The sequence below is a fragment of the Sturnira hondurensis genome, unplaced genomic scaffold, assembly GCF_014824575.4.
Source record: "Sturnira hondurensis isolate 20B ecotype Veracruz unplaced genomic scaffold, ASM1482457v3 Scaffold0000780, whole genome shotgun sequence".
Lineage (NCBI taxonomy): Eukaryota > Metazoa > Chordata > Mammalia > Chiroptera > Phyllostomidae > Sturnira > Sturnira hondurensis.
In genome coordinates this window covers 18,663,712-18,789,795 of record NW_028073411.1, presented here as the reverse complement: position 1 = coordinate 18,789,795, position 126,084 = coordinate 18,663,712, and the positions used below count along the sequence as shown (strand labels likewise).

Below are 126,084 nucleotides of genomic sequence, written 5' to 3'. Positions count from 1 at the left end.
AAGAGTGAGGAGTGCACTGAGGAGCTGTGGTTTGAGCACCCTGCCAGGAGCATAAAAAGCAAACCAACCCAAGCCAAGCCAGTGCGTGTGGGTGGGGGTGGGGGGGAAGCAGGTGAGGAGACAGGTGAGGAGGGGACATGGGAAGGGAGCAGGTGAGGGCGCAGTCCTCAACAGAAGGCCCCACCAAGGCTGTCCACCTCCTCCCCTGTCCACCCTTCACCCTATTCTGTGACTCTGGGAGCTGAGGGCCACTGCTCCCCCGTCGCTGTCACCATCTCGGCCAAGCCTGGCTGTGCCCCAGGCCTGGTTTTTCCCCAGCAATTTCCAGGATCTTCCATTTGCTAAACATTTACCACTTTCATTGGAAAGCTGGCCCCCAGCCCTGGGCCTGGGCTGCCCATCCCGGCTCCCAGGGTGACCGCAGGGTACTGCTCTGCGCAGACCAAAGGGCCATGGAGGCAGAGACCACCCACTGCTTGGATAGGGACCTGGATTCCCACCAACAAGAGGGAGGGGGCCTCTCTCCCTGGCTTCATGTTGGCCTGCCTAGGCTTTCACTCCCCACACACTCGCCTGGCCCCCCCCTCCTTGAGTACCTCCTCTGCCTGCCCTGCCCTCCCAGCCCCCCTTCTCTCTGTGCCTGGGCAACAGGGGCAGGGCCAGCTCTGTCCTGGTCCCCACCAAGCCGCAGTACCCTGGAGACAAAGGCCTAGCTCACACCAGATGTAAAGGTCAGGAGCAGGCAAGTGGGAGGGACTGGGAAGGGCCACTTCCTGGAGCGGGGCCTCCCCAGAGACTCACAGCTAGGGAGGGGGCCCTTCCCTTTGGGGGGTGGGGGTGGGGACACTATGTGGTGGTGGTGGGGGTGGGGTTTGGGGATTCCTAGAACAACCAGGAAGTAAAAGGCAGGTGCGGGGACTGGCAGTGCTCAGAGTTGGCCTGGCTGCTGTGGGGGATCCGTCAGTGCCTGCCGATGTGAAATGAGCTGAGAAAAATGTGTTTGACCCTCAAGGACAGAGTGGAGCCACCTGTCCTGTCCCTGGCTCCAGGGTGCAACAACTGCAGCTCCCGGATCTGAGCCCCACACACAGGCCCAACCAGCCCTTGGCCCTTGGTGGGTTTGGGATGGTTTTCCTCCACAGGAAATTCTAGCTTCTGGACCCAGTTAGAACCGTCAGACATTAGCTGCCTTGGAAAAAGTCCCCTGGCCCTTCACAGAGCAAGGAGGGAGCCTGCCTCCCATGCAGGGGACTCCTGGAGGGTGCTCTTCTCTCCTGACCACCCAAGGGGCACCCCTGCCTCTGCTTCTGGGCCTTGTCCTGGCCTCCACTCCCAGCAGACTGCAGTATTCAGAGGTGCTGGGCACAGCAGGGCCCCCGCTGTGCCTAGACCCGGGTGGAGTGGTCTTCAGGAAGCAGTGTGCATGGGGGTGCTTGGGCCACCAGCTACTGCGTCCTCCCGGGGCTGGCCAGCAGAGAGGGGTGATAAATGTGCATGTAAACAATGGAGCAGACAGCAAATGAATCATATTTACAACTCACGTCACAGATAAAATGTCTTTAGCACAAACAGCTTTTAAAAACCAACGAGGAAAAGCCCAGCCGTGATTTCCCAAACAGAAAATACGTGTTTGAACAGTGATGTGTGGGGTGTGGGGACTCGGGCAGCGTGCAGCTTACCTGGCACCAAGAGAGACCAGCTGGCCTGAGGCTGCCTTCCTCCCAGGTCACACCCGGCAGACACCTCGACTGGGTTGCACACGGGCCTGGGGGCTGCGGGGACTGAGCACTCTCGCGAACTGCTAGGCTGCAAATGCCTACAGCTCCTGATTGACCTGGGGACAAGCCACAGGCTGACCCACTGTTTGTACTGGGCTGGCCAAACAGTCCATTGCGTGGTTTCTGGGCACCCGCTCTAGGGGCACTTGGCTGTCTTTACCTTCATTAGAAGCAATTTGGTAGATTGTGTTGTGACAGCTGTCACACACTGTGCATTAAAGAGACTTATCAAAATTGGTGAATTTTTGTACAGCCATTTTAATATTGAAGATGGAAGAAAACACATGAGTTTTCGGTATATTACGCTTTATTATTTCAGGAAAGGTAACAATGCAACTGAAACGCAGAAAAAATATTTGTGTAGTGTATGGAGAAGGTGCTGTGACTGATCGAACATGTCACAAGTGGTCTGTGGAGTTCCTTGGTCCTGCTGACATTCTGGCCAAACGGCCCTTTGCTGTGGGGCTGTGTCCTATGTTGGAGGGTGTCCAGCAGCAGCACCCTGGCCTCTGCCCACGAGAAGCCATGAGTGGGACACAGCTGACGTACTCGACATTTCCAAATCAGTAAAATTATGGGTGAAAATAAAAAACGTGTCTTTCATTTTATGGAAAAAACTAAACAGACTTTTTAGCTGACCCAGTACAAGCAAGGATGGGAAGGCACGAGGAGGGGTAGGTAGGTTAGCAGTGGCTCCTGACCATAGTGCGTCCCACAGACACCCAGGACCAAAACCACCTGTGGTGACTTACAGAGAGGAACCGAGTCCGCCACCCTGTGGGAGAGAAGAGCACTGTGTTTGTGCACCGTGTCCCTGAACACACGGCAAGGAGCCGCCCTGGGTACCTGGGGGTGCAGCTCTTGGGAAGGGCTGTGTGAGCCACGGGGTCTTTTTGCGCTTCCTGGATACTGGCCCAGGGGTCCAAGTCTTCTGGCAGAGACCCCTGCTGGTCGGTGAGGACTGTAGGGGCAGCAGGCAGCCAGGGCCATCCAGATGGGGAGAGCAAACTACTGATTGGGCCTTGGTGCGCCAGGTCCGATGGGTGGGGATGCTGACTGGCCAGTGCATTCCTGCCAGGGCCACTGGGGAAAGTGGCCAGGCTCAGTGCCTGTGACCCAGGCTGGCCTAAATGCCAAGTGCCAAGGGGAGAGGCTGCGGGGCAGCCAGGGAGCAGGGCTGGTCACAGGGCCCAAGGTCCTCCTCGGGGCACCGGGCACTGACCCAGCCACGCCAGATGGTTGTCCTCACACAGGAGCCCTGGCTGCCAGGGCGGAGAGCCCAGCAGAGCCGTGCAGCTGGCCCTCATCTCAGCTCTTCTCCATGATGTTGTTTTTCCTGGAAGACCGATTCTGCAAACCCCATGGGCCCTGGCCAAGAGCAGTGGGGGTGCAGCAGTGGGGGCCGTGGGGACTTGGGCTCGACCCCCTCCACCCTCCTGCCTTCTCTGAGCCTCTTCAGGGCAAAGGCAGGGAAGCGGGGGATAGAAGGGGTCCCAGTCTGAGTGGAGGCTGAGTTCACAGGGGAAAACCTGCCTCACTACTGTGTCTCCTGCTCAGGACTATGCCCCAGGTTCCTGCCCAGGGCCCACTAAGGGTCCCTAAGGCCCTGAACCCCTAGAGCAGGGGCCAGATGGAGGCTAGAGGGCTGAGGACAGAGGCTGCTGGGTTCCTAAGAACCACAGCGGTGCAGCCTGGTGAAAGCAGGGTGGCCAGTGCCTGTGTCCTGACACCTCCCTGCTGGCACCCCCGGCATCTACCCACTCCCCCAGCTCCTCGCACCAGGCCTGAGGGACTGCCTCTTCACTTTGCACCAGGCTTCTCATTTTGTCCTTGAGGATGGCAGGACCGTGATCAGGGGTGCCCGGGCCCTCAGCAGCCTCAACCCACCCTCTGCCTACAGAGAGCTGCCTTCTGCCCAGTAAGCTCTGCCGTGTCACCTGCTAATGGTGCACCCTTCGCCACTGACTTGTGCACACCTCTCGGATCACACTTTGAGTTTGGGTGCACATGTGTGGCACACACACTCAAACACGCATGCAACCACATGCCCCAACCAGCTCTCTTTGGGTCTGTCTTCCGTGGAGACCCCACTTGTCTCTTGTCGCTCTGTTGCTATGTCTGCTTTTTATTTATTTATATATTTTTAAAAGGTTTTATTTATCTTTAGAGGGGAAGGGAAGGAGAGAGGGAGAGAAATATCAATATATGGTTGCCTCTCATGTGTCCCCTGCTGGGAAATGGCCTGCAACCCAGACACGTGCCCTGACTGGGAACCAAACTGCGATCCTTTGGTTTGCAGGCCCGCCAGCCAGGGCTATGTCTGCTTTTTAATGTGCCCTTAAGTCTCATTACCCCAAATTCACAGAACTTTGGTAGTCTCTAAATTTGGGGGCAAGATTCTTGAATTTGCTGAAAACAGACAGCTAGCATTTTGTCTGGGATTGCAGTGAATTCCATGTTAATTTGGGGGAATATGCATTGTCACCACATGAGCACAGATTTGGGGTTCTGATGGTTTAGTGTCCATGTGCAGGCCAGTGCCCTCTGCTGATCCCCAGACCACTGGCTGCTGGGTGGCCAGTGCCAGGTGCCTTCATTCTGGACCCAGCACAGGTGTTACTCTGTGTGTCCACACAACAAAGAATACAGTGGGGGACACGGAGTCCCTTCCCTCATCAGCAAACACTGCCTAGGGGCCATTGCCTGGATGAGGGGAGTTAGACTAGCAAGTTAAAATGCCCAGTGTGGCTTCAGCTCTGGCATGTAAAGAGCTTAGATGTCGTAGCGCCTGTCCTTACAAGGAAAAGCTGAAAACTCAACAACTTTTCTTAGATCCCTCACAGAACCAAGGTCACTGGGCAAGCCAGCACCCTGAAATCTGGAGGGACAGGTAACAGAGTCCCTGAGGGGGCCGCTCACCCCAGCAGAAGCCACTGGAGCCACGACAGGCAGGCGACTTGAAGGGGAGTCTGCTGGAGGCTGTGTGGGCGCTGGAGGCTGTGTGGGCGCTGGAGGCTGTGTGGGCTCCGGTGGCAGTGAGCAGCTCTGGGGAAGAGAGCCCCGGTCAGGAGATTCTCCGTCCCGCTGCGGGAGCTTCACCTGGAGGAAGCCTGTCTCCCTGTCACACACGAGGCCCTTGCTGCGTGTGCACCTGCGTGGTGTTCGCACGCAGGACATCCTCACCGACACCCACTCTAAGGCCGGACAGGACAGTTCGGAGAGGCACTTCTGGGTTTTGACCCTCATGCTAAAAGCAGCTGTACGCACGCCCGTACACATCTTTTTGTCACTGTATGTCTGCGCTCGTTGGGAATATACCAGGAGTGGAAGTGCTGGGCTTAGGATGTCTCGGGTGGGCTCCCTGGGAAACAGACTCTGAGATAGCGTGTGCACCTCATGCATGAGCAACCTCAGCAACGCCCTTCAGGTCACCAAGAGGCATCACTGGGCCCAGGGCACTCAGCGCTGCGACAGACCTTCCAAACTGTCCTCCGTGAGCCAGAGGGGCCAGATCTTTGGATCACAAGTCAACTCGGTGCTGCGTGGCGGCCTCCCCAGGAGTCAGTTCTGCACGGCTGAGGACTGTGCCTAGGGAGGACACGTGGGGGCTGTCAGCACCCCATGCCTCTGGTGGCTGTGGAATGAACACTTTGGCCCCCAGGGGAGAGGTGGGGGGGCACATGGTCCCAATGCGGGCCGCCCTTTGCTCCTCTTGGAGCCAACTTGCAGAGCAGGGTGCCTGTCTAGGAGCATCCGCAGGGGACTCAGGCGGTCTTTTTTCTGGAAGGGATCCAGAGTCAGTTAAAGTAACCTCGCCGCAGGAGTTGGGAGGTGGGCCCCCACTGGCGTCCTCTGGAAGTTTGGGTGAAATTGTTTCTTCTTCAAGTATGTCTTAAGACCAACCACTGAAGCCATCTGGATTTGATTTTCTTTGAGGAATTGTTTTTCAGGCGCATTTCTTGAAAGTGATAGAGTTGTCTGATCTTCTAGGTCTTGGGTCAGTGTTGGCATGTGGTTTAGTTCTTCTGAGTGGTTGGCATATCTCGCCCCTCTGGTGACCTCAAGAGCCACAGTGATGCCCTACTTCCACGTCCTGAGAGTGGATGCATTTGTCTGATTTTCTTCATTTATCTGTCAGTTTGCAAGTTTACTGACTCAGCCAAAGAACCAGCTGTGGACTTGACTGGTCCTCTCTCCTGTTTGCTTTCCACCTAATTCCAATCTTACAGATACTATTTCTGCCCACCATTAGTTTAAATTCATTTCGTCACTCCTTCTCTGGTTGCTTCGGACATAAATGTATCTTAATTTCAGCCTTTCTTTTCAAATACCTGCACCTCGGTCTCTCACTTTTCTTCTAAGTTGCTACGTCAGCGACTCCATGGTCACTCCGCATTCCTAACAGAGAAAATGAGGGACACCAAAGTGGGCAGAGCAGCTGAGGGCTTTCCAGAGCAGAGGGAAGACACGGGTTCACTGGCTGCCAAAGTCCAATGGGTCCTGGAAATGGAGGCCCCTACGACCCGTACCCGGGCTGCGGTGCCAGAAGGGGTGCAGGGCCGAGGGTTCTGAGCCCCAGGAGGGGACCCTGGAGGACGCGACCAGGACCGAGGCTGAGAGCTGACGGGAGGTATGTCTGGGGTGGAGATGTGACAGCTCCTGCTCTGGAATTCCAGGCCCCGCCCCCACCTAATCGGGTGTGGGGGTGATACGACCCCTCCACAAACTTCCCACAAACAGGTATTTGTGGGCAGCTTTACCCTGAAAGAACAGGCTCAAAAGACTGTTAGAGCGTGCACACCAGGAAGCTCGGGCGGAAAGGAGCAGCCGGAGAACCCAAGAGGTGACTCAGGCGCCCCGAGTGGGGTCAGGGGCTGCGAGGGAAAGGCAGGTTGGGGAGGGGCAGCAGGACGCAGCCCCACGCAGTCAGATGAGTGAGCACAGCCTCGAGTTAAGGCCACGCCAGTGCCCAGGAAAGCGGAGGGGTGGGGTGGGGTGGGGTGGGGGGAAGGGCTCTGCATGGAGCTCAGTGGCATCCTGAAGCCATGGGGTACAGGGAGGGCTCAGAAGGTGGTCAGGGTGCTCCTGTGTGCATGGGCTCTGCTCTTAGCACCCACATGGCTTCCAGGGCAACTGAAAACCATTGCTGTGGGGTGCACATCTCTGTATGCTGTGGAACTGGGGTCTCTGCTCTCCCAAGTCACAGCACGCTCCAGGAAGCGGCATGGAGGGCCGGTGGGTCACCATCCTGGCCAAGGCTGGTGCAGACTGCTCCACTCCCTGGCAGGCTCCCTCTGCAGCAGCACACGGCTGCCCTCACACTTGAGGGCATGGGACCACTGCCCCCCAGGGTCCCCAGGGCTGCCTGCTCAGCCCCCAAGGCCATGACAGCCATGACCAAGACCTGCCAGTGCCACACGAGACAAAGCCACTGAAATCGACGCTGGGCGTGCCGGCTCTTTCTGGGGTTTTATTTCTTTAAAATAATTCATACAAATGGTTACAGTCACAAACATGATTTTAACCAAAATATTGCTAGCCTACCACATCAGCAGGACGGTACCTGCGCAGGCCGGGCGCTGCGCCTAGCATCCCCGGGACAGTGCCGATGGCAGAGCACGCTGTGTGCCCCTGCCTCTCCGGCCGCTGCGCGGTGCCGCCTTCGTTTGGAACAGGGGGTTCATGCCAAAATTAGGAAAAACAGCCTTTTGTTTTTCTAAATTATTCTAAAAATAAGACAAGCAGGTAGAAAAAACAATGCACTGTGTGGCATAGAAAGAAAAAGGAAGGATTCATTGTCCTGAGAAGTTTGCCAACTGCCTTGCTCCGGCACGTCCCGTAGAAAAGGGAGCCGGTCTGAACCGACTTGGGGCTGGCTCGGGGCGCTGGTTGTGGACAGCTAAGCAAACAGACCCTTGTGATGCTCTACAGGCTGCACACAGACGAGGACGTTCATGGTGGAGTTAACTACTAACTGGTTTTGCTCGACGAGGACGCAAAGAACACAGGGCAGCACAGCCCGGGGTGGGGCTGGTCAGCGTGGAGGAGGCCGGCGCTGCCTCCCGCGCCTGGCGCCCGGACAGTCTCTGGAGTGCCGCTGCCAACCAAGGGCACCTCCCCTGCACATGCCTGTCCAAGGTCGCGGCCACTGGCGCCGAGGCTGTAGAGCTGCGTCCGAGCTACAACTGGTCACTCGAATGGTCTCGATCCGCCTCGGGCTTCACGGTTTGGCCAGGAGAAGGGGCGTGGGGCGGGTGGGACACTGGGGGCAGGCCGTGGGACAGGGACATGGCGCTGGGTACAATGCCTTCCACCGCGGCCGGGATGCCACTGGGAGCCACACTCACCACGCCCGGGGGGTACCTGCTGGGGGAGGAGGGAGGGCACCATGAGGCTGGCGGAGGGCAGGGAGCTGCACCCCAGTGCTGTCCACTGGGTGGACCTGGCCCTGGCCCGCTGCCCCTTCCAATGCCCTGGTCCCTGTCCCAGCGTGGCCTCCACCCAGGCAGTCTTGTGTCCTCCAGGCCCCAAGGCTACCCCTGCTGAGGCTCTTAACACCTCAACCTTGCGTGTCTACTGGGGCCCACGTGAGCACACATGTCCAGGCCCAAGAGTGCCCTGCTGGGCCACTGTCCCACCCAGAATCATCGTGGGGGCCTGTGTCTACCTGGCCCACTGTGCCCCTCACCCACCAGCTCACCTGTAGGCGGCCCCATTGAGCTCAGGGTGCACCACAGCAGGGTCCATGCTGGCCCAGTGGGTGGCAGCTGTCAGGTGATCCTTATTGACACAGTTCTTCAAGCTGTCGGGGATCCGGCCTGAGTGACAGAGGGACACAGAAGGACAGCATCCATGTGAGATGCTGAAGGTGCCCCAGGTGTGTGGCAGCTCAGTTGAGAACACGGGGCAACACATGGAAGTCAGGCTGCAGGGGCCCCGCAGCCACACCTCCCTCCCTCAGCTGTGCAGTCCCCCTCCCAACTCAGAGTCCCACCCGTCCGCGAGGTCTGGGGATTTTCAGAGGGCAGCTGGCAGGGCCCAGTCCAGGTTTGCAAGTGTAGTCTGACTTTTTTAAAGTCTATGGACAAATGACACACAAGCTGAAACCCCCCCAGTGAGTGAGAGTGAGCAAGGGTCACGAGTGAGACAAGTAACGAGGGTCTGGGTTGCACGTGCTTGACCAGAGAAGAGACCAGGGCAGCCCTCCGCTGTGACGTCCACCTCCCTGGCCAGTACCAACACAGGAAGGACTTGGCTGAATGAGTGAAAGGTAGAGGTGCCCAGCTCCGGCCACGCAGTGGGTACTCCCCTCTGAGAGGCCCCGCCCCCAGCCCACCTGTGATGGCTCTCCGGATCTCCCGGGCTGCCTCCTCTCGCATCTCGATGGACGCCTGCTCACTGTACCAGGCCGCATGGGGGGTGCAGATCAGGTTGGGGGCATCCTTCAGGGGGCCCTGGCTGAAGCTAAGATAGCACACTGCAGGTCAGTGCCAGGGCCCAGGTGCCACCCTCTCCCTCAGACCCCGTGGGTCCCCAAGACAGTCATGCCTGCCCACGAGTGTCTGAGAGCAGTGGGGAGGAGCCTCACCTGGGAGGAAGGCTGCCCCAGCACGCCATGCAGGGGATCCTGAGAGCTTCTGACTGTCAGACCCCAGGCCCTCCTGGGACCACCTTTCCGGGGTGGAAGACCACCCAGGGCTGGCCTGCTGCCCACACTTGCTTCTCAGCTGTGGGGCCTCTGGACATTACCCCATGGGCCTGGCCACCTGTACACCTGGGCAACCCATCAACACAGTGCCTTTGGGCATTCAGCAGGAGGCGCAGATCTGAGTCTCTCTCCCTGCCCAGCAGGTACAGGGCACGTCCATGCATTGGAGCCTCATTTCATAGGCGCCATGCTGGCTGGTAGGAGGTGGGAGCCTGGGAAAGTAAGTGCCCAACCAGGGAGGGTGCCAGCTCAGGACCACCTAAGCACCACCAGTGGTCACCTGAAGGGCTCTGACTCGTGCACGTCCAGGGCTGCCCCGCGTATCCGGCCCTCCTTCAGGGCCTGAGCCAGTGCCTTCTCATCCACCAGGCCACCGCGTGCTGTGTTCACCAGGAAGGCCCCTTGTCTCATCTGGAAGACACCAACACAGCTCCAAGAGTAAGTGAGCATGGGAGCCTTCTCACGACCCTGTCGCCGGGAGGAGGGCAGGGCAGGGACGTCACGCTGGGCCTTTCCTGGACGGGCCACCCAGGCCTGTGGTTCTGCTGGTGAAGGTCCCCAGGGCTGCCCCTCATGGCCCGAGCCCCTAGGCTTACCCCACCACTGTGGGAGGCGGTCCCGCTCCCAGCTCCTGCCAGATGCAGGGCAACTCAAGAATGCTGAAAGCTGCACCAGGGCCACCACTGAGCTGTGATGGAAACCTCAACCCTTGGGGAACCCCAAGACCCTTGGACCCTGTGTTTACCCTGTTTGCTGGGAACTTGGCCTTAAAGGCCGCAGGGCTCCACCTTTGTCACGGGCCCACAGCCCTTTCGGAGCCTCGGTAGGGATGGTCCAAAGCAGTCTGTGCTGCTAGCTTCCGAGTAGGGACCAGACAGCTCAGCTGCAGGGGTTGGGGAGGGAGCTGGCCTGGGACGAGGGGGTACCTTGGCCAAGGTGGAAGGCACTGGCAGGAGTGCCACGTGCTGGCTCCAGTGGGCACCCCTGCCACCCAGGCCAGACCTCCATCGCCCAGGGCCCACCTGTTTGACGGTGAAGTCATTGATGAGGTGGTGATTGTGCTCATTGAGGCCGCAGTGCAGGGTCACGCAGTCGCTGTGGAACAGCAGGTCCTGCAGGGTGCTGACCCGCTGCAGCCCCAGCGCCCGCTCCGTGCCGTCCGACAGGTACGGGTCGTAGAAGAGCACGTTGAAGCCGAAGGCCTTGGCCCGCAGCGCCACTGCCTGCCCCACTCGACCTGGTGGGAGACTGGCGTCACCTTGGCTGGGGACCCTCCCTGCCTTGGCGCCCGCACTGCTCAGCATGAGGGCACAGCCCTCTGAGGCCCAAGGCTTCTCTCTCCAGATACTCAGCATGGGGCTACCAGGTCAGTAGCCACTGGACCCCCACCTGGCCAAGTGGGGCACAGAGGCTTCAGAGAAGGGGTGAGGGCTGGAGGCAACCCCCAGGGAGCGTACAGGATGGCTGGTGTGCGGGGTGGGGCAGAGGGTCAGGCGTCTCCGTGCGTGTGCTGGACCCAGACCACCATCCAGCCCAGGACAGCCGCCTGCTGTGTGAGCAGGCAAGAAAAGGAATGAAAGACTGCATGGAGGGGCGTGGATACCGCCCTCTACCCACAGCAGCTGCTGGTGACAGCCCTGAAGGACCAAACTGGGGAGAGACCCCAGGGTCATCTGGCCCTCACCTGAAGGCCACATCACCGCCACCATTGCCACAGGCTGGGGGAAACCACAGGGTGAGTGTACGCGTGACCCTGTAGGCACCTGTTTGGTATTTGTGCATGGCCCAGGCCTGGTGTTCCTAGGCAGACGGGCCAGCACAGCTTCTGGGGCAGAGCTTCCTCCACCCCACAGTGTCCCTGGGTGAGGGGACCTCCTCATCCACTGAGCCCCGCAGACAGAGGGTGAGAGCAGAGGCTAACGCACCTAGTCCAATGATGCCCAAGGTCTCCCCACGGATCCTGGCAGCTCCGGAAGCCACTTCCCGGATCTGCTCGACGCTCTGGACCCGCGTGCCTTCCCGCAGCGCCTGGTGCAGCCAGGTGGTCCTGCGGTACAGGTTGAGGATGTGGCACATGGTGGAGTCAGCGGTCTCCTCCACAGACGCCGCCGGCACATTGCAGACAGCAATGCCTGGGGACACAAGACATGCCTGGGTGGTCACCAAGCCCATCCTGGTCACCTGTGAAAGGCTGGAGGACATGTGCCCAGGCCACCCCAGGAGGATACAGGACAGACACAGGCAGGCACATGCCTCCACTGGGCAGATAGGGAGGGGACAGGATGCAAGTGTCACACCCGGTTCTGCCCCAGCTGGACTGCCTGCCCCTCTACCTTCCAGGAAGGGTTCATGGTCAGGACAGACTCCAGAGCCAGCCCCACGGCCACCAACCCTACAGGGACTGCCCCTTCTGTCTTCCTGGGCTCCCAGCCAATGGGGGTCTTGCTTTAGATGGGTTGGCCCCCACCCTCCCATCCCCCACAGCCGCCATGACCCTCTTTCCTCCCGTCCTCTGCAGGCATCCCAGACCCCATGACCCCATGCTCTGGCCTCTACCTGCCCCTCAGCAGGGGTCACAGGAGCAGTGGAGTGACCCTGGAGAGTGAGTTGGCTCAAGCTCCCCACACTGAGCCTTGGTCCCTGCTTCTCTCTCCGCGTCCCCTGCACACACTGGCTGGTTCCAGGGGAGCTGATGCTGCTCCTGGGCTTGTGCCCCAGGTGGCCCTGGCCCCCCTTCTGTTCACCCCCTGCCCCGAGCCCGGGCCCCTCTCTCCCTCACCCCTGACAGCCTCCTCGACTGCACTCCGGTGCCCCTTCCGCCTCCCCAAGGAGGAGGCTCCTGGTGGCCAGGTGGGCGCCTGGCAGAGAAGCAGGATTGCACCCTCACTCCCTGTGAAGCTCGGGTCGGCAGTCATGGAGACCGGATGGGAACCAAGCTGCCCCGCCCCCTGAGAGCGCACAAAAGATCCCAGGGACTTCCGCGTCCTCACCTGCCAGGCCTTAAGGGGGTCATGGCATGGCATGGCCCGGCCCCAGACTGCCTAGCTAAAGGACAGAGCTGGCCATGACAGTGAGGGCCAGCTCTGCACAGGGCCGAGGCCCAGAGACAGATGTTGGCAGTGGCACAAGGGGCTCACCCAGGTTGTGTGAGGTCAGACACTCAGCTGTTTTGGTTCCAGTTCCCCAAGGGGCACCAAAGGGTAGGGAACAAGGCCCGACCCCAGAGGTACCAGCTTCAGCTGTGGGCACGGCCTCGCCTTGCTGGGCTGTGAGCAGCACAGTGCAGAGAGAGACCCCAAGGGGGCGTCAGGGAAGCACAGACAGCCCGGAATGGTGCGGTCGGTGTTGGGTGTGAGGTACGTGTCTCTGTGCCACACGTGTCCTAACTCACAGCATAGACTCTGAGACTGGAGTGCCAGCTGCCCACAAGACAGAGAACATGAGCCCAGCAAGGCTGAGCAAAAGCAGCTGTGACCTTGCACCTGCCGGGAAAAGCACGTGAGGCCCCAGACGCCAGCTCACAGGTTACCTCACCGGAAGTACAACACAAAACGCAACGCAGTCACAAGCAGGACATACAACAGGACGCCAGAGGGAGAAACGGGGCCATCCTACCTAAGTCCCCAGCGGACTTGATGTCGATGTTGTCAAAGCCGCTGCCGATCCGGACGATTATCCGAAGGGCTTTGAATTTCTCCAGGTCCTCCCGGGTCAGCGTGATGGTGTGATACATGAGCGCACCCACCGCCTCATTCAGCACCTGCACAGAGAACAGCCACGGTGAGTGCCCGCCACATCCCAGTCCCCACTGGCCTGGCCCCGGGGCGGGAGGCGCCGCTCCCCCGGGACCCTAGCAGCCTGATGCACAGAGAGGCCACATGGACCTTCCCCGCAAGTGCAGCCCTGGTTGGGGTGGCCGAGGGGCCCGCAGCTTCCGGGGTGCGTTGCAGGCTTTCTGGGATCAGAACCCCCCTGATCCCATCAAGGGGTCCTTCATCAAGGAAACCAGGGATCCCACTCTCACGCACCCCCGCCCCGCACAGGGAGGGCTCAGAGAAATGCAACACACGCTGAGCCTTGAGAGGACAAGGTGCCTGACACCGCAGACCACCTGGGCACGGAGTGACACGGAGGCGCCTAACAAAACTGCCAAGGGACGGGGGCTGCCACGCGACCCTCGCTGGCACACAGAGCAGTGACTCGATGGCGGCAGAAACTCACAGTGAGTCTCAGACAGGGAACCAGTTCCTACAAGGGACCTCATTGCTTTCAATGCGCGGAGGGACACGGGCGCCATTGCAGGGTCTTCCATACAGTGCAGCCCGGCGCCAGGTCAGTTGATGAGGTCACGCTCGGCCGGAACTCGGAACTCACTGCTTCCGGTGGCAGGGAGTGCGCCAGGCCTGCACACTTTGGACGGCGCCCTGAGACGTGGGGAGGGGCCGTCAGGGCAAGGCGGACGGCCTGCAAAGGGTCCGCAAAGCCTGGATCGCAGGCTCGTTGGGCTCAAGCACATGCTAGAAGTACACGCAGGCCACGAGCAGCCCACTGGTTGTCGCAGTGCTCTCTGCGCCACTGGAGAGCGTCACCGTGAGGATCTGGAATGAAGGGCAGCGCGGTCAGCACAGCCCTGGACCCTCCTGGGTGGTGGCCATGCGAAGCCCACGAAGACAGGTTGGTGCGAGCGTCTCCCGAGTTCGTATGACGCAGAGACGCGCCTTTTCAAAACCGCCAACCGGCGCACTAACCTCCCTACGGGCAGGGCCTGTGCAGGGTTGCCCCCACAGAGCTGTGATGTGGGGGGACCCTCAGCACCCCTGCCTGTGCAAGCCATCCCACCTGATCCGCCAGGGGGCGCCTGTGGCTCCATGGCGGGTAGCTCTGTGTTGACTCCACACGGGTCAAGGAGTGTCAGGCCCATATCCCAGGGTCTGGTTCTGGTGGGGGAAGGCTCGAATAACAGCCAGACGCAGGCGGAGGACCCGCCATGTCCACTCTCCCAGGCCAAGGGCAGAAGCCGCGGCCCCGGGCCACCCCCATGGGACCCGATTGAGGTACAGGATGATCCAGGACTGTCACTGTTGGAGGATGGGCCTTATTCCTTCCTAAGGACTGAGCGGTGGGCCTTGTCATCAGGGACATCTGTCTTGGGAACCCCGTGACCCCCCCAAGACCCAGGGCTGTTGCCTCTCCCTCCTCCAGACAGAGCTTCCTGTGCTGGCCCCAGGTCTCCCAGATGAGGAGGGAGGCCAAGACCCACAGTACAAGGTCTGACGGACCCGGGAAAGCCTGGACTTCGGCCCGTTCTGTGACAGCAGAGCAGGCTTCCATGTGTGGGCTGCAGTGCTGCTAACTGCCCGTCTCCCACAGTGGCAGGCTCCGTTTCAGTTGGACACGTGTCGATCCAGAACACAGGCAGTTCCCTGCGAGGTGGCCTTGGGGACCACTGACACAGCTGGGCAGGCTTGGACTTCTGAGGTGAAGGGGGTGGCCCTGACTCTGTTCTTGCTCTCAAGGCCTGGGACCAGCTCCTGGAGGCAGCAGCTGAGTGGATGTGCGGCTGTCCAGGCTGGGTCCCTGGCCCTGGGGAGGGCATCAGGCCGAGCAGGTACAGACCTTGGTGTGGAAGGGCCATCATGGGACAGAGCGGCAGTCAGTGCCATGATGGGCAGAGGGGTGGTGGACAGAAGTGGCCACTGAGGGCCACAGAGCAGAGGGGAGAGTGGCTGGTGGGACCTCAGGAAGACCCTTTTGCTTTGTGGACTGGCAGGTAGCCACAAGAGCCGGTGAGGAGGGACCCCTATGGCAGGTGAGGCAGGGCTGTAGTGGTGAGTTGAGTGCAGGCAGACGTGTGGGTGTCCACCGTGAGCAGACACAGCCATGCCCCAGACACATCCAGTGAGACTGAAGTGTGGCCCCAGCCCCAGAGACTTGCGTTCCAGAGGGAATGGCACCAGAGGTGAGCCCTGGTACCAGCCTGGGCAGGCCCATGTGGGTCCCTTGTGGAGAGGAGGGTGTGGAAGAGGCCCAGCTGCAGACAGGCTGGACCAACAGGCCCTGGACACGAGGGCTTGTCCGCATGTCGGTGGCACATGGCTTTACTCCTGGGCACCCAGCCATGGATGGCAGTGAGGTCTCCAGGCTCAGCCATGTCCAGGGTGCTCATTTCCTGGAGGTCTGTTCTTAGAAATGCAACTAGTGGCAGCCAGTGGCCACACCCAGGGACTCGGCAGCTTTGACCACACAGCACCGGGCACACCACGGTCGGAACAGTGAGCGAGATGGATGCGGGTTGGTGCCTGTGACCTTAGCTTTAATCTGCATTTGAGTGTGACTTGCCCACATGTGGTTCTTGGTAAGTTACTTTTTTCCAGGTTTCTGTCCTTTTCCCACTGAACATGTTTTCAATAGCCTAGCGCCAAGCAAAGCACTCAGTATAAAGATTTGGACGTGATTCAAAAGCCACTCCCCTCCCCACAGCACAACCAGTACCGGGGAGGCCCCACTCAGATGCAGGAGGAAAGCCTACTGCAGTGGCATCTCTACCTAGAGATCCACGCATGGGCCAGGGCCACTGAGGCCACTGTGTCTGGTGTGCAGGTCCACTCTCCCTGCAGGTCCCCCTATTTCCTTTCGTGGTTGCAAAGTAGCTGTGACCCCCCTGGGTATCATATCAATCTCCCAGAAAGTCTGCAGGAAGCCCTATGACCAAGACCGTCTCTCAGTTTAGGAACCAGCAGCCTCTCTGAGACACCCCGGCAGATGTCCATTCAGTCACCCTCTTCCTGCAGCTGTGTGACCAGGCTGGTGACTTAGCTCTGTATCCTCAACTCCAGGATGGAAGTGGCACGGGTCCTGCTGGTAGAATACTCAGAGCACAGCCACCAGCACTTGTGGGCAACACGGCAAAGGGAAGCCAGGGTTTGGTGGGCACCAGCCAGGCCTACCTGCCCCCTCCTCACAGAGGCAGGCGTCTCCTCCTCCTCAAGTCACACAGTGCCGGCTCCGAGTTCTCCGGGGCTTCTCGCTGTCCCTCTAATCTTCCCAGGTCCACAAACACGGGGAGGGCAACTCCAATGCCACTGCTCATAGGCATCCACCCACACCTTCCAGATAGTTCCTGTGACAAGCAACACACGCAGGCCCAGAGTGGACGCCCCAGGGTCTCGGAGCTGCCGAAGTGCCATCAGAACACAGTGCGCATCCACTGCCCAAGCGCCCAGCTGCCTCGGGCCACAGCCTAGGATGTTCCCACAGCACAGGGTGCCCTGACCTCCGGACACGGGCCCGGTTACTGCCCAAAGACCCCCCACTAGTTTCCGCTGGTCTGTCTGTGCTGTGGGCTGCAGCACTGGGGGGCTGGGTCGGTGTCGGCCCTCTGCTGGCTGCAGGCCCTGCGGGCCCCGCTCCGTCTCCCGCCTGCGTCACGGCACTCCTGGCAGCTGTCTGGCTGTGTCTTCCCACATGGCCACCGCCTCTATTCACCGTAACTGGCACACCCCCAGGGACACCGCACATCTCAGACAGGACCCCAAGCTGACCGGGCCTTTGCCTGGACTGAAAGCCAGTTCCTGTGTCGCAGGATCTCCCAAGAGGGGGCTGTTTCAGGGTTCCTGTCCCACCTACTTGCCCAGCAGCCACCCCACCCTTCACTACAAAGTTCGTTTGTGCATTTTTCCTAGATTTTTATCTCATTTCCTACACAGCCTCAGCACCTTCCTCCAGGGACAGGGGTGCTGGCCTTCCCTGGGCAAAGGCACAGCACCCCCCCCAGCCTCTGGGGGCACCTCAGTTGGTGCCTGGTCCCCAGTCCTCCTTTCCCAGGGCTGCCTCTCATCTCACAGGTGCTGTGTCTGAGGAGCTTCACCAAAGTGCTGGGAAACCTGCCTCTGCTGCGGGTGGGCAGACCAGTCCGACGCGCAGTCCTGGGCTGCTCTGGTTCTTGTGTCTGTGCTGGTAAAATCTGGAACTTCAATGGCATGGTGTCCTGTGGACCGCCCCCCCCCCACCCCACCCCGCAATGTGTGTTGTATTGGTGGCAGGGGAACTGGAGTCCCACTTAGTTTTGGAAATATGATTCGCCACATGGTGGCAGTGACACCAAGCTTTCCTTCCATAAGGAGTTATGTCAACATCCCCCCAGTGGGGGGCATGTGGGGCACGGCTCCTCCCCCCTCATTTCCATCTTTCTTCTGAGCTTGGCTTGACTGTGTCTTCCAACTTTCCCACAAGAATCACATTTTTGCCCACTTGAAACTTCCAGGCTCCTGTGGGGGAGGCTGTGGTTCGTTTCTCACTGACCAGTGCTCCCTGCAGTCAGGAGCAACTTCGGGTGGGAGAACAGGACCCTATGGCCCTGACGCCAGGGCTGTGCTTCCAGGGAGGCAGGGGGCCTGGGGGCCCGATGGGGCCGCTGTCTGTCCACTATCCTGAGGGCCCTGCCCCTGGTCGGGGCGGCCGTTCACTTGCTGAGGTGGGCTTTGCATCAGCTCACTTAAGTTTAGATAAGTTATAATTTTAGAAGAAACCATCTGTTTTGTCTTAGTATTCAAATTTATTGGCAAAACTTATTTTAACACTTCTTACGATTTTTAAAAGTTTCTATCTGCCCCTCTCTTTCACTCCATATACTGTTTAGGAATATCTTGTCAGTTCGAAGTAGTGTAAGATTCTCCAAAACCGTAGAGGTTCCTGGGTCCTCTGGATGGCTCCCCTGGGAACCACCTTGTCCACCCGCTCCCAGCTCTGTGTGACTTTGTCACCTGCCGCTTCCATAGCTACCACCACACACAGGGGCTGCCAGCACCAGTCACCGCATGTCTGCTCCTCAGTCCGGGGTGCACCCCTCCCACGCCCCTGGCAACACCACGCCCATCACCGCCACCAGTGTCACACCCCCACAGCCCTCACAGGTCAGCCTTGCACCCAGGACTGAGCCCAGCGCCACCCAGCAGGTTGGCTGCGGATCGGTCGGCAGCTCGATCCCTTGCCCGCGTCCGTGGCGCAGAGGGCGGCCATCTGCGTCTCTGGGTCCAGTCGTTGGGAGTAAAGCTGCGGTGCCCTCCCCGAGCGGGCTCTCCTGAGGATGGGAGCTGCCTTTCTCTGGGCCAAGCACCTAAGTGTGACCACGTGGGCGTGCAACAGGCGTGGGCCCAGCTTTAAAGGAAACCACACGTGTTCTCCTGGGGCCAGTCTCACCTCTGGCCGTCGTCTCGTCAGCCCTGGGAGCGGTCAGGCGGCGGCTGGGCAGCTGTTGCGTCCCGCCTACCCTCCATAGCTCCGAGATGCCATCACAGCGTGTGCGACCCACCCCACGACCTCTCACCTCTGCCCTCGCTTCCTGGGTCCCTGCCCCTTCACCACTAGGTCTCCGCATCTGCTAGGTCGCCTTCCCAGTTACCAGTTCCTCGTCGAACTTCAAGCTTGTTTCTCCCTTTGTCTGTGGCTGGCCCTGTGGCCCTCATCGCCTCCACTGCCCGCTCACCCTTGACAGTGGGGCAGACACAGCAGTAGAAATTACTTAGGGCAGTCATCTGAGACCGAGCCCAAGGGCACCCGCTCCTAGGAGGCTGGTGCCATTTGCTGGGGCAGGTGGTGTGGGGTTGCCTATGTCCCAAGGTCAAGGCTCAGTGCAGACCGCGGGAGGGCACGCTGGGTTCCACTTTGTCCTTTCTCCAAGTCAAAGCTGCCAAAGCTGCCTTGGCCCCTCAGCCACCTCTTGCAGAAGAGCAGGCACCAGGCCCACACTGCAGGCCTGCCCGGCCCCGCAGACTCCGGCCTCACCAGGCCCCGGGGCCCTCTCATGCTGCTGGGTTTTTGAACTGTGTCCAGCTTCCTCCCCCGTCTCAGCTAGTCGGCCGTGACTACAAGCAGAAAACCAGATTAACACCCTTCACATCTTGGGGGGGCCATGACCTCCTGAGCAGACACCAGAGGTGAGGGCTGCCCACCTGGTGGGGACCAGGACACTGCATCCACACCCCCAGGCTCCACTTTCTGGGGAAAAACGGTTGTGAAGGAGATGACTCAAGAAGCCACAGAGCGAACCCCATCTCCTCTTCCGGACAGCCCTGCCAAACCTCCCCAGGTCCTGCCCAGTTGGCACGACCCCACCTGCCACCCCTCGCTGCCCAAACCCCTCCGCACGTTTACCTTCTCGTGGATCTCCTGTGTGGACTGCGCATCACAGAAAGCCACGGTGGCCACATCCTTGAGGATGGGCATCTCCACGGTGCAGTCCCGGCCATCCAGCAGTGCCACCAGGGGCCGGGGGTGCAGGGGCCCGTTCATGATCGGAGGTCGGACGCCTGAAACGACAGGCACGGCTGCTCAGCCTCCCACCCCGCAGCCACAGGACACTTGCTGCCCTCACCAGCCCAACATCACCACCCCTGAGAATGAGCACCCTCACTCACCCGTCACTGGGATTGTGAACAACCAGTCAGGAAAGTTAAAAACAAGCTGGCATTCGAGACAGCTCACTGACTCCTGAATGGACAGACCCATGGTGACTGTCACCCCCCACCCCCCACGGGTGCAGGGTGCAGAGACAGCCTGGGGGTGGGGCCAGGTCCCTGCAGCCGTAAGCATGGTCACTGTACGGCTAGAACAAGCAGGGCCTGATGTCACGGAACATGCCTCAGGCTACAGCCTGGCTGTCCCCAAACCTGACAGGGACATCTCCCAGGGCATCACTTCCCTGCTGGACCTGTGCCAAGGACACTGCCAGGCAGAAAGGGCAGACACCTGGGGTGCAGGTAGAACCTTCTCTTCCCACATGAGGCTTAAGAGCGACTGCAGGCAGCTACACCTTGCTCCAGGCCAAGGTAGACATGAGAGCTTCATGGAGGACGCCTGTGTGTGCTGAGAGCCACGCCAGCCCTGTCCCCCACCCGACAGCGTTGCAGATTCTTGCCAGGGAGCCGGCTGTGCAGGGCGGCCACCAGGTGCAGGATGGAAGCCAGAAGCAGGTGACCATGCCAGCCCCCTACTGCCCATCTCAGCCACTCCTCCAACCCACCACCTTCCCAAGCAGTGAAGATGCAGAGATGCTGAGACCTGCATGCCAGTGGCCCTCTGCATGGGGCTCACCCCGACCCGAAGCCCGCCCTCTAGACAGCAGAGCTGGGCCAGTGCGACTGTGCCACCGTGTCTCCGGCGCTGCTGGCAGAGCAGTCGCTTTTTTATGACATTTTTTTCCATTACAGTTTACTCCCCTCTATCCCTCCCCACCAACGCACACTGCTGTCTGTGTCCAGGAATCCTTTTGCTTTTTTGCTCAGCCCCTCCACTCCTTCCCCAGCCCCCACAAGAGCTGTCAGCCTGCTCTCAGTCTATGCGTGTTTCGCTCGTTAGACCGAGTGTGAGTGCCGTCAGGTGGCATTTCTCTCGCTCTGACTGGCTTCTTTCACTCAGCAGAATGCTCTCCGGCCCACCCACCCTGTTGCAGCAACTTCTCACATTAAGGTGCCCCTCACCTTAGCATGTAATGGGTTCATCGCTGCTATCTTTAAGTGACTGGATAAGCGCCTACTTCCAGCATTTCTCGGCTTTAATCTCCAATAAACACTGATCGGCACAACCCACATAAGCCGAAGGCAGGGTCCTCGGCGGCCTCAGCACGAAGCAGGGGGCAGAGCAGAGTCTGAAGCTGCTGCCCAGGGGACCCTCTGCTGAGGACCAGAACAGCGGACCGGGGAGAAGCAGACAGAGATGCAACCGCGGGGCTGCCGAGCTCAGCGCTGGGGCCTGGGGCCCGGGGCCCTGGCCAGGGGGTGCTGGGCGCCAAGACCACGCACTTGGTGCCCAAACGCCCAGTGCTGAGCTCACGGCACAACCAGGACCACCGAGACGGCCACCTGCTCACAGGCCGGAGGACCAGCGAAGGTTGCGGGTCTCCACCCGCGCCTCCAAGGACTCACCCTCCCTGCCGCACAGGGCGTCTGGCGCCCGCCTCCCACAACGCCTCTCAACAGAAACCAAGCGCGGCAGCAAATGAGGGCAACCGGGCATCTGTTCCAGAAACGCGGAGAACGCCCTTGGACAGCAACACCGTCCTGACCCGCTGAAGGGCCAGGGTGCGCTGGTCCCACTGACGGCACCTGGTCCCCAAGGCCTCAGACTGCTATCCCAGGAGCAGCGCCCCCTGGTGAGGCGGGTTCAGACTGCTCACACTCGGCGCCCCTACCAACCTGACATTGCCTAATATGGGCTTGGCTTCCACGACCATGAATTCCACTTTGCAATGCACTTTATCTTCCGAATCCCCCGGCAGAACCGCGTCCTGTCACTGGATCCTCATCCCACGTCTTATTGTCTCGCACCAAAGCTCTCAGACTCCTGATCCACGGCGACCACTGAAGCCTGTGCCGGGGTCAAAGTCTGACTAAAAATCAAACACAAGAGACACGTTAAAATCCCATCGAGGGCCCACTGGAACCCACACTCCAGGACAACAGGGCTGCTCACACACTCTCAATCCCACGCCTGCGGCTGCTGAGCTGGGACCTACCTGGAACCAGGGGCCCTGCCTCCAGGACACAGCCAAAATGAAGACTCAGTAAGAGGTTTGCCCCGGAGGTCCAGCCCCCACGTCCCCTCTATTTTTGCTTGGGAACCACCACAATGCTCTGCCCCACCCAGACGCCACCCATGTCTGTAAAAAAGTGCACCGGGCACTGGGAGCAGGTCGCAGCTTGCAGCCTAGAAGTTCTGTCTCAGGTTCCTATAGCTTCCTGGGCCTCTGTGATTTCCAGCGAGGCCCCTGTGGAGGGGCCACGGGTGAAGACCCAACAGAGACAGCAGTTTCCTGCACCCCACACACAAGCCCATATGGGGGCTCCCCCAGGTTGACCCAGACATCACCCCAGGGACCAGCACTTGACTGAGGCACAGATCTCCCCAAAGTGCCACACAGCTCGTCCCAGAGGCAACACAAGGGCAAGGAGGACTCGCATGCAGGGTGAGCGTGCGTGTGGCCACACACCTGTCAGGGACCAGACGGGGAAGTTTCTGCAGCTGGGGACGAGCACAGGGGCTGACCTGTGGGCAGCTGGAGGCCACAGGTGTGCACCAGGGGACATCAGGCAGCCCTGGGGTGGCCGGCTCAGGACAGGCTCCACAGCAGGAGAGGTGTCCCTGCCCACTGCTAGCCACGGAGAGACTGGACGGCCGACCCTGCAGCCAGGGTGGCATTGCAGACTTGCACAGGGCTCCCCCTCACAAGCCCTGGGGCTGTCAGGCTGCCAGCTCATTGCAGCCACAGCAGGGGCAGCAACACACCTGTCCCAGGAGGATACAGTGTGCTGCTGGGGCCGTCCACTTTTCAAGGCCGCCTCTAAGGCTAGACATGTCTCCCTCCCAGTCCCTCTATGGGGTCAAGCACCCACACTGACCCCTCGTGGCCTGCTCCCATGAGACACCATGCGTGGCTCCACACCAATGACCATGGGGCTGACAGTCCTTTCTCTCCACGGCAGGCTCTGCGCTGGGCCCTTGGCAGGAGGAAGGGATCCGCGAGACCACACCCCATGGAGGAGCCTGGGGTCCATGCAAGCCTCAGCTCCTCCTCAGTCCCACATGGCCACGTGCATTGAGGCCCCTGCCAAGCCATACCCCCACCTGGATCCTGCTCCCAGCCGCGGCCAGCGGCTTGCCAGCGTCCTCAGGCTGAACCTCCCTCCGCTGTGGGCAGTAGAGCCTCTCCCTCCCTGCCCCTCTCCAGCCACAGCCACCAGCACCTCACCGTTGGTCAGGAAGTGTGTCCAGGACAGGGCTGCACCCAGGTCACAGGTGCCAGCCCCCCACCATGCCTGCCCCGTGGGGTATGTGCAGAGGCTGGGCTGTGGGGGCGTTCCCCCAGTGTGAAGGACGCGCTGCCCAGGGGCCCTGCTCCCCAAGCTCTCCAGACACAGACTCGCAGCCACGCTCGGCTCTCTGTGCTGTGACGTGGCTCCAGAAAACAACGTCGGGCACTGGATGCTTCCGCACTGCGGGAAGTGCTCGGCAAGCTAGAGCACCCCACCATCACCTGCAGACCAAGACCCCGACTCCTGGGGGCTGCTCCGGACAGGGCGGCAGCCCAAAGACCCTCCAGGGCTGTCCTTCCCCTCTACCCTGGTCTCCACAGACGAGCACCCTTGGGGACAGCCAAGGGTGCGAAGGACCTGGAGCAGCAAGCCAGCCCGAGGACACAGGCTGCCCTGGGGACAGCAGCCCCCAGGTCTCAGCTGGCTCAGCAGGGCTTCCTCCAGTCCCCAGGCCTGCATGTCCCAACAGTGAGGGACTGACACAGACCCCCAAAACAGCAGCCTGAGTCAAGTGAAGACCCTTACCTCTTCACGCTTCCATGCTTTCCCGACTGTCACAAGCTGACTCCAAGCACACGGCACCCCCTCCTGGCAGCCAGGCTGCCCGGGCACTGTGGCTGTCACAGTAAGCCACGTCCTGCACATCAGCTACATGCCTGACGGCCAGGACAGGTCCCCGCCCTCCAAGTGGCACAGGAGTCCATCCCACATGTGACACACCAGCCCTGAGCTCGGGTCCTGAGTGTCCTTGCAGCCCCAGGAGGTGAGCCAGCCCCTCAGGTGCTCAGGGCACTGCGCCACAGGCCTCCCCGAGCCCACTGCTGGCCTTCCTGTGCAAAGTTCCAAAAGGAATAACTGGGGTGACTCACGCCCGTGTCAGGCACCACACAACTGTCTGCCAGGCTGTCCTGCCTGCCAGCCTCAGCTCTCCATGGTGCAGTCACTCAGGAGGGGCCAGAACTTGCAGCTGGCACACTATGGGGTCAGGAGTTGCTGAGCCCCCAGCCAATCACAGCAGGCCCCCGTCACCCCTTGCAGCTCTGATGAGCAGCTCACATTCTGCTCACCCAGAACACAGCCCCAGGAGCCCCACTCCTCTCCAGCCTCAGTGACGTGCCCATCTGCACAGGCCCCACGCTCAGATCCTGAGATCTGCAGGAACTTCATGCTCACAGAAGGAACACTGGGGCAGTGACTGGCCCCCTGTACGTGATATGTCATAACTGTGCAGAGAGACCCCTGGTGGGGACCACAGGACTTAAATCAAACTGAAGAACACCTTGCAGTTAATAGCCAGCCAAGTGGAGTGACGGCCCCTGCCACAGATGGTACCCGGCAAGTCACTGTGCACACTGAGGCCATCTGCAACAGGCCACAGTCCACAGCTGAGAGGCCCACAAAGGTTCCCCTTCAGGCTGCAGTGCTGGACCTTTTCTTTGGAACCACCCCAGGTTCCACTCCCACCAGGTCATCACCCTCCTCTGTGGCCTGGCTTACGGCCCCACTGTGGCACCACCTGCAGCCAGGCTCCAGGACTGAGGGGTGATGTAAGGAACCGCCTCCCTGAGGACGACCTGGGCAGGAGCTACGGCACTAAGAGCCTCCCCTAGTCGTCGGTGTGACAGCAGGCCTTCCTGAGTCTCGTCAAAGGATGAATGCTTCCTCCTGGGAGTCCAAGGGGCTTGGTGGGCTGCCACTCCAGGGCCCCAGGGTCCTAGGCCAGCACCCAGCCCATGGGCAGGCCAAGGCTGACCTTCTGGAGGAGACAAGCCCTAACCTGTGGTGTGAGGCCCTGTGCTGGGGGCAGAGGGAAGGGGGGGTGTCACCCCACCTGCATGGACGGCAGTGCCAGAGCCACCCAGGGCTTTAAGCCCTGCACCCCAGAGAGTGAGGGCCAGGGCACAGCCCAGGTCCTCCCTCACGCCACTGGCAGAGCGAAATTTTGGTCTTCTAGGAGAGCTGTTACAGGATAAAAGGCCATGCCTTTGACCACGGGTGGCACCAGGGCCTACCTGAATGGGGTCTCAGCTACGTACAGCACAAGCTGCTGTGGGAAGGTACCATGGCACCTCCCGAGCACAGGCTGAGCCTGCGGTACTCAAAAGTCACTGCCCTGAGGCTGCTCACACAGGAAACTCCAGGGCACGTGACAAACCATCAAGAAAAGCCCCATCACCAGCCCAATGCCACCAAGCATCACCCGCCATTAGACTGGTGGGGAGTTGAGGCTGGACCTACCCCTGAGCCTGAGTGCCTTCTCCTGCAGAGAAGGGCTCCTCTGCACATGGGATTGCTGGGGGGGACATGTGAGGACATGTAGTACATGGCAGGATCCTGGGGTGCCCCCACACAGGGTGGACAGGCTGCAGTGCCCCACATGGGCCCAGATGCCCAGGTCTCTGCTGAGTGTATTTCTATACAAATGAAGTCGATACTTTCAAAAAAAGGCAGGTCCTGGAGAGGGGGAGAAAAGGCATGCTGTCCAGGCCCCAGTGCCCATGTGCACACAGCCTGACCCTCCAGGGGGAGGTAGGAGCTGGGTGAGGAGGGGTTCAGTGTGCAGGGGAGAAAGCCACTGAAAGCCATCCATTCACCTCTCCAAGGTGGTGGCTCCCTTCCCCCAACAGGAAGGCAAGTCTGCCCTATCCCTAACCAATGGAAGAGGTCACTACTGTGAAGGGGTCTGGTTCAGGAAGAGGTCACTAGAGACCCCTACTGTGAAGGGGTCTGGCTCCTGGTTCAGGCTGCTCCAGGAACTGCCAGCTTAAAGGCCGGTTCACATGGACCTCCGAGGTGGCACCCTAGTTTCTTGGCGCGCAGGCAGAAACTGGGCTGGGCACCCAGCCAGAGAAGGCTCCAGCCTCCAACCCCTAGGCTCAGGTGTGGTGGCAGCCCCGCCCTCCCGCAGGCCAGAGCCAGGGGTGGATCTGCAGGCCCTCGGGCGGGGGCGGGGGCAGGGTAGGGAATAGGAAGCCGCAGACCCTCCGGCAGCGGAAGACCTATCGGTCCCTCCCTGCCCCACCCTCAACCGCCCCTTGTAGGAGGAGGCCACAGCCCCGGCAGAGGCTGGAAGTTGACAAGGACGGCAAACTGGACAAAATGGCCACCGGCAGTCGGGCAAGACAGGAAAGCAGGCCGTCGTCAGGCCAACTGCCACTGAAGGGCCATCCCCAGCTCGGCCTGGCCCCTCCACAGCCCCAGGCTCAGGGACCCCCCAGAGTGGCTTAGAGTGCCCGAAAGGGCCCTTGTTTCTGACGCCCTCCAAACACGAGGGGGAAAGGGTGCCTTGTGACAAACACAGTTGGAGCCAAAGCTCTTGAATTATTAAGATGGAAACGGACTGGCTCAGGAAAGGGCTGCGGTGTGCCTTTTGCTAAGTTCCGGCAGCGCAGACGGGCTGCAGGGCTCGGGGCCTCCTGACGCCCCCACCTGTGCACCCACGAGGGGGCTGCAGGGCTGTGCCAGCTGAAGGCTGCAGAGGGAGGGCCGCCTACCCCACCAGCTGGACGCTATAATTTCATACATTTTTAGAAACAGACGAAACATCCCAATGATAGTACAGAGCCAGCTGTAAAACTAAGCGCCGCTGAAACCCTCCAAAGAAATGACGGGGCTGGAGAGCAGGGTGCTCCCGGCCCCGGCCCCTGTTCCTCAGAGGAGACCCTCCAGTCCGAGGGCCGCAATCCGTCAAACGGCCCGGCGTTAGGAGCCGGACAGGCCCGCCACCCTCCCACGGGGCCGAAATACAGTTCACGCCCTCGGGACGCACGAGGCCGTCCCCTCCCTTCCAAAGCCGTCCGCAGTGGATCTTGTCCTGTGCCACTCGAGTGCGTGCCAGTCCCTAGCCCGCTCCAGCCCCGGGGGACTATTTACAACAGGAAGTGACACGTGAGGCTTCCCCTCAGGGAGACAAGGCCCGTGGCTTCAGCATAGACCCGGCTGAAAGCTAAGGGCTGAGGCCCTGTGGCACCAGGGTCGGGTGGGGGCCGGGCACCGGCGGTCCGGGGTCCGAGGTCGGGGGGGTGGTCGGGCACCGGGACCCCCGGCCTGGGCACCATGGGTCTAGGAAAGCTGGGAAAGTCTGGATCAGGGGATCGGACACGCCTGGGACTGGGAGTCACCGGACCGGAATGCCAGAGGCGGATGAACAGGGGTCTGAAAGGTCGGAGCCCGATACCCCTTTGTGTCACCTGCGCGGGCGGCGAGCGTGAGGGCGGCGCCGGCGCAAGCGCACTAGCACGCAGCAGCCCGCGCACGCGCTCGGCGTTCCCTGCCTCAGTCCCGCCCCAGGTCCGGCGGCGCGCGGACACCGGCACGCACGCGCACTCGCACACAAAGCAGCGGCCCCGCCCGCCGCCCCGCCCCCGCGGCCGGAAATGCGCGCGCGCGGCCTTACCCAGTGGCAGGCCCTTGTTGAGCAAGTGCGAGCTGCCCATTGAAAGGCACGGGCGGCCGCGGGCTCCGACAAGTCCGGCGATCTCCGCCGCGAGCCCGGCGCCTGGAGCGGCCTGGGCGCCGTCCTCTGTTCCGCCGGCTTGCCTGCGCCCGGGCGCCGCCGTGCCGAGCCGCGCCGCGCCAGCAGCCGCTCCACCGGGCGGGCGGGGACAGGCGCGCGCGCGCGCGCGCGCGGGCGGGGCTTCCGGCCCGGCGGCCTCTTGTTTCCCGGCGCGGGCGCCGCGCAGCACCATGCGGGCGGCTGCAGACGGCGCCCGCCCGCTCTCAAGGTCCGGGCCGGGCTACCCGCGCCGGTCCCGGTCCCGCACCAGCGTATGCCAGGCCTGTGCCTCCATGCTTCCCTCTTTCGGTTGCACCAAACACGCACCTGCCCCAAACATGCAACCACCCTACTGCGCCTGCCCGCACATGCAACCACTGGGCCCCACCTGCCTTGCACCCGCACAGGCACCTGCACACCTTCCTCCCCCGCACACGCACGTGCTGGGCTGCGCTTTCCCAAGCAGGGCAGCCCGGACAGGAGGAGCCTGACGAGCTTCCCTAGTCTGCTCCTAGCACAGCGCTAGAAACTAGCACCAAGACTGAGAAGGCAGAGCAGGGGCTTCCTGGACTTGGGCTGGGAGGGTCCCTGGGAGGTGGCCAGGTGTGGCTGAACTGGAGTCCACGCCCCAGTCTGTCTGGCCACCACCCCCAGCCCAAGAGAGTGGCTGGTGCTTACTTGGTTCAAGAAGTACAGAAGGGTCCCTGACGGTGTAGCGCAGTTGGCTAGACCATAGTCCCCATCCTGGTCAGAGCGCATGCAAGGATCCATCAAGAGATATATAGGTGAGTGGAACGACAAACCGATATCTGTTTCTTTCACTCTGGCCCCGTCCCCCTCTAAAATCAATGTAAAAAAGTCCAGAAGGGATGTCGGCCATTGGGGGAGCTAGTCTGGGCCCAAGGCGAGGTTATCCAGTGATGAGAAGAACCGCAGGCCAGCCCTGGGAGAGCCCTACGTCCAGAAGGGGCAAGTACTGAACTATTGCGGCAATTCTATAGAACAAGTGGGCCATCCTGAAATCATTCCTGTTGTCTTTCCGTTTTTCTATCCGTTTTTCTAATTAAGAAGTCGGTGGGAAAGTGTGGAAGGATTCATAAATGATGTTTGCCAAACGCTGTTTTAGTTTTTTTTTCCTTTTAGATTTTATTTATTTTTAGACAGAGGAGAAGGGATGGAGAGAGGGAGATAAACATCAATGTGTGGCTGCCTCTCGCACGCCCCCTACTGGACATCTGGCCAGTAACCCAGGCATATGCCGTGACAGGGAATGGAACTGGCGACATTTCATTTCATAGGCCAGAGCTCAATCCACTGAGCCACACCAGCCAGGGCCAAACAAGTGCTTTTAAAGCCTCACTTGGTGCCTCCCAAACTCAACTACTCAGGACATATGAGGGTGTGGGGTGAGAAAACAGGATATGCGTGAATATGTGGCAAACATCTTAGAGAACTTTCTTAAACAATGTAGAGGCAAAAGGAACCAGAAGGAAAAGATGAAAATCCCAGACCAGGGTGCATATCTCACCCACCTGCATTTTCTCAGGCAGTGGGTTACTCACTGACATTGTCCTAGGCCAGAACTGCTGGAGACACCTGGACCAGCTCCTCCCCTCTTCCTGTTCTGCCTCAGTATCTCCCATGCTGAGATCCAGGCTGCCCTCAGTACCTGCTTTTGCCACCTCACAGCTGCCCAGAGCAGGGTCTGCCACATCATTTTGTTCCTGTGACTGGCCTGAGAACATAGGTCAGATTCTATCATCTCCTACTCAAAACCCTTTAAGGCTTCCATCCCAGTCAGAGAGCCCTGGGTTGGATACCCCAGACCCCCAGTCTCCCGGTGACTCTTCAGCCACATGGCTCTTCTTCCCACCTGTCACACACCTCTGAACGAGGGCTTTGGCTGCCTGCCCCTGCTCTTCCCACAGCCGCCTCCTCCTCCCTACGCTATGCCCAGAACAGGCGTTTCCACTCTGTCCGGGGTTTCTTCTTGCTACAGTGCAGTACAGGGGTCTCTGCTGCCCCTGCTCCTAGTCTCTGAGGTGGACACCTGTTCCATGGAGATGTGCCTGTCCCTGCTGCGTGCCCCTCCATCCTCAGGACGGGCAGGTGAGAGGGCCAGGAGGGGTTCGTCCCTGTCCCGCTGTCCATCCCTACCATAGATGGACCTGACCCCTAGGACCATGCCTCGCCCGCTGAGTGGTCACCTCCTCCTGGTAAGCTGTCTCTTCCCAGGAGAACACATCGTCTGGGAGGAGCCCCCACCCTTTGATCTTCAGCTGGACCCACATTTGTGCCCCAAGAACGTCCTGGCCCCCGAGCCCTGCTTTTCATGGGAGCAAATCAAACCCTGCTGGCTGCAGAAAGCTACCTTGGGCCCAAGGTCATGGATTGTGAGTGCCTTCTCTTGGGAGGAGACCAGGCCCTCCCTGCCAGGTCCCCAGGGGCAGAGGCGGTGCCCCTACAGCCCTACTTCCTTAAGGAATGCTAGAATTTTTCAATTGCCAGGAGTTAAACATTCTCCTGTTCTCTCTGTGGATAAGTAATGAGCTTTTGACTTGTAGATGTTCTGAGTGCTCTGCTGTGGACTTCTTCCAGTGCTCAGATATCTGCACAGTTTGTAAACTGGGGCTCAGAGGGGACACCAGGCAGCGCTCTGACCCCAGCAGAACCCAGTAGCTGTCGGACACTTGTCTGGGTTTGCTCAGGGGCTCCTAGGGAGCGTCCTGGACACCCCAGAACCACCCCCACCTCTGGTGGGCATGGAGAAGTAGCTCAGGGTGCAGCTTCTGGTTCAGTGAAAGTGGCACTGACGATTCTCAGACGCCAGGCCTGCTTGTGTCCACCACAAGGCCCAAGGTGTCCTGAGTGCATGATGGCTACTCCGTGGGCCTGTGGGGTACATAGACAGGAGGCCCTGTAGGCCTCAAAGGATTCTTGGAACTGACAGCAAACAGTGGGGCCCAGAGGGGTTGTGGAGGAGGGGACAGGCATGGAGTCCTGTGTGGGGAAGGGGCAGCTTACAGAGGTCTGGGAAAAGAACATTCCAGAAAAGGGAGCAGAAAACTCAGAGGCCTGAGTGAGTGCACGGGGCAGAGGGGGCAACGGGGAAGGTGGAAGAACAGGAGCTTGCAGGTTAGAGGCTCAGGTTGTGTTCCTGGCTGCCGGAATGGCTGGTATGGGTGGCAGGGTGCATAGGGCAGAGACCCCACTTAGAAACCCAGGGGAAGGCCAGTCACAGTAGGAGAGGCCAGTGCAGATGCAGGTGACAGGGTCCAGAGGACCAGCCAGCCACCAGGCTGAAGAAGGGCTGGGATGGAGGGGTCCGGCCACTTTGGCCTCTGCTGCTGGTACGGGGCTACAATCTATCCAGCTGGGAGACAGGGCAAATGGCTTGGCCAGGGAAGAAGTCCACAGCTCTGGCCAGGACTTGCTGAGTGGGACAGGGATATCACATGGCCAGGTGAGTCAGACTGTGAACTCAGGCCTTGACTGCCCATTGTAGAACCTGCAAGTAAAGCTGCGAGCCGCTGCCTTGTGATGTAGACCAGGGATCCCAGAAGGGGGGGCTGTCACAGGGGCCAGGACAAACAGAGAGGGAAGGGTGGCCCAGGGTAGTGCACTCCAACACCATGAGGGTGAGGACAGGCCACTCACAGGGTGACACCTTCAGGAGGAGCCAGACAGCAGTGTGTGTCCACAGCAAAGTGGCAAGGAGGCCACAGGCCCGGCCTGCTCAGACACACTTCTGCTGAGAGTCCGTGACCATGGCTCACGGTTTTGAGATTCCACGGTCCAGGCCCATCACCCCTGTGGCAGGTGAGCTCACCGAAAACCTGGACCCAGGGCAGAAGCAAACACAGCACTGTGGGGCAGAGCTGGACTCGGGCCTGTCTGATCCACTGGCCAGCGTGGACTTACCATCAGGAAAGTGCACAGCACACGACAGAGCCACCACCGGGTGGGGACAGCTGGCAGGCCACCAGCAGGTGCCCATGCTCCCCAGAGAACGTTGGTGAGTCCATCACAGCAGGGACCACGACCCATCTGGTCCGTGTGGGAAAGAACTGATGGAACAAGAGGAGCGGGACGAATACAGACAAGGGTCCATGGGGAGGGTGGCCGGCCTGAAGCAGACCCAGCGGGGCGTGTGGGGAGCACAGGTCACTGAATGAACCAGCAGTGGGTCCCACGTGGACCCTGCTGCGCGCCAGGTGTGCAGGTGTGCTGTGTGTGCAGGTGGGCTGGCTATGCCAGACTGTGCCATGTCAGGAGCACTGGGTGTGGGCGTGCCGAATGTGTCGGTGTTCTTCTGGAAAGGATACAGTTGGAACAGTGAGCACAGATGCATGGGTAGCTGATAATCAGAAGCAAACTGTTGTAATTTCATGGAACCAGGTGACACAGGCTTTGAGACGAACAGCATGGCTAGGAACAGAGTGGCCACTACATGACCACAGGACAACTCCTCAGGAAGGCCTGTTGACAGAGTGTGCATGAACCAAAAACACAGCTGGGAGGTCTAGGAAAACTAGACCTACTAGAACTACAAGACTAGAACTACGAGAACACATGATCAAATCCACGACCACAAAGGCAACCGTCACATATGTCTCTTATGGGATAAGGGGCGCTTGAAATGAACCAGTTCACGAGAAACTTGGAGGCACAATTAGCAAGCATGATTCGGTAGACGTGCAAAACCCTATACCCCAAGCTAGAGAATTCATCATGTCAAGAGTACATGGAATATTTACCAACAGAGGAGACGTTACAAGGTTATAAAACCAAATCCCAACAAAATGACAAAATCCTCTGTGGATAGGGTTCTCTGACCAAATTCAATGACAGTGAATCAGAAGCCGGTCGCCCAGCATTTGGATGTGTGGGACCGTGGAGTGCTATTCGGCTGGTGCTTCAAAGGAGGAGTCAGAGGGAGTGGAAAACCCTCAGAGCCCATCCCTGGCTGGTGTGGTTCTGTGGGTTGAGTGCTGGCCTGTGAACTGAAAGGTCCATGGTTCGATTCCTGTTCGAGGCACAGGCCTGAGTTGTGGGCCAGGTCCCTGGTTGGGGGTGTGCGAGAGGCAACCGATCAATGTTTCTCTGGCATATGGATGCTCCCTCCCCCTTTCTCTCACAAAAAACAGCAACCAGGTAGAGCCCAACACCAAAGAAACCCTTTGTGCCCTGGCTGGTGTAGCTCAGTGGATTGCACGTGGGCCTGTGAACCACAGGATGGCGGTTTGATTCCCAGGCAGGGCACATGCCTGGGTTGCAGGCCAGTTCCCAGCAGGGGATGCACGAGAGGCAACCATACATTGATGTTTCTCTCTCCCTCTCTCCTTCCCTTCCCCTCTAAAGTTAAATAAATAAAATCTAAATAAGTAAATAAATAAAAACTCTTTGAAGGTTTGGGGTGCAGCCAGGCTGGTCTGTCAGCCCCCCCTGGAACTCAAGAAGTTTTTAGAAAAGGAGTCCTAGAGTAAACCCTAAGCGATTGTGGATGAAACACTAGAAAGAAAAGCCCTAAACTGGCTCTTCGGAAGACACACCGTGGGGTGGCCTCCCAGAAGCCCCACCACTGGGACTCGCACCGTCACCCAGGCAATGGTGACCGCCTCCCTCCGGAGGAAATACCCAAACCGCCCCCCAGAGGCACTTCAGGCAGCTGTGAAAGGAGAAATGGCGTCTCAGCCCGTAAGTTGTGTTGGCAGGAAATCGGGCCCTGGCGGCCTGAGCTGAGAGGACCCCTGAGCCCAGCAGCTCTGAGGCGCTACAGCGCAGGGAGGGGCTCATCCAGCCGCAGCACACACCCATTCCCGTCCCCACCCCGTCTCGCTCCGTGAGAACCCCCAGACCCTGCCGAAAACACAGAGCCGCTCCCCTCGTCCCCCACGTTTATTCATGACGTGTGTTTGGCACGGACAGTGAGGGGCAAGACGCAGCCCACGAGGACACAGAGGGACGGAGATGTCCCCGACCGCACAGCTGAAAGGAGGAATCGGCACCAGGAGTAGTCAGATTATTCTGGCAGTGAGTGGGTCAGCGAGGGCGCCTTCAGCGTCATGCACCCGAATGTCTGGCCCCAGGTGGCTTCATTGCGGGTGGTGATCATCTCCCCAAGGGGCTGTCCAGGGCCAGGGGGCTCAGGGCAGATGGACCGATCCTGTGCGCAGGGGCTGCCTTGGCATCATCGCTCCTGGCGGTCTGGTGCCCTCTTTCCTCAGGGTCTCACTTCTGCTCCAGTTTCCAACATCACATACTGACCCCACCGGGCCAAGGGCCAAGAGCGACGGCTGATTCCTGCCACCCACCCTTCTTTAGTGCACTGCCCCGGGGCCAACCTGCCTCCTCAGCAGGCACTTCTCGGGCCCAGTGAGCTGCAGCCGGGCGGCCGTGCAAGGGAAAGAGGGACGAACCCGCCGCGGGCCCCGCCGGGGCTCCTTCCCGGGAGCGCCTACGTCCGACCCACCGCGCAGGGGACCAGGAAGGACGAGCCGCACGTGCCCGCCCCGGCGTCAGTCGCCGTGGCGGAAAGGCACCAGCGCTGACAAGCACAAGGGGGTTCGCAGTCCGGCCCGAAGTCCGAGTCCAGAATGGATCTTCTCTGCGGATGAAGAGGTCGTCAGAAACGGCGGCAGGACGAAGTGGCCGGGCAGCGAGCCGGACTGACGTCCTCCGGGGTAGCTCCGCAGGGAGTGGGGGGCGGGCGATGTCAGAGCGGAGACTTTCTAAGCCGGGGCGGCAGCCGCCCGGGGCCGTGCAGGCCCCTCGGGGAACCACGCCTCCGCCTCCCGCGGCATCCCCCCGCTCCGCCCCAGGCCGCCGCAGCCCGCCCAGGAGGCCCTCCGTCCCTCTCCCGGGGTCCAGACTTCCGAAGCTCGGGTGCCCCGCCGGGATCCTGATCTCCACGGACACCCCAGGGGAGGGCCGCCCGCCAGCGCTCGGGCCCTACCCCACTCGGGTCCTACCCCACCCAGGTGAGACCCACCCGGCACCTGGGTCTCCCGGCCTCCGCCCGCGCCTGGAGGGAACCTCCTGCAGGCCCGGCGGTGAGGGCGGGGCCCTGAGGGCCGCCGGGCGGTTGGCAGGACTCGGGTGACGTCACGGGGAGGGGCGGGGAAACTCAGGGCGGGTATAAAGGCCTGCGCAGCCCACCCGCTGCGGCTGCTCACCCGCCCTTCCCGCCGGCGTTCTGGGGCCACTGGTCCCCGCCCAGTTCTTCTCTCCTGCCCTGCGCTCTGCCTCGGAGTCGTCCCGCCTTCCCGTCCTCTGCGGACTTTGGGTCCGCGCACGCGCTGCCGCCGCGGGCTGAAGCCGCGCCCTGCGGCCCCAGACCCTCAGCCACCTCGGCAGGGCAGGCCTCCAGCATTGCACCCGGCTCCGCACGAGTGGGCAGATTCCCCGAACCCCGAGCCCGAGGTCTACGCCTTGGATTTCCTGCCCCACACAGGGAAGCCGCTGACGACGACTAAGGGCCCTGGACCCCTGCCCCCACCCACCGAGAGGAGGCCATGCGGATCGCCGCTCATAGCATCGTGGGCCCTGGCTCGCGGGAGCCTGAAAACCAAGCTCTGCCGCTTGGACCTCCCGCTTCACACCAGGCAGCCACCCGTCCCTGTTCCCGGCTTCCAGGACTCCACCCACAAGCCCACAGGGTGTCCAGCCCCAAGTGTCCCTCCACGTTCTCTGAGTCATCACCTGCCTGTGGCCATCGGGTGAGGTGGCTGGAAGAGGCTGCTGTGTGGTAGAGGAGAAATACCTCATACCTGTCCTCTGTCACCCCATTATCAAGGTGTCCCCCAAGAAGTCAGCCCAGAAGGAGCAGGTAGTGAGGTGAGCCTCCTGGCCACCTTAGTCCCAGCCACATCCCTGGCTTCCAGATGGTGTCCCACCGCCAGAGAGGGAAGAGCCAGCCCCAGTGGCCCCTCCTGCCCCACCACGACTCAGTTTCTCTGGCAAACAGTTGAAAGGAGGCAGGAAGAACAGCCTGAAGCCCAAGGGCACCAGGCCAGGAAGAAAGCCGCCCTCCAGCTCAGGGGAGGGTTGAGCTTGTTGCTGCTTCTGTCAGAGGTGGGTCCTGGCGGCCAGTGGTTAATGGCTGAGTGTTAAGGCCTGGCCAGTGCTGAGCTGCAGGTGGGCCCTTGGGTGAGGACCAGCCTGGGGACATGGTGGCGTGTCACACTGGGTGCTTTTTTTTTCTGGGGAGTTCTCTTGCTCATAGGGAGAAAAACGTGCCATTCTTTCAAGCAGGGCCAGGCCTCTGGAAAGGATCGGGATTGGGGGTGGTGGGCAGGAGCAGGTTTTGGAGGATACCCAGGCCGGAGCGCAGGCTGAGGACAAAGCTCTCCTCTTCAGGTGCCACACCCCTCCCAGCTGTCTGTGTTCCTTCAGTGCAAGTGTAGCTGGAGTAAGGGACAAACGCCTGGGCCAGCATGTGAAGCAGCTTGTCCCCTCTTGTGTTGGACAGATGGCTATTTAAACCACTCTATCACCCTCTGCTTCAGTAAGCCACAGCTCCCCAATCTGTAACCACCTTTGTACGTTTTTGCAAACACACGATCATGCTGGGGATCTCTTGCATGACTTGTGACTTCCAGCCTAGCTCTCTGCTGGCTTCGGTCAGGTCTCTGAGCCAGCTGCTCAAGGATCCTCAGCAGCAGGTGGCCTGAACACAGCAGCCCTGCGTGTCAGCCTCCGTGGGCAGTGCTGGGAGCCACATGAGCCCTCGTTGGCCCTCCATTCCCAAGTAGTGCCTTGGGACCCTGCTGGAGCTCCAGTGCCCACCCACACCGGTCTCCCTGGGTTTCCTGGAGCCCCTGCTGGCTCTGCTGGAGTTGGCAGGCTCCCCACAAACTGCCACTGGGTAGCACGTTCACTCCCCAGCCTCTCTCCAGGACTAGACACACATGCTTGCAAAGATGTCCCATCATGTTTATCTATGTGTTGAAATGACAGGCAGTTCCAGGGTTCTCCTTGGTAGAGTGAGACACATGTTGCTATGGTGCCCATGAGCCGCTCTGCTGCACAGTGAGCGAAGGCCACCAGTCAGCCAACAACTGTGACAAACGGCACTCCTGGCCCCTGAGACGGTGGAGGAAAGACACGCTGAATGAATAAAGTAGAGATTTCAAAGCATACATTTTTACTAAAGCATAATATCGTGGTAGCCAAGTCCTGTGGAAGCCTCCATATGGCAGCTGGGAAGGACCACGGGGCAGGCCCGGTGGCTGCCCCGCAGCGCTGCCCGCTTCACAGCACGTGCAAGGCAGTCTTCACTCACACGCCTGCTGCTCACATCTACGCCCGACTTGTCACTTCTCGTGTAGAACTGTCACACAACAGGTTAACCCTCATCGTGACTTCTTGGAGGACAGTATTATTGGCTTAAAAACATTTCTGTTTTATCTACAGAATTGGGAATATTTTTTAATGTAGAATGTCAGTATTTGTGCATCGAGCACATACTTATTCATTCTTTAAACTATTCCAAATATCAATCATGGACTCTGGGGACCCACCTGCTCCTCCACCTGGGTGGGAGGAGCCAAGTCCTCTCACAAGGTGTCTCCCACCTCCAGGGCCACCCCGCCTTCTCAGGGATCCAGGCTGCCTGCAGCCCATACTTCAGCCCTGCCTCTCCATGGACTCTTTCTGGAAACATCTGTCAACATGCTCTAGTCCCTCTGGTCCCATGTCCTTCTGCTGCCACCATGGTTAGTCTCCTCTGCTCTACACCCAAACTTTGTGTCACCTCTCATCATGTGCTGTGGGACAGGTGTCCCCGGCCGGCTCTGCAAGTACTCCACACTGAGTTCTTGCAGCTCACCCCAGCCCAACCCAGCCTCCTGGGCTCCAGCCAAACGGCCACTGTCAGTGTCAGGTTCATGACTACAACAGCAGGCGTGTTGTGACCTAGTGCGTCAGATCAATACTGTGTACACCCGCAACTCACACGGTATTGCATATCAAATATTTTTCAACTTACAAAACATCCAGTTCTGTGAACCTGGAGAGAAGACTTGATGTCTGAATGATTGAACTGCAGAATCCTGTTGGCACAAGTGTGTTCAAGTAACTTCAGGATCCATTTTAATGACCACTTAGGAAGCTAAGCATTTTATTTACAAATGCCTGAAATTTGAAAACAAGATTAAACAATATAGTTTCCCAAAGCTGCATGTGCTCATTTCAAATTTAGTTTTTGTGCTTGAAGTAAAAACCAACTTTGTAGCCTCCTGGGCAGGAGTGCTACTGTTGCGATGGTCTGTGGTTTGATGAGCTGACCAGTCTCCGCTGGTGACATCCCCGTGTTCCTTGGTGAAGGTTTAAAAAATCATAGACTAGCTGCCTTTTTCTAGTCACACGAACACTGTGTTCCAAATGTCCCCTGACACGGGCTCCATCTGCACCCTTCTCACTTTTGCACACTTCTGATATTGGCGGGTATACACCATGTAGTCTGTTCACCAGCAGGAAGGTTGTAAGCGCTCCTGTGGCCACGATCAAGTGCAAGGAAGCTGGTGTGTCCAGGACAGGCCACCGCATGACATGGAGGCTGCACAGAGTCCTAGCGGTTCCCACTCTGGGGAGGAAACTTCACTTGTGTTGCCTGAAGGGTTTTGTTCCAACACGAAAATTTTTTTTATTGTTTCAGAAGTGAGCATGAACTGTGAAACATAAGAGATGGTTTAATGTGAAAATCTAACGAATGAAATCTAATTTCTTTATTATTTTAAAACAATGGCCAGTTATATTTGAAAGTATAAGAATGGGAGATCGTTGCCCTGACTGCAGCGCTCAGTTGCTCCGAGTCCTCCTTCAAAGTGGAGGTCCCAGGTCGATTCCAGGGCATCCCTGTCAGGGGACACAACGGGACTTCCGGCTTGCTAAGGCGCACCCCCCCCACCCCCGCCCGTGGGTGTATAAGAGAGGCAACGGATAGATGTTTCCTCTCCCTCTTGCTCCCTCCCTTCCCCCCTCTCTAAAAATAAATAAAATATTTTTTTTTTAAATAAAATCTTAAAAAAAAAGATTGTAAAATGGTTGAAACTGGACTCCAGTGCAGGAGATTGCCAGGGCCATGCCCCGCCTCCCGTTTTGCTTCTGGAGCTGCTTTTCTTGTAAACTACTTTTTTCTAAGTATTTTATTTATTTTATTTTTAAAAGATTTTATTTATTTATCTTTAGAGGGGAAGGGAAGGAGAGAGGGAGAGAAACATCAATATATGGTTGCCTCTCGTGAGACCGCTGCTGGGAACTGGCCTGCAACCCAAGCGTGTGTCCTTACAGGGAATCGAACCGCGATCGTTTGTTAAATTACTTTTAAAGACCCCCTAAACCTCTTCCGATAGGAAACCCGGGGATCCACATGTGGACCTAAGCAGCTCTTAATCTGAAAATGGGGCCCAGCGGCCGCTGGCCTGGAGACGTTTGATCACGTTGCCAGAGGAGACACTCAAGCAAAGGACCCACTAATGCCACGAGGGGTCCCTGTCACCAGGGATCCCTGACAGCAGGGGTCCCTGACAAGAAGGGTTACAGCCTACAAGTGCAGTTCCGCAGGAATCCAGTAGTCCCGACACCCGCGCCCCTCCCGGGTCCTAGGCCCACCAGCCGCAGCTGGCCGCCTACGTCCCCCATCCGTCCCACCCCTACGGCCTCAGGGAGGGCCGCGCACCGACCAGGACAGTGAGACAGACTGGAGCAATCCCGGGCCACGAGGCCACCCTGCCCCGCCCTGAGTTCAAGGAGGGAACCGCCCGTCTGGTCTTGCCACTGATTGGCTGTACCAGAGGAAGACCGGCGATGATTGGTCACGTCCGATGCCTCTCGGCACGCACGCCAGGGCCACGCCTTCTTCCGCCTCCAGGCCGGTGGGCGGACACGATTGGTGCAGACGTGTCGCCCCACCTACCCACCCGGCCTCCCGCTCTGCAACGTCACTACCCGGCGTGCCGCGCGGCGCTTCTCCTCCGCCCGCTAATGTTTTGGCCGACTCAAGATGGCGGTACAGGAGTCGGCTGCTCAGCTTTCCATGACCCTGAAGGTGCAGGAGTACCCCACCCTTAAGGTGGGTCTGAGGGCGGGCGACCACGCCTGGCTGGTGCCGGCGGGATGCGGGGGGCGGGCTGCAGCCCGGGGCGCCTGGCGGTGTCTGGGGGCCGGGCTCCCCGGGTCTGTGGGGTCTGCGGGTGGGGGTCGAGGAGTGCGGGTCTGTGAGGTCCGGGGAGGTCGGGCTCCCGGGGACGGCGGAGTCTGGGGCCTGCGAGTCTGTGGAGTGTGCGGGGCCCGGCTTCCGGGGGCGGTGGGGCCTGCCGGTGTGGGGGTCTGTGGGGCGGGGTCCATGACTGCGAAGTCTGGGGGACCAGGTTTCCTGGGGCGGCGGGGTCTGGGGCTTGCGGGTCTGCGGGGCCGGCCCAGCGGGTGTGGCGAGGTGTGGGGAGTGGCCGTGGCTGCTCTGCCCAGCCTTCGAGGGCTTCGTGGCAGGGCGGGGAGCGCGTCAGCCCGGCGCCGGCCTCGCCCTCCGTGGCCCGAGTGTGGCCCCGGCGTCTCAAGCAGACTGCATTGCCCCTCTGGTAGTCCTGGCAGGATGGAGCAGGCTGGCAACCGGGCCGAGGTGGGGTCGCGGGCGCCCAGTCTGAGGGCCCAACGATGGGTGGCCAGCTACCCTCCCGAAGCTCCGTGTCAGGTGTGTGGCTCCCAGTCACTAATTAGGGAAGTTGTAAGCAAAGGAGAACCCCGATGGTCTAATGGGAGCCCATTTTGCGGTGTGTCACCAAACCTGAAATACAGCCCTTGCAACTTGGTTACCGGTTGGGTGACCTTGGGTGGTCATTTAGCCAAGTTGCATTCCATTAGAGTGAAATTGGTGTTCCCAGTAGAAGGGCCTGTACTTGCTGCTTACTGGATTGGTAAAGGATTTGACAGTGATTGACTAGCATGAAGTGCTTGGGAGTAAATGCCTTCAAAGGTCAAGGTCATAATATTCCCGGGGAGAGCTGTGGCTGGACAGTAGTGGTCTGGATTCCTTCCCTGGGGCCCCACGCCCCACCCACCTTCACGGTGACCGGTGGTGGTAGGTGCAGTGTGGCCTGGCTGCTGTGAGTCCTGCCCCCTGTTCACCACCTGCTGGCAGACCTCCAGCTCTGAGGTGTTTCCTCCTGCCAGGCATAGGTGCTGTGAGCTCGATGCCGCCTGAGTGTGAAAGGGGGACTGCGACCATATTAGAAGATACACAGCCAGAGCCAGGCTGCCCTGCTGTGCAGGAATGGGTGTCCTGCTCTCTGACACAGTAGGGGCCCTGGAGCAGGCGCCCGTCCTCGGGACCTCTTTGGGGCAGTGCTGGTCAGTGTATGGCTCACAGGCCAGGATACCACGCTGCCTGAGGCCCCTCGTTAAGTGGGGGGACTGATCTGTTCTGGCCTGTGTCTCACTCAGTCCACCGTCAGGCTGTCATCTGAGCTGACAGGCATGGTCCGAAGGCCGGAACTGGTGGTTCCTCCTTTCTGGTCTTGGCTGGTGAGCATGAGACACATCGGACAGGAAAGGGCTCCTCCGTCCAGCCCTCCTCTGTCCAGCCCTCCTCCGTCCTTTCATCACCATGTGGTTGAGTTCCACGGCGATTAAATAGCCTTTCATTGAAGTAGTCGTGGCCCTGTCCAGCTGGCTCAGTGGATTATGGGGTCGTCCTTATACGCCAAGGTTGTGGGTTCAACCCCTGGTCAGGGCACATACAGGAAGCAATCAGTGAGTGTGTAAGTGGAGCAACAGATCCGCGTTTCTCTCTTCTTCTCACTCTCTAAAACCAATAAGTATAAATTAAAAAGAAATAAATATCAAGTTATTTCAAGTGAGCTTGCCAGATTTTTAAAAAACTTCTACTTCTTTTTTAGAACAATTTTAAAACGAATGTCTGCATCCAGAGAAGCCATTTCTTCCACGCGTTGCCCCGGGCTGGTCAGGTCCCGTTGAGTCACCCTGTTCTGTCAACACACGTCACTGCTGAGTTCACGTTTTTCCCAGAAGCTTTCAGAACCGACTCCCAGTGGATAGCGGGGTGATCCCGGGAACCAGGGTCCTCGACTCGGGCGGGTTTGTCGGCACAAGTGCAGCAGATGTGGGACGGCTGGTGGCTTGGGAGCCGGGCCCCGCTGGGCCGTCTCGGGCCCCAGGGTGGGGGCCTGGTACAGAGTCAGTAAGGAAGGGGCCAGGGACGCAGGCTGGGTCCCTGGACAGCGTTTTTTGTGCATCTTTGGTCTCTGGGCCTGTGTCCTTTAGGGTGACGAGATAGGCATGGACTGGACCAAGTGCACAGATGTGACTGGAGTCCTCACGTGGGCAGCCTCGGTGGGTAGTCACGGCTGCAGGGCCTGGTGCTCCCGGTGCCTGGAGAAGCAGGATAAAAGAGGAGCCTTGGTGAGGTGCTGCCCCTGCTCTGGCACAAGCACCCCGCCCTCGCTGGCGCTGATCCTGCAGCGGGTGGGTGGCACAGGCCCGTCCACCGCTGTGTACCTGGGGGCTTAGTGACTTTCTGCTGCGGGGGTGTGCGCTGCAGGGCGTTATGCAGCACCTCTGGCCTTCACCCACCAGACGTCAGCAGTGTGGCCTCAGAACATCTCCAGACTTTGCCAGATGTCCCTGAGGGCAGAGTCACTTCTGCGAGAGTCGCAGCCGGATCTGGCCTAAAGGAAGCCATGTTTACATTGCTGCCAGGGGCCATGGGAAGGCAGCCTGGCTGTGTCCTTCCCCTTGGGGAAGGTGTAGGACACGCCCCTCAGGCCTCTGTGGGTGAAGAGGGGAGAAACACGGGTGTCCAGCCCACTATCTTGAACTTTGTTTTTAATAGTATTCTGATTACAAAAGTAAGTTATGTGTATTCTCCAAATTCTGCTAATTACCCGATTGCTATTTTGGTGCATTCCTATTCTTTCAAATAACTGAAGTCCAGTGGTGTTTAGATACGTCCTTTATCACCCCACACCAGGTAGTCTGTGTGGTGAGGAGGAGGAGGAGCCTGGCTTTGGTCACCTGGCTCTGGGCCCACCTCTCAGCAGTCCTCTCCTCTCAGGAGACAGGCTGGTGCAGGGTGTTGCTCCCGACAGTCGTTTTCTACAGGAATTTTAAGTTGCCTGCTTTTAACTTGGTGACAGTCTTTCAACCACGTAGTACCCTGCAGTTTCAAAGCCTGGGTTTGTACCTGTCACAGAACATTTGGGGATGGTTACCCGTCTGAAACTGTAACTTTCAGGGTGACTGGACTGGGGACACATGAGCTGGAGTTTGCGAAGCACTGGTCACCGTGAGGTGGGGACGTCAGAAACAGACGGTGCTGGGGTCCGGTCCTGGGTGTGCCTCATCCTGGCAGTGGGCAGGGCTGGGGCTTATCTTCCTCCTACTTCAGGGGTGTCACTTGCGTTGTCAGGGGCACCTCCAAAAGGGGCTGGTGCACAGACACCACTGCCTGCCCTGGCCCGCAGCACTTGAGTCGCAACGTCTTTCCTCCCCCGGGCTCCCACCTGTCAGACCTTAACAGCACGGCGCTCCTGCCTGCACGCCTCCCAGACCACCAGGTCTGAGTGCGAGGCAGATGCCTCCTTCTCCGAAGAGCTGGGCCTGCACGGGCCCCCTTTGTCAGGTGTTTGGCCGCACGGACAGGGCCCTCGGGGGGGTGTCCTCTGTGCTGGGGCGTGTCTGCCCTGCATGTGCTTGGGCCTTTCCTGGTAGTGCGGACCCGGTTGAGGGAGGAATCCCGCTTGCTGCCCGTGATTGTGCTTAAAGTATTGCTTTCAAACAAATGCCAAGTCTCAGAAACCTCAATGACCAGGATGAAGTCAAGGCGAGTGTGGATGGCAGGAGGCCGGGGGACCTGAGGGGTGGCATCTGCGGGCAGCCTTGGAGTTGTGTGTGGGGAGAGCCTTGTAGGCTGTGTTGAAGTTTCAGCAGACCCCAGCCCTGTTGATGTGACTCAGGACGTTCCCGAAGCCACCCAGAGGCTGGTCCCTCGGGGCCCTGGGCTCCCAATGGGCACCACAGCAGGCAATCAGCTGGGACAGGAGGCCAGCAAGGGAGACAGTGGCCTCAGCAAAGTGGTGGCCAGCACCCAGGATAGTGTGAGCAGGACCGCACAGCCAGTGCTCCCCGTGGGCTCTGGCGGAGCAGCTGTGCGGTACCGGGCTGAGTGCAGGGGCGCCGTGGGCCTGTCAGGCACTTCGGGTGTGACGGTGCGTTTCAGAGTCTTCATGCTTGGAGAGCATTGTTTTGAAAACTTTCTGAGAAGAGTCGCCTGCCGTTGAAACAACTGCACGCAGGGCTGATAACGAGTCTTCCTGGGCAGCGGAGGCCTCAGTTGTGCGACCGAGCGTGGAGCATGGCTCTCTGGAGCACCGGCGGGCTGAGCCGGTGTTCTTGCCACCCCTTTTGCTCCCAGCAGTCTCCTCACCTGGCCCCTCACACGGCTGGGCCCTGCTCTGCCCGCCCCCACGGTCACTGGTACTCTGACCCCACCCCTCCTTGCTGCAGCTCCAGCACTTGGTGCTCTCTGCTGCCTCAGTTTCCCCCTCAAGTGGCTCTGATGGCCCCTCCTGAACTGCATCTTCCTGCCGCAGCTGGCCCTCCCTCTGCCCTCCACCCCTGTCTTAGGGAGCTTCTGGTCTTTCCTGGGTTAGAGAACCAGCGTTGTTAGTGTGGCCTCCAGGCCCTGGAGGGGGATCCAGGTGGCTTGGCTTCCTGTATCCTCTTCCATGCCCCCCCCATGCCCTGGGGACATGGCCACAGTTGTCCCCCAGCAGTCACAGGACACGCCAGCATGGTGGATCCTCAGAGCTTGTGCACTTGTTTGCCTTGCCCAGAATGCCCCCCGCAGGAGTGCAGGGGGGGCATTTTCCCTCCCCTTCTCTGGCCTTTGCTCAGGTGCTGCCTTCCCACTGCGGTTGCCTGGTTGGAGCTGGAACCCACCCCCCACCGCCTTCTGCTCCATCTTCTTGGCTCCAGCCTCCCCCTGGCCCAGTGTGTTTTGCTTCTGTGTCTCCTAACCATGGGGTGGTTCATTTCTGGGGAGGGCAGAGAAGAAGTGATTCTTCAATTAAAAATTAGAGGCCCTGGCTGGTGTAGCTCAGTGGATTGAGCACGGGCCTGCAAACCAGAGGATCGCGGTTCGATTCCCCGTCAGGGCACATGCCTGGGTTGCAGGCAGGTTCCCTGCAGGCCAACTCCCAGCAGGGGACACACAAGAGGCAACTGTACATTGATGTTTCTCTCCCTCTCTCCTTCCCCTCTAAAGATAAATAAATAAATAAAATCTTAAAAAAAATTAGACTAATGTCACTTTGACAATTTTGTCAAAGCAGTCAGAACTGACACAGAAGTAAACACACACGCTAGACAAGATGAGACATGACATGTTATGTGTGCCCAGAACGTGTGGCCCACTGGCTGGGAACAGAGTGAGGAAACGGGTGGGCGTGCCCGGTGCACGGCAGGGGCTCAGAGCCCACCCCTCTCTGCACCCGGCAGCCACTGCGGCCGGACGCTACCAGCAGGACTGCAGGCCACAGGCGGCCCTGGCCCAGCTGAGGCGACACGTGTGTCCTCAGCAGAGGTGAAGGGAGCTGGGCATGTTTCTGTTGGAAGACGCGGGTCATAGCTGTTCGGGCACCGCCCACCTTCGTGCGCCAGCTCAGGTGCTTCCTGTTCGTCATCTGGAAGTGCCGTGAGTTGGACCCTGCGTGACACCCGAGTGGCTACGAAGTGCCAAGGTAACAACCTTGGTGCAAACCAGCTGGCGTCCGTGTAAAGTGGGGGAGTAGCTGTGCTCTGCTGCATGTGTAGGCCGCTGTGGGTGCCCACTGCATGTGTGTGCCCTGTATGGTCCGTGAGCCTTCCCAGGCGATGGGCGCCGAACCGTGTGGAGGGCATCCGGGCTTCCCATGCGCTGGCAGAAGCTGGCTCCATGCTGCGTGCGCACCGGCTGACTTGGGAGGCGCAGCCCCTTCTGCTCCCCTGCTGCTGCCCTTCCCACAGAGGCCAGTGGGAGGACAAGGTTTCCCCCGGAGCCATCGGGTTGCGATGGGGAGGTCGCATGAGCCCGAAGAGGATGAGGCGGGGGGGGGNCGTGAGCCTTCCCAGGCGATGGGCGCCGAACCGTGTGGAGGGCATCCGGGCTTCCCATGCGCTGGCAGAAGCTGGCTCCATGCTGCGTGCGCACCGGCTGACTTGGGAGGCGCAGCCCCTTCTGCTCCCCTGCTGCTGCCCTTCCCACAGAGGCCAGTGGGAGGACAAGGTTTCCCCCCGAGCCATCGGGTTGCCATGGGGAGGTCGCATGAGCCCGAAGAGGATGAGGCGGGGGGGGGGGGGGGGGGGGCGGTGCTGGCCACTCTTCCCTCCCCGGGCTGTTGATGATACCGCCCACAAAGGTGACCAGAAGAAACGTGTCATTTTTCAAGGAGCCTATTAAATGGGGGGTTTGAACCACTCCCATCCTAGGCGAGCCTCCCGAGGAGCGTGTGTTGTGCTGGGAGAGGCCCGAGCAGGCAGCAGAAAGCCCCAAGGGCTGGGAGTCGGCCCCACGCCCACCGCAGAGCTCGAGGCAGTGCTCCAGGACAGGCAGGGTGGGCGCTGGCGATCAGGGGTCAGCAGCCCAGGGCGGCTGTGAATGTGGCCCAGCACCAGATCGTAAATTTACTTAAAACATTTCAAGATGTTTTTGTTAGTGTTTGTGTTTTTAACGTGTGGCCCAAGACAACTGTTCTTCCAGTGTGCCCTGGAGATGCCAAAGGGTTGGACACCTGTGCTTGATGTGTTGGCTTTGTGACAAGCATTGGGAAACCTCTTCAAAGGTTTCTTAATTGTGAAAGATAAAAATCTTCGTGCTGTTGGGAAAACACTTCCTGTGCTGGCGAAAGTGACTGAAAACAACGATGACAAGTGAAAATGCATCTTTTTGTCAGCAAACACTGCCAGCAGTGGGGAGGCGGTGGAGACACGCACGCCCGAGCAGACGCGGTATGGGGGGCGGCGTGCAGCTGGTGGGAGCGCAGAGGTGCCGCGGGGGTCTCAGCTGCGGGCCCGCCAGCTCCCAGGTCAGCTGTGACCACAGGAAGGGTTGCTTTGGGAGCCCCCGAAGGCAGTGGGCGCTGCAGAGGCCGCGTCAGCCCCCTGGCGGCTCCTGGTTACAAGGAAAAACCCAGTCAGTCCAAGCCAGGCAGACTTGAGCCCCTGGGTTAGCAGGTAAGGTAGAGGCGGCATTTAGAAGTAAGTAACAAACTTTAAAAATCCTATGAACCAGAAAGAGCTGAGTTTGGATTAATGAGGAAGACCTAAGGCCATGCTTCCTTGTGGAGTGTCGGACACGGGTGCACGTGGAAGACATGTGGAAGGGAAAATGCGTTGAATTGAATCTCATAAAATCGCTGTTTTATAGGGTAAAAAGTGATGATGAGTGGACAGGCCTGTAACACTTAAAACAGATTAAAGAAAAAACTGCATAGAGAAAAGCCCGAGACCAGATGGCTTCATTGGTGAGTTCAGTTATGTGCTTAAAGAACTGGTGTGGATCCTTGACAGACTCTTCCCCCCCAAAATTAAAAAAAAAAAAGAAACGGACACTTCCCAGCTCAACTTCGAGGTCAGTATTTCCTTGATACCAAAGCCAGACAAAGAAATCTGAGGGGACGAGAGCCCACATTCCATGTGAGCGAATCTAGGCGCCGAGACCAACAAAGCTCGGTGACACAGGCCCCGACGGGGCGTGGAAGAGGTGTGCAGCGTGGCCGCTCACTGCGCAGTGCAAGGCCCGTGCGGCTCGCACGGCAGCCCTTGGCCAAACTCGGTGCAGTGCTGCTGCGTGACGGAAACCCGCCCCACACGCAGAGTGGGAAAGCCCTTCCTTGCCCTGGTGGGGGTTTCTGCGGAAGCCCCCTGCTGGTACCAGGCTCCCGCTGAGGCCAGGCACACGGCAAGGGTCTCGTTCTTCGCTGCTGTTCAGCGCTGTCCCAAGGGTCTAATGAGGGCAGTTAGGCAGGAAGAAGATGGAAGAGGCATTTTGACTGAGGGAAGAGGCAGTGCTGGCTGCTGTGGCTCAGTGGGTTGGGTGCCGGCCAGCAGACCAAAGCTGGTTTGATTTCCGGTCAGGGCACGGCCGGGTCGCAAGCCGGGTCCCCAGTGGAGGGCGTGTGAGGCTGCCAGAGGCAGTCGATCAGTCTCTCTCTCTCACATTGATGTTTCTCACCCTCTCTCCCTCCCTCCCGTCTTTGGTTTCTAACAATAAGTGAATAACATCTTTAAGAAAGAAAAGGAAGGGTAGAGTATTTGCTCTTGTACGTGGGAAATCCTAAGGAGAACGCACACGTCCCTTATTAGAACTAATAAGCAGGAGATAAGCTCCATACGTCAGATAAGTTGTATTTCTGTGCCTGAGAAATGAAGGTCAGAGAGGAAATCAAGAAAACAATGTTATTTACAGTAGCCCAAGAATAATGAGATATGTAGGGATCGGGACTTACTGTTAAACAAGGCTTCCCAAATTGATCGACAGATTCAGCGTCATCCATATGAAAATTGTAGCTGGCTCTTTCACAGAGCGTGATAAGCCACTCCTGAAATTCTCAGAAATGCACGGGACCCCGAATAAAACAGTGATGCGAGTCAGCTCAAGCTGTTGGAAAGGACCAGAGACTGGTCACTGTTCTGGCCGCTGGCAGTCCGGGTCGGAAGGCAGTGAGGCCAGTTTCATTGAGGCCTCTTCCGAGTGCGGGGCCCACTTGGTGGGAAGTGCAAGCCCTCGGGGCCCCTGTGCGGGGTGCCGATCTCGGGGTGCCGGTCTCGTGCCTGGGGCCACTCCCTTTTGGCTCAGTCACCGCCCAGAGGCCCCATGGCTTCGGGGCTGGGATGTCAGCATAAGCTGGGGGGCGGGGCACTGCTTGTCCTGACTTCCCCCACCTCCTTCCTGTCTCTGGTGTGACTGTTTTGGGGACACTGTGGGGCTCCCACGGGCGGGCGGGCCTCCTTTGTCTGCCTGCCCTCCTGCCGTGGCCTGCAGCAGAGTGGCCTGCAGTTCGAGGCTGAGCGACACCCCCGTGTATAGCTGCCCACCATTACCTTTCGCCACCCCCATGTGCCAGCTCTTGCGCGTGACGCTGTGGTGCGCACGGGGTGCAGATGCCTCTCTGAGACTGTCAGTCTCTGGGATACAGTGGCCCCACCAGCGAGCCGGGTTTGAACTTCCTCGTGGGTGATTTCAGTACACACAGTTGGCCCTTTGTGCCCCTGGGTGTCACATCCATGGTTTGACCAGCCACCACTCAGAAACAGGCTTCCTCTCTGAGGTTGGGAATCCACATGCATGGGGGGCAGACTCAAGTGCTTGCAAATTTTCAATTGTGCTGGGGTCAGTGCCCTAACCCCGCCCCCTCTCGAGGGTCTACCTGTGGTGTCCCTGGGGGAGGGGTTGCATCCGCCCATCGGTGAGGGCCCCTTCTGTTTCCACCTCGATGGCCAGTCTGCAGTCTCAGCTCAGGGCCCAGGGCCCTGCCTCCTTCCGGCCCTTGTTCCTGGGTGTAGATTGGGCTGTCTTCACAGGTGTGAGCTGGTGCCTCCCCATCCCTGAAGGTTGCAGGTGCCCGGCCAGGTGCCGCTGCGCTTGCACTTCCTGCGAGGTGTGGAGATGTCTGTCTGAGGCCTGTGCCTGCTGCCTCCTCCAACCATTTGGGGTTGTGACACTCTCCTGTGTGTCCTGGGTGCTGACCGTGGGAGCGGGGGGGTGGCACACACTTAACTGCTCCCGGCTACCTCTCCCCCTGTGGGTGGCTCCCTCTGCTTCTTGGAACTTTGAAGTTTGGTGTGAAGTTTGGTGTGGTCCTCCTTGTCTGCTTTTGATTTTATTGCCTTTTCTTCTAGGGGTAGACTTTTATTTACTTTTTAAAAAAATTCTTGCAGCCTGTTACCTTTTTAATTGTGCTACCCTTGTTTATTTTTAGGTCAAGTCTTGTTTTCCCCACTCACACTAACTGTGTCTCTTTCACTCTGCGTCTCTGACTGGCTTCTTTCTTCACTGTCCCCTGCTCTGTGCCGACTGAGCGTCTGGCTCCGCTGAGGCCTTTCTCTGAGCCGGTTTTCCTCCCAGGAGGTCTGTCCCTGAGCACCCGAAGGGGTCATAAGCTCTCCGTCGGTCTTGAGTGGTAGCACAGTGTGAGTCCTCGGCGTCCCTGGAATCCCGCTCCCTCTGGGAACGGCCTTCCGGGAAGGAGGGGCCTGGGCAGGAGCTGTTGGCGGTGGCACAGCAGCAGGGTGGGTTGGGGAAAGGCAGGGAGGCTGCCTCATGGCTGGGCTCAGCCCGCCCTGCACACAGGAGCACAGCACTGCAGGAGCCCCTCCAGGGCTGAGGGTGGTGGTCACACCCCCGATCGTGGGCCGTGCCCTCGAGCCCAAGACATTCCTCAGGTCCTGGGCTCGAGCCAGACCAGTAGGGACTGGATGGCCAGTAGGGACTGGATGGAGCTGTGGCATAAGACGCAGCCTGGAAGCTCAGTCCTGGGGAGCAGGCCGAGGGGCAGGCTCTTTGGGCTGACGGCAGGTGAGTTCTTGCCTCGGGGGGTGGTGGCAGGCAGTGTGGGTTCCGGCCACTTGGAGTGAGTCTCATGGAGGCGTAGGGGGCACTGAGGTGATGGAGTGTTTGCCGCTGTGAGAGAGCGGATGGTGCCACAGTACCCCAGGGCGGGCACTGAGGCCCCTGGCCCCCGTGTGCCCTGGGTCCAGATTGGTTTCTTTCATTAAAAGGTGAAGAAGCCCTGGCTGGGTGGCTTTTTATCGTTCCTACCAGTCGGCTGGAGAGACATCCCGTAGACCAAAAGGTCGTGGATTCAGTCCTGGTTGGGTGCAACCCAGGTAGCAGGGCTGCTCTGTCGTTGGGACGCATACCCTAGTCAACTGATGGATGCTTCTCTCTCAAATTGATATGTTTCTCTCTCTCTCTCTCTCTCCTTCTTTCTCTTTCTAAAATCAATAAAGATGTCCTTGAGTGAGGATTTAAAAAAAAAACATTAAAAAATTAAACTTTGTCTTAAAATACAAATTTTGGGGGCTGATGATGCCAACCCCGCTGCCGTGTGGAGAGAAGTTGAACTGGACGCTGCCCCGGCTGAGGAGTTCTCCTGGCACCTCCCCGGTGTTAGGTCGGCTCTGTGGGTTTGGGGACAGTGTGTTTCTGCACACTCTGGTCTCTTCGTTCAGGAACACGAGGGGCCCTGTGTCCGTGCCGTCCTCTGCAGGCCCCAGGCAGGCTGTGGAGGAGGTGTGTGTGTCAGAGGGCTGGACCCCAGGGGGTGCCGTGCCAGGTCCGCCACCCCTCAGCCTCTTCTCACTCTGCCAGGTGCCCTACGAGACGCTGAACAAGCGCTTCCGAGCAGCCCAGAAGAACATTGACCGTGAGACGAGCCACGTCACCATGGTGGTGGCCGAGCTGGAGAAAACCCTGAGCAGCTGCCCTGCCGTGGACTCTGTGGTCAGCCTGTTGGACGGTGTGGTGGAAAAGCTCAGTGTCCTCAAGAGGAAGGTCGGTGCTAGCCGCCGGTGGGGTCCAGGGGGAGGGTCGCCATTGCCCGCAGGCACTGGGACCTGGGATGGGCTGGGGGCCGGTGGGCAGGGCTGATGGGGGCGCTGTGCCAGGCATTTGTCCCATCCGGTTGCCTGCCCTCCATGGCCCCAGGCTCCCCAGCCCTGTGCCTCTTCCGCTGGACCTGGCCCACATGGGGCGTGAGGTGGTAGCAGGTTGATTTACTGTTTTTAGGATTTCACCTCAAAGCAGCATGCAGGTTTTCGTCTTTCTGGGAATGGTAGATAGGGCATCTGCACCAGTGTGCTCACTGAAAACAACCCAAAATGTCATCTCTTATTTATTTTTAAGCGTCCTTAGTTGGGATGTGTGTGTTGGTCTTAGAGAGAATGTCAGTCGGTCGCCTCCCACTCCCGCCCCGACTGGGGATGGACCCGCAGTGCCGGTGCACAGGACGGTGCTGCGGTCCCCAGAGCCACTGGCCAGGACAGAAGTAGGAGAGTCTGGTGTGCCTCACTGAGCGTTTTAAAAAGCTGCTGAGAAGACGGGAGTCACCGGGAAGGCAGGGGCCAGAGAGTGGCCAGAGCAGGGCGCGCCGGCCACACCTGGCTCATGGGAGCCCCTCCAGGGCCTGGTGTGCCCGGGGGGTGCTGCACTGCCCCTCAGGGGAGGGCTCCCCGCGGACGCCTTGACGAAGATTGCAGGTCTTCAGGGCAGTGGGAGTGGGCCCAGCTGGGGGCCCTCCCAGCTCCAGGCAGTGACTACAGTTCTGCCGAGCGCACCCGATGACCCGCGCACAGGCCCAAGCGTGTAGGACGCTGTGACGCTGCACAGGAAACACTGCAGCCGGGTCTGCAGACTCAAAAAGAGCAGTGTCAGAGACCATAGTTCATGCTGTGCTTGTGGAATAAACCCGAGCTGGCAAATACACACAGAGAACAGAAAGCGTGGAAGTGATTCCACTTAGAAAGAACTGGGTGAAACTTCAAGAAGTGAAAAACTCAGATGCTTGCTTATGATGGACATTTTAACACTTTGGCACGAGACGGCTGCAGTGAGAATCAGTGAGGTGGAAGGCAGGCCTGAGGGAGTGTGCAGAGAGCAGCACCAGGTGACGAGCCGGAGGTGCAGGAGAGGCGGGGCTGCGCGTGTTTGCCAGGGGTGTGGGTGGGCGGTGCCGGGGTCAGTCCTCGGCCAGAACAGGGTGAACAAGAACAAACCCACACAGGCTCTTTACACAAAAATTGTCAAGTCAGCCTGAGAAAAAAACCCCCTCTGAAGAGCAGCAGATACCCCAACAGCTGACTTGGTTCCAGCAGCTGGAAGCCAGAGTCGGGGGTGCTGTGGGGGAGGCCAGGCCGCGGGCACATGGGCCTGTGCGTCCGGCCTCGGGCCGCCGGCCCTGCCTCTGGTCAGTGCAGTGGCTGAGCCACACAGCACGCGGGACGTTGCTGTCTGGCTGTTTCTGAACAAAACTGACCTCAGTGGGAAAGGTACTGTAACGAGTAGAAGAAGATCAGTTTATAGTGACGAAAGGGTTAATTATGCCTGGCCAGGTGGCTCAGCTGGTCGAAGTGCGTCCTGTGCACCCGGGTTGGGGGTCTGTCCCGGTCGGGTGCTCACCTCGGCTGCGGGGGCCATCCTGCGTGGACCCAGGTGCAGGTGCGTGAGGGAGGCAGCCCAGTGGAGTCTCTCCCCCTCCGCCACCCCCGCCTCCGCCCTTCCACTCTCTGAAATCAATAAACGTGTCCTCAGGCAGGGACCAGAAGCGATTTAAGTGATAGGACAGCGGCCTGTCACAGCGGCAGCGGGGAGGGTGGGGCCTGAGCTCACTCTCTGCCCCGTCCAGGCAGTGGAGTCCATCCAGGCCGAGGACGAGAGCGCCCAGCTGTGCAAGCGGCGGATCGAGCACCTCAAGGAGCACAGCAGCGACCAGCCGGCGGCCGCCAGCCTGTGGAAGCGGAAGCGCATGGACCGCATGATGGTGGAGCACCTGCTGCGCTGCGGCTACTACAACACGGCTGTGAAGCTGGCGCGGCAGAGCGGCATCGAGGTGCGCCAGGTGGCCCGGTCCCAGAGCCGCCCAACCCCCCACCCCCACCCCCATTCGCTGGGGCCACTGGGGCCCGTCCAGGGAGGGCTGCACTGATCTGTTTCCAGTGGCTCCAGTGGAGCCAGCACAGAAGCAGGCGCGCGCTTGCCCTCAGTCACAGCTGCCCTAAGCAGCGTGTGTCCCTGCCTACACTCTAGGTGATGTCTGTGGCCCACGTCCCCAGAATGAGCTTGTTCCATGGAGAGCTGCCCTGCCCTGGGCTGGCCTCGGGTCAGGTGCCAAGCTGGGTCCCCGTGCAGGGCACTGGCGGGCACCCAGAGTGCCTGGGGTTCTCTTGAGAGCAAAGAGCCTTTTGTGCTGGACGCTGCCCATGTCCAGATAGGAGAGAGGCGCTCCGAAGAAGCTCCGTCTCTCTCTCCTGGCTCCTGCCCTTCCTGGTTTCTAGGCACTGGTCGTCTCGACCTCGCAGCAGGGCCCTTCCTGGCTGGCTGGGCATTCTGAGCGCCTGGCTCTGCTGGGACCCGTAGGCTCAGCAGTCGCGGGCCCCCCCATGCACCCTGGTCCTCCTGTGTCAAACATTTCAAGTGTAAATGAGTCCTCAGAGGGCCAGACTGCAGACAGCAGGGGAGGAGGTGCTGGCGTGCCCAGGTTGTGTGTGCAGGGGGAAGTGGGGGCAGGGCCTGGGGTCCAGGAGGCCAGAGGTTCTGGGGTGCCAGCGTCCCATGCTCTGAGCGCATACTCCTTCCTTTCCCAAGGACTTGGTGAACATCGAGATGTTCCTGACGGCCAAAGAGGTGGAGGAGTCCCTGGAGAGGCGAGAGACGGCCACCTGCCTGGCGTGGTGCCATGACAACAAGTCTCGGCTGCGCAAGATGAAGGTGCGCTGCCCCTGAGGGGTGGGCGGGGCTGTGCCACCTGCTGCTTCGGAGGCCTTCCATTCAGGGCCTCGGCTGTGTGGCCGGGTTTGGTGTGGGTTTGGGGTATTTTGGGTGGTGCGCCCCCTTCTGCGCTAGGCTTTGGACGGATGTTTTAAGCATGACATTCCGAGGCAGCGAGGCGGTGACCTCGTGTAAGCGGTTGGTGGCCCTGCTGGGGCTGGTGCCAGGCTGTCCTGCCTCTGCCTCGTCACGGGGTGTGGGGAGCCCTGGGCGGAGGCTGGTGTTGGCCTGCCTGGCGCCGAGTTTCAGGCTGGGGTGTTCTTGAACACAGCTCTTTAGAGACCCACAAGCGGCTTTGGAAAGGGACACCTGATGTAACCAGAGTCCACACGTGCTCAGGGAGAGGCGTTCGCACCAGGGGCGCAGAGATGCGCAGCGTGTGCTGACCCTCCCGCCTCTGTTAGAAAACTTCGTTTTCTGTGTTCTAAACCGGGCGCCTCTAACCCTCCCTGGTTGAGTTTGTCATGTGCACATAGTGACCAGCCAAGGGTGACACTCTCTGCCACTCAGGGCCGCCAAAGCGAGCATGACGCGAAGCCGGGACGGAAAAGTAGAGTGGCCAGTGGCTCCCCTAAAGAAAGTGAGGATCTTGGTATGGAAACCATAAAAGGAAAGCCAGAATTGGTACGTAACTCCGCCCCGCCCCGCCCCGCCCCCCAGCCGTGCTGCCTGCTGAGCGCGAGCGGTCGGGAGGAAATGGGCGTCCTGTCTTGACAGGCTGTCTCTGCAAGCCCGTTGCCTCCCAGACCCACAGCTGCTTGGCGAGGGCGGGCCCACTCGGGCACTCGGACGGGGCCTGGCAGCCATGTGCGGGCCGGCGGGCGAGGCTGGACCCGCCGGTGGCTGTTGAACTCGAAAGCACATAGTCACCCAAGAGTGTGCTTGGAAGATGCCCTAGTGACATAGCAGCGTACATACAAAACAACAGTGCGTGTGCACGGGAGCTGGCGCACACGGCCCGCAGGCCGGGAGGGGAGAGGAGCCTGGGAGGGCCACACCCGGGCCCGCGGGATCTTGCACTCCCGTCGGGACACTAGAGGAGGGAAGAAGCTTTGAGGCGTGGTTTCACGTGGTCAGAAGGTGCTTCTGAAGGAGGTGGTCGTGCCAAGGCAGCGTCCAGTGCATTGCCTGGGGTCTCTGGGCAGGTGAGAACATGTGCACAGTGTCTGTGGAAGTCACAGGTAGTGCAGGGCGTGGTCGGCACTCCGTGCTTCGAGGTCACCTAACGGTGGTGCTTCCGTGCGCGCACAGTCACTGTGAGCGGCCTGCAGTCGGCCCTCAACGTCTGCGCCAGCAGACTCTGGCCACTGAGGCCAGTGGCGCCCTGGGCTGCTGGGGTGGACAAGAGCTGAGAGCCTGTGGTGCCCTGTCGGTGGTGTGCTGTGGGGACAGGCTCGGGGTCCGCTGTGTTTGGGCGTGTGGAGGGCGGGGAACAGGGCTGCCAGACCCAACAGACACACTGGCATTGGGGCTGTGACCTGTCTGTCCCTGCAACCCCTCCCAGGGGCTCTGCTGCTGTTAGACAGGATGCTGGGGGGGTGGTGAAGGCAGGACCTGCCTGGCTGCGAGCGCCTGTGGTGTAGACTTGTGGGTATCAGGTAAGTGACCACACCTTCGCCTGCAGGGGGCAGCACACAGCGTAGGCCCCCCACCCTTGTCTGTGGGTGCTTTGGGGCTCGGGCGTGTGTTGTGCGGAAGCCACAGGCACTGCGTGCTGCTTGCATGCTGAGTGCCTCCTGAAGCCACGTGAGAGATGTCGTGGCCGGCGACTGCTTGTGGAGGCAGCACAGTTTCCATCTTTAGGCACAGTGCCTGCCTCCTCTCCTGCCCTTGGCCATGGTGGTTTAGCACAAATGGGCCCAAGGTCACTGCAACCCCCAAGTGCACCTGTGGGTGGCACACAGTGCTCCTCAACCTCCTGTGCTGCCACCGTGCTGGCGTCTGCCAGACACATTTGCCTCGGCGGTCACCGCCTGCTGGCTCTGCCTGGGCTGGCCCAGCTGCCACTCGGGGCCTTTGGACTGGCTTTCCTCTGTGTCTGCACTGCCCTCCCCTGTGTTCGTGTGCCCCCACCTGCTGGCCTGTCCTCCCTCCAGGTGCCAGGAGCCGGGCCTCAGTGCCGGGATGGGCCTGCCTCCCCCTTGTAGCCCCTGTTCTGGTGGGCCTACTGGAGGGCGGAGCAGGTGGGACTTAGGCTCTGTGACTCGGAGGCCAGTGGAGGCGAGGGCCCAGCGGGGCTGGTGATTGAGGAGGCGGCGCAGTGAAGGAAGGGCTCGGTGCAGGGGGCCCCACGGCCACCTGCTTCCCTCGAGCTGTGCCCCACACACTGAATTGCTGGTGACTCCTGGCTGTTTCTCATCCAAGGTCACCCAAGGGCCACCCAGCTGTCCCCAGAGCCTAGTCCTGTGGGTGGCAATGCTGCTCCAGCCACGTTTCACCAGGAGAGGCTGGGCCACAGACCCAGGAGCTACTGGGCCTCAGACTGCAGCCCGGGTTGGGGTCAGGTGGCCCCCGGAGGTTCTGAGCCTCCTCTGCAGGCACGGCCTGCACAGCGTCCGGCCCATCTGTGGGGACGGCTGGGGCCTCGGCCGTGTGGGGCTGCCCTCTGAGCCTGCATCTCATCTCTGCCCTCAGAGCTGCCTGGAGTTCAGCCTGAGGATCCAGGAGTTCATCGAGCTCGTCCGGCAGAACAAGAGGCTGGACGCTGTGAGGTGCGCAGCGGGTGGGCCTGCCCTTCTGGGTGGGGTGCTGGGGCTGGCTCCCCCCAGTCCAGAGTCCTAGGCTGTCCTGACCACTGGGCCCTGCCCGGGGATGGGCACTGGGAGGAGGGCGTGAGGTCTGTCTTTGCTCATGGGCAGTGCCGCAGCTCCTCATCTCAGGATGTCCCCACGTGCTGCGTCCTCTGCCGGGCTCCAGTGTTCATAGGCCGGTCCTCCACGGAGGGTGTTGGTGGGAGCGGTGAAGGCACGCAGTTTGTCCAGGGCCTCCTGGGCCTGTCCTTGGGCAGGCCTGGCAGTCTAGGCAGAAGGATGGGGACGCGGACTGGCTCTCCCCCAGAGGGTGGACTGAGGCACCTGTGAGGGCAAGGTTCCTTGGAGACGGGCGCCTTTGGGAAAGGTGGGGGGAGCAGGCCCTGGAGCCAAGTGCTCCGTAGCCCAGTGGCTCTGCTGTGTGCCTGGGGTCTCCTGGGGTTGGGGTGGGCAGCCACCGCAGACTGGGAGGGCTGCGCTGTCTAGTCCCTGGGGGCTGGGCGCACTTGGGGTGTCCGTGTGGAGTGCTGGGCCTGTTGCAGCTCAGTGTCCTCCGCCCGCGTCCTCTGGGAGCACTGAGTGTTAACTCCGCTTCCAAGCGTCTGGGTGGGGGTCCAGCCCTGGGGAGCTGGGCTCCCAACAGACCCTGTGCAGGTCACTGAGTGTAGAATGAACTCAGATTCTTAAAGATGAAAATGCAAACTTAGAAGAACCGAAACGTTGTTTTCTAGACACGCCAGGAAGCACTTCAGTCAGGCTGAAGGGAGCCAGCTGGACGAAGTCCGTCAGGTCATGGGCATGCTGGCCTTCCCACCCGACACGCACATCTCCCCCTACAAGGTAACCTGTGGCTATGAGAGCCACTCCCTCACTCAGCCTGGGACCACCATGCCCGGTGGGCCTTTTCCTATCCCGCTGCTGAGTGTGTGGGTCAGAAGAACTCTGTGTGGGCCTGGGGGGCACGGCACCTCTCCCGGGCTGCCACCAGGGCCTCCCAAACTTTGGCTGTCTCTGGGAGGCCTGCCCTGCGCTCAGGGATCTTGGCACAGGTGTGCTCAGGCCCTTCGCTCGGTGGCCATGGCTGGCTGTGTGGGGTCACCTTCTGTGAAGTCTGAGGGCAGCCCCCCGACCCGCTGATGCCTGAATGGCCCCAGGGGCTCCCCTCCCGGAAGACATTCTGCCTGACAGCCAAGCCTGCGGCCTTCCCTCCCCCCTCTGCTCCCACCTCTGTCTGCCCACCCTGCAGTGCTGGCTGGCCTTGCCCTTCCCCGCGGCGGGACTGCTGGGCTGCCTCCTCCAAGTCTCCTCCCTCCCTGTCCTGACGCTCTGCTTCCTGCCCACCAGCAGTCCCTCCCCCGGTCCTTTCTCTGCTGCCGCACTTCACTGTGGAGCCTCGGGGAGCGACTGCACCTTCAGCCCCTAAATGGCTCTCTCCAGTGCCTGTGGGCGCCACAGGGCTCTGTGTTGTCGTGACCCGCTGTCCCTCCAGTTTCCAGTGGCTGGTCGCTCGTCCTGACTCAGCCACCGCTGGCCTTTCCCGTCCACATTTGCACAGTTTCCTGGAGACTGAGTTCCCCTTCCCTCGAGCCCTCCCTGCCCCTGCTGTCCCAGGCACAGGCTGCTGCCAGGTATATGCCTGTGTCCAGCAGTGCCCTCTGCACACGTCCTCCGTCAGTCTAGCTGTTCTCACTCAGACCAGGCTTGTGAGCGGCAGGACACACGTTATTACCCTCCCAGAGGCTGGGGCTGGGGAGATCGGTGTGGGGGGTGGTCACTGCACCTCAGGGAGATCAGGGAGGCCCCCGGAGCTCTGATCTGGCACGGGACTCCACCCCCTGGCTAGAGTGCTTCCCAAAGGCCTGCCTCCCTCAGCTCCTGTGGGGTGAGGGTTCACCCCAGGGACCCCCGGTGCCCACGAGTAGCGGATGGGACCAGCCTTGCTGTCTGGGCTTGAAAGCAGCTCTACCCAGGGCATCCCCTGCAGCCATCTGTCCCCGATGGCCCCGGCCCCAACCCCACCCTTGTTCCCTGAGCCCCTTGAGGGCAGCAGACGGTGTGTGGCTACATGTGGTGAGCCTCAACTGCTCCGGTGGGGGGGGTTGCCCCCAGTGTGACAAAGGCTGGGCCTCCTGCTCAGGGTGGGGTGTTGCCCCAGGAGCCTTGTGATGGCTTCACAGGCAGGGGCTACCTGCACCCCCTTGAAGGCAGCAGGACCCGGGAGCCAGTCTCCCCTTTTGTTTGGAGCTGAGTCTTCTGCCTGTCTGGGGTCCCCAGCCAACAGCCGTGCCCACCCACGTGCCGGAGCCCAGGCCCGCTGAGTGACAGGCACAGCGCACGGCTGCTCTCTGGAGAGTCTCGGCTCGGAGAGAGCGGGCCTGTGCACCATCCCAGCCTCTGCCTTCCCTTCCAGGACCTGCTGGACCCAGCCCGGTGGCGGATGCTGATCCAGCAGTTCCGGTATGACAATTACCGGCTGCACCAGCTGGGGAACAACTCTGTGTTCACACTCACCCTGCAGGCCGGCCTCTCGGCCATCAAGACTCCGTATCCTTCTGGGCTCACACTGCCGCCTGCCTCACGCCCACAGAGAGCAGCTGGGGCGGGAACTGTCCCGAGTGGCTTTCCCACGGGTTCCCCAGAATCCTGCAGAGCAGCAGCCCCCCTGTGGCCAGATGTTCTGATCCAGCGTTTCTGGGTCCCTCTCGAGTGTCCTGTGGGGTCCCCTCTAGGACTCTGTCAGGGCTTTGTGTCTCTTACTTGTCACTGACACTGGGCAGGCCTCACCTGTGATGGGAGGGGGCCTGTCTCCGAGCCTGTGTTGAGCGCTCTTGAGAGGAAGAGGTGGTTCGTAGCTCACAGCCTCCCCGGTGCCCCCAGGAGGTCCCTGAGGAGGTCCCAGCGCACATGGCTCCTGCCTGTCCTGCGGTGGCTGGGGGCACACAGGGTTGGCTGAGTGCGCTTGTCCTTGGCTCTTGTGCTTGGGGGGGGCTTGGCTGAGAGGCTCTGGCCACTGGTTTCGCTCAAGCCGTTTCCTGCTGCAGTGACTTCTTTGCCTTGGAAGAGAAACTGCTTGTTTTCTGCTTGGTGCTTTGTGGCAGGGAGTAGTCTCCATGCCCTGGTCTCGCCCCGGAGCCTGTGGCCCTGTGACCCTTCCTTAACCCGAGGCACAGACAGTGCTACAAGGAGGACGGCAGCTCCAAGAGCCCCGACTGCCCCGTGTGCAGCCGCTCCCTGAATAGGCTGGCACAGCCCCTGCCCATGGCCCACTGTGCCAACTCCCGCCTGGTCTGCAAGATCTCAGGCGACGTGATGAATGAGAACAACCCACCCATGATGCTGCCCAACGGCTACGTCTACGGCTACAACGTGAGCCGGGGGTGGGGCAGGGGCTCCCTGACTGCTCTGCCTGCAGGAAGTGTGGTGCCTTGGGCAGAACGGGACGGTCGGTTTCCTGGGGGTTTGTCCTAACCTCCCTGTCTTACTTTCCAGTCTCTGCTTTCCATCCGCCAAGACGATAAGGTCGTTTGCCCGAGAACCAAAGAGGTCTTCCACTTTTCACAAGCCGAGAAAGTGTACATCATGTAGGCCCGAGCCCACGCCTGCCTGCGGCGGTGTTTCTGTTTCTTGCGACCAAAGATCCGTGAGCAGCGCAGACGCTTGGGAGGAGAGGATGGGAGTGTGAACAGGCTTGTGCTTGGAAGCCATGTTTCGACCGTAGGGTTTTGTGATGTGAGCCAGCTAGCTGATGCTTCAGGAAGGATTTGACACGGAGGGAAACTGGGGAACGTTGCAGAAACAGCTCCTCCCTGTGACTGGCGGCAGCCCTGGGGGACAGGTGTGTCCTGCCTGGGGGCCGGGCGCAGTGGTGGCCACGCTGGGTCAGCTGCTGTCACCCACCGAGGGCACCCACTGGACCAAGTCTGCTGGGCCTGCAGGGTCCCGTCACTCGGCCTCAACCCCTGCCGGTCAGACGAGCAGCACCTCCGAGCGACCGTGAGGCCTGGGGGTTGAGGGGCCGCTGTAGCCGACACCGCCGTCCGTAGAGGTTTGTACCTAGTGCTCAGTTCTGCATGTGGATGTTGCTTAGCTAATAAACTGTATATGTCAAACATGTTAATAAAAGGGTTTTCTATTTCTCCTTTTCGTGTGAGGCGGAAGCTGCTGTGTTCTGACACCTCAGTGTCTGCTGTCCCACCACTGGTCCTAGTGCAGAGGACAGGGCTCCTTCTGTCGCTGCGGGGTCCTCGGGGGCATCTGGAGACCGTGTCCCCTGCTGAGCAGTGCACCCTTCCCTGTGCTAGGCCACCAGCAGGGCCTTTCCCACGCTCCGCAGCACCTGCAGAAATTGGGAGCAGAGTGCGTCCCCACCCCCTCCCCCCTGCAGGTGAGGCCTCCTTGGACTCGGGCTCCTGCTGAGAGGGTGCTGGGCAGGGACTGGACGCCCGGCCACGCACCACCCAGCCTGCCCCAGCCAGCACACAGCAGGGTGGGGCTGTGCGGAGGCTCAGGTAGGGCTCCCTTGGTGAAGGGACCCTGCCCTCCGCATCAGCCCCCAGGAGCCACCCAGCTTTGACAAATTCCTTCTGATTTGTGTATCTTCTGTTGCTGTTGCCCAAGACGGTGTTCAGTCACGGCCGGAGACCACAGGCCTGGCTACTGCAGGGCCCTGGGGCTTTGGGGAAGTTACCCCCCTCCCCCCGCCCTGCCCCGCCCAGCACAGTGTGGGTCCCCACGAAAGCTGCGGGTGGTCTCCACAGCTCCCCCCCCAGCCCCCAGATTCTCTCCCCTGGCTGTGCCTCCTGCTCCTCGGCTGCTTCCTCGCTCCACCCACAGGAGGTGCTGGCCATCCTCTCTGCCAAACCTTGCCGGATACCATATCCCAGGGACTACGGCCTGGGCCATCGCCACCCTGTCTGGGGGAAGCACAGCGTAGCAGCACCTCCTGGCCATGGCCATGTTGAGAGTGGACTCGCACACACAGGCCCCGGTGGTGGCCCTGGTCTTCTGTGCATTGTGGGTGCTGGTGGGGCTGCTGGTCGGGCTGGGGCAGCAGGGCCACTGGGGGCAGGACTCTGATGGCCACGTGGAGCTCCTCCCTGGCCTGTCCTTTGCTTACCTTCTTACCAAAGTAAATGGCAGGTGCACAGGCCTGCGGCCCCCAGACCTGTCCAGCCCAAGGGGCCCAGGGCCTTCCCCGTGGGCACCCCCACAGGGATGGGCCTTTGTCACAGTAGTTCAGCCAGTTCTCAGACTTGGTGGACACGAAGGGGCAGTGTGACTCTAGACAGCAGGCCTGGTGGCCTGAGCCTATCCTCTCCACTGCTGGGTAGTGCCTACTGGACGAGAGCACAGTAGCCATCCCCTCTGCGGGTGGTGGGCATGGCGCACTCATCTGCAGGGACAGGACGTAGCTGGCCAGGGTGAGGTGCCAGGCTCCCCGCCCAGGTGTGGGAGGCTGCCTGTGATACATCCTCACCGGCTGGGCACCTGCCTCTCAGTTCACACAGCCTGCTGGCCGTCCGCTCACTCGGGGTTCCAACTGTGGTAAAGATGCGCACACCAGCACAGGCCTCAAACAGTTCAGAGAGTCCTGAAGAATGTAATCCCCGAGCCCAGCTACAGCCTTCCCAGACCTCTAAAAGTGTCGCCATGACTCCCCGGCGGGCCACATGCCACCCTGGTCAGTGACGACTGGTCAGTGACGACTGGTCAGTCCCTGTCCGAAAACTGCCCTGCCGGGCGCCGACACATCTCACGTGGCAAGCCCGGGGGCCATCCCACGTGTCCGGCCATCCACACCTCGCTGAGGAGGGACTGTCCCACAGCCAACCACTCGCCACTCTTCACGATGGGCGTCTGGTCTGTGTCCAAGTCTCGTGTGCAGTGGGCACCGCTGGGCATCTATGTGGACGGTGCCCTCACCTCTCTGGGCTCTTGCCTGGTGGGCCCTCCCTGGCACGGGAACAATGGAGCCACACTGTTGCTGTGCGTCCACCCACAGGAGGCCTGTGTTCCTCCCCACAGAGTGGCATCTGTGCGGGAGGACCCCGGCCACACCCTGTCCGCCCGCATTTTAGCAGATTTTCCTTGGTCTGTGGGAATCTTGCGGTATTCCAGGTACAGGTCTGCTGTTGGATGTTCCCACACTTTTGGCGGACTGTTCATTTGATGGGCAGAGATTTGCATTTCAGTCAAGTTTATCAGTTATTTTTTAATGCTCTCTGTGCTCTAAGTGTGTGCCCCCTAAAGGTCACAACAACACTCTCTTCCGTTTCCTGGGAGGGTTAGGCTTCGCTTTTATGTTTCAGCCTGCGACCCACCGCAGGCTCCCTCGCGTGTGGGGCGAAAAGTCGCCATTCACTTAAGAGTTCTCATTAACCAGGCCCCCGGCTGGACCTCCTGGGTCTGTTGCTCAGTTGCTCTGTTCTGTGCCAGTGCCAAGGGCTGGATGGCACCACAGCCCCCAGGCCAGCTCCCCAGGACTCCGGCTGTTGCAGCTGAGATCAGTCTTGAATGGGGAGTATGAGTCTTTTGGGGGACACTTATTTTCTACTTTCTCAAAGTTATTTTGGCTTTTCTAGTTCCCTTGCATTTCCACACAAATGTTAGAATTGGCTTGTAAAAGTCTATGCTTTTTAAAAAGCGTTGGGATTTTAACTGGGATCACCCTGAACCTACACATCCGGGCGGGACCACCAGTCTGTTCAGGCGTCACAATGGAAAGACCTTGCCTCAGCTGTGGAGGCCAGAAGTCCAAGATTGAGGTGCCAGCAGCTGGTTCCTGGCAAGGCCCCTGTTGCGGGTGAAGGGGGAGTGCCAGCCCCCCATAAGGACAGCAGTCCTGGGGGAGTAGGGCTCCACCCATAGGGCCTCCCTTATCCCCGACTGCCTCCAGTCAGCAGGGGTTGGGCTGATGGCCGAGTCCCTTACAGACAGAGTCTTGTGCAGCCCTCACCAGTGTGGCTTGCTTGGCAGGACCCCGCCCTGCAAAGTGAGAGGTAGCCAGCTGACTCCTGGTCAGGGCGTGTGCTGCGGTTGTCGGGTTCAGTTCCCAGTGGGGGTGTGTACAAGAAGCATGATTGATGTCTCTCTACCTGTATTTCCCCCTCCATAAAAGACAAGACAAAACAAAAAACAGAACTCTGACAGCTCCAAGTGCCCCAATCCATGGACATGGGACCTCTCCACACTGCCCCCCACACTCGTTTCAGGGCACACACCTTCTCACCCCAAGGCATGTTGTGATTTTTAAGCCTGTCACAAACAGGATTTTTAACTGGATACTGTGCTCCCACATGGTAGCCTGTGTAACTGATTTTGTACCTTGACCAGTGATATCCTGTGAAGTCACTGAAATCCTGACTTCACTAAACTCACTTGTCCATTTGGTGGCATCTTGGTAAAATTTAAAGCATTCCAGACATACAAACAAACCCTGTGGGGGTCCCTGCTCCTGTCTACACCCCTTCTCACTCCTACCACCTGCCACCCGACACTGCCCACACGCCCAGCCTGTGGAGGGTAGCCTGGTCTCCAGTGTCTGGCAGACCATGTTCGGGCAGCTTTTTGGACCTGTGCTTCATCAGGGTGAGAACCCCCGCTTCTCATTTTCTGTTACCAAGGATGGACACCGAAAACTGTCAGATGTGCTTCCCTCAATTTCGGCCGCCTGCAGGAAGTTCCCATGCTGGTGTCCTGGCCCGTCAGCCCTGTGCTCTCCGGTAGCTCGGGCTGGCCTGTTGCATGCAGCCCACATCCAGATGAGCAGGGCTCTGCGGGTGAGCTGTCTGTGGCATCAGATGTCCCCCAACCTGGGGCCTCTGCTGCTTCTCTTCCTACTGATTAGTCCAGTCAGGGGCTCATCGGTTTTACAAGTGATTTCAAAGAACCGTTTTTGGAGTCAGGAAGGCCCTGTGTGTAGTGTGAAAGGTTTCGTGTTCTCAGGGATGGGAGCCAGTGCAGGGCTGAAGGGGTTGTGGGATCTGACCTTAGGCTTTAGGGGTCACTCTGGAGGATGGAGAATGGACTGCAAGTACCAAGGCTGAAATGGGGCCCACTGGGGCGTGGTGTTTGGGATCTGGTGGTGGCAGGGGCTTCCATCATGAGCATGTTGGGAGTGGGGCTGTCGGGTTTCAGAATGGACTGGACGTGGGTGGGAGGGAGGGGCGGAGGGGAGGTTGTGCGGGCGTGTGCACAGGAGACGGTGAGCCACGTGAACATGGAGGCAATGGGGTGGACGCCAGCACAGTAGAGAGAGACCGTGAGGAACAGGCGACCACACAGCTTTTTCCAGGGTTTCTGATGCAAAAGAGGAGCCAGAGGCGACAGGTTGGAGAGGGAAAATGAACAGAAGGGTTTCATCAGGACCGGAGAGCGAAGCTGCTGCTGGCACAACTGCAGTCCTGGGACAGGCGCAGGGGCGCTCACTGGCTTCCCCTGTTGGATGACAGCCTTTTCAAGGTGGAACTCACACGCCATAAAACCCGCTGTGTGTTTCAGTACCGCGACCGGGTGGTGCGGCCACTGCCTCTCGCTGCAGATCAGCCCACAAAGGGCCCTGTGCCCTGCAGCGGGCGCTCACCCTGCCCTCCTGCCCCCACACGCCCTTGTCCATATCTGTGTCTGCGGACTTGTCTTTTTGGACGTTTCACACAAGTGCAGCCACAGCACCTGGCCTTTTGTTTGGCTTCTTTCATTTGTCGTGATGTTTTTAGGCCAAAGGAGACACATTGTGTTGTTCACCTGTTGACAGACATTTGGGTGTCCCTACCTTTGGCCACTCAGGACAGTGCTGCTGTGGACGCGCATGTCCATTCCTCTGTGTGGCCTCCAAGCTTGGTGCTTTCGTCCCATTCCGTCGCTGCCCCAGGAAATTTCCAGTCTGCTGCTTCCAATCTGCAGCCGGGCAGAAGATGAGGAGGGACCCAAGGCCCTGGGCGCAGGTGGGGCTTCCTGTGGAAAGGCAAAGGCAAGACCTGGAGGGGTGCCGCTGAGGTGGGTGACAAGGTGGCCCAGGACAAAACACAAGGGGAAGGCAGAGGGGAGACTCCAGGTGAAGTTGAAGAGCCCATCTTGTCCTGAGGACCCTTTGGGTCCCACAGGGATGGGTGCAGAGGCCTGGCTGTGCCCTCTGCACTGTGTGAGGGTGACCCCAGAGAACCTCAGAGGGTGCCGCCTGGGGAACGCCTGGGTGCACAGGCCCATTGCAGCTGGACTATAGGTCTGGGCCTGGGGCTGTATTATCTGGGCATCCTGGTTCCCAGGCTGCACTGAGAGCAACACAAACTCAGGGATGTGCTCACACCCACACACCCACTCAACCTCCCAGGACAGGGGTGGGAGACTGCGGGTGGGCACAGCCGGACATGCGCATGGGTTAGGGGCTTCCTGGAGAAAGATGAGCCCAGGGAGAGTCGAGGGCCGCGGAGGGAGGCCCACATGCAGAGGTGGATCCCCGAAGGGTCGTGGCCCTAGATGCCCCAGGATGTGGCCCGAAAGCAGTGCCTGAAATGACCACGCGGGCTCACATTCTTGGGGGCTGGTCAGGGACTGGGCCATCCCGTCCCTCCCTGCGGGGTGCAGACTTTCCGCCTGTCCGTCCCTTTCCACCTCCACCTTGGATCCCATGGGGTGGTCCCTTCCCCAGAGGCAGTGCCCGCCCCGTCTCAGCCCCTCCAGTAGCGGGGGTGGTGGCTCTGGTGCTCGCCAGCAGAAACACACACCCGCTCCCACCGGACCCGGTCGGGTGATCTCCGAACAGGGTCCGGGGACCTCGAGCCTCCTGGTGGCCGTGGCGAGAACACCCGGTTGCACTCCTCGGGCCAGAACCTGTCAACGGCCCCGCCCGCGGCTCCTTTAAGAACACGTTGCGCCCTCCGGCTTCCTTTTTCTCGCACTTAGCCCTCCTGGGACGCCCCACCCCGCCCCGCCCCGACGGGAGCGCGCCCGCGTTACCGCGCAGACCTCTGCCTCGCCCCTGCCTCCAGCGTCAGGACGAATCAATGGCTGCGAGGTAGGGGAACTAATAGGAGGCGGGCCCTCCGCCGGAAGGGGCGGGTGTAACATGAGAGGGGCTTTGCCGGGCGTTAGAGGCGGTAATAACCTCACTGACTCCTGCGCGCCGCCGGAGCCGGGGCGAGCCAATGACTGCAGCGACCTGGGGCACATGACGGGAGGCGGGGCCTTTTCCGGAAGGGGCGGGGCGAGGCAAGGCGAAGCGAGTGACCTGTTGGCGCGGTAGGTTCTGGGTGGCCGCAGTATTGGGCGCAGGGTGCGAGTTCCGCCTTGGGGGCCGCAGGGGCGGTGCTGCAGGCCAGTCCTCGGGACGCCCCCTCCTCCTCCCCGCGCTCACCTGCCCGGCCGGCCCCTCCTTCCAGCTAAGGAAGCCGATTCCGCAGCCCGTCCTGCCTCGGCCCCAGAGGCCTGCCGCGCCCTGCCAGCGCCGCACCTGGCCCCCAGGGGGCTCCCAAGCACAAGTCCTGTCCCCTTAGAAAGTCCGAGGCTGGCAGCTCCTTCTCCAGAAGCTGAGCCTCGTGCGTTTGCATTTAGTGGTGCCAGGGAAAATGTGACACAGTCACACTGGGGGAAAGCTCAGTAAACGAAGACGCCATGTTCTCTCCTCTAATGCGCGCGTTTGGAAACGCACCTGTTGTCGCCACCGCGCCCACTCCGTGATCGGAGAGCGCCGCAGTTAACGTTCCCCTGATACACTCTTCCCAATGACCGCCCGGAGCGCCGTGTCGGCCTTGCCCGGAACGTCACCTTGAATGGTTAGATCTCAGCATCCGGGAGGCCACCCCACGTGGGCCAGGGCAGGGGACCCCATCCTCGGCCCCCCACCTCCAGCTCTGGACAGTGTTGACAGTAGAACAGAACTGGGAAGTACTAGGTGATCCCCGAGCAGCTCCGCCTTGTATGTTTTTAGATATGGACCAAAGACTTTCAGAGTTGGTAGAGGACCTCACAACTTCGGGAGAACCCCAGCTGAACCCTGAGAAAATGAAGGAGCTGAAGAAAATTTGCAAGTATGTCTCAGGGTTCAGCATTCCACTGCGACTGGCTGGCCCGGCACGTCTGCTGCCCGGGGTGTTTGTGAAGCTTTCCCCAGGCCAGGCCTGCGTATACCTCAGCCCTGCCTGCCCGTGTCTGCTGGGCAGGAACCCCCAAAGGACATGCCTAGCATGTTAACCCTGGCGCCGGGATATTCTGGGGCTGTGGCCCCGGGGTGAGGGGTGGTGTTGGGGGAGCACATTAGGAGGACTGTGGTTGGTTGTGTCTGTGTTCACTCCTGCACGGGTGACAGCACCTCCCTCCTTTCACACCCATGTGACTCAGAGGTGAGCCCCATCTCTGTCTTCGCTGTGGGAATGTGCAGTGGTGGAAGATGAGATGCACAGGCGGGTGGGTGGCCCCTTGGTGCAGCAGGACCTGTGTGTCCACCTCACCCTTCTCCCGCTGCAGGCAGGTGAGCTGGGGTCTTCTGAGAGCCACTCAGACCCCAGGAACATAAGTTGAGTTTTGCTGGCCATGCTTAGCCTGCATTTACAAAACAGGAGACTTTAGGGTATTGCTGAGGAGGCGATGAAGGATGTACCTCTTGATTGAACACTTTCAGCTACAGCCCAGAAAACCCCCAGCAGCGGTGGCTCACGGGGCAGGGGTGGCACTCAGTTCCAGCCGTGGAGAAAGCCCCGGGAGTGTGAGTGGGTGGTAGGGCCCCCTCAGGGAGGCATCTGGGCCACTGACCCTGAAGCCTCATTTGGTCTTTACATGTTGTGAAGTGTGATCTTTGATTCATTTCCACTGTTTTAAAATGTGATAGCCACTTTTTAAAATTCTCACCTGAGAATAGGTTTATTCATTTTAGAACGAGAAGAAGGGTAAGGGAGGGAGAGAAACATTGGTTGCCTCTCATAGGTGCCCGACCAGGGATTGAACCCGGGACCTTTTGGTGCACGATACGATGCTCTGACCCACTGACCCACCTGGCCAGGGCCTATAACACATTCTTGGCTTGTGGGTTTCACAGAAGCGGGCAGGGACCGGGTGTGGCCTGCAAAGGGGTGAGTGGGACCTGGCACAGGGTGTACTTCCCTGCCCCTCGTGAATACTGTCCCCACACAGCATTTAACTATCGTGTCCCCAAGCGTTGGGCACTTGGTAAGAACTGCTGGCCTCGGCAGGTCGTCGGAGGAGCAGCTGAGCCGCACCTACCACCTGCTGATGGCCCAGCTGAACCAGGAGCATGCCCAGATCCGCCTCTCTGCCTTCCAGATCGTGAGAGAGCTTTTCGGCCGGTCTCACCTGTTCAGGGTGCTGGTTGTGTCCAACTTCCAGGAGTTCCTGGAGCTCACATTGGGCACTGACCACAGGAAGCCCCTGCCGCCGCCCCGGGAGGTGGCCCAGAGGCTGAAGCAGGCCGTCGCCCTGGCTGTCCAGAGTTGGAACGAGAAGTTTGGTGCGGCCTATAAGAAGCTTGCCTTGGGCTACCACTTCTTGAAACACAGCCAGCAGGTGGGTGGGAGTGCCGTCTCTGTGGGTAGGTTTGCCTGGGTGCCCAACTGCTGGGCCAGGGCTGTGGACCAATCAGGCCCGAGAGTCACCAGCAGGTGGCGTCAGGCTCCTGAGAAGGGGAAAGCTGGAAGTTCCTCCCAGGGGTGGGTGGGGCTGAGCCTGGGGACCTGGATCCTGGGTGTGCAGGTGAGGCAAAGGGCAGTGGATTCAGCTTCTCAGACACCACCCTTCTTGGCAATGAACTCCCACTGTTGTCTGGGGACCACCCTCAGACTTTGTGGTCACCCGGGTCCCCTTGACCTGTCTCTGCGCCCAGGCTGGGGGTGCTGCCACCCCAGCTGCACTTCAGGGCCCATGCTCAAAAGGTGTTCTCTAGCCCCTGGGTGTGACCAGCCCCAGCCCCATCTGCTGATCAGAGCCAGCACCGCTCCCCCTGCAGCGGCTCGGGGCTGCGGACTCCCCGGCACCCCCTGTCAGGAGGTGCTGCTGGCTGTGCTCTCACCGAGGACCAAACCCACACCCCAGCGGCTCCCTTTTGCTTTCAGCGCTGAACTAAAGATGCCCTCCAAGGTCTGGCCGTGGGCTGGTGCTGCCGTATCTCCTCTTTGGGTTTTTTCTTTTGATTTGTTGAGACTTTATTTATTTAATTTTAGAGAGGGGGAAGGAAGGGAGGAAAAGAGGAAGAGAAACATTGATTGGTTGCCTCATGCATGCCCCCATCTCAGGACCTGGCCTGCAACCCAGGCCCATGCCCTGGCGGGAGGTCGAGCTGGTACCTTCGGTTGGCAGGCCAGGCTCAGTTCACTGAGCCACACCAGCCAGGCCATTTTTAAAAATATTTTATTTATTTATTTTCAGAAAGAGGGGAAGGGAAGGAGAGAGGGAGAGAAATATCAATGTGTGGTTGCCTTTTGTGTGTCCCCTGCTGGGAGTTGGCCTGCAGGGAACCGGCCTGCAACCCAGGCATGTGCCCTGACTGGGAATCGAACCACGATCCTCTGGTTCACAGGCCAGGCTCAATCCACTGAGCCACATCAGCCAGGCCATTTTTTAAAATATTTTATTTATTTATTTTCAGAAAGAGGGGAAGGGAAGGAGAGAGGGAGAGAAATATCAATGTGTGGTTGCCTCTCATGTGTCCCCCACTGGGAACTGGCCTGCAACCCAGGCATGTGCCCTGACTGGGAATCGAACCGCAATCCTTTGCTTTACAGGCCCGCGCTCAATCCACTGAGCTACACCAGCCAGGGCCATTTTTTAAAATTGATTTTAGAAACTTTTAGATATATTTATTTTTAGAGAGAGGGGAAGGAGGGGGAAAGAAAGAGAAACAAACATTGACATGAGAGGGAAACACCGATCAGCTGCCTCTCGAGTGCTACCAACCAGGGACCAGACCGGAAACCCAGGCATGTGCCCAGACCGGGAGTCAAACCGGTGACCCTTTGCATGATGGCATCCGACCCACTGAGCCACAGAGGTCAGGGCTTCTTTGGCTCATTTTGATTTTTGTTTTCTTTGTGTTCCGTTCGGTTGAGTCTCATCTTTACCTCCACTTCTCAGGTGGATTTTCAGGATGTGAATGCTAGGACTCCAGCGGAGAGGAAGCGAGAGGAGGAGAAGCAGAGGCGCTTGGACCGGATCTACCGGGGAAGGGCCGAGCAGGCCGTGAGGGAGATGCAGGGTGAGGTGTGGGGCGTGGCCGGAGGTGAGTGGCCGGAGGTGAGCGGCCACGGGGCACAAACCAGCTGGGCGGGGGACAAACCAGCTGGGCGGGGGACAAACCAGCTGGGCGGAGAGCCCTGCCCTGCCCTGGCCCAGGAGCTGCTCCTCGTCAGCACCCTCATCTCGCCTGCACCCTTGGTGGTTAGGCTGGCCGGGCAGGGGAGAAGAGGATGGGTCCTGCAGCTGCTCTGGTCTGAGCTTCCCCCTGCGTTTCCTGGCCTTTCTCCCCCTTGTAGCCCCTCCCCCAAACTCCAGCGTTTGCTTCCTGGCAGCCAGGGTGTGAGGAACAGGGAGGTGGCCGGGCCATGCGGAAGGCACAGAGGGGGCACTGGGCCCAAGGTGGGAGAACCCTGGTGGGGAGTGGTGCAGGTGCACTGGGGCTGGAGGACTGGACGTGTGTCTTCGATGGTCTCGCCCTCCCACGCATCCTGCCCGTGGCAGCTCGTTCCGAGTGGAGCTCACACAGGCACCAACAAGGCCCTGGGGGCACCAGCATGTGGGTGGGCCAGTCCCACAGCTTCGGGTGGCCCTGCTGGGGGAGGCCTCCCTCGGATGCACTGTCCAAGGCCCTCCTGCCTTGGGAGGTGGTGCTCTCCCGGGAAGTGCCCAGCAAGCCACTTCTTGGTTTTTGCAGAAATGTCCGAGGAAATCCGGGGCTGCCTTGTGGAGGCGGACAGCTGCTTCCGGCTTCTGCTGCCCTTCGACTTGGGGCCTTGCCTAGGGGCCACCCCACCCACCGCGGCCCGTGCGATGTCTAAGCAGGGTACCCCCCGCCCAGCCGGCCCCCCTGACCTTGGGGATGAGGAGCAGCCGTGCTGCAGCAAGACCCTGCCAGGCTGCACTCGCCCTCCAGCAGCCACCAGCGGGGAGGGGCCGAGCCAGGCCTCCACAGGGGCACCCTCAGAGGAGGGGGACGAGGGGGACGAGGGGGACGAGGAGGACGAGGAGGACAGCGACCAGGAAGAGTTTGTGCGGCACCATGGGCTGGGCTCCCACAAGTACACGCTGGACGTGGAGCTCCACTCAGGTGACATGGCCCCCGCTGCTGCCGGAGCCCCCATTGCTGCCACTCTGGGTTGCTACTCCACCAAGCCTCCTGGGCCGCAGCCCTTGGGACACTTCCACAGACTCCTCAGGGCCATGGGTGGGGCAAGGGCTCCTTAGGCTGAGGTGAGGCTGTGGGTCCCCAGGCCCACCTGCAGGTGAGGTGGCCGGGGTGGGGTGGGCCTGGTGCCCAGGGTGCCCTGGAGCTTCTGGAGTGGCTGCCAGCTGCTGGATGCAGCTTCCTCACAGGCGTCTGTGGTCCCTGTTGGGTGTGGGTGGGGTTGGGGTCCTTCAGTTTCGTTCTTGGGCAGGGGGCAGCCAGCTCATAGCTGCAGGAAGTCCTACCTGTCCCCCCACCCCCCCAGTACCCAGAGTCCTGTGAGCCACAAGGACTGCTGGCTCGTGGCGGGGAGCAGGCGGCCCAGTGCAGGAGGTGGGGGCAGGGGTTAGAGGGCCTCCCACTGAGGGCAGCGGAGGCAGGGATCCCGGGGCTTGAGGGATGGGCTGGGTAGTCTGTCCCCGAGGAGCCACCGAGGTCTCGGCCTGGAGCGGCGGGTGTTGGGGTCAGGCTGAAGCCTTCTTCACCAGAGTTGTAAGGCAGCAAGTCTTCTCCTGGGGCCCAAGGGTTGAGGTCTTAGGTGCCTGTGTCGGGGTACAGACAGGTGCAGCCACAGGTGACCTGCCTGGGGCCCCTGGTCCCTCTGTTGACCCCACACAACCCTTTGCAGACGGCCTGAGGGTGCAGGCGGATGAGGACAACTGCGCTGTCATCCAGTCGGCCCAGGATGCGCTGAAGCTCATCCGGAACAAGTTCCTGCCTGCTGTGTGCTCCTGGGTCCAGGTGAGGCATGTGGGGAGGGGGCCAGCTGGGGGCCGGTGAGGGTCCCCGGCCTGCCAGGTGACGGGTCCTCTTGCTGGCAGCTCTTCACCCGTGCAGGGACACACCGTGGGCACTTAGAGGCAGCCATCGACCTGAAGGCAGAACTGGAAGCAGCCCTGAGGAGATCCCGGGAGCTGGACATCGAGCCCGCGGGGCTGCGCGGGAGGGAGGTGTGTGCTGTGGGCCGAGCTCAGCCTCTAAGCAGGAACCACCAGGCTCTGGAGCATCCCATTCTTTCCTCACTTGGGCCTGGCGTTGAGGGTGGGCCCAGCCCAGGGCCTCCCCAGAGATGGAGGGGCTGGGACAGGGAGGCCCCGGGCCCTGAGGGCGGCTTCTGAGCATTGGTCCCTCCTTGACTTTGCAGGTGTGCAGCCCCTGGGGACCAGCAGGGGGCGATCTTGTCTTTCTCCTTCAAAACCCAGGCCAGTGAGTGAAATTCACAGCAGTCTGGGCTCAGGGCATGGTGTGGGGAGCCTGGTGTGTCTGCTGGTGTGGCCGTGGTCTCACTAATTCCTCATAGAGGCCGCCATCAGCACCTTGCTCACCTTTGAGCTCGTGTGTGACTTGACCTCTCGCTGGTAGATGCTTTGCTGTTGCCCCCAAGGCATTGGTGGGGTGATGTGCCGGCTGGGAGGCAGGAGGCATCCAGGCTTGGCCACCCCATGGGACCTCTCTGGGTTGCCTGTGGCCGGAGCGGGATTGCAGGTCGGCAAGAGGCCACTGTCTGTTAGGAGGGCAGGGACTGACCTGGGGATGGTAGGGGAAGCTGAGGCAGGCACTGTGAGTGCAGTGGGGGGTGCACAGGGCTGATGGAGGAGGGGAGCAGGAAGGAAGGCTTGGCTCTGCCTCCAGGAGCTGATGGAGCCCGCGCTCCTTCCTGGGCTGTAGGCGGAGCGACTGGGCTGCGGGCTGAGGGGCAGCGCCCTGCTCCTGGAGCACCGTTCCCAGAGCAGACGCTGCGGCCTCTGCACAGTTACTCCCGGTCTGTGTGGGGTGGCCTGACGACTAGAAATCAGTGCGTGTGGGTCTGGGCTGGTTTTCCCGTGAAATGCCTGGTGGTTACATCCCTGACCTGGGCTCTCCCCACAGAGCTTGGGCCCTGACTGCACAGAGAACCGGCTGAGCCCGGTGCTGACTCGATGAGTGACACAAACACCTGAGACGGACACGGTGGCTCCAGTGGCCACAGGCCCACGGCCAGTGGGGCAGCAGCCTGTCCCTGGGAGGCTGGCACGGGGCTGCCCGAGACTGCTGGCATCCCCATGGGGTGGCGGTCTTTTTCTTTTGACTTTGTTTTTGCCTGTTGTTGCTGGTTTCCACGGACTGTTTTCCTTTTGATGTAGGTGTTACGTCCTTAAAAAACGTCTAAGCTGGTTTAGTAGGTGTAACTGGGGCTTCGTGCATTGTGGCTCGTCCGTCTGGGGGCCGCAGGGATAAATCTGCCCAGTGGACAGGAAGCTCGTCGGGGAGATTCAGTTCGCAGCCTGGCTGTTGGCGGGCAGGGCAGTAATCTGCGGCCTCTGCATCCGTCACACTGATACACATCCTGTGAGCACTTCTGAATTGCCTGCCGCTTAATTACTTAGTTAAGATCACTGAGTATTTTGTGCTGTATAATTAACAAAACGGTAATTTCTCACTAACCAGTAAGTCAGAAAAAAATAAGTTTAATCCTCACTTCATTTAAACTCCCAGCAGTGGGTTCTTCTTCATTGTTGACTTATACGTTTAAATGGCAGAAATACCCACACAGGTGCTGCCCTGGTCCTCACCCAGCACGTCGGTGTGGCAGCCTCCGGGTCTCCCCAGCGACCTCTCCCAGCACACCCACTGGCTCCACGCGAGGTTTCCTGAGCCTGCCGGCGGCCGTGGAGTGAGCCACGCGCTCTGTGCCAGCCCCCTGGGCCCGGCTTCGTGTAGGTGAAAAGGACAGAGCAGGAAACAGGGATGAAATGTTGGGTGCGTTAGGCTCCCAGGGAGGCAGGGAAACTAAATCAGTTACGTGCGGACCTTGGACGCGGCAGGCCCAGTAAACAACCTTCCTGGGGACGCAGCCCCTCCATCATGCCGAAGGCCAAGCTGTGGTCCGGGTGAGGCGTCAGAGCAGAGAGGGGTCTGCACACGCTCCCGTGAGGCCTGGGGGGTACCGCAGCCCCCACCCGCCCGCCAGTGCCCGTGTCACCTTGCTCTCCCAAGGCGCCTGCGCCCAGACCCCTACACACACCCTCCCTCTGGTTCCCGAAGCTGCTCCCGCAGGGGCTGTGCTACAGGTGGGGGGACTGAGTCAGGGCAGCTGCGCCAGCCTCGTCTCCCCCTCAAGGTGCAGCCACCCTGCAAGCTGCCGCCCACACTGGGCCGTGGGTCTCGGCCGCACCTCTCCAGCGCCTGGAGCAGCCGGGGCTGAGCGGGAGGGCGCGTGACTCCTAGTCGGGGCTTCCTCAACATGCCGCCCGGTGCCAGTGCGTGCCCACCCATGTCGTCACCGATGGAGGGTGCCACCCTTGTCCCCTGGGTCACGGGTGCACCCTTACCCACCTGTCCGCCACCCTCCCAGACCCCGCAGAGCTCTGGACCCCAGCCTCACCTCAGAGACGCCCCTCCCACCCCCAGCAACCGGACGGGGGTCAGAGCAGCTCCCACCGGGAGGCTCGGTGAAGCCCACGCCTGCTGCGGTGCCCTCAGGCCAGAAAGGGTGGGGACAGCCCTTCAGGGACTTGGCGGTTCCAGCAACCGCATCTCAGTTCTCCTTCAGCAGGGGGCGCGTGCTGCACCGCAGCCCAAGTTGGCTTTGGGGTCCCGACTGGCCGAGGTCGGCCGGCCCTGCATCCTCGGCCTCCGAAGGCGAAGGTGCAGAGAGATGTTCTGAGCCGGCGGTCTGGCTGGGCAATTTGCACGGCCTTCGGGGAGGGCATTAGCATATAAATAGCCGCCTGCCGCCGGCCACCACAGCTGAGCACGTTTAATTTTTAGTTTATGAGAGAGTGGGCGTTAAACGCACAGCCATCAAGCCCAGAGACAAACGCAGGTGGGGGCCCTAGTCCGACGGGCCCGTGCCTTTTTTAAAGGGAAACACACGCAAACTGAACAAAAGTGATTTCTTGGGCAAAAAGTAATTGAGATTGCGCACCGAGTTAATTAGATCGTACAAAATTTATTGGATGGTCCCAGCTGTCTCTCGGGTGTGCGCTGGCGGCCGCTCTCCCCGGCCCTTCTCAGATAATTAGTAGCCCCGCTGCCTGACTTCCGTACATGGGTTGTGTTGTATATTTTAGCTGTTTAACTGCTTGTTTAATTATGATTGCGGAGACTCATTTTTCTAAATCCTCTTAGCTTGGGTGAGACTCAGTTTGTCTGCTCCCCCGTCGCCTGCAGCCAGCTGCGTGTCTGGCAGGCTCCAGTGCAGGGCTGGCCGGCTCCCACAGCCTCACCTGTGGGTGGGGGTGATGGGCGCAGGGCCTGGTGTGGCCTCCTGGCCTCCAGACAAGGTAGCCAGGTCTGCTTCCAGTGCCACTGGGAGGGGGACTGGCCTGTCTTTAATCTGTGCTTCCTTGGGCTGTGGTCTCCTTCCTGGGGACCTTGGGTATCCTCGTCCCCACTCTGTCCCCAGCACCTCCCTGCCGCTGGGTCAGTGCTGGCTTCTGACCCCACCTCTGACCTTGCGGGGAGGTTGCCGCCCTGCTGCCGTGAACTGCTGGGCTGACCCCTGCTGTGCTGTTTCTGAGGTCGCCTGGCGGGCGGTGCTGCTTTTGTCTGAGCAGGTGCCTGGTGGACGGCCCATGAGCAGGTCATGCTGCGGTTGCAGACTTGTCTGGGCAGCGGTGACTTCCTGTGACTCCCCTGACATTCATCCATCTGGAGTCTAGTTTGTGGGCTCCCTGTTCCCTGACCCTGGGCAGCAGGAGCCCATAAGCTGAGTGCCGTGTCTTCGGCAGTCTGGCCTGTGGTGCTCCAGGCAGGGGTGGCTGGCCGCCACTGGGGTTGTTTGTGGACACGGAGCTAGGCCTTTGGTGGCAAGGCTCTGCCTGGGGACCTGGCTGTGGGGGCAGGAGGGAGGGCAGTTCCTAGGGGCCCTGCGCCAGCCCTGCGTTTACGGAGGACGTGGGTGCTCCTGGATGCGGTGCTGCCCACAGTCACCGGGCTGACCTAAGGAAAGGGGGCCCCGGGCTCCCGGGTCAGCTACAGGGATGCGCCTTCTCATGGGAGAGTCAGAGGGTGTGATCCCTGGTGGTTAACTAAGCAGCCGAATATTTTTTAGGAAATGAAAATCTCATAAAAGTCCCCCGTGAAAGTCAGCGGTGGGAGTGATGCACGTACTGTTTTACGGAAATGACCCCCATGTTTAAAACCTGGTGTCGGTGTTCTGCTTTGTAGCACTCGGTTGGCCGGCATCCGCCTCTTAGAAAATTAAAACACATAAATCCCGTTTAGTGCCGGGTGCACACTGCGCAGGCCGGGACCTGCACGGCCGCAAACCTTGGGCTGCTCCCCACCTTTCATAAATTCCTGGGGAGATTCGGCACAAAAATAATTTTCAGGTCCGTGGCTCATTGTTATTCAAACGTGATTGATTGTCGTCATTTGCTCGGCTCGGGAGTTAAGTGCCCCTGTCATTTCCAAAGAGCGTAATTGGGACGTTTCACAGGTCAGCGGCGGAGACCGGCTTCCCTTTTGATCAGTGTTAGACTGATAACAAAAATTACACTTTCCCGTGATTAATGTCCCCACACCTGCAGGCGCGGGGCTGCAGGCTGCACCCAAACCCAGTGCGTTTCATCTGCCGAGGCCACGGGGCAGCCCCGGCAGGGGGCTGCCACGGTGGGCACGGCTGGTGAGACACCGTGGGCGCGGCGGTCAGGCTGGGCAGGGCCGCCGTGCAGGCGCCCCGCCATGGTCGGCGTGGCTGCTGGGTGGTTTCGGGGCCTGTGTCAGGTGGCTGTGTCTCTGAGTTTGCCTCTGGCACCCCTGCTGCTGGCCTTCACCAGGCAGGGTCTCCCTTTGGGCCTTTCCTTTAGGCGGGCTGCAGTTGGCCGTGTCAGCGAGGTGGGTGTGCCGCCCAGCTGGCCCCAGAGGGCCGGAAGCAAGAAACAGCACGGGTCGGCAGGGGGCAGGGCCTTCTGGACGCCCCCCGCTGTCACCCTCTCAGGAAGGACGGGTCCCCACTCGGGTCACCCCTGTGAGAGGAGGGGCAGGCGGAGGAGAAGGCGGAACCAGCCCTGAAGGGTTTTCTGAGCGGTGCTGCCCGTGGATACCTGTCCCTGATATTTGTGTCCCCGGCAGGCTGGCGTGTATGAGTGGCCTTGGTCACCCAAGTTGGTGACCTCCTCTGGGAGGGCCATCGACCCACCTGAGGGGCTCTGTTGCTCCTACCAAGCCAGGTGCTGCCCAGAAAGAGGGCAGGGGGAGGTCCAGGTCTTCCCCAACACAGGGCAGAGGTGCACCACCTCCAGGGTGGTGTGTCGGCGACCCTGACCCCAGCACACTGACCTGGGCTGGCAGGTGACCTTGTCCAAGGGATAGAGTATTCCACAACAGCTGTGGTCACGTCGGCACCCCTGAAGTCAGAGTGGGGTGTGGCTCGGGACCAAGCAGAGGCTGGGCCTGAAAGGGGGGGACGTTGGGGGCCTTGACTTTTGGCGTGAACTCTGCTCTGTGAGGCTTTGAAGCAGTGCGGGCACCACGCAGGTCGAGACTCCGGGCAGCCAGGGGGGTACATGTCGGGGTCAGGCTCTGGACTCCAAGGGAGGGCATATGGAGCTGCTGGTTTTAGGGACGTGCGGCGTTGGCTGGGGGACAGGCCAGTGTGCTCAGCTGGCAACGCCAACACCCCGGCCTGAAGGACTGGCCCCACTGGGATCAGGGAATCTCCAGCCTCTGGCTGCTGTCCCCACACAGGTTCTGGGGTGTCTCCACAGGTGGCAGCCCTCGGGGATGAGGACGATGACGACGACGACTTCGTGGAGGTCCCAGAGAAGGAGGGCTACGAGGCCTGTGTCCCCGACCACCTGTGGCCCAAGGGCGGTGAGTAATGGGAGGGGCACTGGGAGGAGGGTCCTCAGCCAGGGTCCCTTGGTGGCTGTGACCTCAGATGTGGGAGCTACAGCCCCCTGATTGGGGGTGGGGGATGGCTGTGCTCGTGCCAGGTGGCCCTGGGGTTCACAGTGGCCGCTGGCAACCAGGGAGGTGCTCTCGCTGACACCTGGCCCTGGGTGGTCGTGCGGGGGTCCTGGCAAGGCTGCCCCAGGTGCTTCCTGCCTCCAGTTAGTGCGGGGCCACCGGATGGCCTCGGAGGAGGACCACAGAGGGCCCCTGCGCTGACCCACCCACTGTGGCATGGGACCACCCTGCTGGGGAACCGGAGGTCCCGGCCCTTCCGGGTGAGTGTAGGGCTCGGCTGTGGTCCCTAGAGCAGCTTGGGAGGTCTGCTGTGTACACAGGGGGCTCGTGGCAGTGGCCATTGCCTCGGGTGCGGGGAGCACTCCACGTTCTCCAGGCCGGGCCCCCGATTGCTGTTTCTGGGGGTATCACGAGCATGGCAGCATCCCTCCGTGCCACCCGAGGACTCACAGCCCCCAGGTCCAGCGCAGGTGTGGGTGGGCTCCAGGCGTGAGGCCGACTGCAATGCCAGGTCTCTGCTGTCTGACGGTTCAGCCCTCCACGTGCCGTGGTGGCGCCCAGGGCAGCGGCCCTCAGGTGGGAGGGGCGTGGGTTCCTCACGACCAGGGGAGGGGCCAGGCCCAGGCCCGAGAGGGACTGGTGTGAGGAAGCAGACGTATCGGTGAAAGGGAGGATGCGGACAAAGGTGCACGCGCGGGGGAGGACTTAAGTGGACGCTCGAGTGGACACGGGACCCACTGGGGGCGTCACCCCAGGTTAACAGGCGGACCTCATGCCCCTCCGTGTGTGTGTGTGCCCGGCCCCTCCCTGGGTGGCTGCTGCCCTCTGGGGCCCCAGCCGGGGCAGGCACTAGCGGACCTCCCTTTGCCGCTGGGCCCCACCCGCTGCCCATCCACCTTAGGCCCCAGGCCTTGCCCCACACCCATGAGGCGCCTTGGCGGCCGAGCGCTTAAGCCATCCCCGGGCCCACCACCCGCCTGTGCCCCGGTCAGTGCGGACGGAGGCAGGACTGCAGGGGTCAGCCCGCCTGGCCCCTCTTCCTCTACCCTGGCCAGGCCCCTGCAGAGGGCGGGGCCCCCTGTGCTCCTGGTGCTGGGCCCTGGCTGGGCCACGGCCTGTGGCCGTCACCTGGCCATCCATCCCCGCTGCAGCGGGCCGTGCCTGGCTGGCGATGCCTCATGGGGGCAGCAGAGGCTCCACAGCCCTTGGGGCAGGAGTTGGCCCTCTGCGGTGGGCAGCACAGTCCCTTTGCACCTGGAGGCGTGGGTGGCGGATCCTGTCTGGGCCCCGTGCTGGCCATCAGTCTCCTCTGAACAGCTGTGAGCAGGTGGGCCGTGGAGTGCGCCGGCAGCCCAGGGTCCAAGGCGGGGTTCCTGGGGCCCCTCGTGGAGGACCAGATGGGGGTCCCGTTCCAGAGACCCTGTGCCGAGCCCCCCGTGGCATGGCGCTCTCAGGCCCGATCAGAGGGGCCGTGATCCATCCTCGCTCTCGGGGAGCTCTGGGGGCCGTGGCGCCAGGCAGTTCGTGCCGCTGGGCTCTGCCCTGCACTGCCCTCGGCTGGGAGTTGAGTGCTCCCACCCCTGAGTTTTCAGAGGGGCTTTTATCTTCCCCTTAACCCTGGCGTCCGTCAGGTGCTGTCTGCCCCTCAAATTTCCATTTTAATCGCAAAACCAGCTCAGCGAGGTGAGATGGATGCTGTCAGGCGGGAGGCTGACTTTGCACCAGCCCCGGCGGCTCCGTTTCCTGCCATTGATCGTCCCGCCCTGTCCGCTTCAGTGCTCCCGGCAGACCAGTGCCCCTCAGTCAGTTTAAACAGAAAAGGGGACTCGGCCGTTTCTGCGATTAGGCCGTGGGAGTCAGCTGGCGCCAAGACCCTGGACTTGATCAGAGGCCTGGGGGGTCCGAGGGCGGGGGGCTCCCGCTCTTCAAGCTGAATCCTCCCTGAGAACCACATCCGCTTCCTGGGTTTTCGCTTTGCCGTGTGTCCGTGAGATTGACTTTCTACCACGACGTGAAAATGGTGGTGTGTTTTTAGTGCCCTGAGTATTTACCTTGCCCTAACACACTCACTTATCTTTTTAATGGTTTAAAGCAACAAATCAATGAAAAATGTATTTTATTCTTGTAACTCGGGAATTCTCCCGTTGGCTCTCACTGTGTCCATCTGAACACCAGCGCTGATGGCTGGAACAGGATAGGCTGATGGCTTCTGTGAGAGGCTTGTGGGCCATGTGCACCCTCTGCTCACCTCCGAGAAAGGCTGGGCAGCTCAAGCCGGTGGGTGCAGCTGCAGGCAGAGCTCCGTTGTGGTCTGCTGTCCCCGACCCCCACCCGTGAGCCTTCCAGGCCACAAGGAACCGGTCTGTCAGGCTGGCCAGGCCAGGGAGCCACGGCCTGAGGCAGAGGTGACCTTTCTGGCAGCCTGGCCTGGCACAGAGTCCTCCCTGCAGCCCCCCTCCTCCCCCAGGACGTTAATCCCGGGGGCAGCACCCCTGTACCACTGCCCATTAGACTTCTCTCGGTCAGTGTCGCCAGGACCCTCTGAAGCCCAAGGCAGCAGTCTGGGCAGGGCTGGGTCTCCAGTGGGGCTGTGGCTTCCTCACCTGGTCAGCCTGCGGGTACTTGGCAAGGGCTTCTCAGCCTCGAAGCCCGTGGCGCTGCCGGGTGGGGTCCCGGATCCACTCTGAAGCCAGGATCACACCCATTCGGTCCGAAGCCACACCCCGAGGGCCGGGCACGCCTAGCAGGGGCTCACTGTCTCCTGGTTCCTCCCTGTAACCTAAAATCGCTTGCTGATGGTGGCTCCGACCTTAGCTCTTCCAGGTCCCGTCTGCAGAGTAACCCTCTTCTCACCCTTTGTCTGCACCCCTGTAGACCCTCTGTTTGCAGAGGGCCTCACACAGACAGCAGGTTTTAGGTGCTTTAAACTGAAGAAGCCTGTCTGCTAACTGGTCTTCCTCTCTAATTACCTGTCACCATATTTCAGGTGGGTCAGCAGCTGGTTGGTTGTTTTTTTAATACTTTTTGATTGGCTATTTTGGTTTTTTTTCTATTTTCATCTTTTATTTGCTAAATTAACTTGTTTTCTGCTGGCTTAAAAAATGGTCATTCAATAGAATAAGAGAATAGAAACTTTTGTTCCGATGGTTGTCCTGGCTAATTGAAGATTCATGCTTATGGGGCCTGTCCCGAAAGGACCCAGCCACACACTGTGAAAAATAGACATTTATTGAGGAAGACACACAGATACGAGAAACACTGTACAGAGGACAGTGACACCTCAGTCCCCTTCAGAGCAGGCAGCTTGGGACCACACAGTTCTCCCACTCGCCATCAGCTGCCCTGTCGTATTTTCCTGAATCTCATTAACAGTCTGAAATCTACTCCCTTTCAAAGGTGATTTTAGTTTGGGGAAAAGCCAGAAGTTGCAAGGCGCCCAGTCTGGGCTGTAGGAGGCTGAGTCACCTGGGCGATTTGAGGTTTCACCAAAGAACTGTACCTGAGACGTGATGCTTGGGCAGACACGTTGTCATGACAAAGCTGCCAATCACCAGCTGCCCAAAGTTGCAGCCTCTGAACCATCCCGGTAGTTTCCGTGGAGCAATGTTCAAGCTCAATGCAAAATCGGATGCAGATTTGCTGCTCACTCAGTCGTTTTGAATGTGACGGCCACACAAGACACACGCTCACTCCGTGGCGCCTGCGCCCACACCGACTGGTACAGTGAAGTCGCCACTGCTCACACATGCGCGTTCCAGTCACCCTCCTTGGCTGCCAGGTCACATCGATGTCACACAAACTGTTCCCGTCTCGTTAGCAGTGGCTAGGCTTTTCCAGACAGCCTTCACGTGCTTTCTGCCCCTGTTAATTTCTTCAGTTCGTCAGCATTGTGCACATGTCCCCACCAGACAGTGACCTGGCTCCTGGGAGCAGGCTGGGCACCCACACGGGTGCTGGTGCGGCGCTGCTGGCCAGTGGGACCAGGAGACGCTGACCTTCCTGGGACGGGAGGGTAGACCCTGGCCTGCAGGGGCTTTAGCTGCATCCTGTGGGGTGTGGGCGCGCTGCTGCCGGTGTGGCGGCTTCGGCTGTCTGGTGGGGGGCCGGCTCTCGGCGGACTGCACTGTGAGCTGTTGGGGGGAGTGGCTTACAAATGTGGGGGCTGCATCCTTACCCTTTGGTCACCACCTTCTCTCCCTTTGGGGTTCAGGCCACAGTGCCCCCCGTGTCTGTCTGGGGGACAGTGCCCAGGAGGAGATGAATGTGTTTCAGGGCTGGAGACGGACTCGGCTGCACAGGCGAGGAAGAGGGCGAGGATGGACGAGGAGGCAAGCGACCCCACCTCTGCGGCCGCCCAACCTCACTGGCTCCCAGGCCGCGTGACCCCAGCCCCGAGCCTGAGCCCCAGGTGACTCCCAGTCCCCTCACCTGTGCCCAGAGCACAGCCTGCCTCCCCAGTCTCCCAAGGTTGCTTGGTTTCTTAAAGGGAGCCCCAGAGGTGCACATGGGCCGGGCTAACCCTGCCAGCTCCGGTGCCCAGGCAGGGGTGAGCGGGAACAGTCAGTGGGGGCCTGAGGCTCTGGGGTGTGGGGGGTAGACAGCAGAGCACCCAGGCCCTCGCCCTGTGCCACTCCCTGGGGACAGTGGCTCCTGACTCCCCACAGGGCCTCAACGCTGCCCTGGAGCCCGACCGGGGGCCAAGAGGTCATCGGTCCCACCTGCTGACCCCGGGTCTGGGAGAGGGAGAGGGGGAGGCAGGTGGCTGTGGTCGGGCTGGGCATGCCCGGTCAGCATGTCTGCTCTGTCCTCGTGGTCCCTGCAGGGCACCGCTGGGGCCAGAGGAGGCCGGGAAGCTGGCCGCAGAGCGGGCCCGGGCACCCATCCTGCCCTTCGGGGTGGATCTCTGCAACTGGGGCCAGGAGCCGCTGGCGTCTGGAAGGGTCGTCAAGTGAGTGCGAGCGTGTTCGGTGGGCGTGGTGGCCACCCTGCTCCTTGCCCCCACCAGCAGATGTGCGTCCTTCCAGGTGGTTGGGTGCCAGGGCCCAGGGCACTTCCCCACCTTTGGGCTCCTTCAGCCCTCATCACCACTGTCCTTGTCCCAGCTGTCCTGGGGCCCCAGTGGAGTGGGCCTGGGGTTCTGCCAGGAATCTCTGGAAAACCGCCCCCTGGTGTGCTAGCGTATGTCTCCCCTGGCACCACAGACCAGGGGGCGCGTCCCCTCGAGGGCCAGGCCCACGGTGCCTCCTCGCCTCCTTGCACAAAGCCCACGACCAGGCCCAGAATTGGCATCTGCCCTCCGGCTGCTGGTCTGGGCCTGGCCCCTGGTGGCACCAGGCGCACCCCTGGCGTTGGCCCTGACAGCCTGGCTGTGTTGCAGAGCTGAGTCTCAGCACCGCTTCTGGAAGCCCAGTGAGGTGGACACGGAGGCGACCAGCGCCGAGGTCTCCGAGGGGCTGCGGAGCCGCCGCATCACCTTTGCAGGGCGGTTTGAGCCCGTGCAGCATCGGTGCCGTGCCCCTAAGCCCAATGGCCAGCTCTGTGAGCGTCAGGACCGGCTGAAGGTGTGGGGGGCAAGGGGAGGGCTGGAGGGGGCAGCTTCCTTGGCCCGTGGACCTGGACCCAGTTGCCTGAGGGCAGGCTGGGCTCCAGGCCTCTGGGGTGGGGGCAGCGCCACCTTGGGTACACTCGGCTGCAACAACCCTGTCCCAGCCAGGAGCGCTGCAGGCAGGATCCTCCTGTGTTCCTCACCTCACCCCCCTGACACCCTGCCTGCTCTGTGTCTGGGTGCTGCTGGGTGGGGGAGGGGGGTCACTTTGGACAAACAGACTCAGGTGCCAGAGGCCCCTACCTCCGGCTCTGTCAGGGCCCTTCTGCGGGTGCAGCCCGAGGTGGCAGAGACGAAGACAATGACAGCCACTTTGCTTTCCCATAGTGCCCGTTCCACGGCAAGATTGTCCCCAGAGACGACGCAGGGCGGCCGCTCTGCCCGGAGGACCGGGCCCGGGAACAGAGGCAGCAGCTGCAGAGGCAGGCCCAGCGCCCAGGTAGGCGTGGGGGCCCGGAGGGCGGCCCCAGGGAGGCCCAGGTGTCTGACCCCCACTGCTCCTTCAGGGTCGCCCGGGGGCCGAGTTGCCCTGGGGCCAAGTTGCCTGTGGAGTCTCTTGGGTGCTTCTGATGGGAGGTGTGGGTACAGCCACCACCAGAACCCCTGTCACTGCTGGTTTGGTGGTATTCTGGGTGCTGAGCCGTGTTCTTAAGCAGATGAAGAAATTGAGGCAAGAAGCCCCGGCTGGTGTGGCTCAGTGGATTGAGCACCAGACTGAACCAAAGGGTCGCAGGTTTGATTCCCAGTCAGGGCACATTTCTGGGTTGCAGGCCAGGTTCCCAGTAGGGGATGTACGAGAGGCAACCACACACTGATGTTTCTCTCCCTCTTTCTCCTCCTGTTTCCTCAATAAAATAAATTAAAAGAAATCGAGGCAAGAAAAGCTAATTGGCTGAGTCTACGGTCCTTAGAGGAAACCCACTTGTTTCTGCCCAACACCTGGGCTCTGGCCCTCGCCAAGCCCTGCCCCCTCTCAGAGCCGTGTGTTCCTACGTGCAGCGAGTGTGTATTACACGTGGGGCACGTGCGTGTCTGGGAGGCAGGCAGGGGCTGCTGACAGCGCTGGCTCTCCAGGGGCTCCCTGGGGTTCCTGTCAGCCAGGGTCCCCGTTTCCTGGCCAGTGTCAGATCAGATGTCGTCCTGAGGGGCTTTGTTTCCTCACAGTGCGTGTGCACGCGTGGACCGGCAGGCCTCCGCCCTGTGGGCCGGACAGCAGGGCCGAGCGGTGCCGGCAGAGGTGGCGGCGCCAGCGGGCCAGCCCGTGGGCGCCCTGGTCGGCCGGCGGCAGCGTGTGGCCATTTGCCATCACCTTTGTCTTTGGAGGCAAAGATTAGGGTTCAGCCTGGTCCCCGGGGTGGGCACCAGACCGGCCCTGGCTGGGGCTGGAGGCCTGACCTGCTAATCCGCGGCTGCGAGCTCGGGAGCAGATTAAGTGCCTACTTTTCCTGTCAGCCCTGAAGAGCCTCTGGTTCTGCGGCCGGCGGTGACTTGCTAACAACAGGTGTGGGCCGCGGCCCGGCGCTGGCCAGTCAGATGTGAAATAGAATCTTCCCACTAACTGCGGTATCGATCCCGCCTCCCTTGCACGCGGGGCAATTTTCTTTCCCCGGCGCTCACCCCGGTGACAATGCCGCGGAGCTCGGGGCTGACGGCGCAGGAAGGCCGCGCACCCTGGCACCTATTGATTTTCTTCAAAGGCTTTTAAATTGCTCCTTCATTTTCCTGAGATGCTCATTCCACCCCGAGCGGGCGCCGCATCTTCCCGTTGTGTTTAAACAATCGCTCCATTCACTGGGCTCCTAAACTGTGACGCCTTCTTATTACTGGGAGATAAACTGTTTAGACAGTTTTCCTTAATCTTGGATTAATCGCCTCTGTGTCTGCGCTGTGCGGCCCGCTCTCCTTCACTCCAAAAAATCAGCCTGGGGCGGCCTTGCCATCTGTCTGTGGGGTGCACGTGGCTTCTCCCCACCTGGCGTGCCCTGCATGCGACCCCCTGGGGCTCCCAGTGCATGGTGGGTGTCCAGCACCCTGCCGGAGCCAGGGTCCCCAGGGGCCTGGTGGCTTCCCTAGCCGGCTGGGGTGGCCTGAGGCTGCACGTCCGGGACACCCCGGGGCCTTCAGGGGGTATCAGCTTCTGATGGGGATGCAGGGGAGGGACCTGGTGGGCTGGAGCCTCAGCCTCTGACCCCGATGTTGCCCCTGCCCTTGGCCAGAGACCCCCTCAGACAGAGTTCTCGTCAGTCCTGTGTGTCACGATGCTCACAGGAGCAGCAGCGCCGTCTGGGCTGATGGCGCGCTCATTGCTGAGACCTGGGCCAAGTCACCGTGGGACCAACACAAACCGAGCCCTGTCCACCCTGACCCCTGGCTGGGCCGCTCCTGCCGTGCGCTCCCCTGGGCAGCAGGTTGTCGAGAGGCCACGGCTGGGGGTCTGGTGGACCCAGTTCAGCCCGGAGGCCAGGAAGCAGCCCATGGATGGCTCCGTCCCCTAGCGCTGCTCCTCCCGGCCTGTGCGGGCAGCGCCCGGGGTGGGGGCAGTGAGGAGGGCCTCCGAGGGTCAGCCAGCAGGCCTTGCTGCCCCCGCTGCTGTGGCGGGCAAGCCAAGTGGCCGTGTCAGGAAGGGGTTGGGGGAGAGGCGCCATTGTTGGCACCAGGCATTTTCTGGAGTCTCGGGGTCTCTTTGCAGACTGGCAGGACCCCGAGTTGATGCGAGACGTGGAGGTGGCCATGGGGGTGGACCTTGGCTCGTCCAGGGCCGGGGGGAGAGGCAGAGGCAAGAGGAGGAAGCACCCCGGCCTCACCAACCTGAAGCAGCAGGCGGACACCGCGCGCACGCGCATCGCCAAGAAGGTCTTCGCCAAGTAAGAGCCCGTTACCAGGTCCTGGGTCTGCGGGTGCCGGCCAGACCCCCAACGTCTCAAGGCCTCCGTGCGCCCCCTGCCCCACAGTTCTCCATGGCCACTTGCCCCCAGGCGGGCAGACAGCTGTCCCAGTTGGTGGAGGGGGACAATGGGCTCTCAGGAGCAGAGCCTGACACACACCTTCCTGGAAGGAAGGGCCTGCTGGGCTCTAGCTGGGGCTCCAGGCGCAGGGCCCAACCTGCAAGGGCTGGGCACTGGCCTAGCTGGGCCCTCGTGGTCAGGCCCAGGGGTGTCCACATGGAGACTTCAGGGAGCCCAGTTACCCCCCAGGCCGGCAGGACGAGGGTCACCGCATGGGTCTCAGCCCAGAGGGCTCTGCCAGTGCCATCAGGACGGTCAGTGCTCCGAGTGTTGCTGGCACGGCCAGTGCTCAGGTATCTCCCAGCCCAGCTGGGCCACCCTAGTGGGCGAGGCCTGGGAAGGATCTGAGTAGACAGGCCAGCAACCCTGCCGTCCGCCCTATGGCTGTGGTCAGCCCGAGGCTCCTGCCACGTTCAAGGTGCTGCTAGGAAGCACCGAGGGCGTTTGTTCCAGGAAGCAGCAGGAGGCTGGATTCACCTGAGACCCCTGCAAGGTGCTCAGCTCGGCATGCTGGGCAGGGGAGGCCCTTCCTGCTCTCCTGGCCGGCTTTGGTCTTTGCTGGCCGGAGTGCAGCTGGGCACCTGAGCAACTTCTGGTGCCCACATGGAGCCCCCAGCTTCTCTCTGCCGTTCTTCCCGTCCTTTGGTGTCCAGGGGACGCTGGGCCCCGGCTGGAGGACACCTGGGCCCTGAGCCTGGGAAGCATCTTCCCTGTGTTCTCAGAGCTCAGGGCCCAGAGCCGGCTCCTTGAAGCTGCTGTGCGGCCTGGAGCTCTCCCTGGGGAGGGTGGCTGCCTCCTGGGCACCAGCCCCGCCACGTCCAGATGCCCCCGTCACAGCGGGTGGGCGCCAGCGGGCTCTGCGCCCGTGTTTGTGCTGTGCGTCTTCGAGTGTTTCCCCACAGCCTGGATGTGGGGCACCGTGTGTGGCCCGCAGTCTGAATGCTGGGTCCTCATGTCACTGCCTGTACTTCCCCCACCCCCAGCTGGGCAGGGCGTCCCCGTGGGCAGTGCAGTGGCCCTGGATTGGCCACCCGTGGCTCGGGCCGTCCACTGTGGTTCCCGGCCGGGTCTGAGCACCATCACTCCTCAGCTGGGAGTCTGCAGAGGGTGGGGCAGTGGCTGCCCAGGACTGGTGCCTGGCTGTGGTCCAGAAGCCAGCACCCGGGGTCCCCGGTCATGCCTCGCTCTGCTCTCCCTGCAGGGCGGCCATGCGGCGGGTGAGTGCAGCCCTGGACCAGATGGACCAGAGGAAGCACAGGAAGTTCGAGCACCAGTTCAACTACGCTCTGAGCTAGAGGCGGGGCCTGCCGTGCCACAGGCCCCGGGCTCATCAGCCCTCTGCCTCCCCTGCAGTGCGCAGGGAGGGAGATCCAGGGTCTGCTTGTGGCCCCCCCCCTCCCAGCCTTCTGGGGTGACCACTCAGGAAATCGAGGAAAACCCACCCTTTTGTGTCAGTGCTCTTTCAACGCAGATGCCAAGGGACATGAACTGCCCGCTCTGCCGCGCGCTGTTTCCTACTCCAGTCGTTGGTCACCGCGTGGAGACTCCCTTCCGCTCTTCAGGAAACAGCCTCGCAGAGCCGGGACGCACACGGTGGACGGCTCCGGGGCACCAGGCATGTGTCCGGGGCGGTCCCCCACCCTGGGCTTCTCTGAGCCCACCTGTGTCCATGCTTCCCGTGTGGGTTGCCGTGTTGCGTGGGGCCATCATGGGCCTCCGTGTCTGGCTTATTGACGGCGCCCAGACCCTGGGGCCCTTCCGAGTGGCAGCGTGTGTCAGAACGTCATTCCCCTTTGTTGCTCTGCACGGTCCACCATGTGGAGGCTCCCACTCCGTTCCGCCACCCCTCAGCGGCCTGTGGTGGTGGTCGGCACGTCCTGGCTGTTGTGGGTAACGTGGCTGGAACACCGGTATGCCAGTTTTTGCGTGGACATCTGTTTACACTGCTCTTGGGTATGTAACTAGGAGCGGAGTTGCTGGGTCACACGGCATCTCTGTTTAACCTCAGGAAGCGCTGCCCCACCCCCACAGAGGCCCGCCCCCCCCCCCCCACGGCTCAGTCGCGTGCTCTCGAGGGCTCGTCTTCCAGTTGTAGCCGCCCACGGTGGTGAGGTGCCATTCCCTCGCGGCTTTGATTTGCGTTTCCTAAGGGCTAATGATGCTGAGCACCTTTTTGTTTTTTCAACTCCTCACGCAAGGAGATGTGTATTGATTTTAGAGAGAGAGGAAGGGGGAGAGAGGGAGAACATCGATGTGAGAGCGAAACATCAGTTGTGGCCTCTCGTACGTGTCCTGACCTGGGCTCGAACCCACAAACTGGGTGCACAGGGCGACGCTCTGGCCCCCTGAGCCCCTGGCCAGGGCATGTGGAGCGTCTTTCTCGTGCTTGTCGGCCACCTGCCCGTCTTTGGAGCCAGTCCGCTCGGGGCCTGTGCCCTTGTCGGTTGGAGTGGGAGTTTGCTAGGGGCTCTGAGCAGCAGACTCTCGTCTGCACTGCGGAGCTTCCCCGACTCCGTCTCTCCCTCTCCTGGTTTTGAATCACAACGGGGGCTGTTTTTTCTTTCCACGTCAGGGGGGTAACATGCCGATGTGGTAACAGGTTTGCGGGACGCACGTGTCGCACAAGAGCGTGAACACCCAGCGGTCACGCTTATGAGCGACAACAGGATCAACAGTTGATTTTGACGCTGCACGGTGAGCCTGTGCTCTCGTTCGCTGCCCGTGCTTCAGTGTCACATTGCCGCAGCCGTCGCCTGGCCTGCGGTCATGAGCGTGCACCCCTGCGTTTTCTTCTGAGGGTTTCGTGGGCTCAGCTCTTAAGTTCGGGCCTTCGCTCCATCCTGAGTAGGCTGTTCCCTCTGGTGAGTGGCCGGGTCCCCGTGGCGTGAGCACCGTTGTTGAAAGGGCTGTCCTTTCCCTGTGGAAACATCTCAGCAACTTACTGATCGTCAGTTGGCCACAGACCCGAGCTTATTTCTGGGCTCTGGTTTCTGCCGCACAGAAGCCCTGGCGCCGGTGCGGCCATGTCCTGGTTAGCGGGGCTTTGTGGTGTTTTGGACCTGAGAGAGTGAGCCTCTAGCCTTGCTTGTGGCAGAAGTGTGTGGGCGGTTCTGGGTCCCTGCTGCTTCCAAGGGAGTTCTAGTGTCGTTTCTGCAAAAAGAGAACAAGCATGAATTTCGGCAGAGGCCACTCGGACTCCGTGCAACCTCTGGGACAGCGCTGTAGCCCTGACGCGACTTTTGGATTCACGAGCGCGGGCCATGCTTCTGTTCCTCAGGCCGACTCTGTGGCAGCGTGCCGTCGTTTCCAGCACGGGCTTTGCACGGACTCTGTTAACTTTATTCCTGAGTATTTCTTTTCTTTTTTTTTTTGTGATGCTTTATAAAGGAAACCGTTCTCTGAGTTTTGTTTTTGGCTTGTTGGCTGCTGATGCGTAGAAACACAGCTGATTTCGCGTGTTGGCCCTGCATCTGTGGCCGTGCTGAGCACACGTGTCAGCCCCTTCAGTGCTGCAGGGCCACGGGTGTGCGGGCCTGTGCCCCCCAGACGGGACTGGGAGTGCTCCCTCCTCTCTGAGGGGGGCTCCTGTGCTTCCTGCCTCTCAGCCGGGGTCCCGGCGGGCATCCTGGTTCCCGGTGCCAAGGGTGATGCTCTCTGTCTTGCCGCTGCTGATCTGAGCCGCGTGGGGTGGTTGGGGCCTTCATGCCAGACGTCTGGTCTGAGGAGGGAGTTCTCTGCGTCTAGCTTCTCTGGGGTTCTTGTCACGAAGGCCTGCCAGGTGCTCCTCCCATTTCCCGACTCGATGGGCAGCTTTGCCTTCCACCCCCTCGACGTGGTGAGCTGCGGTGAGCCTTCGTGTGCTGGACCGGCTGGGACAAATCCCACTTGGTCAGGACGCCTCTTTGCAGACTCTGCGTTCGGCTCCTTGGGAGCTCACGGTTTTGTGGCATAGTTGGCGTGTTTTCCCGAGGTGTCTGCGTCTGTGCGTCTGCAGGACAGCTGTGCACGGCTTCCTCCGGGCAGAGGCCTTGTGTGAGGCGGAGAGGGTCCTCCCCTGCCGTCTCCGGCGTCAGCCCCTCAGGCGTCGACAGAGTCACCAGTGAAGCCACCTGGGGCCAGGCTTTTCTAGGTGGGCAGCTGCCCTGCCTGCCCCTTGCGCTGCTTGTCCAGAGCCTGCAGGGCTGGCTGGGCGTCCTCTCCTTCCCGCGCTGGGTGCAGTGGTCCGTGTGTCTGCTTCATCTGGGCTCTCGTTAGTTGTCGACACGCAGTTGTTGGTGGCGTCCGTTCACAGCCTTTCCAGCTTCTGTAAGGTTGGAAGAAATGATTTTGGAAATTTGAGTCTCCTCTAATTTTCGTTCCTTTTGGTCAGTCTAATCGAAGGGTTACCAGTTTCACTGATCCAGTCAAAGGCCACTTTCGGCTTTGTTGGTGCCCCCCACGCCCACTCTTTGTTTCATTCATTTCCACTCTCCTCTCTCACTTCCTTGAGGTTGCTTTGGGCTCAGCCTTCTTTCCTGGGCCCTGGCGGTGGAAGGCCGACCACCTCGCTGCTCTGAGGTCTGCTGTCCTTTCGGTGTAGGAGCCGTTTACAGCCTCCAAACCGCACCCACGTCCTGTGTTGGCTCGCCTGCGTGTTTTGGTGTGTTCTGTTTTCATCTTCATGTATCTCAAAGTATTTTCTAATTTTTCGAGGGATCTCCTCATTTACTCATTGGTCATTTAGAAGTTCGTTGTTTGATTTCCACATAATTGTCGATTTCCCTAATTTTTCTGTTATTTCCAATTTCATTCCATGGAGCCAAAGAAATGTTTCATGGGATTTCAGTCCTTTGAAATCTGAGGCTTATTTTGTGGCCTGACACAGGCTCTGCCCCAGAGAACCCCCCAAGTCCGCGTGGCCCCCAGCAGGCCCAGGCGGCTGACGGAACTGTCGAAGGCTCTCTCCTTGTTGGACCTCAGGTCAGCAGCTGCAGCCGTGATGGCTGTGGGGCACTGACATCTCCAGCTGCCGTCTCTCCCTCCCTCACTTCCGGTAGGTTCTGCTCCACGTGTGGGGGCTCTGCAGTTGAGCGTGTGCAGCCAGACCCCGGCCGCACCACGGGCTCTGATCCAGGCCATGGTGGCGAGGCGAGGCTCCCGGGGAGCGAGGCCTCCTCGTGCAGCTCTGGGTGGAGGGGCTTGCAGACGTGGCCACAGCTTTGCCATCATGGCCTCGCGCGGTTGCCTTCTCCGTCAGAAAGGAAGAGGAGGGTTACAAACAAAAGTGCGTGGGCCTGCCTTTCCTCTGGCCTGCCTTTCCTCTGGCCTGACGGACGCCTTTGTGTGTCTCATCAGAGAGGCCGTCTGGCACCTCTCTGTCTGGGTTGTCTGGGCGTGTGTTCATGTCTCCTTCAGTTGGAAGACCAGTTTCGCTGCGTGTGGCATTCTTACCAACGGTCTTTTTCTTTCAACACCTTGAGCATGTCGTCCCGCACCCCCTGGCCCCGCTGATTCTGTGCGCAGCCAGCAGTGGGTGGGGGTGGGGGCGGTGTGTGCTGCACACGGGGGCTTCCCCGCTGCCTTCAGATGCCGTCTGGACAGGTCCCTGCAAAGCGTCCACGTGCGGGTCTTCTCACGTGTGTCCCGGGGATTTGTGCAGCTGCTCAAATGTCGAGTGTGGAAGGTCCCTGGCCGTTATGTCCTGAGGAGCCTCCTGCCCCCTCCCCTCGTGCACATCAGCTCAGCTGGTGGCGCCCACTGGTCTCTGAGGCCCTGGTCATTTTTCTTAACCCTGTTTCGGTCCCTCAGACTGGACCTGGTGACCTGTCTTCAAGGTCTGGATTTCTTCTTTTGCCAAGTAAAGTCTCCTGGACCCTCTGGGGGAGCTTCCTCTCGGTTCTTGTGCTTCTCCGCTGCAGAATTTCCATCCGGTTCCCTCCTCCAGTCTGTCTCTTTGCTGATTCTCGCTATTGGACGGAACGTCAGTCTCGTACCTGAACCCTTCAGACCCGGTTTCCTTCAGTTCTCTGAACCTCTTTGCAGTAATTGGGTTCGCGTCCTTGCTGAGTGAGTTTGGCGGCCGGGCGGGCTCACTCAGGGGTAGCCTCTGTGGACGCCGAGTTTCCTGCGGATGGCCCCCCTTCCCGCTTCCCTTGTGTATCTCCTAGTTTTTTAGTGTCTGTTGGACATTTTAAATAGCAGATGCAGCGAGTCTGGAAGTTGGACCCACCACTGCCGATGTGCTGCTCCTGCTGTCCGTCTGCCCAGGATCTGGATGAGTTCTGTAAAGCCTGTGTCCCTTTTCACCCATAGCCCTGAGGTCTGCTTGGTCAGCTGGGTGACCAGCTAACGATGGCCAGGGCCGTCCTTAAAGGATCTGACCCCAGAAGCCTCTCAGCGTTGTGCCGACAGCCGTGTGTCTGCAGCCCCTTCAGCCCCAGGCTTTTGGGGGTGCCCCACCCCGGCCTCCGCCTCTGGCAGCTGTGAGCTGCTGGCTCTGCAGGCGGACTCAGAACCCTCGCCGGCTGGGCGTGGCGACTTTCCTGGGACACACACTTCTCAGGCTGGGACAAGTCTCGGGTTAACCCCCAGAGCTAGCTCTGAAGAAGTGGCCTTTGTCAGGCTCTGCTGTGCCTAGGGGGACAGGGGTCTCCGAGGTCCAACCCTGGCCTCTGGAAGAGCCACTCTCGTGGCTGTGCAGTGTCCCGCCCGTTCTGGGGGCAGGGCCCCAACATGGACTTGACGGGCTCGGCGACAGGCACGGAGGTGCTGCCTCGGCGCTCCGTCCCCACCCCATCCCCAGCAGTCCTGCAGCCACCTGTCCTCTCAACCCAGAGACGTCTCCCAGGGCACGTCCCTGCGAGTGGGGTTGCGGAGCCAGGGCAGCTGTGCACGTACAGCATGGCGGGGGCTCTAGAGGTGCTCCCCAAAGGGGTGGTGGGCAGGCGGCTCTCCCACCAGCCGCCGACCAGTGTGCTCGCCGCCCCACCCCACCCCCAGCATGTTCACCGAGTTGCAGATGTGCTAAGTGATGTGAAAAAGTACAGTCTCGTCGTTCAATGGGTAACTGAGTTTCCCTTAAAATGAAATCTGTTGTTTTCCTTTTCCTATGCTTATTTTCTATTGTCTTGTTTATTTCTTATTAACTTGTAGGAGCTCTTTATTATCAAGAAAACTAGCTGATGGTATTAAGAAAACACCTGGCTGGTGTAGCTCAGTGGATTGAGTGCTGCTGGCTTGCAAACCAAAATGTCACTGGTTCGATTCCTGGTCAGGGCACATGCCTGGGGTGTCAGCCAGGTCCTCAGTAGGGGGTGCACAAGAGGTATCCACACATTGATGTTTCTCTCCCTCTTTCTCCCTCCTTTCCCCTGTCTAAAAATAAATATCTTTTTTTTTTTTATAAATAAAATCTTTTGTTTTTTTTAGATTTTATTTATTTATTTTATCTTTAGAGGGGAAAGGAGAGAGGGAGAGAAACATCAATGTATGGTTGCCTTTGGTGTGTCCCCTGCTGGGAGTTGGCCTGCAGGGAACTGGCCTGCAACCCAGGCGTGTGCCCTGACTGGGAACCGAACCTCGATCCTCTGGTTCGCAGGCCTGTGCTCAATCCACTGGGCTACACCAGCCAGGGCTAAACATCTTTTTTTTTAAAGAAAGAAAATGAGCTCTACATGTTACATTGCAAGTATTTCCTCATTTCGTCTGATTTCCCTTATGTTGCTTTTTGCTGTGTAGACTTTCTGTGTAGTTAATTTAATCAGTCTTTCATGCCTTCTGAGGCTTGTGTGTCTTCCCCAAAGATTACATTAAAAATTCTTCCATATTTTCTTCTGTACTTCACAGTTTTTATCTTTATATTTAAATCACTGATCTGTATCTCCTTTATTTTAATATAAAACGTTACCTAGGCAATCTAATGTTTTACTCCAAATGGTTTGTCCCCCCATTCGCGGGGGAGTTTGTGTCTCTGCACTTGGAGCTCCGCCTTGACCTCACACTGAAGTCTCCTGGGCGCGCTTCGGCCCGCCCGTCAGCTCTGCCTGTTGCCGGGTGTCTCCGTGCTGGCCATCTCTCCCCTCGGTCTGCCCTGAGGCACAGGCAGAGAGCCGGCAAGCCGCGAGGGGGTCTCTGTGCAGTCTGGCTCAGGAAGGGTTTGTTGCTGTGCCCTTCATGGCGTGTCTTCCCGTGGGCCTCCGTGGGCGCCTGGTAAAAGGGGAGCCTGTGGGTGTGTGGAGGGCGGGCACGGGCTGGCCTGCGTGGCCAGCAGGTGGGTGCAGGGGTCTAGTGATGGGCGCTGGGGCCCCTTCCCTGGGCCCCGGTGATGGGGAGGCGGCTGCACCTGCCCTGGCAGGGCCCCTCCCCTTTCCCACCCGTATGTGTCACAGGGCGGTTTGGGTCTCTGTGAGTCAGGGAGGGGCGAGGGGGCCTGGGGGGCCCTGGCCACTGGAGGAGTTTGGTACAAGGGGTGTGAGCCCACCTGCAGGCGCGGGGCGGGCACCCCTTACGTGGGCAAGAGCTGGGCAGCAGCTCCTCTTCCTCCCACGCCCTCACCCCCGGGGTTCAGCCTGTCCTCAGCCCCGGTGGGGTGGGGACAGGGACGCGACTGCTTCAGAGGGGCTGCCACACAGGACAGCAGGAGAGGCAGGACTCGGCATCCTGGAGTGCTGCCTGCCTGTGGGGCGAGGGACCCTGGAATGGGACCCCCAGGGACCTGTGTCCTCCCCTCGAGCCACACTGCATCTGGACACAGACCTGCTCAGCCAGCCCCCAGCCCCTCGCTCCCCTCTGCTCGCCCCACGGTGCCCACTGTGAGCAGGCGCTGCGCTTGAGGACCTCTTCCACTCCCCCCACCAGGGCTGGGGGGCTTTCTCTGCGCTTCATGACACTTCCTGGTGGCATGTCACTCTCAGGGCTCCCAAGATGGAGACCTGGGGACTCTGCACCTGTCCTGGGTGCCACCCTAGGATGCTGGGTATGACAGTTCAGGCCAGCTGCCCAGGAGCCAGGGGCAGGTGACATGTGACACGGGCGGGTGACGGCAGAGGGACAGGAGGAGCACCGCCGAGTGTGGGGAGGGCACCCACAGAGCCTCCTGCTGGGGTGAGAGCTGGGGTCCAGGGTTCGGTGGCTGAGTCGGCAGGGGCCACACCGGGCCGCCAGGGCTTGCTGTGCAGTCAGGTGGGGGCCGTGGTGCCAGCTGGGTGACGGCAGTGCCCTCAGCTCACCCTGGTCCCTGTAGGGCAGGAGGGGCTGTGACTCCAGAGTCCCCGTGGCTCGGAGGAGGATGAGGATGGAGCTGCAGAGGAACCCCACAAGGGAGTGGGGTGCTGGGTGGGAGCAGCGCAGACAGCAGGTGCCCACCTGAGGGTGGAGCCCCAGGGCCCCTGTGTGCCAGTGGGGCGGGGGCAGTGGGGTGGGCACAGGGGCAGAACGAGGCTGGGGAACCTGATGCCAGGAGGGTGGGCGGGGGCTGGGCCAAGCGGCTCTTTGCAGGGGTGGCAGGTCCCACGCCCTCTCCCCTTTCAACAGGGACAACACTTCAACAGCTAAAAGACTACATTTCCCAGCCTCCTCAGGCTAGGAGTGGCCATGTGACCAAGTGGCCAGTGACGTCAGGACAAAGGCGTGTTCTTCCCCCTTCCCTCCCGCTGCCTGGGAAGGGGATGCAGTGGCTGGAGCCGTGCCCTTCCCTCGGGTCTGCGGGGATGAGGCCCAGCCCAGGGGGTGACTGGGAGACAGCAGGACCCCGCTGGGTCCCCAAGGACTCTGTGAAGGTGTCACCATTGTGCAGGGCCACCCGCCACCAGGATGAGCTCACACAGAAGAAAATAAACTCCTTCCCACACTTCATTTGGAGTTTCCTTTCCTGCAGCCCCAGCCGGTGCTAAGCAACACAGCAGGGGCCAGCCCCGGGCAGTGGGCTGTGGGCTGGTGGTGGGGCAGCCTGGGCGGGGCGGGCCCAGGGAGGCCTGGTCCAGGCTGGTCCCCAGTGCCAGCCTCGCTGTTTGGCAGGAGGCGCCTTCCATGCTGGGTCTTTGTGGCGGGACCCACACGAGTGAGATTTGGGATGGCGAGGTGGCCACTAGGCAGGATGAGCCCTAGGAGCTTTGGGAGGCCCCTCCAGATGCTGACACCAAAGTAGGACCATGGGGAGGGGCACTGGGGTCAGGGGTCAGCAAGGTCACCTCTCATCTGTGCCCAGCTCTGGCCCTGGGGAGCTGGGACCCCGAGTCAGACACAGGAACCCCTGGGCACCGGGCTGGCAGGGGTGGGGTGTGGCCCAGTGGGAGCACTAGAGGCAGGTCCGGCCTGGGGCTCCTGGGAAGCAGCCAGAGCTGCCCCCCGACAGGCACACAGTGGATGCCGGGTGCCCAGCAGGACAGTGAGCTGGGGAGCCAGGACGGCACAAGGTGGGGCCCATGTGGACTGAGCCGAACAGTCTCCCAGACCCAGTTCTCCCCGCACACTGTGCCTACAGCCATAGCGCAGAACCCAGGGGTCACTGGGAGACTCAGATGGGCGGTGCGGGCCTGTCCCTTCGAGGGCCAGCGCGAACCGACTGTGCTGCAAGGCCTTCAGGGCCCGGAGAGCAGCCTGCCCAGCGTGTCAGAAGAGCCTGGAGGTGGAGCAAGGTGCATGGCCGGAGAGTGGCATCGGGGAGAGAGCGTTGCAGCCCTGGCTTCACGCCTCTTCCAGGCTGCCAGGGTTGATGTCGGAGGGTCCACAGGTGTGGCTGCTGTGTTCTGGGTGACCTTGGCAGATCCCCAGGGCTTGGTGGGTGAAGGGGACAGGGAGGAGACCAGAGCGGGGGTACCTGTGTCTGCAACCCCCCCTTGCTGGCCTCTCTGCTGGCGAATGCTGAGGGGCCAGGCAGGTGGGGCGGGTGCAGGTGGGGCAGCGGAGGGGTCAGGTGCTGATGCTCCACTGAGACCTGAGTGCCATGCAGGGACTGGGCTGGGGTCCCTGTCCGCGCCCAGGTGGGCTCCGCACGGGGGGCTCCAGGGAACCAGAGCCCCTTGGGAGCAGAGTGGCCCCTTCAGGCGCTGATGAGCCCCGTGGCCTTGCCCTCCGCTCCTGGGGGTGGGGCACTTGATGTTCTGGGCCCCTGGAACCCCACTCAGAGTGCTCAGCACGCTGATTCTGCCCACGGCCAAGGGCCTTCTGGAGATTTCAAGAGCTCCCTGGGGCTCCTCAGCTGCCTACACGCTGGAAGCCTGGTCTCAGTGTGGGGCTGGGGGTGTCCTGGCCTTTCTGCACCCCCTCTTGCCCCCACCGGGGGGTGGTGCTGGGCTCTGGGAAGCTGGGCGAATCCAGCCTCTGGGCTTTCAACCCTGCAGTGCCCCTCGCTGTGGACCTGGAGGCTGGAGGTGCCGGCGGTTCCAGCAGGGGCCAGGACTGAAGGCGAGGGGCAGCCTGAAGGGCCAGCCACCCGGGCCGAGCGCTAGATCAGGGTGCTGCCCCAGGGCCAGGGCTGCCCCGCACGGGCCACCCGCAGGTGAGGGAGAGGCGGAGGCGCTCTCTGCCACTCCCGGGGTGCCCCCTCCCGCCCCCGTGCAGGGTCGTCAGGCTCCGGGGCCAGGCCCCCTGCCCCGGCCCTGGGGAGGACCAGCGGACCCAGCACCGTGTCGTACCTCCATAGTGCGACTCCCGCCAGGAGGCCAGGGCAGGTGCACCCCCCCCCCCGTGTTTTCTCCGAGCCCACGGAGGGGGCTGCCCTTCACCACTGGCGCCCATGCCCCAGCAGACACTCGGATCTTTCCAGGAGAGCGGCCACACTGGAGCCCCGGGCCCTGACGGGCGGACTCGGAGTCTGGCTGGGGGTCTGCACCCCTGCAAGTCCCCTTTTTCTGCAGCTGGGAGCGCCTGGAGCTCCCTCCTCGGGGGCCACCCTGTCCTGGCCGCTGCCCAGGTGCCGCGGGGATGAGGGGTGCAGCGCTGCGACCCTGCGCCGGCTCTGTCCCACGGGGCATCCCAACTCACCCCGAGAGTGCTCCGAGGCTGCACAGCACAGAGGACTTCCCGGGGCTACGGGGGGTGCGGGGGAGGCCCTGGCCGGGACGCCGAGCTCGCACAGCCCGTGAACCTCCGCGCCCGCCCCAAGCGCACGGGGTCCACGACGAGTTTGGCTGCGAGACGCCGACCCGCGGGGAATCTGGGACGCGAGCCCCACGCCCGAGAGAACACCCCGCGGGCGTCTCGGTCGCACTGAAGTCCCCAAGGAAGAACAGCGAGGAGGACAGGGCGCGGGCGCGGCCTCCTGCGGTTTATTGATTGAATTAGTTCGGCAAAGTGCTTCCAAGCGGGGCGGGCCCGACGCGGACAGTCGTTTATAAATTTAAAACTCTTCCGTAGCAACCGGCTGTACACAGAGTCAGCGACCGCGCCTCCCTGAAGGGCCGCCCGGGCCGCGCTCAGAGGTGCGGCGCGTAGAAGGCGGGCGCGCCGTAGGTCTGCGAGCCCAGCACGAAGGGCGACAGCACCGCCGGACTCGACAGGAAGGGCAGCTGCGCAGCGCACACCAGGCCGCCGGGGCCATGCGCCGGGTACCCCGCGGGGCCGTGCATGGCGAGCGGCGCGCCCATGGGCGGTGACGGGCTGAGCGGGCTGAGGCCACCGGGCAGCCCCGCTCCCGGCCCCGCGCCGGGCCCCGGACCCCCGGCGCCGCCGGTCGGCGCGCTGGTGTCGGCGCCCGGGTTCTGCTTCTTCCACTTGGTGCGGCGGTTCTGGAACCAGATCTTCACCTGCGTCTCGGTGAGGCTCAGCGACAGCGCCAGGTTGAGGCGCTCGCACACCGACAGGTAGCGCGTCGCCTTGAACTTGTTCTCCAGCGCCACGAGCTGCTCGTAGGTGAAGGCGGTGCGCGCGCGCCGCGGCTTCCCAGACTTGGAGTCGGAGCCCGTGCGCTTGCGCTTGGGCTTGGTGGGCCCGGCGGTGCCCTGCGGGGTCGTCCCCGCGCCCCCCGGCGCCGACGCCCCCGCTGAGGCCCCAGGCGGGCCCGGGGCTCCGGGTGAGTTTCCCCGGGCGCCGGGCGCTGCGGCCTCGTCCACGGTGCCGGGCGCCTCCTCGGCCTCCCCCGCGCTTGGGCAGCCCGACCCGCGGGCCGCGAGGCCGCCCCCGCCTCCTGACGCCTCCTCCGCACTGCGCGCCGCCCCAGCCTCCGGCGCCCGGTCCTCGTCCTCCGGCGCCTCGTCCCCGCTGTCCGCGCTCGGACTGCGGCCGCCGCTGCTGTAGCCGTTGGCCTCGGCCTCGTCCGCCTGGTAGGGGTCGCCGGAGTCTGCGGGCGGGGACGGGACGGGACAGTTAGACTCGCGCCCTCCTTCCCGGCTCTCCCTCCCGCAGCTGCGGCCGTTCCCGCGCCCCCGCGGGGATTCCCTTTTCCCGTTTCGTTGATTCTTTCGTCTGTTCGCCTCCTTCCCTTTTCCCCTGCGCCTTCGCCCTCCTTCCCCTTGCCCCTCTCCTCCACCCGCGCTCCCACCGCACCCCCCGAGCCCCGCGCCTTTGCCCGAGCAGGACCCGCTCACTTTGCGGCAGGAGTCAAAGCTCAGATCGAACCGCGGGGCAGATACAAACTTAATTAAACTCATTTTGTGTAACGTGCAAACTAGTTAAGGGCCATTTAATTTATTTCGGCCTATATCTCCCTCTAATGACGCAGGGCGCGGGGCCAGCCAATTACCTGCCACCTAAGAGCCGCGGGGCCAGCGGCGGGAGTGGGTTGGAACAGGCCGCAGGGAGGGTAGGTCTGGGGACCCAAATTGCCTGCCCAGGCCTCCGCAGAGGCCCCGGCGGAACTGGAGCCGCAGATCCTCCAAGCAGAGGACCCGCGGTGGCTGCGTTTTGAGCCTTGGGAATTTGGAAGAAGGCTTCTGTCCTGGGCAGCGCCTGGGAGTGGTCTGTGCAGCTCCCAACCCCACAAGTGGTTCTACAACCAGCAGAGAAACCAGGGCAGGTGCCCTTCATGGTGCCCTTCTGTCCGGCACCCAGTCCGCTGTGGGGTCGGGTTGGCACCCGGAGACCATGGAATAAACCACAAATTCAGCCCTGGCGGGTTCCTTCGGGGTAACCAAAGAAACTACCAAAGGCTGCAGAGCAGGTGCCCAGCAACCCCCACCCCTTTAGCAGAAGCAGGGGGCCTGAGAGCCCCTGTGCGCCCAGCCCCTTCCCTGTCCAGAGGTGGAATGAGGAGGAGGGGCCCCACCCGGCTCCCTCTCTGAACCAGCAAGAGCCTGGCCTCCCGCCTGGGATGGGCACTTCCTCCGAGTGGAGGCTCTGGGAGCCCCAGCCAGGCGGACGCGCAGGAAGGACGGCCTCCAGGAAGGGTCCGCACCTGGAGGAGCTGAGTGCAGGTGCCTGGAGGCCCCCTGCCCCGAGACCCTCCCACGTTCTGGTCCCGGGGAGCTGAGGGGCCTGGAAGTTGGAAGGAGGAGGGGCCTGGGCAGGGGGCACAAAAGCAATCAGGAGCTGGTCGAATGCAATTCCCGATCAATAACGGCCCCTAATAAGTGTAATAGGTTTTAATCGAGTAATTATCCGAATTTTGACCCTATAATTTAGATGTTCGGGGGAGACTTCGCAAGGTGCTTGAAAGAGATACGCACGCGGCCGTAATGGGATATCGACCGGCCGGGCGCGGCCACCCCGTTACCCGCCGCTTTCCGCCGCTAAGCACATTTCCCCTTAACTGTAATCGAAGGGGTTTAATTGTTTTTCCGGAGATCACCGGCCTTTTGTCACAATTAGTCTGATTTGTTTAAAAAAAAAAAAAGGAGGGAAGGAGGCCTGGGGCGGCTGCGGTGGGGGCAGGGAGGTCACCAGCCAGCCGCCTGCGCGTCCTCCGCTCTTTCAGCACCGCGGACCCTCCGCTGCGGGCACGCGCGGTAGCCAAACCTCCGGCGGCCCCGCGGCCCCGCCGCCTTGGGCCAGCCCCGCAGAGCCATCCGGGAGGCGCGGTTGTGCGCGGGCCCCAGAGTCCGGGTCGGACGGAGACCGAGGGCCGGCTGGTGCGGCCCCGTGCGCCACGAACTTCACACTGAGCTTTGACCCGGCCCGCCAGGCTCGAGGAGGGGGTCCGGGAACGTAAACGCAGAGCACTGCCCGTCCCCCGCCCCCGCCCCCCGGCGCCGGTGGTGTCCTACTCACGCGCTGGCTCCGCTCCGGTGGCGGTTCCAGCTCCTCCGGCGGCGGCGAGGGCGCGGCGCTCCAGCTCCTCTGCGAGCGGCGGACGCCCCGGGGCGGCGGGGACCGGGGCGCACGGGGCCGGGGCGCACGCGGTGGGCGCCACGGGGCCCAGCAGCACACAGCGGCGTCTTCTGCTGTTGAACTTGTTGGGGTCCAAGATGTCCAGCACCGAAAAAGAGGTGGGGCGCGGCGGTGGGGCAGGGCGGGCCACCCCGGCTCCCTCGGGCGCCGCGGGCGCCGTGTCACCGGCAGCCAGTGGCGGGGCTCCGGCCCGGGGGAAGGCAGGCAGTTCGGCGCGCCCGTCCATGGTGTCCCGGGCGGCGGCAGCGGGCGCAGGCGGTGCGGGCCCGGGGCCGGGTGCGGGCGGCAGCGGCGGCGGCAGAGCGGGGCCGTCCCCGGGAGCCGCCGGGCCGCTCGCGCTCATGCCGGCCTCCCGCGGATCCGGCCGCTCGGGACCCGCCGGCTACTGGGCTCCCATCCCTGGCGGTCCGTGCGCGGCCGCACAGTCTCGCGCAGGCCGCCGCGGCGCAGCTAGATCTCCGCGACACACCCTGCGCCCCGCGCTCCGCCGGTGCTGCCCGGCGTTGCCGCCGCCGCCTCAGGCGCCCGCCGCGCCCGGTCCGCGCATTTATGGCGACCCCGCCGGCGGCGCCTACGCGCCCACACGCCGCACACACGTGCGCCCGCAGGCGGCCGCGGGGCTCCGCCGCTCTCGTTAGCGCGCGCGCCTAATTGGCTGCGAACGGTCCCAGGCGGAGGAGGTGGGCCTCTCGCGGGACACACGGACGGAGTCTGGGCCGGACAGACAGACGCGCAGCCCGGGGCAGGAGCGGGACCCGCCGGGCGGTCGCGGTCAGCGGCGCGTCTCTGCGCCTCCGCTCGTCCAGAAACGGCGCTCCCGCCTCCTGGGCTCAGGGGGAGGAGACAGCCCGGCCTTTAAATAATTGCGGGATCAATCGGCGGCGAAGGGGCTGCGGGGGCCCCGGGCGCGCGGTCGGGCAAGCGCTCCGAGTTGTCTGGGACATCGCGGCGCGCGGGCCCCCGCGCTCTGAGCTCCCGAGGCTCCGGCGACCCTCGGCGGCCGGGGCGGGGAGTGGGGTCCGCGCCGCGACCTCGGCCCCCGCCCAGTCGTTCCTTCAGAGCCCGGTCCCGCCTTTCTCGGCCGCTCCTCTCCTGTCTCGGGGTCCCCCTTGACCAGGGTCTTGCCCCTCCCCCACTCCCTCCCTCCCCCCGCCTCCCCCTTCGCGGCGTCAAATTAGGGCCCGGCCTGGCGTCTCCGAGGGGGCGGGGCCGACGGCCCCCAGCGTCCCCCTGAGAAGCGACGTGGACAGTGAGGACGGCAGGACGGCCCCCGCGCCCCTGCCCCGCCCCCAAAAGGGGGACCGCACAACCGTCTGTGCCCTTCAGGTGGCGGCGAACTCCCTTCCCCACGCGCGGGGAAGCAGGACGCCCGCGGCCCCGGCCTTTATCTGTGCACGTTTATCCACAGCGGCGAGGGCTGCGCCGCAGGCTCCGCGCCCTGGCCGTCGCCCTCGCCCTCGCCCTCGGGGGGCCGCGCGCGCCCGACCCCCCTCCAGTCCCACGAGCACACCGGCCGCCGGTGGGGCCCAGGTGGAAGCCGCGAACGAGTGTCCAGAGCGTGTGCGGCTGTGCGTGACGGCGGCGATGTGCGCGGGCGTGCGCACGAGCGGTGTGCGCGCCGCCTCACACTGCGGTCCCCGGAGCCTGCTCTGCGCACAAGGACGGGTCCTTTGCAATTACCGCGGGCAATGATCCTTTGGAAGCAGAAATTAAAAGTTGGGAGAAATAATGGGGGGCCGATGGGCTGTAATTTGGGCCACGCTCGGACATGCTGAGCCTCAGGGAGGCTGGGACTGCGGGGGGAAGCCAGGCGGCCCTCCCCCCGCCCGGCCCCTCCCCCGCGTGCCGGTCCGTCCGAGATTCTAATCAGACCCACAACACTGTGTCCTTCCTCGCCAGGACTTGATTATTCTTTATCTTTAAATTATAAATCACCTCTGGGGGAAGGAGGGCGGATAATCTCTCATCTCGGGGAGGTAATTATCTCCTTCCCGCCCCCACCCTCCTGGAGGGCTCTCCGGCTCTCTCCGCCCCTCCCCCAGCCAAGTTTGAATAGAGATGTGCTCACCGTTCACACACACTCACTCGCGCTCATTCACCAGCACCGCCACACGCAAGCACACATTCATTCAGGACGGCCCAGGCGCCCCGTGCGGGCGTGTGGCCCCGCCGCGCTCGCACCCTGCAGCCGGCCTCCCCTCGGCCCCGCGGTCCCCGAGCTGCGCCACAGACGCGGAGCTGCCGGGCGCCCGGGGAGGCAGGTCCCAGGGCAGACCCCTGGCCTGGCCCTGGGTGGCCTCCTTGTGACCCAGCTTCCCACCCCTCAGATGTGCCCTCTGACTCCAGGCCGCCGTCACAGCCCCCACGCAGGGTCGGCCCTCGCGCCCACGCGCACACCGGGTGCCTGCAGTTGAGGAAGGGAAACCGGCCTCCTTGGCGCAACTTTCACTGACCCGGAGCAGAACACACGTGAAGTGACGTTCGGCATCACGCCGAGGCAGTGCCGTGTGTGGCGAGAGTCGCTGAAACGCGGCAGAGGGCGCAGGGCACACTGAGTCCGACGAGTACGAGGAGCAGGATGAAGGGACAAACCCTGACGGACAGCCACACGGCCCCCACCCCGGACACACACGCGCCGCAGGCGGACCGCTCACGCCGCGGAGGGCCGCTGCGGCCTCGGGGCCCAGCGCTGCGCGGGGAAGCGCGGAGTCCGCCTGGAGTCTGGAGGGGCCTGGAGACCCCTGCTTGGCCTCCCCTCCTCCCTGCCCTGCAGCGTGGTACGGGCGGGCGGGGGACCGGTGGCAAAGTCTGCTGCGGCGACAGGGAGGTGGGAGGCGGAACCCAGAGCTACGGAGGGAACCTAGGGTCGCTTTCTGGGGGGAAGGGGGCTCCGGGTGTGGAGGGGGCTCAGGGAAATCACAGAGCCTCCCACCCCTCCCTCCCACCCTCTAAAGAGCAGCGGGAGCCAGACAGGGCGCGGCCTCCCTCCTCCTAGCTGCCCGGGGACCGCCCCTCCCTCCCCCAAACTTCAGCCGGTGCGTCTGGGACCCTGAAGACGTCCTTTCGCCCTTAATCACGATTGATCGCCACTTAGCCCTCATCTGGGCCATCTTCGCCCGTCTGCCGTACCGGGTTATGGCCCAGCCGCCAGCGTCCCCGCAGGGCCCCAGGTGGGCCTGCCAGGTGGCATCAGTGCGGGAACCTGGAGGCCTCTGCGGGTCCCGGGGACAGCAAGCCCTCTTCATCGCTAAGCCCCGCCCACTGCACGTGCGCCCGGACTAGTGGGGTGGCTGGAGGGCCGGGAAGGGGTGTTGAGGCAGGAACCACCACCCCCACCCCGCCCGGGACAAGCACAGAAATCTGGGGCAGGGACTGGTGGTAACAGGCCTTCAATGCGGAGCTGGAGAGAAGAGGGGCTGAAACCAAGGGGAGGGTTGGATCGCCTGCGCGCTGGGCCGCGACCCCTTCCCAGCTTGGGGGCTGCAGGAAGTTTGGGGAGAGGAGAACGGGAGGGCACCTCACCGCCCGCCCCTGCCTCTGCGTGTTTATGGCTCCCCTCCGTCTTGCATCTCTCAGCTGGGGGCTGGGTTCCGTGGGACTTCTAAGGCTCGTGTGGGGCGGGAGTCTCCCTCCTTCTCTTGCTCTTGGAAGCTTCCCCGCAGAAGCTGAGAGGGCAGCAGAGTTCAGGGGTCGCCAGGGGCACATGGATAAATACCCCTGGAGTATTTGTATACCGTTTGCTCCGTGCAAGTCGCAGCCCACCCAGGCCTCCCGTAGACCCCCAACAGCGCTGTGAAAGGCGCAGCGCAGAGGCCGCCATCCACACCCGAAAGTCAGGGCTCCCGCCCGGCGCCCGGCCTGGGTGGCGCTGCTGACATTGGCCGTCCGTGAACGGGGAGGTGCCCCTGTAAGCAGGAGGCGCAGGTGGAGAATGGGGACCGAAGGCTCCTGTGCTCCCCCTCCCTCCTCCCTCCTCTCCGCCCCCGCGGCTCACCGTTTGGAAAGTGACCTCTTCTGCTTAGTGGCTTCTTTGTTCACCTTCTGAAAGGCGCCCCTCCCCGGGGGTCACCTTACCCCTGAGAAAAGGTGCCCCACACTCAGAATCCCAGACAAGAGAGGGAACACGGGCTTCGGACTGCCACAGAGCCCCGCGGCCACGGGCAAGAGAGGCCCAGCCCCGATGGCCACCCTCGGGCACCGGCAGGACAGCGGACAGCGCCAGGGACAGCGCCCCGCCAGGACCTCGGACAGCGACCCAAAGCCTATCCGCCACCCCCGACCTCCGCGCGCGTCCTGGTTCTCTTCCCCAAACCCCGGGTCGCGGAGAAGGACGAGGCCCGGCGCGCGGGGCGCAGCCCTGGCTCAGGGCAGCCGGCCGGGACCGCGCCCGCGCCCGCACCCGCACCGGGGTTTGCTCGAGGTTTCGCCGCCCGGATTTGAAAATTTCCCTTGTTTGTAAACGTCTCGGTTCAGAGACAAAAAGCACAGAGCGCCGCGCCCGGCTCAGGGCGAGGCGCTGAAACCCTTTAAACTGAAAACAAAAACCAACAACCGGCACCGCGGGGGTGAGGCCGGAGGCGCAGCGCGCACAGGGTCCCGAGCCCCGCCTCCGGGCTGCGTGGGGCCTGCGGCTCCGGAGGGGTCCCTGATCAGCGCCTCCTGGGTGGGTAAACTGAGGCGGGGAGGCCGGCCCGCCCGCTGCGGCCCCGCGCCTTGTTCTGGGTGTCCATACAGACTGTCGCGCAGACTCAGGAGCCAGCGCGTCGCCTCAGGGTGCCCCTTTGACAGGGGATCCGGTGGGGGGTGCCCTCAGGGGAAGGGCAGTTATTCGCCCCCAGAGAGAGCGGGAGACAGGAAACCGATGAGAGAGAGACGGTGAGAGACGAGGTGGAGGGTGCAGGCCTGTGGGGCGGAGAGAGGTGCGGGGGGCCGGGAGCCCCGGAGGAAGTGCGGGTGGGAGGCGGGGCGGAGAGGGTGGGGCCCCCGGGGGTGCAGGGGGCCGGCGCAGGCACACGGCGCTGTTCAATGAATGAAGCCGGCCTCGCGCAGCTCGCGGGCCTCAGTCCCAAGCGCTCCCGCAGGGCCCGCCGGGGGTCGGGAGGGCGCGTGGTGGGGGGCTGGGTCGTGCCGCGTAATGAGCTTAATTGAGGTTAATGCCTCTTCCGCAGCTCCCTGATTATTAAATTATTATTATCACCCGCATGAATCATAATTAGAAGGTTGAGTAAAGCTCCCGGGGAGCCTCACAGGAGCGATTCTGGTGCCTCGCCGCCCTGACCTACTGGGGGTGAGGGGATCAGGGACAAGGGTGCCCCGAGGGGTGTCATGCGCGGGGTGGGGATGGAGGTGGGGAGGGTGGTGGGTGCAGGGCATGTCCCTGGAGTGGGGGACAGCCCACGCCCGCAGCGGAGTGCATGCAGCGGCCGGTGGGGGTGTCCGCCCGGCCTTGCTCTCTGGGGGGGCCCCCCAAAGCCTAGGGCTGCTTCCCGCTCTGGGGAGGTGCAATGGGGAGGGACTGGCCCTTTCACATTTCCTCCTCTCAGGCTGGAACTGCAACACCCCTCCCTCCCCACTTCCCAAAGCCCCCTCCTGTGGGGAGAGTGGTTGTGACCCCCGACCTAGCACCCAAGCCCCTGGAAGGAGCCGAAAAACTCAGGGGATGTGTGCTGGTGGAGGGTGTGGGCTGTTCCTCTGTGAGCGGGCCAAGGTGTGCTGGCACCTGTGCATGTGACGGCGCTCTGACACGCGGCCAGCGTGGGCTCCTGTGTGTGTCTGCGTCCATGTGTGTTCGCATGAGTGTCTGAGTGTCCGCTGTCTGTGTCCATGTGTGGGTGTGTAATGTGTGTCCCTGCATGCAGGAGTGTGTCCTGGTGCACTCGTGTGTAGGACTCTCCATCTGGGCAGCCTGTGCACCTTAGGCCTTTGGGTGGGACATCAGAGTGCAGCCTGCGTGTGTCTGGTCTGTGTGATGCTGAGTCCCTGGGCCCCCGTCCTTCAGCCCCTCTCCCTGCACAGCTGGGCCAGGACAATCCTGGGAAAGGCGGCTTGGGAGGGTGGGGGCCCAGCCCGGGGTCCCCAGGGCAAGAGATACATCAGCGGTCCCCAAGCCCTGAGAGCGCCCCACCTCACCCCTTCTCCTTCTCTATTTGTTCCCCTTTCTGTTGGCGAAACATATTGAAGGGAGAGAAAAGGGAACATTAAGACCCACTGTGAGCCACGCGGCGGTTTAACGATTTCAAATGAGCCCCGGCTCGGGTGAGGACCTGACAGTCCCCCGTCAGGATGGCAGATGACGGCTAAAATTACCCGGAATCAATATTCTCACCGGGTGTCCCGGGCTGATAAGCACAGCCAAGACAATGTTGACTATTAAAGTCGACAGCTTGAGATATTACACTATTAGTTATGCTATTTTTAATAATCTATAATATTTGGGCTATAATTAATTAATTATACGGGTCAGATAGTATCTCGGGCTGGAATGAGGTCTGAAGGACCTATTACGGTGGTAATGAGAAAGGAGAAATCTAATCTGGGGACAGGTGCCGAGAGGCCTGGCGCAGCCCTGGGCGGCCGGCTCGCTGGGAGCGGGGCCTGTGGTGCCGGGGCAGGGCCTGCTGTGCTGCTGGGGGCGACGGGCAGTCCTACTGGGCCCCAGATGCCCATTCCCGGCCCACCTGACCTGCTTTCCCTTCTCTGTCTGAAGTGAGGGTCCCCACTTCATGGGTCTCCCAGGGCTCCCCTCATGCCCCTCCAGTGTCTTCTCCCCACAGTGGAGGAAGAGACCCAAGCCTGTCACTTTGGTCTGAGAGGCTTGGGATCTGCACTCCAACCCCGTCCCCGCCCCTCCCTGGGCTGGCTGCACCCCTGACAGGCGGCTCACCTACTGCCGAGATGTCAGCCACGCTGGCTTCTGCCCGTGGCCCGCACACTGGCTGTCCACCTGTCCCCTTGCGCTGGGCACCCCCATCCTCACAGACATTTGTGTCTCTGCTCCAGCAGCACCTCCCTGAAGGCCTGTCTCAGCTGCACCCCTGTGAGAGCCCCCAAGTGCACGGTTTGCTCACCTGCTGGTGGCACGACGGAGGGACAGACCTGTCCTGCTGCTCCTGAATGGAGCCGCCATCAGCCAGCACACGGCACCAACCCGGCCTGGGCTGAGGGCTGCCGGGCGTGGGTGGGCATGCCATTCACGGCAGCTGCCCCCCAGGTCCTGCTTCAGGAGGCAGCACTTGGGGGGCAGCCCCTCCTTCACCAAGGCCCCGGGGGACAGAGGACTGGAAGGTGGGGCTTAGTGCTCAGAAGTGTCCTAGAACTGGCTGGCTGTGGCTAAGAGCTGAGTCTGCCTGCCCAGTGGCCTTGGGGCTCTAGACACTGGGGGACCTCCACCTCTCTGGATATCCTGAGGCCTCTCCAGTCCAGGTGCCTCCCCTTCCTTGCCAGCCAGCCCCCAGACCTTCACCCAGGTGGCCCTCTCTAGACCCCGTGCCCCCAGGGCCTGGCCAACCCTGCCCTGGAGGGAAGCGAACACTAACAGAACCAGCTCAAGGCTGGCCCCTCCCTGCGGCCACAGCGCCCCGGGTTTCTGGGACAGTGTTCCCACGGCGGGGGCGGGACCCTTGCACTGGGTCTGTGCCCCAGGCAGCAGCTGCGCCCGGTGGGGTCCTGGAACCAGAGGGGAACTTCGGACTCCACCCGCCCGGCTTCTCCTCCATCAGCTCGAGCTGCTCCAGCCGCTCTGGACCCGGGTTCTGGGGGTGGGGGGCAGGGCAGCACTGGTGTCGGTGCAGGATCCCGCATGGGAATGACAGACCCTGAACTAACGCGTGAGGGCGCGGGCCCCGCCCCTGTCTGGGCGGAAGGCCACGCCTCCCCTCCCTGAGCCTTTTCCCACAAAAATGCATTGATGCCCACCTGACCCCGATGGGGTGGCCCGGCCTCAGAACAAAGCCCCGACACGACCGGCGGACAGCTGGTGAGAGCGAGCAGTTTTCCTGGTAGTTGGTTCAGTTCCCGGGTGGCACCCAGGCTGGGGCTGTGGCGGGCGCGTGCGACGTACTGATGGGGTGTGGGGTGCAGTCGGGAGCCCCCCGGATCTAGAGTCGCTCCAGGGTGGAAAGTTACTAAAATGCACTGATGCCATGGAAAAACACCAGCCTGTTGCCTCCTGCCTCCTGCACTGTGTGATGGCGTGTCGACCTCGCTGAGGACGGAAACGTCCCTCGAAGGGAGTGTCACGGCTGGCACAGGCTGGCGGTGGCAGCTGAGAGCCACCGTGCTCATGGGCTCGTGGGTGTGATGCTCGAGGGGCGCCTGGTGGCCTCCTCATTGTTCAGATGTCCCCCAGTCCTCCTCTGGGCCCATCCCAGGTGGGTGTGGGGTCACCTCTCGGCAGCTGCGACACGGGTTCTGGGCACAGCTGAGGGTGCCCCTGGCAGAGAAGCCTGGGGAGCCCAGTGTCAGCAGGGAAGACCCTGGACTCCAGACCCCACCCCCCGGGCCGGCCCCTCGGGGGCCCACAGGACGGCACATGCCAGTGTTCTCAGGCCGTTCCTGACGACCTGACGGTGGCCTGTGCTCACGAAAGAATGCGAAGAAGCCAGAACACATCCGCAATCCTACAGCACAGCACCGGCTGGCCCGTCTGGCCCCAGCTCCTGGCCTGGTTTTCTGCTTCGCTGCCGTGGGAACGGCACATCACATCCGAGGCCGTCCTGCGACGCAGGAGCCTGGACCCAGGCTGCCAGGGTCATGCACTCGGCTGTGTGAGGCCTGGGCTGGGGTCACTCAGCTCCGGTGACTCTGAGCTCAGTGCGACACGGGGCCTTGTCCCCACCTTCCCCCTCTTAGGAAGGAGGAGGCGCAGGGTCCAGGGTGGGGGGAGTTGCTGGAGTCCTGTGGGCGTCTGCCAATGAAAACACTCCCGCGAGAATCCTGGTCACACGGTTTTTATTTTCTACGACCCGCCTGTGTCCCTTGTCCCTTGTCCCTTGTCCAGTTCTGGGGCCATTCAGCTGTGACGGAATGGAAACCCCCTTTCTTACAAGTGGTTTCAAACGCACACAGCTGTGGTGCAGGCGAGCTCGGCTCCAGGCCCCGTCGCCCGTGGTGACCTGTCCCCAAGACCTCAACGGGGGGAGGGGGGCGCTCAGTGGATTGAGCGCGGGCCTGTGAACCAGACAATCGCGGTTCGATTCCCAGTCAGGGCACATGCTTGGGTTGCAGGCCAGTTCCCTGCAGGGGATGCATGAGAAGCAACCATACATTGATGTTTCCTTCCTCTCTCCTTCCCTTCCCCTCCAAAGATAAATAAATAAAATATTTTAAAAAAAAGAACGGGGTGGGGGGGTGAGGGCCTCTGTGTGCGGACAAAGTGACTGTCCCCCACAGCTCGGCCGGGCTTGGGAAGTCACCTCCTGTTTCTGGTTGGTCTTTGTCACACACAGATGGACGTTGCATTGTGTCCTTCTCCAAGAGCGGCGTGTGGCCCGAGTGCCCCTGCGAGGTGGGGCAATGGCCGCGGGGTAGCCAAACAGGGCCCTCCGAGACCTGAGCAGACCTCCCTCGGTCACGGCGTCTCCGTTCTTCTGTGTGTGACGGACTCCACCAGTGACCAGCCAGCACGCTGCTGAGGGCTCGGCCCGGGTGTCCGGGCCAGGCGCCGCCCTACACGGCACACCCCGTTCTGTCCGTCTGCGACCCGGGGAGGGCGGGGCGGCCTCGGAAAAGGAGCTGGAGAGGGTGAGCTCCCCCGTTTTCTCGGAGATTGCGTCCAGTTGGCGTTATTTTTATACGTAACTATTTCGTAGACTTTGCCTGTGAAACTCTCTGGGTTGGGGGCTTCTCTTTGGCAAGGCCACTGGTGTGGATGCCGCTGCCTCAGGAGCCAGAAGGAAGGCCCGGCTGCTAGGCCCTCCCGGCCCGTTCGCACGCTTCTCCGAGGTTGGGACTTGGTCCTTCCAGCAAGGTGGCCACCCTCCCAATTCGGTGGGCTTCGCCGACAGCACCCCTTTGCCCCGTCGCTGGGACTTGCGTCTTCTCTCTCGTGCGCCTTTTTCTTTGTCGGTCTGACTGGAGAGTCCTCAGTCCCGCAGCCATTTCCAACGAGCCAGCTCTTGACATCATCGATTTTCTCTGGGGCTTTGGATTTTCATTTTGCTGACCGGGCCTCGGCTTTATCACCCACCTCCTCCGGGTCGGGGCGCTCCTCTTGTTCTGTCTCCCAGAGGGAAGCTTGGGTTTGGGTGTCCACTTTCTTCTTCCCAACCTGCCCGGTACCGCTCCGCATGTCCCTCTTCGAGCTGCCTGACTGTGCCCCCCGCCTGCTTTCGATCATTGCGGTTTTGTCTTCATTTTGTCCAGAATGTTTTCCAGGTCTCTGCGACTTCCTCTTTGATCCGAAGCTCGCTCGTCGGAGTGCCGACCCCCAGGCCCGAGGACGAGCCGGAGCCTCCGCGGCGTTGATTTCCAGTGGGAGTCCACCGGGGCCACAGACACACTCGACCTCAGTGAATTCCTTGAAATCCGTTTGGTCGGCCCGATGGCCCGGGGTCTGGGCTCTCCCAGAGGCTCCCCGTGTTCTGTTCCTGCGGCCCCCTGAAGGCCCGGGCCCTGGGCGACTTGGCCCTGCCCCCTGGCCACCCGTCTGTCTGCAGAAGCCGAGACGGGGCCTCGAGGCCCGGCTGGGCTGCGGGTTTGCTGTTTCAGCTTTCAGTTCTAGCTTCGCGGGCTTCCATTTATTTATGTTTTTGTTTCCTATATTTTGAGGTGAACACCCATTCAAGCTTTAAGTTTTCTCCATGAACTGCCCTTTTCTGCCTGTGGGACGTCTCTGTTTTCCCCAGTGGTTTCCTTGCTCGGAAGGGCCCTCTGTCCGAAGCTGCCCCACGCCCTTAGCTGCCCCTCGAGGGCCGTTTCCATGCGCCCCTTCACGCCCTCACCTTGGAATGACGCACCTGTGTGGTTAGGCGTAGAGTGGGTTTGTGTGGACAGCAGGCCGCTGGCTTTTCCTTCGCCCAGAGTAAGAGTTCCTGCCTTTTAACTGGTGGTCCAGACGTTGGCACTTGATGTAGCTGTCCGAATGTTTGGATTCGGGTCTCTTCCCCTTTCCTGCTTCTTCCTGGTATTTTTGAGCCCCCCTCGTCCAGAGGGCGTGCTGCTGGGGCTGCTCAGGCAGCGTTCCCACCCCGAGCCCACCTGGCCTGCCCCTGCTGCCTCGACCGCGCTGGCGTCCGATCGCACCCTCGCCGGGTCCGAAGCCCCTCGGCAGATGCTGGAACTTTTGCTTTCAACCCTTATATGTGTTTAAAGAAATGAGAAGAAAAAAATAGGATTTTACCCAGATATTTATGATTAGAGAGCAGATGGGATCCATTGCCCAGGGCAGCCCTGCTCGGGTTGAACAGGGGTGAGTGCTGTCCCCTGAGGGGCCCCTGAAGAGCAGCAGGTCACCCTGCACAGAGTGAGGCCACAGCCAGGCTGTGCCAGGCTGGAGGTGGGAGGCGTCGGCCCCCTGCAGCACCAGCTTCTGCCCAACCCCCCCTTCTCCACCCCCTTCGGCCCTGCCTGCTCCGCCTGCCCGGCTCACTGCAGGTAGGAGGGAGTCCTGGGAACGAGTCTCTCAGAGTGCAGGGGACCCTGGAGGAACGTGGCGGTGGGGGTGCCAGCCCGGTGCAGTTCAGGGGAGCCCAGTGTACCTACAGCCACCCAGCCGCCAGGGTCCCCACACAGAGCTGCCCTGGAGCCTTCGGGTGTGAGCCGCCAGGGTCACCGGAACCCTGGCCACCTGAACAAAGCCCTGGGTCAGGCCCCATGCAGCTGGCACCGCAGTGTTCCAGGGGCGCCGGCAGGGGTGCAGCCCACCGGTCTGTTTCACTGAAGGACCCTGCTCCAGGCGCGGGACAGAGTGAACCCTCAGGTATGCAGGGCGTGTCCCAGATGGGGCAGGGATCCTCGGTCAGGGCGGGGCCGAGTAACCCCTGGGAGGGGTCCTCCCAGGCCCTCCACCCAAGGCAAAGGCACAGTTCCCTGCAGGCCCCCCAAGGACCCCGAGCCCACTCCCCCCAGGGTCTTTGCTTGGGGAGTGGTCTCCCAGAGCCTGCCTCTGGCTCTCAGCCAGAACCTCATCCGTGCTCCCACTGTGCGTGTGGCCTATACCTCGGAGCCTTGGGGGCTGCACGACAGAGAAGGGGGTCCACAGGGTCCGAGTCCACAGTGACATGGAGGAGCGTGGCTCTGGTGTCCCAGTTATAGGAGGGACGGTCACTGGACGGAGGTCAGGACAAACGCCTGATTGATGCAGAGGCCACCTGGAGTCAATGGGGACAGGTCAATCCTGTGGGGCCAGCGGCCTGTGGGTGGTGTGGTTACCTCCTGCTGTGGAAAAGCTTCTTCTGGGCTCCCAGCCAAGGTCAGTGGGCCCTGAACAGCCCTTGGCAACGGGCCAGGCCCGTGTGCACACCAGACAGGCCAGTGCACACTCGGCCCCCTGCCAGGCCCCTCACTCTGGCTCTGTTCTCTCCCAGGGGCAGGCCCGGACCAAGCAGCCTCCAGACAGGATGTCCAGGACCAACTGGGTGTGGGGAGGTGGGGGGAAGTGGCCCAGGTGCTCAGGGGTGACCCTGGGTTGGGGTGGGCCCCGCTCAGGGACTGGGCTCCAGAAGGGTCCGAGCCTGGGGCCTGGGGTTTCTTCCTGCCCCAGGTCGCTGCNACCAGACAGGCCAGCGTACACTCGGCCCCCTGCCAGGCCCCTCACTCTGGCTCTGTTCTCTCCCGGGGGCAGGCCCGGACCAAGCAGCCTCCAGACAGGATGTCCAGGACCAACAGGGTGTGGGGAGGTGGGGGGAAGTGGCCCAGGTGCTCAGGGGTGACCCTGGGTTGGGGTGGGCCCCGCTCAGGGACTGGGCTCCAGAAGGGTCCGAGCCTGGGGCCTGGGGTTTCTTCCTGCCCCAGGTCGCTGCCACCCCTTTGTGCCAACTCTGGCTGCAGGTGGGACGTTTTTCCTCTGACCCCAGCATCCTGGGCCCCCACCCCTACCTGTCTCTGCCCTCCATCTGCAAACTTCCCAGGGCTGACCATTTCCTGGGGCTTGGAGCCTGTGTACCCCGACTCACGGAGCAGGCCCCCTGGGTGCCCTGCAGCCCAGAGCCCCCTCCCCAGCTATACATCCAGACAGGCTCCTGGGTCCCCTGATGGCCCCTCCCCTCTCCCCCACATCACTTCCAGATCTGATGCCCTGGTCCCGATCTAAGCCACAGATGGTGCCTGAGTGTCCCTGGGTGCCCCTGCCCCCGGAGTTCCAGCCCAGTCCGCTTCCTCTCCTGCTGAAATGCAGGTGAGTTAGGCCATGCCCCTCCTGCTTCCACCTGCTTCTCTGTGGCCTCACTGTCTCCCCATGCCCCCAGCGGCCACTTGGCTCCTCCCTCTGAGGGACAGCCTGACCTCCTGCTAGAAGCTGCCCTTCTCAGAGGCCTGGTTACCCCCACCCATGAAAGATGGGGTTCCTTGCACCACCACCTGCCTATGGGGTACATTGGGCCTGGGGCAGGTGCCCCATCACGGCTGCCATGCAGAACAAATGGCCCGGTGAGGGGGACAACTCAGCCCTCCTGTTCTTCAGCCAGTGGGATTGGGCCCAGGCACCTCCCTGCTGCCCGCTGGAACGTGACCCTGGGTGGTCCGGGAAAACAGCGGCTCCCTGCAACCCCAGAGAGCCCAGCCCCTCCAACTGTGGGCACAGGGGCCTTCCTGGGCCACAGGGCCGCTGCCGGGACCTTAGACCACCGCCTCTGGGTGTCTAGGGCCCTGGGATTTGGCTCCACCCACTCTAGGCAGGGGGCATGGCGCCTGCCTCAGGGAACCAGCGCTCACAGGTGGGCTGCTCGGCTGCCGGTGCAGAATGTCTGTCCAGCTGGAGACGGGAGGCTGCCCGCCCCGGGGTTCTCATCACAGGCCCCAAGGTTAAACGAGGCCCTGGGGGCTCTGAGTCCCCTCCGCAGGTGTGAGTGACTGTCAGTTTAAGGGGAAAACATAGCCCTCCCACCACCTCCTGCCTGCTGAACTGGCCAGCAGCTCCCCAGGCCTCCGGGCCTGTGTCCGGCCTCCCACCCTCCTGTCAGGCCAGCCCTCGGTCAGTCTGGGACCCCAAGTAGGGGCCCAGGGAGCTGGGTTCGCCACAGGTTGTGGCCAGGAGGGTGGCTGTGCTGGGGCTGGGGAGGGCCCACCTGGAGGAGGGCCACCCAGCTGGGGGAGCACCTTGTTCACAGGTTGCCAGGTGGGGTTGGGCGGTGGCCTGGGTCCCGGTGTCCTCCAGAAGCCTGGGAGAACTGTGTGTGGGGGGGCAGGGTAACGTCCTTCGGGGGGGCCAGGGACCCACCAGCTGCAGGAAGCTGGGTCAAAGCCCCGAGTGGGACTTAGGGCTTTGCCAAGATGGGGTGGGGGTGGGGTTTACCAAGGGCCCTGGGCTCCACCGGAAGCCTGTTCCCTGTGGGCGAGCCCACCACCCATGCTGCAGCCTGGACGTGGGAGGCAGGGGCCAGGGACTCGGGGGCTGTGCTGCTACGGATGCAGGGGAGCATGTGGCGGGGAAGGGGCTCTGCTCAGAGGGCAGGGGCGGCGGGGAGCCTGGCTTGGGGGTGCGCAGCCTCCACGGCCCAGGGCAGGCCCTGCGCACTGCTGGCCTCCTGCCCTGAGTCCTGCCCCTGTGGGCTGGGTGCACCCGACCTGCTGCACGAACACAGAACCCGTCACCCCGAGGGTGACGGAGCCGCCTGTGGACACGCGGCCTGCAGTCCAGGAGCGGGGCTGAGCCTGTGACCCAGCCCACCCTGGCAGGAGGGAGGGGGACCCAGGGACGCTCAGCTCTAGAAACTTCCTGGGCCCAGTGGGGTCTCGGAGCGGAGGCCAAACTCATCCCAAACCTGCCTCCTGGGCTGGGGCAGGGAGGGGGTGGTGAGGCCTCACACCCGGGAGCCAGTCCCAGCCCCACAGGGGCTCTGGGTGTGCTGGGGGCTCAAGGAGCAGACGAGAGCTCTGGGGGCTCCTGCGAGGCTGGGACCGTCCTCCAACCTCTTGGTGTGGGCTGGGCACTGCCCTGAAGAAGAAGCAGAAAACGGAAGTGGGGGCTTGGCCCCAGGGCACCCCAGGCGTGGTGGCCAGGACCTGGCCCCCACTGGAACTGGTGCAGCGGCACCGGTGGGCAGGCCTGGCTCTCGCACAAGTGGGCCTGCTCTGCTTCTGCCTCCAGACACTCACGGTTCGAAGCTGTGTCGTCCTCTTTGACCGCTGCTCACACTGGGCTGTGGCTCGCTGAGGTGGGGTCGCAGGCCCACCCACAGCTGGAATCAAGGGCCTGATGGCCCTGCCTGGCCCGGGGCCACCCACCATCCCCACTGCTCCACCCAACCAGGGGCTCAAGCCCTGCGCTGGTGGGCCAGGACACCAACCTCCCCGAAGGCACCCCTGCAGCCCCCGGGGACCTCGGGTGGGGGCACAGGGGCCACTTGAGCCCTGGGCGTTCTCACGAGGGTGACCACATTCCGGTTCCTCTCCAGGCACCAGTGTGGACAGCCCTACCCACCCCGGACTGTGGGCAGGTTTTTCTGATGTAGCCGCCTGCCCTCGGAGCCAGGCCCCCCCATGCATGGAGGGATTCGGGCTGTGAGCCCAGCGGAGGGGAACGACCCCACCCCTCCCCTCTCTGCACCCACCCACCTAGCCCTCCTGCCTGTCACCAAGAAACCTGACCACCCTCAACACACCTTGGCCCATAATGTGGAGAGAGACCGAGCCCAGAAAGGTCAGGGGTGGGGTACACCCCTGTCACTGCACTTCAGGGGGGCAGGAAGGGACAATTTGTGCCAACTCTGTCGGAGGAAGAACCACCAGATGAACAGCTTTCGGACACAGATGACATCCTCACACTGTGATCGTCACACGTCATCACAGCCTCTGCAGCTGTGGGTTCGGTTCTTTGTCTGTTTCTTGCCCATTGACTGTGCCACTGGCACCTTCATCACCACCGTCACCACCACTATCGTCACCGTCACCACCACGCCCATCCCCAGGATGGTCCTCACTGTCTACGGGATGGTCCCCATGTCTGTTCCTCACCGCGAACCCACCCAGCCAAAGAGGGGGCGCCGTCCCCGTGGGCAAACGCTCACCCCACTTTCCCCGGGGAGAGAAAGACGCCTGTGGAAGGTCCTCCCATCCTTCCCCACGTTCTCGTCACCTCTCTCTGTCGGCTGGGCTGGGATTCAGTATGGCGTACGGTCCCCCTCAGGGACTCAGGGGTCCATACCTGGGAGCACTTACTGCCCCTGAAAGGGCATCCGGTGCTTCAAGTCAGTCATTTCTGGCCGCGCCGTCTTTCCGGACAGTCTGAGGCAATGCCTTCAGGGCCACAGCCACAGGCGGTGGCTCTGACCTCGGTGGCTTTTTTCTCCCCGGAGGTGACTTGATTGTTTTGTTTTGTTTTGTTTTTGTCTTTTTTGCCTTAGTAGTACACAGACCTTATTTCTCAAGTTCAGTTTCTTCGTGCTGACTGACTGGTATCTGTTTTTCTTAGGAATCAGTGTGGGCTTTCAAACCTTGGTTTCTTCAGTAGCATTTTCTTTAAGTGTAAAACTTCTTGGAATTTTTGTCTTATCACGTGGGTTTCAATTGGCCCTTGGAGGCGCCCGTTGGCCGTATGGTGGGCACCCTTCGCCCTCCCGTGAGCGGCTCTTGCTCTCCCTTCTTTCACTCTGTGGGTTTTCTCAGAAGCAGCTTCCGCGTCCCTGCCATCTTTCCTGACATCTGACGCTCCTTTGTCATTTTCTTCTGAGATCTCGTTTATTTCTTGACTTTTTAAACAAGATTTTATTTATTTTATTTTTAGAGCGGAAGGAAGGGAGAAAGAGAGCGAGAGAAACATCAACGTGTGGTTGTCTCTTACACGCCCCCTACTGGAGACCTGGCCCACAACCCAGGCATGTGCCCTGACTGGGAGTCGAACCAGTGACCCTTTGGTTCACAGGCTCACACGCAATCCACTGAGCTACACCAGCCAGAGCTTATTTCTTCACTTTTGCATTTCCATTTTAAATTCTCCAGTCACCCTCCCAAAGGCCATTTTATCTGCAAATCCATTGCTTATTTTAACATTTTATTTATTTGTTTTTCCCCATCATTTTATTTTCAGTTTTCCTATAGTGTTACACTTATTTTTTAAATATATTTTATTGGTTATGCTACTAAAATTGTTCCATTTCTTCCCGTTTATTCCCCTCCATCCTGCACACCCCCTCCCACCCACATTCCCCCTGCCGTTAGTTCACGTCCCTGGGTCATACCTATAAGTTCTTTGGCTTCTCCATTTCTTTTCTTTTTTTTTTAAAGACTTTATTTATTTATTTTTAGAGGGGAAGGGAAGGAGAGAGGGAGAGAAATATCAATGTATGGTTGCCTCTCATGAGTCCCCTGCTGGGAACTGGCCTGCAACCCAGGCATGTGCCCTGACTGGGAATCGAACCGTGATCATGTGGTTCGCAGGCCTGCGCTCAATCCACCGAGCTACACCAGCCAGAGCCTCCATTTCTCATACTATTCTTAACCTCCCCCCTGTCTATTTTATACCTACCATTTATGCTTCTTATTCCCTGTACCTTCCCCCCTTGTCCCACTCCCTCCCCCACTAATAACCCTCCATGTGATCTCCATTTCTGTGATTCTGTTCCTGTTTTAGTTGTTTACTTAGTTTGTTTTTGCTTTTTTAAGTTCAGTTGTTGATAGTTGTGAGTTTGTTGTCCTTTCACTGTTCATATTTTTTATCTTCTTTTTCTTAGATAAGTCCCTTTAACATTTCATATAATAAGGGCTTGGTGATGATGAACTCCTTGAACTTGACCTTATCTGAGAAGCACTTTATCTGTCCTTCCATTCTAAATGAAAGCTTTGCTGGATAGAGCAATCTTGGATGTAGGTCTTTGTTTTTCATGACTTGGAATACTTCTTTCCAGCCCCTTCTTGCCTGCAAGGTTTCTTTTGAGAAATCAGCTGACAGTCTGATGGGAACTCCTTTGTAGGTAACTGTCTCCTTTTTTCTTGCTGCTTTTAAGATTCTCTCCCTATCTTTGATCTTGGGTAACTTAATTATGATGTACCTTGGTGTATTCCTCCTTGGGTCCACCTGCTTTCTGGGACTCTGAGCTTCCTGGACTTCCTGGAAGTCTGTTTCCTTTGCCAGACTGAGGGAGCTCTCCTTCATTATGTTTTCAAATAAGTTTTTAATTTCTTGCTCTTCTTTTCCTTCTGGCACCCCTGTGATTCAGACGTTGGAATGTTTAAAGTTGTCCCGGAGGTTCCTAAGCCTCTCCTCATTTCTCTGAATTCTTGTTTCTTCATTCTGTTCTGGTTGGATGTTTATTTCTTCCTTCTGGTCCACACCATTTATTTGAGTCCTGGTTTCCTTCCCGTCACTGTTGGTTCCCTGTACATTTTCCTTTATTTCACTTAGCATGGCTTTCATTTTTTTCTCTCTTCTGTGACCATACTCAACCAATTCTATGGGCATCCTGATCACTAGTGCTTTGAACTTTGCATCTGATAGCTTGGCTATCTCTTCATTGTTTAGTTGTATTTTTTCTGGAGCTTTGATCTGTTCTTTCATTTGGGCCATGTTTTTTTTTTGTCTCGGGGGGCCGAGTAGTAAAGGGTGGAGTCTTAGATGTTCACCAGGGCGGGACAACCCAGTTGGCTGCGTTGTGATGGTGTATGTGGAGGAGGGTCCGAGAGGGAACAGTGGTGCTTGCTCAGCCCTCAGCCAGCTTTCAGTCACTTCCCCTGCTTCCCACAAGCAAACTGGGCCCTTCTGGTGCTGGTTCCCAGGTAAGTGGGCTTGTGTCCTACATTCCAGGACCCTGCGGGTCTCTCTGACGAACTCTCCTGTGAGGCTGGGAGTCTCTCCCGCTGCTGCCGCAACCCCCGCAGGTGTTTTCAGTCAGAAGTTTGAGGCTTTACTTCCCCACTGGGACCCTGGGTTGCGTGGTCGGTCTCTCTCCCCAGTTGTTCCTCCCGTTTTATCTGCCTGTGAATGTGGGACCGCCCACTCCACCAGCGGCTGCCTGTCTTGGTCCTCACCTGGTGCTCCAGCCGCTGCCTCGCCGTGCGTCCTCTCCAGCTGGCTGCCCACCCCTCCGACCATAGGGATGAGTGTTTCTTTAACTCCCTGGTCTTTAAACGTCCATACAGTTCGATTTTCTGGCAGTTCTGGTTGTTTTTTGTTTTTAAATTTGTTGTCCTTCTTTTGGTTGTGAGAGGAGGCACAGTGTGTCTCCCTACACCTCCATCTCGGCCAGAAGTCCCTAGAGAGGTATTTATTTATTGTTAGAGAGGAGAAAGGAGGGAGAAAGGGAGAAAAACACCAATGTGCAGTGGCCTCTCGCGCCCCCTATGGGGGACCTGACCCACAACCCAGGCATGTGCCCTGACTGGGACTCGAACTGGCGACTCTGGTTCTCAGGCCGGTGCTCAATCCACTGAGCCACACCAGCCGGGGCCATCTTTTGCTTTTTATAGAGAACTGCTTGCTCATATTTTTGTCTCTTCTGTGGCAACACATTCCTGGTCAGGGTCCTTCTGCTTCTACTTATTCTATCTGTCTGTCTGTCTCTCTCTGTCTGGGCCTCTGTCTCTGTCTCACCAGGTTCTGCCCTGGTCTGGTCCCCCCTTGTGTTACTTCGCCTCATCTTTGAGGGGGAAGCCCTGCGGCCTTTGGGGGTGGGCAGCCATCCTGGGGGCAAGTGAGCCCACTTGGGGTGTCGCCTGTGGGGCACCAAGCCTCCTCCTGAGCCGGGTTCCAGGCCTTGCGACCAGAGTGTCCGCCTCGCTCTGCTCAGGCTGCGTGTGCGACAGTGTGTGTGACGTGCGGGGCAAGTGGGAAGTCTGCGGAGTGAAACAGAGGGGTTGGAGTTGGGGGGGTGTGGACGGAAGAGGCACTGCCTCTGGCCACTTTGTCCCCACCAAGTCCTCGGCCACCACAGGTCTGGCCCTGTCCAGTCAAACCAGAGGCTGGTGACCCCCCCCCCGGTGTCCACCCTGCAGCCAGACCAGTGTGGACGTGGCTCTGGATGGGGGTCATCTCCAGATCCAGTGCCCAGCCCAGGGCTGCAGCCTGTCGGCCTGCAGGACGTCAGCCTTCCTGGGCTCAGGGACAGGGTGACATAGTGGAGGTCCCAAGGCATAGGTGACGATGCAAGTTTCAGGGTTGGTCCCACAGTCAGGATGGCAACTCCCGGCTGCCCACCATGTGCCCTGGCCCAGTGCCAGCCCCAGGTGCGCTGCTGACCCTGGGGGTGGGCAGCCCAGCTGTCAGGCAGCCCAGAGGCCATGCCCCTGCAGCCACGGGAGCGCCCGAGAGGAAAGCTCAGGTGGCAGAGCCCCGTTCCTGCCTGGGTGCCCAGATGGCCCAGCAGAAGCCTGGCAGGGCTGGGGCTTCTCCTTGCTCCCCAGGAGGGGATCACGCAGGACCCCCTGCCACCTGGCCCTCCAGGCAAGAGACCCTCTAACATTTACACTCTGGAGGGGAGGCTCCCTGGGGGGTGGTGAGGACGGAGCATGGGTCCTCCTGGCTGTCCTGAGAGCAGTGGACAGAGCCCGGTTGGGGGGTGGGGAGACTGGATTCCACCCAGCAGGTGGTGGGAAGGCGGGTGGCCTCCTGCTCCCAGAGGCCTGGCAGGTGGAGGGACAGGGAGGGACGTCTGGGTTCCTGCCAGAGGCAGCTTACAGACCTGGGTCTGGAGTGGGAGGGCGGACCTCAGTGAGCCCACCTCCCGCACTCGTAACTATTGTTAATTAAGACTGTCTCCATTATAGAGCTAATTAACAATTAGCATAAACATAATTAGCCAGCACTGACATTTAACTCATTACATTGTTTAAATAATTTTCGGAAATTGCCCCAGCGGCATTCTGTCAGCTTGCAATAATGGTGCCACTTTGTCATGTAAATTAAATGACATTTGTGTTGTTGGTCCCGCTCGGTGGGAGATAGGCACCCACGTCCTGTCCTGTCCTGTTCTGCTGCCTCAGGCCCCCACATGAGAGGCCAGCTCCTGCCCTCCCTCGGATGCCGGGGAGGGGCATAGCGACAGGCGGACCCCTGACCCTGCCATGGCCTTCTGGGGCCGACACCTGCAGCAGAAAGGGCCGTCGAGTTTCCCGCCACCCTATGGGCCGCTGGAGGGGACCCAGGACAGAGGGCCGCCCCTTTGGTGCCCTGGGACCAAGGCACTGAGTTCTGGGGACTGTAGAGACCCTGACCAGCTGCTTCTAGCATGCCCCCCAGGGCCAGCGAAGGCTGGGGCTGCCCAGGACACCAGGGGCAAACACTGACATCCCACTGGAAGCCACCTTCTAGGCCCTTCCGCGCAGGGACCTGGGCCAGCAGGTGCCTGGGGAATGGCCGAGGCCTTCTCATGGAGGGGCACCTCCGCAGGCAAGGACCCTGGGGATCCCTCAGCTCCCTGGGCCCGGACCCTGGTCCAGGGCAGGGACAGGTCAGCCCGAGGCCCTTGTGCAGAGGAGCAGGGTGCCCTCCAGGACTTCACTCAAACCGGTTCCCAGACTGACCCTCCCTGCCTGCCCCCCAATGCCCCCATCCCTCAGAGGTGCCTGAGAATAGGGTGCAGCCCCAAGCCTCCACTCCACCCCCCGCCCTCCCTCTGGGGCCGAAGGACACGCTGCTGGCCTCGCGCCGTGACCCTCTCTGGGCCCTCCCCCCAGAGGGTGTGCGGTCACTTGGCAGGCCCCAGGCTGCTCTCCATGGGCCCCTCCACAGGGCAGGTGCCCACCGAGGCCCTGGAGCCCGTGGCCCTGAGCAGTGTGGTGCTGCCTGCTCCTGGCCGGGCACGTGTGTCTGCAGCCCCGAGAGTGACAACAGGCACCGACAAATGAGGTCCGTGACCCCAGAAGTGCCTGCCCGTCATCGGGGCTCCCCAGGCAGAACGGAGCAGCCGGCGGCGCCCCGCAGCTAAATCAAGTGCCCCGTGAGTTGCTGGGGGCCGGTTCTGGCGGTTAAGTGCTTGTCAGCGTCCACAGGCCTCTCCCGACTCCATAAAACTCCCAGGAATTATAGGAGCGTCGGGGTCACATAATTCACTGCACAGTAGATTTAACCTGGCGGCCAGTAATTCATATTTGTGGCGATAATATTGTTTTCCACTTTCCGAGAGTGATCGCCGTGTCTCCCTTCCAGGTCACTATGGATATCAAAAATCAATTTGGAAAGATGGATACTGTCAGGGAATAAAGCATGAGGTGGCCGCCCCCCTCACCTTGCTGGCCAGCCGGGCGGGGCTCTGACCCCACCCCTCACCCCCCACCAGGGGACCTGACGGTGAGGGCTGTTGGCTGGCAGGGTCAGCTGCCCCCAGGCGTGCCGTGTGCCCCCACCCCGCCTCCAGACCGCCGGGCCGCCCCCTTCCAGCCTGTCTGCACCTTGCTCCCGTGAACAAGGGCGGCTGGGGCAGCTGCTTGGGGGTGTGCCCAGTGGACATCTTGGCGGCTGCTCCTGGGCCCACCGTGCCTCGCCCGTGACCATCCTGGAGTTTGTGGATGAGGACCAAGGACATCTGCTCCTACGAGGCCACGCCCAGGCCGGCCTGGCACCCCGGGCAGGCATGTGCTAGACTGGCCTGGGCCCCAGCTGACTCTGGGGGCCGCTGGTGCTCAAGACCCCTGCGGCTTAGGGGAGCCTCCTTGGGGAGGAGCCCCCAAACTAGTGTCAGGAGGACAGAAAGCTCTGGAGGCACCGGTACTGGGAACATGGGGGCGGGCGGGTCACGGCCCTGGGCATGGAGGGAGGGGCCGAGGCTGCAGGGCAGCTGGGGGTCGACGGAGGG

At 61.2% G+C, this 126,084-nt stretch overlaps 4 protein-coding genes and 1 non-coding gene across 12 annotated transcripts; 2 read left to right on the top strand and 3 right to left on the bottom strand.

The window, feature by feature from the left end:
• Positions 1-7,228: 7,228 nt before the first annotated feature.
• Positions 7,229-27,901, bottom strand: CTBP1 (C-terminal binding protein 1). 4 transcript variants are annotated; one of them, XM_037047262.1, is made up of 10 exons: positions 27,691-27,901; positions 21,678-21,871; positions 19,639-19,793; positions 13,102-13,246; positions 11,412-11,618; positions 10,509-10,723; positions 9,767-9,897; positions 9,115-9,242; positions 8,479-8,596; positions 7,229-8,144 (listed from the first exon to the last, which is right to left on the bottom strand). In XM_037047262.1, exons 2-10 carry the CDS (start codon positions 21,682-21,684, stop codon positions 7,958-7,960), a joined length of 1,293 nt encoding a protein of 430 aa, XP_036903157.1. In that variant the 5' UTR covers positions 21,685-21,871; positions 27,691-27,901; the 3' UTR covers positions 7,229-7,957. The 4 variants fall into 4 exon arrangements, with proteins under 4 accessions (XP_036903157.1, XP_036903166.1, XP_036903147.1 ...); XM_037047271.1 differs by lacking the exon at positions 27,691-27,901 and adding an exon at positions 25,533-25,720; XM_037047252.1 differs by lacking the exon at positions 21,678-21,871.
• Positions 27,902-39,744: 11,843 nt separating this feature from the next.
• Positions 39,745-61,216, top strand: MAEA (macrophage erythroblast attacher, E3 ubiquitin ligase). Of its 2 annotated transcripts, XM_037047239.1 has the most exons (10): positions 39,745-39,862; positions 51,155-51,337; positions 53,187-53,390; positions 54,146-54,268; positions 54,839-54,952; positions 56,963-57,039; positions 57,810-57,918; positions 59,489-59,622; positions 60,249-60,444; positions 60,568-61,216. In XM_037047239.1, exons 1-10 carry the CDS (start codon positions 39,794-39,796, stop codon positions 60,661-60,663), a joined length of 1,305 nt encoding a protein of 434 aa, XP_036903134.1. In that variant the 5' UTR covers positions 39,745-39,793; the 3' UTR covers positions 60,664-61,216. The 2 variants fall into 2 exon arrangements, with proteins under 2 accessions (XP_036903134.1, XP_036903141.1); XM_037047246.1 differs by lacking the exon at positions 54,839-54,952 and having other exon boundaries at positions 60,568-60,663.
• A 6,025-nt stretch (positions 61,217-67,241) lies between these two features.
• UVSSA (UV stimulated scaffold protein A) lies at positions 67,242-95,206 on the top strand. 4 transcript variants are annotated; one of them, XM_037047227.1, is made up of 14 exons: positions 67,242-67,314; positions 68,003-68,102; positions 69,261-69,591; positions 71,155-71,275; positions 71,951-72,343; positions 73,089-73,201; positions 73,282-73,410; positions 79,153-79,258; positions 83,627-83,762; positions 84,177-84,302; positions 84,732-84,915; positions 85,287-85,398; positions 87,649-87,823; positions 89,166-95,206. In XM_037047227.1, exons 2-14 carry the CDS (start codon positions 68,005-68,007, stop codon positions 89,257-89,259), a joined length of 2,118 nt encoding a protein of 705 aa, XP_036903122.1. In that variant the 5' UTR covers positions 67,242-67,314; positions 68,003-68,004; the 3' UTR covers positions 89,260-95,206. The 4 variants fall into 4 exon arrangements, 3 of the variants coding, with proteins under 3 accessions (XP_036903122.1, XP_036903121.1, XP_036903125.1); XR_005066668.1 differs by lacking the exon at positions 67,242-67,314 and having other exon boundaries at positions 67,321-68,102; positions 89,166-89,882; positions 91,709-91,720; XM_037047226.1 differs by lacking the exon at positions 67,242-67,314 and having other exon boundaries at positions 67,321-68,102.
• On the bottom strand, positions 90,531-90,633 carry LOC118989971 (small nucleolar RNA U13). Its single transcript, XR_005067143.1, has one exon. It is a non-coding gene; the product is annotated as a small nucleolar RNA U13 (small nucleolar RNA).
• Positions 95,207-100,356: 5,150 nt separating the features above from the next.
• Positions 100,357-103,547, bottom strand: NKX1-1 (NK1 homeobox 1). The gene is made up of 2 exons (XM_037050182.1): positions 103,085-103,547; positions 100,357-101,219 (listed from the first exon to the last, which is right to left on the bottom strand). Exons 1-2 carry the CDS (start codon positions 103,545-103,547, stop codon positions 100,357-100,359), a joined length of 1,326 nt encoding a protein of 441 aa, XP_036906077.1.
• Positions 103,548-126,084: the final 22,537 nt, after the last annotated feature.

What these genes read in the sequence shown, in the direction of transcription:
- MAEA (XM_037047239.1), top strand. Translation starts at nt 39,794, where the DNA reads ATGGCGGTACAGGAGTCGGCTGCTCAGCTTTCCATGACCCTGAAGGTG. An exon ending in TCAGTGTCCTCAAGAGGAAG is followed by an intron (nt 51,338 to 53,186) that starts GTCGGTGCTAGC and finishes TGCCCCGTCCAG; the next exon opens with GCAGTGGAGTCCATCCAGGC. An exon ending in CGCACATCTCCCCCTACAAG is followed by an intron (nt 57,919 to 59,488) that starts GTAACCTGTGGC and finishes CTTCCCTTCCAG; the next exon opens with GACCTGCTGGACCCAGCCCG.
- NKX1-1 (XM_037050182.1), bottom strand. Translation starts at nt 103,547, where the DNA reads ATGAGCGCGAGCGGCCCGGCGGCTCCCGGGGACGGCCCCGCTCTGCCG. An exon ending in CACCGGAGCGGAGCCAGCGC is followed by an intron (nt 101,220 to 103,084) that starts GTGAGTAGGACA and finishes CCCCGCCCGCAG; the next exon opens with ACTCCGGCGACCCCTACCAG.
- UVSSA (XM_037047226.1), top strand. Translation starts at nt 67,993, where the DNA reads ATGTTTTTAGATATGGACCAAAGACTTTCAGAGTTGGTAGAGGACCTC. An exon ending in CCACCTGTGGCCCAAGGGCG is followed by an intron (nt 79,259 to 83,626) that starts GTGAGTAATGGG and finishes AATGTGTTTCAG; the next exon opens with GGCTGGAGACGGACTCGGCT. An exon ending in GCCCCGAGCCTGAGCCCCAG is followed by an intron (nt 83,763 to 84,176) that starts GTGACTCCCAGT and finishes TGGTCCCTGCAG; the next exon opens with GGCACCGCTGGGGCCAGAGG.
- CTBP1 (XM_037047252.1), bottom strand. Translation starts at nt 27,730, where the DNA reads ATGGGCAGCTCGCACTTGCTCAACAAGGGCCTGCCACTGG. An exon ending in CACGAGTCAGAGCCCTTCAG is followed by an intron (nt 9,243 to 9,766) that starts GTGACCACTGGT and finishes GTGCTATCTTAG; the next exon opens with CTTCAGCCAGGGCCCCCTGA. An exon ending in GATCCGGAGAGCCATCACAG is followed by an intron (nt 8,597 to 9,114) that starts GTGGGCTGGGGG and finishes TCTGTCACTCAG; the next exon opens with GCCGGATCCCCGACAGCTTG.